The sequence below is a fragment of the Desmodus rotundus genome, chromosome 2, assembly GCF_022682495.2.
Source record: "Desmodus rotundus isolate HL8 chromosome 2, HLdesRot8A.1, whole genome shotgun sequence".
NCBI classification, from domain to species: Eukaryota; Metazoa; Chordata; class Mammalia; order Chiroptera; family Phyllostomidae; genus Desmodus; species Desmodus rotundus.
The window spans coordinates 193061670-193203927 of NC_071388.1; the positions used below are offsets into that span (position 1 = coordinate 193061670).

Below are 142258 nucleotides of genomic sequence, written 5' to 3' on the forward strand. Positions count from 1 at the left end.
GGTCCTGTCACTTGGTGGGGAGGGAATATTACCACACCTGTTCTCTCCCTCAGATGGTGCTTTTTCTTCTGCCAGCAAGCTGGCAAGTCTCTGGGACACTACGTCTGTGGTCCTGGTTGCACTTCTGTGCGCCAGCCTGGTTCTCCCTCTTCTGTGCGACTCAACTGCTAGAAGCAGCCTCTGTGGGAGCCCTCCCATCGCCAGCTCTTAGCTCCCATCTAGCTACAGGCGTGTTGCATGTGCTCCGTACCATGTTTTCCTTTTCTTTCCTAAATTTTGAATCAGTTGCTGACATTTTCAAATTGACAGAATTCATGCAAAAGTCTGGAGAACTAGTTTTACTCTGGCAATCACCCAGGCTGGCGACCTTGAGCCCTCATTCTTCAAGGGCCGCAGTCACTTGGAGCCGAGCAGAGACTGGCCTGTTCTGATGGCATGTGCTGTGCCACAGTCCCCACCGCTCACTCTGGTCTTTTGCCTATTTCGCTTACTTATGTTTGCTTTCTGGTGCACATTAAGCAGTTGGGCAGATAAACCCTTGTCTAACCTGGGGACTCTCACAAAGTCCCCAAATAAAATCTTCCCTTAATGAATTGTTGGAACATTGTCTTTGTCATTTCCACTCTATAGTCCACCCCCTACTTCATTCCTCACCCCTAATCTCAGCTCAGTTGGCATCAGCATCTGCACAGCATTTCCAAGACATTTAGATCCAACCTACAGGGTCCCAGGGCCTCCAAGCTTGCACTCATCCTGGGCACCCTACCTACTGGGATAAATGTTAAAGTTTATTGTTAGGTAGAAAAGGCTCTCTGGAGTGTCTGGCATGTAGAAGGAGTTCAGAAAATGGAAACGTTCATTACTGCTTTTATCATACTCTAGCTCTCTGGGTGTAGATTCCTAAATCTTTCTTGAATCCCTCCTCCCTTTGCCTCCCCTACATCTCAAGACCATGCTGTTGTCTTATCTCCATGGACATGGCCCACAGCTTTCTAACTGGCTTCTCTGCCCTTCCTTGGTCCCTTTTAAGCCCCCTTTCCCCACCTCGGCATCTACCTAAAATGCAGTTTTGTCCATATTACTCTTCTGACTAAAACCTTCAGAGCAGCCCCACTCTTTCAACAGGAAAGGGTTCGACATTCTTCATAGGACTCGCTCCAAGACCGGGCCCCTCCCTCCTGCTTCAGCTCCGTTCCCACCATTCCCACTCTTACACTTGTCTTCACAGCAACACTAACAGGTAGTGGTTCCTGTAGTGCCCCCAGCTTGTCTGCTCCCACACCTTTGTCTGTGCCATCGCAATAGCCTAGAAAGCCCTTTCCAACCCAACCAACTCTTGTCTGTCTAAGTCTCACCACCTCCAAGAATCCTTTCTCATGCTGAGGTCAGTGCCCTGCGACATTGCCCCAGAGACCTTCATTTAAATTTGTCTTATTTTATTGATTCCAGAAAGAGGGCATGGGAAGGAGGGAAAGAGGGAGAGACATATTGATGTGAGAGAGAAACACTGATTGGTTACCTCTTGCATGTGCTCCAGCTGGGGACCGAACCCGCAACTCAGGCATGTGCCCTGATTGGGAATTGAACTCATGACTTTTCAGACAATGCCCGACCCACTGAGCCACACCAGCCAGGGCAGCCCTGGAGATCTTCAGCACAGCACTGCCCCCACACCCCTCATCCCACAGCCTGCCCGCTTTGTTAGTGTGGCAGGACTTTGAGGACAAGAACTGCATGAGTCTAGTTCATTCTTATATCCCCAAAGCACAGTAGGGGTTTACTCAATGTCTGCTGAATGGATGAGTACGTGAAGGAATGCCTCTCATGCCTCCAAGTAGAGAGTAACTTGTGCAGCGCAGCCTTGCACATTTCCAATGAAGAGGTGAGTAGGTGATAGGGGATAGAGCTCTCAGGGGCACAGCTCCCAGCTCTGTAAGGCTGGAGGGTTTCTGCTTAGCATTTTTCTAGAAACAGGATTGATGAGTGACTCATTTCATACCCATTTCTTCTTCAGAATTTCACTTCACGATGGCTTCTATTTTCGACACAGGTGCAGTGATCATCCGACCTGGACTGAGGTCAAACATTTCGTCTTTGTCCTTGTACGCACCACAGTTCTCAGTTTGAGGTTTAGGTGCCAAGGGCACCCTGCCCACAGCTCTTGATCCCCTGACCTTTCACTTTTTAGAAAAGGGAGGCTTGCACAGGTCAGATGAGGAGATTGTTAGAAGTAAGGGGTGCAGGGATGGTGGCGTGAAAGTCACTCACCCAGCAAATGGTGTTGGGCCAGGCCCTGCCGAGGCCCTGAGCACACAGTGGTGAGTGCTGTAGTCAGCCCTTGTGCCGGGAACTTGGAGAGCTTGTTAGAGAGGGAATGAGGCGGGAGACATGCAGAGAGCCCATGTAGATCCTCGAAGGCAGGTCTAAAGCTTTGGGTCTTCATCCTAAGAACAAAAGGGAAGCCACTGAAAGGTCTTGAGTAGAATCTGAGTTGAGCATCTTTGTGTTTCGAGAGACTCCTCTCTGGGTGCTATGTGGATTGCGGACTGGAGCTCGGTGGAGCTTTCTTAACAGGAAAGCTCTGAGCAGAAACCTCTTTTGGTGCCTGCCCGTCATTCCTGTGTTCCTTCCCCTGGAACTCCACCAGGGCAGGCAGAGTTGTCTTCACTGATCTATCCTACATAGTGCCTGGCACATAGCAAGTGTCCCCCAAATTCCTGAGTGCCTCCAAACTCCCCAAGTACTTCAGGGCAGGTTGAAGTCCATTTCAAATTATTTTCTGGCTAAAAAAGGCATCATCCATCTGCACTCATCTGACCAACTTGTCCTGGGGCCTAGCACGTGCTTGTGCCAAGGGCACGAAGGATTCGTCCCAGTGACTCAAAGGGAAGAAAGACAAGCACTGAGAAAATGGACCTGGCAGGATAATAAGGTCTGGGCCGTCTACAGCACAGAAGGATGAGTTTCTCGAAAATGGTCCTGTTGGGCCCTGGCCAGTGTGGCTCAGTTGGTTGGGCACTGTTCCACAAAAGGAAAGGTCACTGCTTTGATTTCTGGTCAGGGCACATACCTGAGTTGAGGGTTTGGTCCCTGGCAGGGTGTGTGTGAGAGGCAACTGATCGATATTTCTCTCACATGGATGTTTCTCTCCCTCTCTTTCTCTCTCTATTCCCCTCTCTCTAAAAGCAAAATAAATAAAATCTATTTAAAAAATCAGACCTGTTGGAAGTCCTTTGATCAAGGTCAGCACAGTCTTGTTTGGTACCTGCTCTCTGCAAGCCGTATGACCTTGGGCAAATCACTTTACCCTCTCAGAGCCTCGCTTCTCTTGGTAGGGTTGCTGTGAGAATTAACTAAGATAATTAAATGAGATTATTTTTGCAAGGGACTTTGCTAAGAGACTGGCACATAGCAGACTGCCCAGCTATGCCACTGCTCTCCTGTTCCTCCTTCCTTCTCCTTCTCTTTCCTTTTCTTCCTCTCTCTTGTTGTTATTATTATTGGCTGGCCAGCCTGCCTGGTGTCTCTCCAGAAAACCATTAACCATGTTTAAATAAATCACTCCCTGCTTCTTCTCCCTCATAATTACATAGAGCTGCCCACTGGTGAAGCAGCCCAATTGCAACTCTGACGGCAGGTCCTCATGACTTTGGTTTGGGGCTTTACTTGAAACAGGTTTGTTTTCTCTGTCTTCGATGGCTTCCTGTGTGCGGCATGTCCCACCTACTGGGATGTTGCTCCAGCCTCCCATTGCATCCCGTGCCGAGCTGCACGGGAGGACGGCTGCCCACCCAGGCCTTGGGGGTGACTTCCTCTCTAGGCCACTTCAAAGGAAATTTTGTATCCCCCTCAAAATCTGTTATTTTAAGTCAAATCTTTTGAAATAAACCCTCCAGACCAGGTGGAAAATTTCTCCAGGCATTTTTATGTGAAGTGGAAACAGGACATCTTATTTTTATAAAAAAAGACCAGTCCAGAACCTTACACTCTAATGGGGAAGGCTGGGGTCAGCTCGGGATGCGTGTTACAGAAAAGGCCTGGAGGGACAGGAGTCCAGGCCACCAGCTGCCTGGAAGGTCACATTAAATTCTCATCTAGCATCCCCGGCCCAGTGGGCTGAGCACACCTTTAAGGACACGTGAGGTCTGACTCCCGCCCCTCTTTCCATGTCCTTGCTGAGGCAGCTTGGGTGAGGAACAAGATGGACCGCTGTTGAAATACACCCCCTACCTCACACTGTGGCCCCAAGGGACTGGAACCCAATGGGATGGGGCGGAGTTACAAACATCTCCACTGGCTACATGACTCTGTGCTTATCTCCACAAATATTGACTCTGGAGGATCAAACAGGCGGCCAAAAAACAATAATATTTTCCCTCAGAGAGAAGAAGGTCCTGTTCCAGACGGCCAGGACCAAGTGGGCAGACAGGCAGCGGCAGGTAGTACACCTGCAAGGTGAAGGTCTCCCGCAGGGGCGCTGCTCTGGCTCAGTGGGTCCCTCGGCCAGGGAGGAGGGCTGGGGCTCAGGTGCTGACAGGTGTTCGTGAAGAGTCTCGGGCTCCTCATATTCTGGGCCGGAGTTTTCAAAGTCTGAGGGCCAGTCTAAGAGACCAGAGTCCCACAGAAAAAGCCTAGCTCGGGTTCAGCAGACATTGACTTGAACCCCTTCTTCCGACTAGACATCCCTCCAGAGACCTTCATGAGTGATTCCACTAGCCCCTCACAGCAGCCTCGAGAGCTAGGATTCTTCCTCTGTCTTTCAGATGGGGGAAATGAAGCTCCCAGCAGTTTGGAGATTTGCAAAAAAAGGCACCTCATGGGTTAGCGGAAAAGTTGGCTTTGGGAGCCCCAAATAACTGCCTTAAAATAAGTTGTCCTCATGCTGGTTGTTCCAAGCTCTGAAGTCCTCAGTGCTATAACTCGAACGCCCCTTTGTACCCTGAAGGTCCAGAGACCAGGATTCTGGACCAAGAGCAGGTGCCGAGATCAGGGGCTTGGCTGAGCCTCCGGGTTGTTTACTATTTTGTGAAGATGTGGATGGAAAAAATTATTTTTTTTACATTTCGCATTTTTTCCATTGCATTTTATATTCAGTATTCTTTTGTATTAGTTTCAGGTGTACAGCATAGTGGTTAGACAATCATGCTTTCCCTGATGTTTCTGGTACCCACCCGTCACCATATGTAGTTACTACAGCATTACTGATATGTTCCCTACGCCGTACTTTACATCCCCATGACTATTTTGTAACTGCCAATCCGTACTTCCCAATCCCTTCGCCTTTTTCACCCAGTCCCCAAATCCCCTCCCCTCTGGCAACCACCGGTCTGTTCTCCGTATCTGTGAGTCTGTTCCTGTTTTGTTTGTTCATATATTTTGTTTTTTAGAGTCCACATATAAATGAAATCCTACGGTATTTGTCTTTCTCTGATGGGCTTATTTCATTTAGTATAATACCCTCTAAGTCTGTCCAGGCTATCGCAAAAGAGAAGATTTTCTTCTTTTTTTTATGGCCAAGTAGTCGTCCATGTACATATGTGCCACGGCGTTTTTATTAGTAGATGGAAATGATTCTTCATTTCTCTCTCTGGCTTGTGGGCAGAGGCACAGTTTGGAGATCACTGGCCAGATGCCCAGTGCTGCGCCACGGCCACAAGTGTGTACATGTGCGCACATGTGATGTGAGGGAGGGTTCACTGTGACTCTGAACACTCCCTTCTGCCCAAACCCAATGACACCTTTGAGTCCCATGGCCACTCATTTTCAATGCCATGAAGCAGAGTCCTCAGGACCCTTTTCTGTAGAAGGAAAGGGCTGGGTCAAAGAAAGAGGCTACTAGCTGGGGGTGGGCTGGGGATAAAAAAAATAATATCCTTATTGAAAACAACATTGATGGAGAAAAAGAGGTAGAAAATGCACAGAGAAAGTGAAGAAGAGACCTACCCGAGATAAGCCACATTGCGATGGAGGAACAGCAAAATAGAAGATAGAAACAGTTGCACTGTGATGAACTGCAGAGAGAAGAGAGAAACACTTTGCAGACAGAAGGAAGCCGAGTTTCCCTGGAGGTGGCAGGCAGACAGGTCCCCGTGGGCAGAACGTGCACATGGAGGCTATGGGCCTCGAGAGGAGGTAAATGGGGGACTGTGGAAGGGACTCAGAGCAGCAGGGGTAGCTGAGTGCTGGGAGACACCCCAGAGAGACGGGTGCGCTGTCTCTGATGGCCCTGATGCCCTACTAACTACTAGTCCCCAGAAAAGCAATCTCCACCAGGTAGGTACCTGCTATTCACAGCCAAAACCCAAGGGGAATGTAGAGGTGAGATGTGGGAGAGAAAAAAGAAACACCCTCGCCACCAAGGAGCCAGAGCTCTGACTTGTAACACCATCTCCAGGAAGCCTTCCCAGTGCACTGTTTAGGCTGCTGAGCTCCCCGTGAGCCATTCAGAGGCTCATTGTCCCCTTGCTTTGCATTTATAGTTCAACAGAGTTATAATCAGAGCTGTAACTCCTATAGGCTCTCTTATTTGTGTATTTCACGTGGGTGGGTATTGTTTCTTTTAATAGACTGTACATTTCTCTACTGTTTCTGTTACATCTCTGCAGTATCTGGTGCAGGGCTCCTGTTCTTTTGAGTTCTACTCCTTCATCTTTTAGTGACTTTTTCAAAAATTTCCATGCTTACCGAACTTTATGCCATTGCTCCTGGCCATGTCTTCTATTAAAATTCCCTTTCTACTTGTTAGCTCTTTAAACTACCCATTGTCTTTCATGGGACTTTATTATCTTGTGAAGTCAGAGCAGGCATTTTGTTCCCCTTTTGTAGAGGAGGGGACTGAACCTCGGGACTTGCCTAAAATACTTAACTTGCAAGAGATGAAACACTTGGTACATTTTGTAATGGCACATAAGCTGATTTTAGGTGGTATACCAAAGGTCATCTTTTATTTGACAAGTTATGTATTTTGTTGTCATGTGTAAAGAAAAAGTAGTATATTAAACAGGTATTTTCAGACACATTATTGCTTGCAGTATTTTCTTTAAATAAAGTGAGTGAGTTGGTCTAAAGATAAATATTAAGAAGATAATCACCCAGGTGTTTCAAAGATACAGCAAAAATCGGAAGCGGGTTCTCAAATGACTGACGTTTGGGAAATGCTGCTGGGAGGGCCCTCAGTCTGTGGGGTTTTGTTGCCTGCCCACAGCTCAGATTAAGAGCAGGGAGTGCCAAGGGGAGTGACCAGTGCTCCGAGAGTGAAATCATAGATTTTTCCAATGACCTTGAGCAAAGAGGAGCTTTGTTTCTTCAGGCTGAAGTTCTTCCATTTGTGCAAAGAGGACTCATGAGGCCGTCCACACGCAGGCACGCAGGGGGAGTCACGTAATCGCCGTGTGCTGTGGGCAAAGCCAGGCAGAAGGGGGTTGTGTGAGGGGGCAGGGTGCCCTGCCCTCACCCAGCTTTCGGGGTCATGGGGAAGTGCAGGAGATGGATGGAGGACACGCAGAAGAAACACAAAGTAGTATGGGCTCAGACCTTAGGACAGTTTGCACAGAGCTCCGGTCCTGAATGGTTGTGTCAGGAGACGTGGTTGGGGATGGAGGAGATGTGCCTCACCTCCAGGAAGGTGCTCTACCAGGAGGGAAGCGAGAAAGTTATTAGAAGAGAGGCTCCCAATAATGGGGAGCTTCCTTCATCCTCACACTGGTGTATAAAGAATCTCCAAATTGAGGGTCATTCTCTTCCTCTTAGGGAAATATTCTTTGCTACCTCCTCACCCCAAGTAACTTAGTTTCCAAACAGGATGACTTCATCATCTCCTCCCATACTCAAGTCTTATCTCCCTTCCTCCTCAGTCTCTGTTGAGTAATTGCTGTCTCACTAGCTGGCTTCTGATTGGAGAAGGGAGGCTGAGTCTTAATTCCAGAGCAAAGGAGAAACAGGGCTGCCCGTGAAATTGTGGTGCATGGTCCATAGGGCCTTCCCCAGGGTGGGGATGCAGAAGGGTGCTGTGCAAACCCATTTTTTACCACCACCACCAGGCAGCAATTTTGTAGGAGACCAAACTGCCTACGTGCCTACAGCAACTTCTTGCTCTCCCCAAGTCTCTGCTGAAACAACACATTTCCCGGAAAGGGGAGTTAGGGCAATAATGTATGTGTGACTTGGAAGGAAAGGAGTGAGAGGATGGGGAGGGGGAAGGTCTGTGTGCTCAGCTGGACACACAGATCCTGGAGCCTGCATTGCAAAATGCCTTTGCAGTGGGCTTGGGTTTCACCTGCAGGATGGGGTTGGCTGGTTTCTGTTCTTGGGACTTTGGGGGAGGCTGGTGCCCCTGGGGCGTAGGAGGCAAGCTGAGCCAGTGAGCTTGTGATTTCACATTGCCAGTGCCTTGCCAAAGCTGGCTGGGTCTCTTCCCGTCCTTTATTTGTTTGTCTTTGCCTGCTTCTCAGTGGCCTCGAGGGGGTGAGGGTGGAGGGAATGGGGAGATGAGATAATTGTGGGGGCCTGAACAAGTTTGCTCAGACAGTATTGTGTGGCTGAGACCCGTTGAGAAAGCAAGAGAGAGCACTGAGACCCCCTGAGAGGAGAGGGGAGAGGGAGAAAAACCAAGTACAGCAATTCTAAAAGTGAACCAAAAGCCACTAGAAGGAAGACTCAAAACCGAGCATCTGTAGAAAGGGGCCTGCCGCGGCAAGTGTGAGCAGTCTCGCGCAGTGGAGGGCCAGGGAGTGGGGACAGCAGGAATTTCCTGAGGGGTGGGGGATACCTGCTTTAGGATTTAGGATCGAGAAGTCTACTGTTGCAGGAGTTCCCCCATCTCAATAAGATGGGCCGTTGTTTGCCAGGGCCTGAGAGGTTTATTTAACAATTCCAGATAGAGTGTGGGCACACAGATGTAGTCTTGTTCCTAGAAAGAAGGAAAGAAAGCCTCAGCAGGGAAGGGTGGGGGGCAGACCCACTCAGATTTTTCGCAGATGCTGCACCCTGCTTGAGACCTTTTCAGGAAAAAGCCAGTTCTCTCAGCTCTGATCCGCAGCATCTGCCTGGCCTTCTTGTGCCTGCCTCCTCTCCCGCCTTCCTTCTCCGAGAACTCTCGGGAAGCACCTCTGAGTCTGGTCTGGGAACACCAGGAGGGTCTGCTGGGACCTGGCCAAATGCCCCAATGTCATTGGTGACATTGGGGACCAAGACACCTCACTGTGAGGGTCTGGGAGGGAGTGGGGACCCTGAGAGTGGGGACAGAGAGGGAAGGTGTGGGGGCTGGGACACTCCTGATATTTATGAGGCTGGCCTTTCCAACAGGCAATTCTATTGCTCCCTTCAGGTCACATGTGGGGACGCTAGGATGAGTGGTCAGTTGGATGCCGGCTGGCAGGTCATCCTCCAGGGTCTATATTATCTCATGGGCCTGAGAGTCTTTGCAAGCCTGCTCTCTATAATTAAGGAGGCCCCAGTGCAGGGGTCGGCCCACGGCAAACCTCGGGCCAATTCTGGCTTCCATCTGTTCTCAGGAGTGAAATGCTATTGGAATGCAGCCTCGCTCGTTTGTTTGAGTATCAGCCTTGGCCGCTCTGAGGCTGTGCAGGCAGAGTGAGGAGTCATGACGGAGACCCCGGGAAGCTCACAAGACCCAAAGCCTCTTTGACTAAACAGGTTTGCCAACCCCTCATCTAGAGAATTCCAGTGGAGGGATATTCTTTGTTTAACGCTCTTCCTTCAGAGGCAAGGGGTCCCAGGGTCCTGAACCCCTAAAGGATTTCCACAGCACCTTCACCTCAACACCCTTTCAAAAGGGGAGGGGGAAGTGGGCTATTTGTTCAATGGGTAGTCCCTCTACCCCAGGCTTGAAGCACTTTGTAAAACTGAGCCTCAGGCTGGGAGGGAGTGGGTGACCCAATGGAGGGAAGAGGGTTCATTTCTTTCATTCCTGCCAGCCTGCCTTAGAGAGCAGCAGACACTACGGACTCCCCAGGGAAGGACCAGCAGTTCGAGAAGTGACGGCCTGGTTTACATACAGATGTTCTCACGGAGGGTGTGCCGGTCGTGCCGTCCAGAGGTGGCCTCCACGGTATCTTCTGTCCCCTACGTTGCTTCTCCACCCCCTTGAGGATGGGCTGGCCTGGTGACTCTCTGGCTAGTGGAGGGGAAGTGATGCTGTGGGAGTTTCTGGGTGCCAAGGAGCCTTGCCACTTCCACCTGGCCTCTTGGGACACTCCTGGCGTTCTCTCTCTAAACCCACAACCATGCTCTGAGAAACCAAGCCGTGAGGAGGAGCCACAGTAGGTGCCGTTGGTGACCCGGCTCAGCTGACAGCCAGCCTCAACTGCTGGCCAAGCGAATGAACAACACTCTTGGGTGTTGAGCTGAGTCAGGTCTTCACATGACCCAAGTCCCTGTCCACTATGACCACATGAAAGAGCCCATGTGAAAATTACCCAGCTGAGACCAGTCGGTCCACAGAACCACGAAAAATGGTACAGATGGTGTCTTTAAGACGTAGCTTTGGGTTGGTTACCCAGCGAGAGATAAGCAGAACAAGGCCAATGGCAGTGTGGGCCACAAGAGACACAGGGGACACACAACTGTGTCCACACACCTGGAAGTCAGCACCAAGTCTTTAATTAGAGCTCTGCTCTCTTGGCTCCCCTGGGGTGGTGGCAAGGTGAGGAGTTGACATCTGATTCTGTAACACACTCGTGGGCAACCTCTCTAGTCTCATTTGATACTTACGAGTATTCAGTGAAAACCCACTCATGAAAGTGTTTGCACAGACTTACTGCTGTTAGCATTGTTCCATTTTTCCTCTTGTCATTGCCCTTGACTGGATGTTGCTATGGCCATCATATCAGTTGGAGCTGCTTATAGCAGGGAGGGGTTCTGGACCCCTGTGTCGGACTCCACGCCTTCTTCCAGGCCTCCAGGGCCATTGTGCTCTGATGTCTTCTCCTACGTCTTCTCTGATCGCCTTCAGTGCAGTTCCCGGAGGCTCTGTGTACCCAGTGCTCCCCTTTCTGCTTCACCATGCACCAGGGAATGACTCCCTGCCCTTCCCACCGAGCTTGGTGAAGTCCTCCTCCCGCAAACACCTTCCCAGCTTCCTCAGAGGAAGGGCTGTTTGTGGTGCTCTCCTGACCTCCGACAGAGGCACTCAGCCTCATGCTTCACTCAAACACGGAGCCACAGCACAGGGGCTGCATGCCAGGCAGAGTGCTAAGGACTTTACCTGGGTAGTTTCATTTACTCTTCCCAGCAACCTCCTAAAATAGGTGCCATTATTTTCATCCTCTCCTTAAAGATGAGGAAACTGAGGCTTGAAGTCATTTGACCCAAATGCCATAGCCAGTGAGTGGAGAAAGCGGCCGTGGATCCGACAGCTGGCCTCCACGCCCTTTCTCTGAAGTCCTCCGCCGGCCTCCAGAGCTCACATTCTCATTCTGATCCTTTCTGTGTTGTCTCTCTTTGATCACTGTGGCGTCCTTCAACCTAATTCAGTAACTTCTGGAGGGCAGGGCCATGCAGAAGCCTAAACTAGCATCTGGAAGGAGGCATTTGGTGAAGACGTTCTGGAGACAACTCGGGCGATGGGTCAAGCTGTTGGCTTGTTTGAGAAATCAGTCTGAAGCCTGCAGCCCTCACCTCTTAGTTACCCCAGAGCATGCTTCCATCTTTTCCGCAGTGATGCCCCTCAGGTTTTCGTCACGGGGTTTCCAAACGAGGAATCAGATCAGAAAAGCCAGAGGTCCTCGTGCCTGTTTATTTTGCTTCAGGACTCAGCAAGGAGAAGGGGTGGGGGCCATCCCAGGGGTGTGGGCCGAGAGAGGAGAGGACACTGCTCTGCTCTAGCAGCGCTCATTCTTTCCGTCCCTTCCCGTCTTCCCGAAACATTAACAAACTAAAACAAAACCCTCCATAACACATTTCAGGTGTTACTAAACAAGTGTAATCAGGATACATGGGCATGACGTTCTGTAACATTATATGACATGATTCCCTTTCAAAATTCCTCCTCTTCTGTCTTTAAAAAGGTGCTCGCCTTGCCAGTCATCAGGGAAATAAAAAATGAAACCACGATAAGATACAACTACATCAGAGCGGGGACATTGCAAAAGAATGGAAAATGCCAAGTGTTGACAAGAACAGGGACAAAGCGAAACCCTCTGTCGGGATTCCGGACTAGTCCCCCCAAGATGGGCCTCTGTGGCACGTGAATTATTTTGAGCTAATCCTTCAGGCTCAAGAAACTCCCCCCACCCCCTTCCCTAACTACTGAGAAGAATTTAAATTAGGGGCCTTGGCCATAATAAGAGTTATTACCAGAAATAACTTTTTATGAACTATTTATAGGGCAGGGCAGACATCTAATTACTGAGCATCTGCTTTCTTATCGTTCTTAGCGAGTTACCTCATTTTAATTATTCAACCAGTCAAAAGAACCGGAGGAGGGAAGGGGGGCATTTTCCCTCCCCAACACCTCATATACTATGATAAGAGTATAGACTTATGCATCGACTTGGCAATATCTTCTGACTGCATCTCCTAAAGCTGAACACATGTAGGCCCCCCAGAAATTCTCTGTCTAGGTACAGACCCAGCGGAAATGTGCATCTGTGCTGTACAAAGAACATCCTCTGGGAAGCTCATGGCAGCTGTGCTCCATAGAGTCAAAACCTGGAGACTCTGCAAATGCCCGCCAGCAGTGAAGGGATGAACAGATTGTGGAGGAGCCCTCCCACGGAACGCTGCCCAACGGCGAGGAGGAGCCGACAACGACCTGCAAGAACATGGCTGAATGTCACAAGCATAACGCTGAGCAAAAGAAGCCAGAGAGAAAAAGACTGCATGTTGCATGTTCTCATTGATCTGAAGTGCAGCGACAGGGAAAATGCACCCCCGCCATGGAAGTCAGGGTCACGGTCACGCACGCAGGTGGCAGGTAACGACTGGATGAGGGCAGGAAAGGGGCTGCTGTTTTCTTTCTTCATCTGGGTTCTGGTTATGTGGGGTGGCCAGCTTGGAACATTTATCAAGTTTATGGCATGTGTACTTTTTTGCATGTATGTCATATTTCACTAAGATGTTTTGAAAAATATTCCTCTCCTTCTGACGGCTTCATGGAGAAAAATCTCAGCTGGGGTCTGGCTTGCCTTACTGCTTCCCTTAGACTGGCTCATCTTCTGTGAACCAGGGAGAGTGACTGCGCCAGGCTCAGAGGCTACAGTAAGCCTCCAACCGAATGGCTTTTGTTTCCTTGTGTTTATTTTCATGGCTGCTATCTATATATGGCCATCAGCACAGGTTTCCCATTTATGGTAGTGATATAAAGTTTCTTTAAAAAATAGCTTTAAGTAACAAAAAATGAATCGACTTACATTAAAAATATTGTGTAAATAACAGTGCAGGTGGTACTTAGTTACAGTAAACCTTGAGAGGGTGGAGTTGGTGAAACACTTTTCAAATCGGACAGGCAGGCATTGGGGGGAGGGGAGAAAACCAGTTTCAGCCTGTCTCCATCTTTCAACGAGTCCTCCCTGCCCAGCACAGACAGATTGTCAGGCCTAAGGACGTAGGTAAACTTTACAGAGGACTCCAGAGGAACGTAAAGCAAGGTGTGCTCCGGTGACGGGGGCAAAGCAGGGATTAGGAGCAGAGAACCTCAGTGCACTCAGCGAAGATCGACCAAGCCCCTGGGCTCCAGGGGCTGTTGTTCTAGGCCCCCCAAGGGACCTGGCTGGGGGCCTTGGCTGAGCCCCGCCACCTCTCTAAGCTTCCGCTGACAGAGGGTGTGCTGTGATTGGAGCCTTTCTGGAGTAGAGCTCTGAACTGCATGGCACTTAGAAAAGGATTTAAAAAGATGAGGCTGTTAGTGGTGGTGGTGGTGGTGGTGGTGGTGGTGTGTGTGTGTGTGTGTGTGTGAGAGAGAGAGAGAGAGAGAGAGAGAGAGAGAGAGAGAGAGAGAGAGAGAGACAGTTAACCCGGGAGCTAGGAGAAAAGAACTGGAGAGTGGTCTTCAGACTCACTGGCAAGAGAAAGTCCATTGAAACTTTGCATTGGTCAAGTTAGCCTCACTTTGCCTGCTTATCTCCAGGGTTCTTGGCTAAGAGATCAAGAACTTTATACGAAGGTGGAGGGAGAATCTCAAAAGTTAAGTGAGTGGCTGAATGAACACATACATGTCTGTCCTGCCACTGTCCTCACAATGCATTCATCGCAACCTCTCATCCCCAGCTGCTGGGCACTGAGACAGAGATTGAGAGTGAAGCGACCTGCCAGGAGTGCTTTTAGAGATGGTACCTTTCCTCATTCATTCACTCACTCAGTCATTCATTCACGCGCTCACTCACTCAGCACATTTAGTGAGTGCCTACTAGGTGCCAGGCCCTTCATTTCAGACCCGTGCCCCATCTAATATGGTAGCTACTAGCCCCATGTGGCCACTGAGCATTTGTATTTCGGCTAGTTCAAACTGAAATGTGTTGTAAGTATAAAATATACATCTTCAGATAAAATATAGAGCTCCAGGATCCAGTATTTTTAAAGAAAGAATGTTAAATCTCTCGGTAATAAGTTTTAATATTGATTCCACATTGCAATGATATTAATTGACTACACTGGGTTAAATAAAGTATGTTATTAAAATGGGTTCCATCTATTTCTCTTCTGCTCTAGTTTACTGTGGCAGCTAGAAAAGTAAAAACCGCACAGGGGGCTCCACTGGTGGTTGGCATTAGGGTCCCGTTGGAGTGTCAGGCTAGACACTGTCCTGCCCTGAAGGTTCCCAGACTCTAGGGGGGGGGAGACCAACAGAGACAAATGCCACCAGGCAGGCACAAGATACCAGGGCCCACCAAAGAGGAGTGACCAGCAACTTCCCCGTGCCTGTCACTTTTCACTGCTCTCAGGTCTGCCCTGGACACTGTCCTGGTGAGTCACAGAAGTCCAGCTCTGTCGATGTCACTACTCACTCAGGGATGCTGTACCCCTCTGCCCACCAAATGAAGCCAAACCTCCACACAAGTCAACTGGATTCTGCTCCTAAGCATTCTGCTTCCTTTTCCAATCTCACTTTCCTATGATCATGTCCTGGCTTTGGCTGGGCTTTCTGTTTGGAGTGCCCTTGCTCTCCCTACATTTCTCCTGGTAGACTTCCAAGCTTCAATTTCAAGTCCGATGTACCCATGAAACCGCCATCACATCTCCACCTCAATATCTCCCCTCCTCAAAGCCTCTGACAACCAGTTATTTGTTCATCTTATTAAACTCTCCCCCATAACGTTGTCAGTTTCTGAAGATCAGGAACTTGCCTTCCTGAGCACCTAGCTCATCTTCAGGGCCAGGCAGCCACTTGGTAAGTAGCTGTTGAGTTGAAATCAATTGGCTCTGGGCTAGAAAAAGTTAGCCCTCTGGAGTGGAGGGCTCTGGAGGGAGAAGTGTGGCACAGAGGTGATTCACTGCTTAACAACAGGGATATGCTCTGAGAAATGTGTCATTAGGTGATTTCTTCATTGTGGGACTATCACAGAGTGCACTTAACCTATTGCTCCCAGTCTACAAGCCTGTACAGCATGTTACTGTACAAAACAACACAGGATATAATGAAGCACTGGAGAAAGTGAGGCAATCATGACACTCGGCAAGCAGGAGAGGGATGAGGCTCCTGCCAGCGGAACGCCACATATTGTTTCATAGAACACTAAAACAACGATAAAAAAGGTAGTATAATAAATATACAAACCAGTAACAGTTGTTTACCATCATTCTCCTGTATTATGAATGATACTTTTGTACAGCTGGCAACAGAGGTTTGTTTATGCCAGAATCACCACAAACACATGAGTAATGTATTGGGCAACGAATTATAATGGTTATGACATCACCAGGTGATAGGAATGTTTCGGCCCCATTATAATCTTATGGAACTACTTCCGTACATGCAGTCCCTGGTTGACAGAAATGTCCTTATGTGGTGCATGACTGTACTGAGAAGTTAGTCCTGGGCTGGATGCAGCTTAATGGTCCATCCCTCGCCAAGAGAATCTCCCCGACAAGGGTCTCTGTTAGTGTCACAGCCCCGGGAGATGGCAGGCCTAGCCTGGGATGCTGGGAGCTTGCAGACAACTTGGACAGATGACTCAGTAAATCAAACAGAACAATGAAGGGAGGCCCTCCTTCCCCATCAGTCTGCATTACTGGAGAGGACTATAGTTGACCTCAGTCCAGGGTGTTCTCTCACACCTAGAAGGCTGATGTGACCTCCCCAAGACCCCTGAAGCAAATGCCTCCAGATTTATGGCGGAGGGTCCAGGTGGCTAAGGGATCACTTTTATGGAGGGAGGTGGGCAGAGCAGGTAGAGAGGAAGGGAGCAGGTTTCTCAGTGTCCAGTAATCGCATTTCTGGTACTTACATGTTACCATATGCTCTGCAGGGCTGGGAAACTGACATGGTCGCTAAGGGGGGCTGTTAAGGGTTAGGCTGGTTTGGAGGATGTGAACCTCTTCCCAAGTCACTCAACACCAAAATTATTGTCCCAAACAACTTATCAGTGGGTTGTGAAAACCGAGGATGAAGGGAGTCCTTGGGGTTGGGAGTGAAATGACTTGAAGGTCAAGACCATGCCTTTTGTTTTTTGCATTCCCCCAGCAGTTAGCCCAGTGCCAGCCACACGGGAAGCGCGCAAACTAACTAACTCACTGTGAACTGAACCGAAAACAGGAGAAAAAAGTACCCACTCTTCCTCACTCTCACTCTGATCCCATTCAAGCCCCCAAGTGATTCTTACTCTCCAGAAGTCAGGGGGCCCGGGCTGAAGGGTGTGGTGGGACAGAGCCGGGGTGGGCGGGTAGAGGACTTACAGAACCGAGAACAAAGTGAGGGTGGACAAGTGGGCGTGCGCGCACGCACTGGCCCGCGCGGTAGTGTTGGGGAAAGGGGGTGGTCTCCAAAAGGGGGAGGGGAGAAGGCAGGGGGCGGGGAGAAGCAGGGCCCTTTAGGACCCGGCTGCAGCCACTGGGGAGGAGAAAGAAGCCCAGGAGGCGACTCCTGAGCTCTCAAGGCAGTGCCACCTGCCCGCTCTCTCGCTGCGGTCGCGCTCCCCTTCGCCAACATGCTGCCGAGACTGAGCGGCCCCGTGCTGCCGCTGTTCCTGCCGCCGCTGCTGCTGCTGCTGCTGGGCGCTGGCGTACGCGCCGAGGTGCTGTTCCGCTGCCCGCCCTGCACGCCCGAGCGCCTGGCCTCCTGCAGGACCCCGTCGGCCGGGTCCGGGCGGCCCTGCGCTGAGCTGGTCCGGGAGCCCGGCTGCGGCTGCTGCTCCGTGTGCGCCCGTCTGGAGGGCGAGACGTGCGGCGTCTACACCCCGCGCTGCGCCCAGGGGCTGCGCTGCTATCCCAACCCAGGCTCCGAGCTGCCCCTGCAGGCACTGGTCCAGGGCGCTGGCACTTGCGAGAAGCGCCGCGACTCCGACAGTCCGGAACAGGCTGCAGGTACGGCGGGCTGGGACGACTAGTTGGGAGAAACTTGGAGGGTAGTGTGGGGCCTGGCTGGCGGCTGTTCTGCAGGGAAGGCGTGTGCGGCAGGACCTCAGAGACGCAGTTGGCGGAATCTTGGCCAGCTTCGGGGTACTGTTGGGAGGAGGACCCAAAAGTCAAGCCCGCGAGTGGACTGGAGTTGGAGCGCGTGGAGGAGCCTGGCTACTTCTGTGTGGGGATACATGGGGAGAGGAAAGACACCCCTGTTATCTCGGTTTCCCCGGGCGGAACTTACCCTGACTTCTATTTTGGAGGGGGTGTTACCGGGGTGCAAGGGGTGGTTAGATCTGTGGGAGTAGGCACCGAAGGGTCCTGGAAAGGACCTGGTGGAGGGCGCTGCTGGGGGGCGGAGGTGGCGTGTGCTGGTGACACTGGGGACCTCTGGTGAAAAGGGGTGAAAAGGCAGCGGCGCGTTGAAGGACTCTTTTCCTGGGATTGAGAGGTGAGAAGAAAGGACTTGGTACCGGCAGGGTGGGTTGCTTAGGGGAAAAATAAAAACAGACGCCGCTGTCTTTTTTTTTTTTTTTAACATAGAGGACGGGAAAGGATCTTGCTATTATGTGGGATGAAAAAATAAATAAAAGAGGGGCTTTTGGGAGGCAAGGAAGAGACCCCAGCAGTTGAGTCAATGTCACGCAAGCTGGGTCGCCGGCTGCAGTCCCGGGGCGGCGCCTGGGCCCCGGCACAGAAGCTCGAGATGCCTGGGCGGTGGACGCAGCTCCCCTTACCTCGACGAGGTGCATCCCCTCCCCCAGCCCCGTGGTACTTTGAGGGAACTCTTCCTATCCGATAGAATGGAGACCCTGAGATCCTTTGTAAGGGACCTTTATTCCCCCCCCCCAAAAAAAAAAGTTTCCTGAGGGACACAGCCCAGCTGTAAGGTCCTCACTTGTTTTTCGTATGTTTGTAAAATTACAAAAGCCTCCTGCCTCAGTGGTCTGGAGGAGGCTGTAATTATTTTCTTTCCTTCTGGAGACAGTGGTGAAATGTGTCTACTGCCTACTGTTGTTTAAAAAGTGAGTCTGACCGTTTCTCACACTTGGAAGAAAAAAGGAAGGAAGAAAGAAAAGAAAAAGTGAAAACACTCTTGATTCTCAGCTTCTGTGGTCATTGTACAACCGCCCCCCAGACTCCCCCACCCCTTTCTCTAGCCTGCTATTGTTTTTTTTCCCTGTTCTCCTTGGGAATGGAATTCGGGGTGAGAGTGGAAATCTTTTTCTATTTCTCTAGCACATTTTGACCTTGAATGCGGAGCAAGTTAGGGCTTCCTCTGAGCACACTGGGAACTGGAACACCTCAGTCCAGTGTTCTGCCTCCCGCTTGCTTTACCCCTACCAGCCTACCTCAGAGTTAACCCTTCCACCCTGCTTCTCCTAGAAAGTAATGCTAAAAGAAGATCTCGCAAAGTCCTTTTCACCGCCGGCCGCCAGTGCCTTAGCCGGCGTTCCTCCCCCATCACCCCTTGTACCCTCTGGTCCACCAGGGAGATTCTGCGGTTTTCTGAGCTGAACTCTGACAAACTAAACATCTTCCTCAGCTGGGTGAACTTTTCAAAAGGCCTCCAAGTTCACAGATCATTTGGATTTTGATTGTTTTTAATGAAGTGCGTGGTACACAGCCTTCCTAAACGTTTTACAACTTTTTTTTTTTTTAACTATTCATTCCTCTCCCTCTGGGTCTGAAAACCAGCTGTCCTGCTTCCTGGACCCCAGCAGCAGGTTCGGATCCTCAGAGGAGAACATATGCAGAGGTTCCCCATCCTGGAGCCAGAAGGGAGGAGTTGTTGGGGGAGCCTGGGGACAATGGGGTCAGTTCACGGGAAGAATGCCACTCTGGATTTTCTTCCTGGTTATGGGACTTCGTTCCACCCAGTAGCCCCAGTTGCCTCCTGAGCTTTTGGCATTTTTCTCTTGTGCTCCTGACTGGTAAGAGGGGACATCAAGGTGGGGAGGGAGTGTGGGGGTGGAAGTTAAATGTGGAAGCCTAGTGAGCATATTGGAAAGAAGTGACCAAGAGCAGGGTGCCTGAGTCATGATTAGGGTGGGGGTGGGGGAGGGGGTTGCAGTTGCACTGCGGGGAGAAGCCTGGGCTTTTGGGGTGTCAGGAGGAGGGAGAGGCAAGCTTTGAGGCTTCTGTGCAGAAGAGGGTCTTTGGCTGGGGCAGGGAGGGGGCGCTGCATGGAGATTGCTGGTGTCCGAATTGGGTGGGGGCAGGGACTGAGCCAGCCCAGAAGAGACCTTAGCACTGAACAGTGCTGCCTCCTACTCTTCTCCCATCCCTTCTCCTCCCCCTTCTGAAGAGTGAGCCTACACCCCCCACCCCCCATCCCAGCCTGCATTCCTCTTTGAGCAGGTTGCTTTTGAGAATTTTAAACATACCCTCTCATTTCGAGGCAGCAAACCCCAGCAGTTCCGGCTTCGCTGTTAGCTCTTTTGTCTTTGTTCCCAGGGCTCAGGGGCTGTGTCGCTGGCTTCCTGGGGATGGCTGGGATGCAGGGGGGTTGGGTGGGCACTTCAGCCGGTGCTAAGCCCGCATCCCCTGGGGGTGATGGGCTGGGACTTGTCTTCAGTTCAAAGAAACCCAGAAGTCAGCCTGGAGGTCGGAGTGGGTGGGTCTGGAAGAAAGATGAGAGGAAGACTCTGAGGTCTGCGTGAAGTCTGCACCTTAGAAGTGTGTGGCTGTGTTTGGTGGTGGAGTGGGCAGTAGTGCCTAGAAATGATGGAGAAGAGGATTTGGGCCAGTTTGGGTCCTTTCAGAATTCAGGGCCTCCCTGAGCAGCTCTCTTGTCTCCTTCTCTGCCATGTACAATGCCTGGGATTATGCGGGGGGATGGGGCCGGGGGCAGGCGGAGCTGCCCAAGTGGCCAACTGGCCCGCTGCACATATAAAGGTACTGTAGGACTGCAGTATTGAAAGTCCCAGGGCAAGCAGGCAAGCAGGCAGGCCGGCCGGTGGGGTGCACAGGCTTTGCTTCTGCAGTTGCTGGGGGAAGGAGAAAGGGGGCAGAGGCAAGCACTGATTTACAGTGGTTCAGTGCAGTTTCAAAAAAAGGGGAGAAAAGCAATGGGACTTCTGGCTCAAAGTGCTGCTTTGCATCTTGTCTTGCATAAATTTGCATACTGAGTTCAAAGTCATAAAATAGACTTGGGGAATGAGTGGGACCCACTCTCACGGATTGTTAGCACCACTATCTTCCGCTCCCTCCCCCTTTCTGGACAGAACATGCAGAACTTGTTCTGCTAAGCTGCTCCCCCTGAGTCACTGCCCCATTGGAAGGCCATGGAGCTGAGGGCTGCTGCTCCTGGATCCCCTTTCTTGGAAACTCGGCATTTCCTTGACTTTGGAGACTTAGCAGGGGTGGCTGTGAGCAATCTGGCCTTGGAGTGGAGCTGGTCTGGAAGGGGTGGCTCCATAGGTCCTGAACCTGCTAGGCAGGCAGTGGCCTGGGGCTTCCATTATGCTGGAGGCCTGAGATTGGAGGAAGTCGAAGAATCAGGGTCTTTGCCTGCTGTCTCCCTACCCACCTTCCACCTCTGTCCAAAGTGTTCAAGAAAGACTGTTCCCTTTGTGTGGTAACAATGACCCCATCCATTCCCTTGACTAGGTATTTCAGGAAGCTTTGAGAAAAAAGCAAGTCTTATATAACAATGTTAAAAGATCTTGCAAAAACAAAAACAGGGTTAAGGACTCTAAGGCAGAATAGGTGACAGGGAATAGGGGGAAAGAAGAACTCATCCAGTGTGGTCGTGAAGATCTATCTATCCATTGGTTCTTGGCCAAATTGGACTACTGAGTTTCCTGGCAGGCAAAGGGAGAAGGGAGAGTTTGACCTTAGCATTGAGCTTTAAAATAAAATTTTCAGGCAAATCAGTCCTTTGGGAGTGAGGGGGCAACATAGAATTCAGTTCTGTAAACATGCCCCTGGGTTGCCTGCAAGCGGGAGCATTTTCAGTCACCCACTGTCCCAACATTTGAGGGCTTACTTTGAGAGAGTCGTGGCTCTCTAGCCCAGTGTCGGGTGAGACTCTGGCTGGCTCTCAGATGAGGTGTTCTCTGCCGTAGAAAACGGTACGCACAACTGGTAAGTTTTGATATGAGGAAGGTGTTTAAATTCTTGGCTCTAATGAAAGGCAGAATAGGAGCTTTATTTTCAATGGAGGGAGGGGGGTAGATGGTGGTAGCAGGGGAGGCTAATGGGAAGGAGCAGAAAATAAACAGATTATGCCCACATTTGGTTTTGTTGTTGGCTCTCTTCACGTTCTATAACACTGTACAAAAAAGTTATTGTTGTTATTATTTTTAAAGAGACTCCATATCCAGGGACTACATTTAGTTCCAATCTGTCCTCTCTATGTTCCCAGCTGCCGTTTTCCTCCCCTGCTTTCTCCATCCTGTCTTCTCAATGCCCTCCTGACCCTTGGCTCCCACTGGGACCTTGTCTAGGTCACCTGGCTGGACACGGAAAATGGCATGGAAAATATATCTGCCCCAGCCTTCCTGGGGGATCCGATTAGAGGGAGGCCACATAGGTGATTAGAGACCGGAATGTTTGAAACAAATCTAATCCTTAAATGAGGCGAGTGGTTGGCAGGCAGTGCTGGGGCCAGCCTTCATGGGTGGGGGATGTGGCCATTGCCCCCTAAAAGAGTGTTCGTACTCGGGCTGCTTCTGCTGAAACCAAGGCTTGGAGGAGTGAGGTTACTCTTGCAGTTCATCAGGGGAGCTGGTGATCTGGTTGGCAGGTGTTCTGGGCCCTTCTGCGTCTCCTTGCTGTCTCTGGCCAGCATTTTGCTGAGGTGGCAGGCAGCCACTGGGAGATGGGTCATCCTCCCCTCTGTCCTTATCCTGTTATGAATCGGCTTCTTTGCCTGCTTTGTCTTCTGTCTACAGCATCCCTGAGAGAGGGAGGCTTTTTGCTTCCATTTCGTAGGTGTGAACTTGGGCTTTGTCAAGGGGCACCTTAGCAGGTAAGTAATAGTATGAGAGACTCACCTGGCTGGACACCTGAGGGAGTAGAATGTTGGCAAAAGAAGCCTTTGATCCTATCAGTGAGAAAGAAGGTTTGTTCCTGGACACCTGTCATGTACGGGTCTTGGTTCCTCCCTGCCAGGTTCAGGTTCAGTTATTTTCATCCCCTCACCTCCTTCTCCTTCGAGATGCCCAAGTCCTGGAGCTTGGAGACTTCAGAAATGGAAGTGGCCAGTGTGCAGCAGTCAGGAGAGACAATGGGTTCCCGGGTGGGGCTTCTGGAATGGAGAACCGGAGGGCGCGAGGGCATTGAGAAGAGATGAAGGTGGAAGCAGCCTCGCCTCCACTACTCACGGACCTGGGTTCTGATGGAGACCTGTCTCTGGGAATCTGAGTGGTAATGGCATGGGTGTATGTCTTTTTTTTTTTTTTTCCCATTTTAAAATTTTTATTTGAGACATTTACACTTAGATATACTCACTTGCTTACCCCATCTTTTTTTTTTTAACTTTTCAATTCCAGATTACCTTCAATATTATTTTGTCTTGGTTTCAGGTGCACGGCGAAGGGGTTAGCCAGCCACATACCGTGCACTGTGTTCCCCCATATTTCCAGGGCCCACCTGGCCCCGTACATAGTTATTACAATATCATTGACTACATTGTATCCCTCAAATGGGGTGCGTGTGAGGGCCACTGTGGTCATGGGAAGTAGCTGGCATGCAGTGGCTTCTCACACATGGTGTTGCCTTAATCTTGGCGAGTGATGTCTCCTTTCTGGTCCTTAGCCGGCCTTTAAAATGAAGGGCAAACCACTGTGTCAGCCAAGCCGCCCCTCTCCAAGGTTTTACCACGGTGTGTAGGGGCCTCATCAGGGAGATATTTTCTCTGAGCCTCAGTTTCTGCATCTGCAAATCAGGAATTGATAGGAGCAGCTCCATGTGGTCATGCCCGCACAGGTGTGTGCGTGTGTATGCAAGTGTGTGTGTGTGTAAAATGCATATAAAGCTTAAGCACTTGGGTTTTTTCCTGTTCAGTTAGTAATGGGTCACTTGATTTCTGTCTCTTTACCTATACAATGGAAATATCCATACCTCCGACCTACTTTCACGTGCTGGTGAAGCCCTTAGCAGAAAGGGTAAGGGAACTACTTTAAATGCAGTATGAACCCAGTTGGCAATAAACAATGGTTTGAAGTCAGCAGGCTTGCACCCTTCATGCATGAGTTAGGCTGTGCTCTTTGGGGCTGATGTTCTGATGTCTAGGACTGATCCTTCTTGGTATGGGGGCTTCACCCTGTGGTGCCTAGATTGGGGTGTAGGGACTGGGGGTCAGAGGTGGCCCCAGAGTTGGGATTCTGGATACTTGTGCTAGCTCTGTGGCTCACAGGTGACGAAGGGCTGAGTCCTGCCTTTTCTTGGGCAGCCAACCCATGGGACCCAGCCCTCCAGCTGCCTGTGTTCAGACGACTGGAGGATCGCTGAGGCCATATCTTGGGTGAGAAGCTCTCTCCTCCGTGGGTGGCTCTCCATGGGAAACCTGCGGGGACCCAGACTTCGGAACAATGGGGCCCTAACACACTTAGGACGTAGGGTGTGTGTGAGGGGGAAATTTTTTTTGAGTTGTCAGAACCAGCAAAGACCCCATGGTGCCTGTTTCCTGCTTCAGGAAAAGAGGCTTTCAGATCCATCCCGTCTGAGCTGAGGGTGCCAGAAAGTTGAACGTGATCCTGGCAAAGAAGCTGGATGTTCCATCCAAAAAAAGTGACGTTTCCTTACTATGGGCCTCCAGAGTTTACCTCACTCTTAGTGGGGAGCTGCATCGCCTTTCACGGGTTGGGGGGGGCAAAGACTCTCAATTGACAACGCTGGAGTTTTTCCTAGTTGTCTGATGGCATCCGTGGCCCCAGGGAGCCCTCGGAGTGACAGCCTATCTGGGCACAGATGACTGTTGTCAGGCATCAGATGGAGCTGAGGCCTCAGGAAGCAGAGGAGATGGGTGCTTGAGCCTTCACAGTCAGCATGTGCTTGTGGGGAGACCCAGGGCAGTGGGACAAAACACAGGACTTGCCACTGGGAAGCTGGGTGGCTCGTCCCCTTAGACTCTGGGTGTCCCTGGTGGGTGTGGTGGGGCAGGAAAGCCCACGTTACAGTTGGGTAGTCAGTCCAGAGAAATTTCTTGACTTTCGGGTTCCAGAGTAACTGCCCCCACCCTCACCTCACCTCCACTGTGAGTAGAGTATATGGACTGCAGGCGATTTTTTCTTTCTGCTGGAAAATGGACCATCCCCCTATGCCTCCCTGCCTACTTGGCTCCTAACCCTCGACCCACTCCTGCTCCTTCACAAAGCCAGGGAAGATCTGGGCTGGCACAGCTCCTGGCTGTCAGTCAGCATGCAGGGGGAAACCTTGCTTAGAAAGCTGCTCCTCCGGAAAGAAATACAAAGTGGACTGTAGTCAGGAATTGCTTCCCTTCCCCCTTACTTTTTTTTTTTTTTTTTTTTGCAGGGGGGGAGGGGAACATTTGGCAGCCCTTTGGCTCCTTCTGGCCACCGGCCCCACATCTCTTCCTGGCTTTTGGGAGGCAAGCAGGAGTGAAGGTTGGGGAGTAGGGGGCAGAGGCTGGCAGGCCTCCAGCTGCCGGGCAGGAGAACTGGCCCACAGGCCCTGATTAAGTTGGCCCGAGAAGAGCCCGGGGAGGTTTCTAATTAGTGGACGGGTGTAGGTGTGTCAGCCTGTGTTCATTCAAGGAACTGAGCTCTGGGAGCCAGGAAGCTGAGGGGAGGGCACTGAGCCCAGGAAGGCATTGGAAATTTGGGGAGGGGGAGGTGGAGGTGGAGGTGAGGCAAGAAGGGCATGCTGCACATGTTCCATCCTGATAGGACTTGAAGAGATGGGGACCTTCCAGCTGTAGGGGTCTGAGTTGGATTGTGGGGGTGCAGTGAGCAAAGGGGCAACCTCAAAGGGTAAACGCCAAAACAATGATAATTAAAACTGTTTTATTTTTTCCAAGACATTGTCCACTTCTACCAAAGTGCCTGTAGGGTTTTTTTGGTTTTTTTTTAGTTTTCATCTCTGTTTTAGCCCCAGGATTCTCCCCACTTGACAGGTAAAGAAATTATGGCTGCATTTGGATTCAGACTCCAAGGCGAGCACAGACCATAATGGATGACCCAGAATGGGGTCCGGGTCTCCAGCTTCTCATTCCAGGGCTCCAGTCCATCCGAGGCACACATGCAAAGAAGCAGTGAATTATATACTGCTGCTTGGAAAAGCTCCTTTTCCCTGGGAGGTAGTAATTAAGGCATAACTTCTCAAAAATGTTCCTTTATGCAACTTCCCAGGAAATTTCTTCAGGTCTATTGTCTTGACTTCTGGGTGGAGGTGCCAAGTTGCCTCTGGATGGTGACCTTGCTTTCTAAGTGCCTGAGGCCAAGATAAAATGCAAATGGAAATTCTTTTGTGCCCTGCCCAAGTCACAGCTTGATAAGCCTGGGTAGTTCCTATAGCAGCAGTGGAGGGGGTGTGTCAGGCAGGATAAAGCTGGGTTGGGGTGGGATGGACTTACTGGACCCTAAGGGCTTTGGAGGAGGGTGAAGGGACGGCCTTCTTCCCTGGAAGGTGGGGGTACTGTGGAGATGGGGTGGGGCTGAAGTTAGGGGGAACAGAAGAAGGGAAGTGCTGGAGTCAAAAGGCCTGGTGGAGAGTCTTTCTTTAGGTGATGTCAGTGACCAGATGCCGTTCTGGGTGGGTAAGAGCTATGAGGCTGAACACCCTGGGTTTGGTTTTTGGCTCTGCCATTGCCTACGTGACTTTGTACAAGTGGCCTCAGACTCCATGACTTCTTTGTCATGTGTGAGAGGGGATAAGAAATTATCAACCGCGTGTGATTGATACTAAAACAAAGTTATGTACACAAGCCACTTAACACGGAAACTGGGTGTCGGGAACTTGGATAGTCAGATGTGGCCATGCAGGTTCTGGTCCTCTCCTTCCTTCTCCCCCTGGTCTCAGCACACAGAATAGGAGGTGAATGGCAAATGCCTGGTTTCAGATGTTTTCTGATTGTCCAAGTTTACTGAGAAGAGATAATTTAAGAATCTTGTTCAGGTGTGGCTTACCTGGACAGCTGCCCTTTGCTCGGCAAGTCCAGGCTGAAGTCAGTGAGTGTGGGGGGTTATCCAGTGGGCAGACATGGCCTCTATCAACCCTTGTCAGTCATCACGGTTCTCCCAAAAGCTGGCCCCGGCCCACGTGTGCCCCAGCCGTGAGGATTCTCACCTGGTTCTGCTGGTTGTCTCTGGTTCAGTTTGCTGCCTCCAAACCAGGAGAGCATATCCGGGGGAGACAGCTGATGTGATGCGGCACTATATCAGACAAAATTAGTGAACTTTTAGTTGAAGAAAAAGAAAAGCATGGTGACCTATTTAAAGATACTTATTTATATTCAGGACGCTTCTTGTGCTGGTTTGAGACTGTGGCCGGCAATCCTGGACATCTCTGCAGGTTTTTAATGTTTTTTTTTTTTTTAATCCTCTGGGTTCAGTTTGTCAGTATCTGAGAACAGTCTTATTGGCATGGAGAACAGGTGGTCGGAAGGGGAAGGGTGGTAGCAAAAAGATGAGTAGGTCCCAGCCTTTATTCCTCTATGAGAGCTGGTTTGCTGGGTCACGTCATTGAAACTGAGTGTAGGGACAGTCATTTGGGTCCCAGGAGAGGGAAGTGTCCTTCCTCCCCCAGCCCTTGCCTCCGTTTGCTTGCTGCATTTCTGTACTCCTAACCACTTCTGCTGCTCTAGGGCCTCGATGGTGGGGGGAGAGGCCAGGAATGGGAGACGAAGAAGTGGTACAGTGTGAGGTTGTGTGCGGGAGGGGGTGAGATGCTCTCTGGATAGTCTGCTTTCCTAATGTATGGAGCACATTTGTGCGCCAACTCTGAGGCTAACTACGTGAAAAGGCAGCTGTCATTACCACCTGTGACACATGCTTTTTGGTCTTGGAGGGGAGCAGGAAAAGCACTGGAAAAAGTGGAATACGGTCTAAGAAGAAACCAAGCAGTGGAGATGCATATAAAAAGCTAATGCAAATAAACGGGTGGCTCCTTCTGCCACCTTCCAACCAGGAAGTCTGTGCACTTTGTCACTTGCTTTAGTTCTTTCCCATGAAACTCTCTAACCTGGATCTCTCCTGTCTCAGTTTAAGGCTGCTTTCTCTCTTGTCCTCATGGAACCCAACAGGTGTCTGCCTTCCACTGGGCATGACTGGCCCTTGGGTACCTCTGCCACTTGGCCCGTGTGGGCACCCCCAGAGCCCTTTTATGCTATACCAGGAAGAGCCTGACCCTCTGTTTTCCATTCTTGGCCTGGGCATCTTGATTCCTTCATCTTCCCCTCCTTGACCTTGTGACTGTGTTCCATTGTCTTCAGTCTTCCCTCTGACTCATTTCCCAGGTCTCCATGCCCCACAGACCTGACCAGGAGCCACGTTCTGGGTCCAACTGGCAGTACTGGCCTCTCAGGGTAGCAGTCAAGTTGGCCATGTTACTATTGTTGGGTCCTCTTCCAGTCAGTGGGGTGCCCAGGGCACCCCAAGTTTACTAACAATCCTGACAAGGAGGGTGAGGAATGGATGGAGTGAGAGAGGTGACTTTTTAAAAAGGAAATGATAAAGAATGCAGAAAAGTACTAAGAGTAGTATAATAACACCAATTTGCGCCCCCCCCCCCCCAGAACTGGGAGCAATTGGTATTTTCTCATATTTGTTTCAAGTCTTTTTTTTTTATTCACTCATATTTGTTGAACAGTTAGGGAGATACAAAGGCATTTAATACACGGTCAAAGAGGTGAGGCAAATGAACACATAGAAAGAAAAGTCTGCTGAATCACAGCATTCAAAAGAAAAGTGTGTTCAGAGATTGAGTGCCTCCCGCCCAGAAGGGGGCGTGGCTGAGTGGTACATCAGGAAAGGGGACTGAGATGAACACAGAAGGTGTCAGCTGGATTGCTGATGATACTCAGAAAGGACTAGATTTGTCTGTCTCCCTCGTTCCTCATCTCTGGGCTTAGTTTGCCGGTTGTGCCCAGGATTGTCCAGTGCATTTTTTCTGTACATGCCAGCAATTTTGCTTCAATGTCTCCTGCAGAACGAGGTCCTTTCAGAGTTTCAGGAGTTTCTGTCTGTTATTTGAAGGACCCTCGACCTATTGATTTTGGTATCGATGGTTTTTCCATTCTGGTTTGATTTTTGTGCATTTTTGGCTGGAGTATCGTTAGATTTCTTTACTGGAGCTTTTTCTTCAGTTTCCTCCTCAAAATTGTCATCATCTTCATCATCTTCTTCATCTTCATCTTCATTGTCATCCTTATCAGCAGCAAGTTTAACTTTTCTTCTGTGAAACTTTGCTTCTACTTCCAGGGGCAGAAGGCTTTCCAGGCATACCTAGGAGTTTCACCTCCTCCTCTTCCTCATCTCCTGACCCTGCGTCTTCCTCCATGGCTACGAAGTGCTATTCACTAATACGTACAGGCCCTGAACCCCACTCCGACCGTAAGACCACAGGTGGTGTTATTCCAAAGCCACCAATGGCAGCCGTTGGCTGTCCAGACATTTTCAGAGTTGCCGGTGTCACTTCAGCTGGACCGCCTTCATAATTCATTGCCTCTGCTTCAGCACAGTGCACCTCGCCTTTTGTAACAGCCCCTAAACCGACCGTTTGTAAAGACCATGGGTGCTCATTTTCATCACTGTCCACCTTAAAGAAAAATCTTTGTCGGCCTTTAGTTCACAGCAGTCCTGGAGGTTGGGAGTCCAAGATCAGGGGGCCAGCATGGTCAGGTGAGGGCTGTCTTCCAGGCAGCAGACAGCCTGGTTGTATCCTCAGAGGGTGGAAGGGGCTCTTGGTCTTTTTGTAAGCTTCCCCTGATGGCCCTCCCTACCAGCTTCCTGTTTGCTGTCCCTCCTCCCCAGAGGTGACTGCCCATGTGCATTAGCTAATGTTTCTCTTTCTTATCTAAACAGATTTGGTAATGGGTGGGCATTGTTACGCTTGTTCTCTGAGAGCAAATTGCAAATGTACATAAAAGCTTCTGATCGGCAGCTTTTCCTCCCTGTCAGCCTCAGGTTTTGGGGATCTCTTCACGTTGAGTAGATCACAGGAGTGAGCATAGGTCAGAGTTATCCTTTGTAACTGCTGTATATTATTCCACTGTATTATTCTACAGATTTACGTATCCGCTCACTTACTGAGGGACGTTTGCTTCAAGGTGCTAGTAGTTTTTTGTAAGTATGAATAATGCTGTAGTGAACACTGTTGTGTGTGCGCCCTTGCACACATGTCTCAGAGAAGTAGAATTGCTGGATCAGGCACATTCTCCCCGCTCCCATAGCCCCTGGTCCAAGTTTGCACCAAAGCACGCATTCCACTCCCTTGGGCCTTCAGCAGATAGGTCCCCTTGCCGGGTGCATGGATGGCTTTAGTTGAACCAGAGGAGAAGTGTTTGGGGATTGTGGAAAGGAGAAAGCTGATAGTGCTGTTTGCCATCTTGGTATCAACTTCTCTGGCTCTTAAAGGGCAGCCTGGCTCACAGAGTCCCAGAGGACCTTGGCTGAATTTGAGCTTGTTTTTGTTTTCTCAAACTGTCTGCCTTAGCCCTGACCCTCCTCAGGCCTTTGTGATTCCAGGAATGACCCTGGTGTTTATAAAGCAGCCCTTTGAGAGTGCACAGGCAGGGAGGCTCTGGAGAGGCTGTGCCATTTCTGCTCACTCAGGAGGTGGCAATGTGAGGTCATGCTCCAGAAATTGCCATGAGGCCTGGCCAAGAAAGGCTCCTCCGTGTGCATCCAAGGACACGTGTGTCTGTTCATGAACCCATGTGTTGAGTGGAAAGAGCCTACTCTACTGCATCTTCACATAGCGGATATGTGAAGCCATATCTCTTGAAAAGAAGAGGCATCTTTTTCCCATCACTGGGAAGTTCTTCAAGAAACTGAGTCAGGAGAGAGGATCACATAGGGATGGGGCCCTGGAAATGCCAGAGCTTGAAAGGGGTTGTTAAAAATATAGATTCTTTGACCTTTGTCCAGATTGCTGTCTTTGAACTTCTGGGGCTGGAGTTCAGGATGTTATTTTTAGATAGCTTTTCAGTAGATTTCCAATGAGCAGCTATGTTTGCAAACCAGTCACCTGGTCGAACTCCCTTGATTTACAGATGAGCACACTGAAGCCAGCACATCTGAACTTCCTGCTGGCTTTACTCAGAGCCTTGGGCCTCCAGGCCAGCTCCGTTCTTCCTACCACACTAGAACTGGTTGGCCGAGGCTTTTGAGTCCAAGAGCTGGTGCTCCAAAGGAAACTTAGGAAGGATTCAGGGTGGCTTGGCAGGTGGTCGGCTCTCTGCCCTGTATGATGGCGGGGGCCTCTATTTACTGGCCATTCCACTCAGAGTTTACTGAGCTTCAACCCTGGGCTGGGTGACAGGCCTGTCATAGCTGTGGTCCAGAGAGATGGTCCCCAGATGAGAAAGGCCAGTTTCTGCCCTTGTGTGGTATAACCTGGAGGACTTGTGAATCTGGAAGGTCTGAGGAGGCTGCTTGTAGCCATTTCCTCCCACGAGGGGAATTCAGAGAGAAGGAACCACATCTTTTTGTTTGAAACCGTGCTGAGGAGCCACTGGTCTGTTCCCAGGGGATTTCTCCCAGATCATGGTGGCATCTGAGAGATGCCAGGTTTACTTAGCTGGCTCCCTTGCAGGGAGCAGGGGCTCAGAGTGGGAAAGAAGGGGAAGGGAGTTTGGAATGAAGCTGGCTGTCGGCAGGGGGTGGATGGACCGAGCTGGAGAGCACAGTGAACCAAGCTGGGCTGTGTCCTTGGTGCTAGTCGGGACCACAGCGGCCCTCTGCGCATGCACTGTTCATGCACCACCACCTGCCTCTGACCTTCTGAAAACCAGGTGTGACTCACCCAGAGACACTGAGGGCCTCAGGTTAAATTTCAGATGAAAAATAATAAATAGGCCCCCCTGCCCACCCCATTTTTGACTTCTGCCTCCCCTCCCACCTCCCAGAGTGGCCTGAATTATCTGCCCAGCCTCTTGGTGGCCTGTGTTGTTGAACATAGTGGCCACACCCTAGAAAGAGTTAGGGGACCACAATCAGCCATCTGAAGAGCCCAGCTTCAAATTCCCTCCAACAAGAGCCGTTTCCCCTGAGTGTCGGTGAGTTTACTTTGAGCCCTGCCTCACCTGTGCGTGCACGACAGTTGTGAGCCACCGCCAGCCCCCTCCCTCCCAACCTCTTTCCCTCCTTCCCTCCTTCCTTTCCCCTAAATTCTGTCAACAAAGTTCATTTAGGCAAATCCATACTTGCCCAAAGACTTCTATCAAATGGCAGAGATTTAGCAACATATAGGATTTATATAATCAATAAAATCAGGGTTTAGAAGAAATAAGCAAATGGGCAGAACTCTCTTCTAACTTGTTTTCTCATTCATTTGGTCATTTTACAGAGCTGATATCACCCCCGCACCCCCGCCAGCTGTCTATCAAATATAACTTTCCTTCACCCATTCAAAGAATAGCGTATTTCTTCTAAAGCTTGATTGTTTCCACATTGGGAATTTGAGTGATAATCATATTGTATCCTATTTCAGTAGCAGCCTTCCCTTTATTTAGGATTATTATTCCCGTTTACCTGAATTGAGAAATGAGAGCTCAGAAAAGTTACAGGGTTTGGCCCAAATGACCATTGGCTCATAAGTGGCAAAACCAGGACTAGAATTCTGGGCTCTTGACTTGCAGAGCTCTTTGCCCGATGGGGTTTGTTAATGAATGTCCACTGCCATGGGCAGTGATAGAGAAATTGTCCAGGAGGGAGGAAGAAGATGATAGTTTCATTCTTTGTTCAACATATGTTAAGGATAAATGCTTTTTGGGAGAAATCAGCAAGGAGGGCTGGAACCAGGATGGCAGCCAGCATCCTCCTGGCCTGTCAGCTGGAATCCATTGGTGATGGGCTGTTACTGTTGAAGGAGGTAAATCCATTGGAGGGAATGGTAAATGTGTAGTTGGATTAGGTCATCTCTCTGGTGCCCCCAGCTCTTGGACTTCCAAGTAGCCATCAGAATAGACTAAGGAGGAGGTTAGAAAATGACTAGGCTTTTTTCAGAAGAAGGAAAAGAAGAAAGGAGACTCATTAACCTATTGTGAAGATGTGTGATGGTTTTGGAAAAAGGTCCCCCTTTCTCACCAAGCTGGAACAGGAACGGATGCCTCACACTCTAATCAGGAAGGACCCTAAGTCTCCTGTAGGTCAGGAGTCGCCAACTGTCCGATGGAGCACAGAGGTCAGAGCGTCGCATGAGCCAGTGAGGTTTCATGAGTGCAAGGATCTGCTGGACACAAACGTTTGAAGTCACTGAGTAAGGCTGTCAGCGCTGCAGTGAAAAAGAGCACAACCAGGGTTGGGGAGGGTTAGGCCGAAATGAAGTAATAAAACCAGGGTAGGATATGAGTGCACAGAAGTAGACCAAGCTCTTTCTTCTGGAGTGTCAGCTCCCAGCTGCCCTCCTTGGCTAGATGAGTGAGGCTGGGTCAGAGGACAATGTGGGGACCCCATGCCACTTGGGAAGCACCTCTGTGGTGGCAGAGAGGTTGTGTATGCTGAATTTGCTTTCTGTAAAATGGGACTGCTTGTCCATTTCCTCTCATTCCACCACCCTTTCAGGATGGGACATCTCTCAGCTCTTCCTGCCCTCCGCCGACGAGACTGGGGCACTCTACTCTTCTCTGATGTCTTTGGAAAAGCTTTACCTTCTGCATATAATCAGGAAGCGCCCTGCTTCAGTGTTGACCCATTTCCTGGGTCTCTACACAGGGAATAGCTAATGCTTCCTAATCCTCAGGAAATTCTCTTCACAGGCCTTGGAGGTCCCTAGCGGTCATCTCCAAGCCCGAAGCCTTTTCCAGCTATGTGATTGGGCTTTAAGCACTGTTCCTTGGAGTGACTTTTGTACTGCATCCCATGGAGCTGCATACATAAGTGGTTGCTTAATAAATATTATTCTGAACCTAACTCTCTTCGGCAGAAAAAATGCATCTTGGTATTTTTGTTCCGAGGGCAAATTCCATCTCTACTAGCTGGAGTTCTGCATCTGGAATGTTTTCTTGAGGATGGCTTCTGTCACCTATGAGAATGTATGGGAGGAACTTGGTAATGTGTGATCAGGCCCTGTCTGACTGAGTGTGAGGAACTGTGGGGGTACTCCCTCCCTTGGCGGGGGTGGGGTGTGGAAGCAGCTAACCATCTGTTGGAATCCTCCTGGCCATCTATTGGAGGTGGCGGCTGTTTGTCGGTTCTCATTTTACAGAAGAGCAACAGAGGCACAGAGAGCTTAAGCCACATATCAAACGCAGCACAGCTAAGTGGTGAAGTGGGGATTCAGTCAGAGGATGAGACTTGGGAGCCTGAATTCTTGAACTTCTTCGGTGGCGTATAGTAACAGTCAAGGAATCGAGGCTTCTGCCACCGACAGTGCTTTCTGATCTCCACCCAAGTGAATTATTTCCTTCCCCTTCCCGGCGCTTTCCTTCAGGGTGTTGAGCATCAGCAAGCCAGGCCTGTGGATTTCCTCATCTAATTGGCATGTTCTTTGGCAGTGATGAGATCAATAAAGGAATGGAATGAAACATATCTTTGAATCCAGGTGACCTCTGTGTGGGTGGACAAACTGACCTTCACCTCAGAGAGCTTGGGGGCATCTCAGGACAGGAAGTAAGCTTCTCTTGGGAGAAGCCTGCCCAAGAAACCCCTGTCTCTGTACCTGGGTCAGAGCTTCATTAATAATTTTTGTGGGCCCCTTCCTCTGTAAAAAATATTCTAAAATCCTATTTTATAACTGTCTTATAACTGCGAAGCTATTAGCATTCGCACAATATATTAAGACATTTTCTTGGACCTCATTTTTCCTTCTGATTTTACAAGAAATCGAGACATTTTGCTAGACCCCTGGGCACAGAGCCTGCTGTGCCCCGTGAATGAGCGGGCCGGGCCCAGAGCCTGCAAGCCTGGCTCCCATTCGTCTGTGTGCCTCTCTTTCCCATCAGACTGGTTTCCAGGGCTTACGGAGGGCCTGGCATTGTGCTGAGCGCTGACCTCTAGGACTTGGCCAAGGAGGGCACCTTTGGCTCTGTCAGTGGTACAAGTGCCCGGGAGAACTCAGAGAAGAGGGGACAGTAGGCTGAGCCCTCTGGGATGCCCAGGGGAGATCCCTCCCATGCCAAAAAGGTAGACTGGTAGGCCAAAAGTGTGCCTGGGCTGAAATGGGGGGGGCCCCTAGCTGCAGGTGGGGAACAGAGTGGAGCCCAGATTTGCTTCATGTGGGGTCTCTGGGGCTTTCAGCACTGGGCCGGAACATTTTTAGGTCTCTGGATGAAGTTTAACTCCTCAACGGTGGTTGTTCACCTGGGTAGTTTTTCCTCCCAGGGCCTGTTTGACAGTGTAGGGAGACATTTTTGATTGTTACGAAGGGAGGGTGCTGCTGGCAAGTAGTGGGTACAGGCCCAGGAGGAAAACAATGCACAGCATCCAGCAATGCACAGGGAAGCCCCTGTGAAGAGTCATCTGGCCCCAGCATCAGTAGTGATGGGTTGGGAGACCCTGGTCCAGAGGATGTTCCAGGCATTGGGTTCAGGTGAGTGGAGCCTCCCCTTCTTCAACCAGAGAACATGTGATTACAGCCACAGTGGAGACCAGCTGTCTTAACTGGGCCTGGGGCAGGCGGGCAAGCCGCCCCCTGAAAAGACAGGAGCCGGGTGCACTTCTGAGAGTCACAGGTTTCTGAGAGCAGAGTGGATGGTTCCAGAAATGGCGGCAATGTGCCGTACCAGCCAATTACCAGAGCCCTACCTTGTCTAATTCCCACGTGAACAGACACAAGGTCCTGAGAGCTGCAGGTGGTTCTGAGGTTGGAAATTCTCTGTCACTGTTGGCAGGAAGCCAGCTGGTCAGGGAGCTGTGAGGATGGGGCCACGCCAAGGGCAGCCTCAGGTACAGGGGTTCGGGCAACCAGGAGGTTCCCATTGGATCCTGAGTGGTTCCAATGCAGCAGTGGAAAAAGGACTTTCTAGGCACCTTCCTGTCCTCATCCTGTGACCCCTGGGCCAGTGCCTGCAGGGTTGGGGACAGGAAGCCTGAGACTGTCACACCAGGTCTAGTGCAAGGAAGCCTATAAATGGCAGGAGAACTGAGATGGCGAGAATGGGGTTGACCCCCCCTTACTTGTGCCAACAGCTGGCTTATGTTTCAAAGATTAATATGAAAGAGGAGAGTTACTGAGTCAGACCATCATATTTATTTTCCAAGCTTTTCTCAGACTCTCCCAAGCCTCTCCAGCCTCCTGCCCTCCACCTCTGTTATCTGAAGGGAGAAACTGGGCTGTGGCTGGGAACCATCAGGGCTCACACACACTTGTTCTCCCCCATCTCGTGAGTGAGGCACCCCCCACGCCCTTCCTGATGAGGCACGACTAGGTGGCAGACAGCTCTTCTGCTGCTCAGAGGCTTATCTTCCTCTGCTTCTTGGAGTTGGTCAGGTTCCACATTGTCTAGGTAGCCAGAACTGAGGCAATTGTCCTCTTCTTCATCATCATCGTCCTCATCGTTAAAGCGATCACTATCACCAACACGACAAAGTTGCCATGTTCCAGGCCGTAGCTTAACTGCTTTATCAATAACACAGGCTCAACAGTTCCGTGAAGTAGGAACTATTATTATCTATCACTGTACGGTCAAGAAAACAGGCCTGGTGAGGTTCTGTGCGGGAGAAATGCTGCTGGTACAGAAAGTGGCAGAGCTGGGTTGTCACCCGAGGGCACCCACTTCCCTAGTGCTTCTAGTCTGGGTGTAACGGGCCAGCCTGGAAAGGAATCTGCGGGAGTTAGTGGGTGCCGGTCAGGCATCGGGCCCTGAGCAAAGGAAAGAGATGGGAGCCAACCTCTACTGGACACTGTTTGCCGGGACCATGGTGGTGCCTGGTCCCCTGGAATCAAGTGCCAGCTCCCCATGGCACAGAGGCATGCCCCATCCCTTAGCTCGCGAGTGAGTGGAGGCCACCACTCACAACAACCTTGTCCTTTACAGGAGGGGGCTGGCTCCTTCCACTGTACACAACACTGCCCAGGGCAGCAACCATCTGAGCCCACCACACTGTGCCTAAATTCTGAAGGGACTGCCACATACTAGGAACGCAGCCTGAAACTTGTGTGTAGAAATACTTTAAGAGCTGTTCAGCTGGATTTGGGGTTGTGAGTTTCTGAAGGTGTGTTAAAAGGGAAGAGGAGATGTGCGAGATTTGTTTAGAAACGTTCCCTGTGCATCCCCGGGTCTCGTTGGAACCTGCAGGGTAGCTGCTCTGGGCAGGTTGGTCTGAGGCCCTGTTTGCTCCGCTGAGTTTACAAGGGGCTGTTTGAATCCCCGCCCTCCTAGCATTCAGGGGACTTGTCTCCCCAGTTCCCACCCTTCCACAGCATTCTGATCTGGCTCACGGCCGGCTGGATGTGCCTGAGCTAGTGTGAGGCCTCGGTAGCTGGGGGCCGCTCTCCGGGGGCCCTCCTCCTGAGCTGTGCACACAATAGGAGCTTTTTCCTGTTACGGACTTATTGGTGCTTTAAGAAAGTCAAAAGAGCTCTGACCAGTGTGGCTCAGTGAGTTGGGCATCGTCCCTCAAAGCGAAAGGTCACCGGTTCAATTCCCAGTTATTGCCCATGCCTGTGTTGTGGGTTCGGTCCCTAGTTGAGGTGTGTGCAAGAGACAACCAATCCATGTTTCTCTCCGTCTCTTCTCTCTCCTTTCCCCTCTCTCTAAAAATAAATAAGTAAATATTAGAAGAGAGTTCATGGGTGTTCCTTGGTCAAATGTCTAGATGTGATAAGATGAAACTTGGAAGTTGAACAGGTCATCCTTCCCGTTCTTGGGGCTCTTGGTTTCCCGGGGTTGGCAGTGACATGCACAGACAGACTGGGGACAAGTCTGGGTCACCGGGGTACTGCTGCAGCATCCGAAGGGGAACTCTAGAAGGGGCAGGCAGGCAAATGAAGAGTCACAGCAGGGGCTGCTGGGAACTGTAGGTTCTGGTGGCGACATGGCTCCACTTTCTTCATGTTTTAAAATTCACCCAATCCGTGCCCTTTCAGACCACGAATGATGAGTCCCTTAAACTGGGGGTTAGTGACAGGTGACTCTGGGAGGTCTTCCTAGGGGGAGAATGACGATCCCAGAAGGGACTTAATCCCCCCAGGCATGGTGAGGGCCTGAAGACAGGTTCATCCCTCGGTGCTCCTCTGCTCAGCTCCCCCCTCCTGGGATGGAGGCAGAACAGAGCAGGCGTTGCAGGCAAGCACTTCAGGGAGGGCGCAGAGAGGGCCCCTAAGAGTTGCCGTGAAACCGACATTGCCAAGCCATGTATGTTGCCAGCACATTGCTTAGATGCTAGTTATCTCCGTCGCCCTCACTGTCAGAGGCCCAGACAATCCCTGGAGGGCCCATCTCTCTGGAATTTCTTTGTTTCTTCTCTGCAGACAATGGCGCTGACCACTCTGAGGTTGATGAGCACGGGGACGGGACCATCGTGGGAGGTGGAGGCAGTGCCGGCCGGAAGGCCTTCACGTCAGGCATGAAGGAGATGGCCGTGTTACGGGAGAAGGTCACTGACCAGCAGCGCCAAATGGGCAAAGGTGGCAAGCATCAACCCGGCCCCGAGGACTCCAAGAAGCTTCGGCCGCCATCTGCAAGGGTCAGAGGGGGTCGGGCCTAGCTGGAGGGGGGTGGGAGGATATGCGGAGGGAGTCTTATGGTGGGGGAGGCACCCTAATAAGATCCACGTGAAGGCAAAGCACTTTCCAGTTCTGCCCTTAACATATTCAGTGACCTGGAGGCCGAACATCCGATGAGCATCTCTCCTGAGGGGCCTCAGACCTCAGTATCTCTGGCTGAGAAGTGAACTGGACATACGGTTTCTTGCACTGCTTTCCTTCTAAAGCTAAAGCCTCCACATTTCTGCTTGGCTTTGGAACACGGATGCTAGACATGGAGATGGAGCCACCTGAATTTGCTCACTCGGGTTGCCATGTGCTCCCCTCCCTCAGCTTCCCCTCTTCCTCTTTCCAGCCCGGCTCTGCTCTCTTGGGTCTTGGCCCCAGCTGGGTTTATAGGAAGGGAATGGAGCTTGGGCCACTAGGCTGGGGTAGGGATAGCCAGAGACAACCACTTGAATTCAGTATTTGCAAGTAGATTCCGTCTTGACTCCTGAAAGCCATCAGCACAGCAAGGAGAGGAGTGAAAACTCACATCCACGCAACCTTCTCTTGGGGTGGGTGGGGCACACTGATAAGGTAGTGAGCCCATTGGGCTGGGGGTCAGAAGTCCCTTGTTCCACCAGCTACTTTTTTTTTTTTAAAGGTAACCCTTTAAAAAAAAGATTTTAATGTATTTATTTTTAGAGAGAAGGGAAGGGAAGGAGAAAGAGAGGGAAGAGAAACATTGATGTGTGAGAGAAACATCGATTGGCTGCCTCTTGCATGCCTCCAATCAGGACCTGGCCTGCAACCCAGGCCTGTGCCCTGACCAGGAAGTGAACCAGCAGCCTTTCGATTTGACCTTTGGGTTTGCGGGACGATGTCCCCTCAGCAGTCAGGGCTGAGTTTCTCCCTGGGGTTGCTCCCAGGGCCATTCATTCTCTCAGCATCCTCTGTGCCTGTCTGTGCCCACAGACTCCCTGCCAGCAGGAGTTGGACCAGGTCCTGGAGCGGATCTCCACCATGCGCCTTCCAGATGAGCGGGGCCCTCTGGAGCACCTCTATTCCTTGCATATCCCCAACTGTGACAAGAACGGCCTGTACAACCTCAAACAGGTGAGAGAGGATCTACCTGGGCCTCTGGGATGCGTTGTTCCTGCCCTGCCCTCCTGTAACCACCAGAAGTCTGAGAGCTGAGTGCTGGCGAGCTAGGCTTCCCTTCCTGGCCGCAAGCCTGGCGGAGGCTGATTCCACTTGCCCAGCCACCCACCAGTAGCAGTTGGTGTCCAGGTTGGGAGGGAGCCTCTTGGAGAAGAGATGTGGGCTGACACCAACCAGTGCTTCAGTGCTTCTCAACCTTTACTGAGCATTAGACTCACCTGGAGCTCATTCCCAAGCCTGACCCCAGGAGACGGCCATTCAGGAGGTTGGGTGGGACCAAGCGTTGGCATTTCCAGCCTGCTCCCAGGGCATGCTGATGGTCCAAGGGCCACACTTCCAGAATCACTGATTTAAACCATTGACCAGCTGCTCTGGTTTTCAAGGATCTCAGGGGATGGAGAATCAGAGAATCAGAGAAAGGCCACGTACAATAGTTGTGAAAGACAGTAATGGAACAGCACCATAGGTCCATTAGAGTGCATGAGGGAGGTGTAAGTGAACCACCCAGAACCCCCCCCGCCCCCCCCCCCCCCGACTCTGTTCCAATGCCTTCTGGTCATCAGTGTGTGCCCGCGCTATTTCCCCTTAGCAGTATCGGTCTTTTCATACGGCCACGGGGAGTTTGTAGTGATGCTTGACTCTTCAGTATTGGTCAGTTGTCTTTTGTGCAGCCCACCCCTCACCTCCTCCCACTCGTCCGCTGTATCGGGAGAACAAGCATTTACAAATGCCTTTCACTTAAGGTGGGGAGAAGGCCTGGGAGGGAGAAAAGGGGTGAGGAATGTGGGTCCCCCAGACATCCTGTTTTCAGGCAGCAGCTCTGAGCCCTGGCTGTGCACAGGGACCCGCTGGGCAGCTTTAAGCGTCACGGATGCCAGGGCTGCCCCCGCGGAGTTTCAGAGTTTGTGAGTCTGGGAGGTTGCCGGGCACCGGGATTTTCAGAGTTCCCCTGGTGAGCCCAGTGGGCGGTCAGGGTGGAGTAGAAGGTGGACGTGCGGAGCCGGAGGTGGGGTGCGGGGTTCTGCTGGTCCTGGGGCAGAGGCGGCTCTCTTTCCCACGTCCTTCCCAGCGCACCTTGCGCCTCTCAACGTCAGTCTCACGGTAAAGGCTATTTGTGCACGTGCCCTCTGAACATAAACCGGCTGCTACCTCATTTGGAGCTCAAAAGGAGAATAGTGATCTTTTCTAATAAAAACCAACCAACCAACCAACCAACCAACAAAAAAGCAGGCTGTGTGCTGTACCACATGGATAACTAAAGGGGTCTGCCAGAGCCATTCATTTATGGGCGGAGCAGGCACCCTGGCAGGGGTGGGCATCTCAGCTGTGGCTCTTCCTGGCTGTGTGACATTGGGCAAGTTACTTAAGCCCCCAGTGCTCCTGTATCATCCTCTATAAAGTAGTGAGTTAATGAGAACTCTCCCAAGGTGTCTGCGAGGATTAAATGAATGTCAATGTTAGGTATAAATTGTAACCAAGCAGCATATAAATTGCTTACACGGTGCCTGGCCCGTAGTGACACCTGTGCTGGTGTTGACTTTTACCATTACATGCATTTTTCATCTCATGCTGTGACTGAACTCCAGTGTGCCGGGTCCCCACTGGCTGGGACCCCTGCAGCTGGGGACTGAGTCTTTTCATCTTTGGGGATCTCCACAGCTGTGCACATCAACAGTGTGGTCCCTGGCCAGCAGCTTCAGGGTGAGCTATGCCCCATTTCAGGCTCACCCCTGACCCACTGACGGGAATCTGCCTTTTAGCAAGTTCCCCCGGTGCACGTTTAAGGTTGAGAAGCGCCACCCTGCAGCCCTGGCTCAGTGCGCAGGGCGCTGCTCAGTAATGGTTGGGTTGAGAGCAGAACAAAAGCTGGTGGCTGCCAGGTGGCTTCCACGGTCTCTTCTCTCTCTCCAGTGCAAGATGGCTGTGAATGGGCAGCGCGGGGAGTGCTGGTGTGTGAACCCCAACACCGGGAAGCTGCTTCAGGGATCCCCTACAGTTCGTGGGGACCCGGAGTGCCATCGCTTCTACAATGAGCGGATGCAGTAAACCACAGCTGGCCGGTGCCTGGCACCCCCCCACTACCTCTCCAAACATGGGCAGAGAGAGGAGAGAGCTTGTGTGGTGGGCGGGGGAGGATTTCCCAGGAGTTTTGACACATGTATTTATATTTGGAAAGAGACCAGCACCGAGCTCCGCACACCCGCTGCCTTGCCCCTCCCAGCGGGAGAGGTTACACCCCTCTTCTCAAGTCCCTGTTGGAAGGAAGGGGTGTATGCAGAGGCAGGGCTGGGGTCCAGGTTTGGGAGGGGGAAAAAGAAATTTTTATTTTTAAACCCCTGTGTCTCTTTTGCTTAAAATTAAAGAAAGGAAAAATGAAGTGTGTGTCTTTTGCCTGAGTCTTTGGGGTCCCCCTGACTCCCCGGGAAGCGGGCAAGGCACAGCCTCGGCTTTCCATTGTGAAACAGGAAGGAGATGGATGGGGCAGGAGGAAGGCAGATCTCCCTCCAGTGGTCCCCAAATCCAGGTGGGATCTTCCCTCCCTCGCAGGTCAGGACCCGGTGTCTCTGGCCTGGACCCCTAGCCAAGGCCCTGGCCTCCACCAGCCCCTGAGTGGACACTGACATGGAGGAGACGGGGAGCGGGTGTCTGTCTTCCTCTCACCCATATTCAGGTGATACTCCAGAGGGAGAAACACTGGAATTGGGGGCCTCTCGCCCCTGAAATAAGAGCTTCCTTCTGCGTGGGGAGATGTCCACTCAGCCCCCAAGGAAAGGGAGTGGGGCTGCTGAGGGCCAGTGTGTTCACAGAGGCACTGCCTCAGATTTCAGGGGCAGGTCTCTGAGGGCCCAGTCGCCGGACCCAGAACAGCAAGTATTCCAGGGACAAGAAGGCTTCGGGGCACAGGTGCAAGCCCTGTTTCCTAAGCAGAACTCCAAGCAAGAGCTCTCCCCACTGTGGTGCTGGGCTCTCAACCCCTGGTGAATTACAGGGGGCTCCCGAATTTGCAGTGGGCGGGCTGAGGGGGAATGAAGGCCCACTGTCCACCCTCTTCCCCTCCCCAACAGGAGGTGCAGAGACACCCCCTTTTCTGTGCCAGGAGTCTGAATCCTTCCTGCCACAGGACACCTGGATGAGGAGCTGCTCCTCCAGGAGTAGAGGAAAACCAGGTCCCTGGAAGCAGACAGACCCCTGCCCATCTATGGTCCCTTAGCTAGTGGCTGGCCACCTGGGAAGGACATTAATTTAGTCAATCTTCATGAATCCACAAACGAGATGTTATTACTAGCTCTACTTTAGAGATGAGAAGGCCTCTATAGCAGTGCCCGACCTCCAGCCCGCACCTGGAAGCCCTTAACCTCAGAGTGCAGGTTCTGCTCAACCTTGTCAAACGGCCCCTGTGAGGTGAGTGGAGAGGCTGCAGTGCTTTGGGCCCCCAGCTTGCATCTCGGGGGGGTCTGATTTTCTTTTCTCCGCTGCCGTCCTGGGCGGGGGGGCGGCCCCTGCTGGCTCTCTGGGGAAGTGCGGTGCTCAGCCTTAACTAACATTCGATTGAATGAGGGCCTTGAAAAAAAAAAATGCCCTTGCCTCACATTTAAATATTCTGACTTGATTGGTCTGGAGTGGAGCCCAGGAGGGGTTTTCCCAGGTGATTTTAATGCAGAGCCAGACGGGAGGCAAGAAGAATGCTGGAGTCAGGTTGCCCGGATTTGATTCCAGTCTTGTCACTTATAGCTGGTACACTGTAGCTTATGTCACCTGGCTTCTCTGAGCCTCAGTTTTCTTCATCTGTCTAATGGGGATGATTTCAGCCTTATATAACAGGGTGGTATCAATGCGAGGTCTGATAAGAGTTACTTTGATAGAGTCAATGTGAACGTGCTTTGCAAACTGGAGGGCTGTATAAAATGGAAGGGATTGTCATGGGGTTATCGCTGGGGTCGGCCCTCATGCCAGCCACCATACCCCATGGTTGCCAGCTTACTTGGGCCATTTCTGGAACATTTTTGTAGAATGCTCCTGAAGACGCTGTGCTCTCCCTGCCCAGTTCCCTGTCACTTGCCCGGTCTCCTTGTCCGTGCTCTGAACCCTGTGCAGAGAAGGGTTTTATGGGTGTGTGAGCAGAAATCACACTGACGTGTGAATGACCAGAAGCCTTTGCTGAGGGAAAGCATAATTGCCCCCATGTAGCAAGATGGTTGACTGGGCAGGGATCTTGGAGATGTCAAGCCTATTGCTCGCCTTCCTGAACTACCTGCCTTATAAAAGTTTAAAACCTGGGAGTTGACATACTGGGGTTATACTGCCCCTATGTGGCAGCACAGGAAACTGCAGCTGAGCTTTCGTGGCCTCAGTACTTTTGCTCAAGAGGTGGTCCCAGGGGTCAAGAATGAGTTACTTGTTAAACTTGGGGAATTATAGGACCTATACCAGGTCTAGAACCTTAGGAAGGGACCTGGAAATATGCGTGAAAACCTGCCTCCAGGGTGATTCTAATTTGTAGAATCACCTGATTTCTAGATGACCTCATTTGTAGGATTCAGGGTAAAATGAAAATCCCGAGTCCCCCCTTCAGAAATTGTTACAAATTTCAAGACAGCAACAGCAGAGCATTAAGTGAAGCACGGGCCCTGGGTGACTGCACAGGTCGCATGCCCACGAAGCTGGCCCTGTGCTTGTGCTCTCTGAATGCAGAGACTCTTCCCTGTTGTGACCACATCTGTCCGATGCATCTTGAAAGTTAGCTACATATGCTGTGGTAGTTGAGAGCCTTGGCTTGGAGGGGAGGTATGCTTGGAACAGAACTTGGACTCTACTACTTATGGTTTATGTGACTTCGGGCACCTTTCTAACTTCTGAACCCCGTTTATTTCATTTTTATTATTATTTTTTTACATTCTTTTTAAAAAATATATTTTATTTATTTATTTTTAGAGAGAGGGGAAGAGAAGGAGAAAGAGAAGAAGAGAAACATCAATGGGTGGTTGCCTCTCTCATGCCCCCTATGGGGGACCTGGCCTGCAACCCAGTCATGTGCCCTGACTGGGAATTGAACCAGCGACCCTTTGATTTGCAGGCCATCACTCAATCCATTGAGCCACACCAGCCAGGGGCATTTATTTCATCTTTAAATATGGGGATAATTTCTGTCTCAAAGAATTGCTTTGAGAATAGACTTAAATAACTTCTGTCATACAGTAAGTGTTGCCTAAATGTAGTTACTAGTGTATCCTAGACTTAGGGTTTTAAGATATGATGTTAAAAATGGTTATGGTCCCTGTCCTGAAGGGCTGACATTTTCGAGGAGGGAAAAGCCGTGTAACTCCATGTTGACCACAGGTGTGATGGAAGTGTGCCCAGGTGCAAGTAGGAAGACTAGCTATGCCTTAGAGGGGTGCACAGACAGAGTTCTAAGGAGGAAGTAGGAATTCGGGGGAAAAAGTAGTGTGTGTGCGCGCGCGTGTGTGAGTGGGCAGGTGTGTGTGGGCATGTGTGTGTGAGGGAGGGAGCTTAGACAGAGGAAATAGCGTGAGCTACACCATGAGCATGGACCCTACCTGTGGTAAAGGAAGGGTGCAGGTAGAGGAGGAGCTGGAGAGGAAGATAGAGGAAAGCTCATCAGGAAGGACATTGGATGTTTTCCTGAGGGGTTTCAAACTTGGCTCAAAAGCTCTTAAGAGCCAAGGAGAGAGTTTAGGCTGAGGATGGGCATGAGGGGATCTGTGTTTTAGACAGTGAACTCCAGCTTTGGCAGTATTTTTGCCACTGAAGTTTCTCCAAAGCACGATTACTGCTAATTGAAAAAGAAAAGAAGAAGAAAGAAAAGAAAGTGAACTCCAACTGAGATGTCTAGGTTGGAAGGTAAGACATAGAACGGGAACGGACAGAGAGCCCAGGCAGGAGGAAACTGTAGTGGTCCAGGTGAGGGAGTGAGTGTGATCTGACTAGGTGGGGGTGGTAGAGAGAAGGGTCAGATTTGAGAGTTGTCAGTGAGGTAGCTTATTCCTGGGACTTACGGGACGTAGAGGGTAAATGAAGGCAAGAATGATGTCCGGGACAGCCCTGGTTGGATCTAAGATGGTTAGAGCATCATCCTGCTACACCAAGGTTGTGGGTTCGATCCCCGTCAGGGCACACTCAAGAATCAACCAATGAATGCATATATCAGTGGAACAACAAATCAATGTTTGCCTCTCTCTCCTCCTTTTCTTCCTCTTTCTCTGTAAAATCAATGAATGAAAATTAAAAATGTTTTTAGAAAGAGTGATGGCTGAGGGTCAGGCTGCAGTGACTGGATGGCTGGTGGCGTCCTTCCCTGAGACAGCAAATAGAGGAGGAAGATGAAGACCAGGGTTGGAGGAGGAGAAGGGTGATGAAGTGGGGATGGTTTAGGGGAAGGAGAAGCTCAAATTTCTCTTTGTCGTTGAACTTGCACTCCTAAGGGGTAAGATATAGTGATAAGACAGGCAGAGTACCTGAGCTTAAGGGATGAGCCCAGTTTGGCCCTGCTGGGTTTGGGTTGCCTGGGGTTTTGGGTAGAGAAGACATTCTGACTTTCTGCTCATCCTGATCCCAACATCCAACCGATGGGGAAGTCCCATTGGCTCTATCTCCAGGACATTGTTCACATCCACCCCCTTCTCTCCCTCTCCTTTGCCACCTGTAGAGCTAGAGAGGGGATGGCTCGTGGAGGAGGTGAGGGAGCGGCAGGTGGGGGGAGTAAAGGAAAGAAGCCGTCCTTGGAAACAGGAGGGCTGACTGGGGAGGGAAGGAGACCACGATGGTGGTTTTGCGGCTAACTCTGTAGGATTTGGGAGGGGAGGATGAGGGCAGTCTCATAGTCTCTGATAGGAGAAGGCGGTATGGGGAGAAGCACGCTGGTGTGCTGTAGACCTGAGGGGAGCACGGGAGGGAGACAATGCAGGTAGGTGTCCCTAGTGGGTTCCTCAGGCAGGTTTTGAAGCTTGGGTCCTGTGGTGGTGCCAGCTCACAGGATGGTGGGATGACTTTCTCATCAGGGCTCAGCAGGGCTGTGCAGGAGGGACAAAGTTGGCTGGTGAGGTGTATCCAGGGCAGGTGAGACCCAGACAGGTGGCAGCTGTCACATGGGCTCTGGTCTCAGAGAAGGAAGCAGAGCCAGAGAGTGTTGACAGATCAAAAATCAGAAGGGTGAGACCAAGGACTCCATTGTCCCCTAAGTAAAATGCTGATGTTGCTGCCCCCTCGCCCCATTCCTCTCACTGTAGTAGTAGACTGTGAGTGGAATAGGGGAGTGGGCTTTTCAGATTGTCCCTGTGGAAACTTTAGGTCTCAAGGCTCAGAGTGTGGCTTCGGTGGACAAAGGGAGACACGGTAGCGTAGGGGAGTGTAACAGAACAGCATTTCTAAAAGCGTCCTAAAAGTGACGCTAAACTCCAGCCAGTCTCACTGGATCCCAAAGACCACAGGTGAACGTGAGATGGCTAAGGTGCTCCGTGGGTTGTCCAGAGGAGGGGTGGGACAAGGGTAGGGCAGCTGGGAGCCAGAATCCTAGGAGTTCTAGGTGAGGGATATGATGGTGGGGAGGAGGCTCAGGGGAGTAGAGGAGCATGGTGGGGGGGGCAGATGAGCCCTGAAGGGGGAGCAGTAGTTGAAGAGAGTTCTGCTCACACCCCCTTCAGGCAGAATGTGTGTGACATGGGGTGAGCCCCCGCGAGTGGAGAGGCCAGGAGACGGTCCCAGGGCGCAGGCGGTGTCCTGTGGGCTGATGTGGCCCAACAAGGCCTTCTTGCCCGGCATTCTTCTTGTCCCCTCTGCATCCCCACCCCTGCAAAAGGAGGTGGGCAAGGCACCCAGTCCCTCTCTGTGCCTCCTAGCAAAGCTTTCACACTCTCCACTTTTGTCTTCACTGAATAAGATTGCACGTTTGCTAAGCTGTGCTCAGGGGAGAGGTCTTAGGGAAGTTTCAGTGACCCCGGGACCCTTCAGAAGGAGAGTGTCCAATGACTGGCCAACCACCCCCCTGGCCAGGTGGGGGCTTTCCCAATTAGTGCCTTGACACAGGACTCTCAGGGGGCAGGGCAGAGTGGAGACACCACCAGCTCCGTCTCTCTGCTGTGCCCATGGACTGGGAGGACCTCGTAAGGTGTGGTCATGGGGACGCATGAAGGACAGTGTGCTGCTGTGGGCCCCGAAAAGGAAGAGGGGATTCGGAGAAAAGCCGGAGAGAAGGAGTTCAGGGGGAACTGCAGCAGAGTGACTGAGGCAGAAAGGACAATGTGGGAACCGGGCTCTTTAAGCCCCTGAAAGGTTGAAACCAGAGTCCACTACCCATTTCATCACTTCCGTCCCCACTGGGCAGAAACAGCACAGGGCTGGGTAGGAGCGGGAGGTAGGGTTTGCCTTGGCTGGAGGCTCCCAGCAGTGACTGAGGAACATTCTAGAAATGCCTTCCATGAAATCCTCTCCAAAGAGAAGACAGCCATCATTTGCTTGAGGATAGATTAAGGCCACTTTATTTAATAGCAGGGCTGAGGTTAAATGATACGAATAGAACAGTAATAACAGTAGCTGAACATGCACCGACTACTCGCTGTTCCAAACTCACGGTGTACATGAACTCATTGACGCGGTTTTGAAGGGATGGAGAAGGGGGCATCCAAGTTCGGGACGGGAGGGCGGGTTTTGAGGGGTCCCCTGGGCCCTGCCGCCACCTTGTCCTTTGTCCTTCCTTCTGGAGCGTGGCCTGAGGAGGGCCCTGGGTCCCGGAGGAAGCTGACGCAGGCTAACTGAACGCATAACTTTATTAAATAAAGGCTTTGTCGTGACACAAGGCAAAGATCAAGGAGTAACATAAATTATACGTTGAATAAATAGCATACAGAAATCCTCACCTTTTTAATAAAACGTGAGATCCTCTGTATTTTTTTTCCGTTTTTATTTCCTTGGGTACAAAATGCTAAACAGGAGGCGAGTTCTTCCGCATTCAGGTGATTTTTCCCCCCGCATTTTTTTTCACCACAAACTGGTTTTGTTTGCTGGTTTGCTTATCCATCCTTTTTACCAGTAAAGATTATGAGCATTTTTCTTTAAAAAAGTTGAAAACAAAAAAGAGGAGAAAATAGAGCTATGGTATGTATGTATGTAAAACTATCAAGAACTACAGTAATATGTGCTGTGGTTATTGCTGTCTTAAAAAAAAAACAACCAAAAAACAAAAACCAAAAACCAAAAACACAAACCGGTAGGCAACTCGGAATCTGAAGGATCTTGTCTGACAACTGTCTATCCCTGTGGGCTACTGTGTGATGGTGGCGGTGGTGGGAGGTGGGACTCAGGCTGGTGTCTGGGGACCAGAGACCTGGGGGGAATGGGTGCAGGCGGGGCGGAGGCCCTCCCACCTCCCTTTCCCCCTCCAGAAGGAGTTAAAGAGAGGAGGCCAGAGTCTGTGCAGATGGCTAAACTATATACTCCATTAGAAAACCAAGAAAGTATGTTTAAAACAAGACACAAAAACGTAAGAGGAAAAAAATGGAGAAAAGTGCAAAACATGTCTTGCACTTTAGTGGTTTCAAAAATTGACAGTACAACGCCCAAGTTGCTGGCAGGTAGAACCCATTCCCTTGTCCCACCACTTCCTAAAACTTAGCCTCCTTTTTCTTGGAAGCCCAAAGGGTCCTCTCTGAGACCAGAGGGCTGTTGCTTCTCCTGGGCCCACTCCTCTCTGAAGTTCCCATTCTGAGCTGGAGCCCTCTGGGCAGCTGAGCTGATGGAGAGGGAGAACAGAAGAGTGCCCACTCCTAGGGGGCTGGGCAGTTGCCATGGCAGCCTTGTGGCTGTGAGAGAGCTAGGTGGTCGGAGAAGGGAGGTTGAGGCCCACCTCCACCAGACCTTAGAGGAGGCTGACTCTGCAGGGTTACCATGGAGACCATCAAGGTGGTGATGGGAAAATGGGTGAGGGGAGGAGGTGGGACCCAATAGGGCCTCCCGGGCCTCCCTTCCTGCCTGCTGTGAGGGTTGAATGTCTCCAGGCCTGCCTGTCCAGGCCTGGCTGTCTGAGAAAGTTTTAATTCTCTTCCTCCCCAGATACCCTCCCTTGCCAGGGAGGATAGGACAGCTCTAGGGGAGGAGGATCGGTCCTGGCTGGGCCTGCCTCCTTCATTGGGCAGCAGTTATGGGCCATACTGCTGGAGTGAGGCAGGAGTCAAAAGGGAGATGGGGAGAGACTTCCTGTTGAGGGGGGCAACATTTAGACTTGAGGCCACAGAAGTGCTGGAGCCTGAGACCTCTAGGTGAGCAGTCAGCCACCAACAGGAAGCCTGGAGTCCAGGAGAAGCTGGCTGGGACTTCGCTGCCAGCAGCACTCCACCCCTGCCCAGAGCATGGGCTCCGTTGCCCCCAGCGACTGTTTCCCCGTGGTCTCTCCACTCTGGGCTCAGGCCAGACCTCCCTTTGGAGAGGTTTAGTTCCACCTGTTGTGAAGGTCCAGTGTCCTCTAGGTATTGGCCAGGTGACCAGAATCACCCCCTGCAACACTGGAGACTCACAGGTATGAAGTAGTTGCCATGAACTTTGAGAATCTGAAGAGGCTGGTGGAGTTACAGGCCACGATCCCCATCTCGTGGCTGACAGCAAAGAGTCGGTGTAAGGGGCAGAGGCCCATTCAAAGTCCAGTAAACATTGGGGGGGTGCTGTGGAGAGAACCCTTCTCGGGAACCGGGTCCAAGCCTGGGGAGGGGTGGGGATGGGGCATGCAGTGCCTGGCTCAGTCTTTTCTTAGGGGAATTGCACCCCAGTATCCACCTGGCAGGTCCCAGTTAGACGGCCGCTCAGGATCCAAAGGGAGCACAGCAGAAACGGGCAAGTGGGAAAGGTTCACGATACTGGCCTAGGGCACTGAATGGGACTTGGGGGCTGGGGGCAGTCGCACAGACAGACAGGGTGCGCGGACACAGCAGGTCAAGTGAGTCCTTGTGGCTGCCGTTCCCGTCAGGCCCTTTGTCCTGTGAAGATCCACCACCTCTCCCATCCCCAGCCAACTGTCCTGTCTCGGGGAGCAGGAGACATCCCCCAAAGCCTGCAGCTGCAAGTTTTCTGCCAGCTGGAACAGATCTGCTTCTTTGCTGTCCCTCCTCACTGCCCCCAGTTCAGTGTTGGAGTGCTCTCCACCGTGCCAAGCCGTCGGGGAGCGTAGAGCGTCTTGTTCACAGAGAGAACAAAAGGGTCTCCTTCCCAGCGTCCTAGCCCCCTTTCCTGGCAGGCTATCTCCAGCCTCAGGGGGTAGCCCAAAAGCCACCCATTTGTTGAGGAAGTCAGTGGAGAATGGGAGTCTCCTGGGGTCAAAGTGTGGCTGCCAAAGGACAGCACTTCCGAGCATCCATTTCCTGGTTGGCCTGGGCCTTTCTTCCATCCCCCACCCCAGGAAGGAAGCTTGAACTGGCCAGAGTGAATGAAGAGCTTAAAAGACTCTCTGGCCTCAGCCCCTCACTGCAGGGGAAAAATGGGCATCTGAGCACAAAGTCTTGTCCCTTCAAAACATGGCCAGTCTCTATGGATCCTCTCTCTGGTCTAGCTGCTAAGTCTAGAGCCCACTTAAGTGACCCACCTTCCCTGGCTCTAAGGCCTAGAGTTAGCTCATTTCTCTTTTACAACCTGTACCCCCATTTTCCTCTCTACTTCTTCTTGAATCCCAGAGGGGTTATCCAGTGGGAAGCCATGAATGTGTCTCTTGGCTTTGTCCCCCTTTCTTTTACTTTGCTTCAGAGCTAGAGTGGGGCCGTCAATCCCCTTTCCCCCATCCTTCTGTCCCCTCCCTCTATCTCTCTGGCCTGAACAATCACCTCTACTGCCTCCCTGCCCTGAAACCTGTTCACCTCTATTTCTCTCTCCGCCATCTCTCATTTCTGGCTCCCTCCTGCTCTGCCAGCGTGAAGAGTGAGAGAGGCTTTCAAAGTACAGGCTCTGCCCAGGTGACGTGGGAAAGGCTGCGTGGGACCAGTAGGTCAAACCTGGGCCTGTCGGGCTCGCTCAGTGTGGGCTCCGGAGACAGTTACTTCCGGAGGGTCTGCAGGGACCTGCTGGGGAGCAGGGCGGGCGCGCACCCGGTGCTCTCAGCCACCCGGCTGGGTGGTGCGTGTGAACACGTGTGCCTGTGGGAAATCAGGAAAAAAAATCCAACACTGGGCCCCACAAAGGGGGCTGCTGCTCACAGGAGGCAGGCAGAACGGGTGTTATGGGTCGTGTGAGGAGAGGATGAGTTTTCTTGGTTTTCCCAGAATGAGGAAGCTCCTCAATGCCCCCATAGGAACTACTTTAGAAAGTTAATGCAAACCTTTGAAAGGAAGGAACAAAAGAAAAAAAAATAGATTTATATGCCTATATATGACTACATGGAGCCTTGTAGATAAATACAAGCCCGCATTTTTTTCAGCCTATCCTCCCCCACAGAGGCTGCGCTAGTTGCGAATCGAATGCATGGAGGGGCTGAAACCACACGCTTCCGCGCTGGTCTCAGTCACCACGGAGGAACGAGTCCTCCCACTGCTGGCGTCTGAGCTGGTTTCTACAAGTTTGCACAGGGAAATCTGCACACACATTTACCGCTTATGTGTCTGCTTCGGAAAACCTATCTATCTAATATCCCTCGGCTATTAATTTGTTTTGTTTTGAGAGGAATGGAATGCATTTAGTGTTTATAAATTTGGAGGGAAGAGAACACTCCACTGGGGTGAACAGAAGAAGGAGGGCTGGAGCCGCCACACTGCTGGCTGGAGGAGGAGGAGATAGAGGCAATGACACCTTTTTGTCTAATCCTTTCTCCCCCTGTGACCAATCTAAACTGCGAAAGCTCCAAGCGTGCCATCAAATACATCTTGGGCCACAACTTCTAGTGCCCAAACGTGTCCCCAGCTCGGGCTGGGCTGTACGTGGATGGTGGATCCAGCCACGGCGCCCTGGTCTTTCCTTCCTGCCCACATGCCTCCTTCCTTTTCCTGACCCTGTTCATCCTTCCCTCTCTCCTACACATATGCCTCTTCCCTTCGCTTCCTCCTGTTCTTCCTCTCTTCCTTTCCTTGTTCATTCAACTTGCCTCAAAAAGAAAACCATTTAAAGGGGGGGGGGGTCTCCTTAGCTTTTTTCATCTCCACTGTTGCCATTTTCAGAGTTGAGACCGTGCTAGAGATTCCGAGGTCCTCAGTTTCCTCAATTAGATAGATATATGCATTTTTTTTCCCTTAAATGAGATGAAATGAGTGGCGTCCTAGGGTGGAGGGAGGCACTGGCTGGAGTTGGGGCTGGGGGTGGGATGGGGCAAGGGAAGGGTGGGGAGGGGACGCATCACTCAACGTTGCTGCTGTCGAAGGTGTGGCACTGAAAGTCCGCGTCGACGTACTCCATGCTGGGCAGCTTCATGCCGTACTTGTCCACGCACCAGCAGATGCCACGTTTGCGGCCACGGGAAGGCTTGCACTGTGGTGGCGAGAGAGACAGCTAGTGAGGATGGCTGTGCCCCGAGGAGGCTCCACTCTGGCCTGGCCCTTTGTTTTCCTGCTCCAAGACAGGCTCTCACCCCCAGAGAGTTGAGGGGGCTATACCCAACCCTTGGGGTTCTGGGGTCCCCACAGCACACGGGAGGAACTGGGGAAAATGATAATTTAGGTAGTCTGCCCTTGGCTACCTCCTATAACTTCTGTTTTATGTCACCCATTCAAGATCTTCCAACTTGGTATTCTCTGAAGAGCTTCATGATCTAATGATATAATAATAATAATAATAATAATAATAATTATTATTATTATTATTATAAATAGGAGGCATCACTTCTGCAGCTTTATGTCATGTACCAGCACTGCTATTTAATACTTACTGTAGAGTAGGTACTGTTCTAAGTCCTTTACAGAGATTAACCCATTCTTCATAATTGTGTGAAAATAATAAGTATGACTCTTCTACACTTCACATGCGAAACTGGAGGCAGAGACATTAAATAACTGGGGCAAGAGGACACAGCTAGTAAATGGCAGAGCCAAGAATTGACCCAAGGCCATCTGGCTCTTGACCTCTAACTTAGATGAGGGGACCCTTATGGAGTATCAGGGTCACATGGGAGGGAACTTGTTAGAAAAGCAAAATTCTCAGAGTCTGCCCATATCCACCAATCAGACAGTCTGGGGAGTAGGTGGGGACAGTAATTAGTGTTTTAACAAGCCTGCTGGGTGATTCTGATGCCCAAGGAAGGCTGAGAACCAGTGCCTTAAGGTAACACAGACCGGGTTTAATAGCCAAGTACCCCTGGTTAACCAACAGTGAGGCTGCTCAGAAGGGAGCCTGGCTGTGAACGGGGCTCAGGTGGTGTGGGTGTGAATGTGAATGTGAATGACTTCAGGTGGTACATGGTGAACATATGTCTTAAAGACATGTGTGTGTGCATGTTTATGTGTATCAGAAAATAACACATGCAACATATGGTGTCACAGAGACATAAATTTTCCTTTCAAAATTCATGTAAGTAAGGGAAGTCATTAAAACTTAGGTAGATTAGTGTAGTATAGGAGGAAATGGGGAAAATCACAATTGTGGTAAGGATATTTGAGGTTCGAAAAACACCATTGTTAATAACAGAGATATTAGGCATTTAGAGGTCGAGGTTCCCTGGTAGAGGTTTTCCTTTGCACTTGGGGGCAGGGGACAAGGGCATACCTGCTTTCTCTTGTAGAACCCTTTGCGGTCACAGTTGGGCAGGTACACGGCACGAGGCACCATGCGAGGGCTGGCTTTGAGCTCCTGCAGCGAAGCCTCCATGTGTCTGCGGCAGGGGCCCTGTGTGTGGACAGGAGGGATGAGAGGCGTGGCGGGATCCAGGTGGAAGCCACCTGCCTGTGCAGAACGTGTGGCTTCAGGGAGTGGGGACTAAAGGGTCTGCGGGAAAAGCCACCTTTTGTTCCATTAGTTGCTACCAAAGACCTTTCCTCCCTCTCCCCTGTTACGCAACCTGGGCATAGAAAGTGTGCAGGACCTGCATTTTGACCAGGTCCAGAGGCACGCTGTCCCATCTGTCTCCATACGACCCATGAACTTCTCCATGCTGCTGAGTAGTTACGTCTGGGGTGGGCGTCTGCGGGGGCTCTAGGGCAGTGGCCTTCTAGTGGTGTGTGTAAGAATTTTTAATACCTGCCTATTTATTCAGGGGCACTGACCTCTTTTCCCTTGATTGTCAAATAAAAAAGTGACAACAGCCAACAACACAACAATAGCCATCTGGTGTGAATGAATCAAAATTATACCTATTTTTTTGTCAGATAGGCAAAAATTACATATTTTTTGGTGTGCCACAGCATTTTAGTGATTAGTTTATGTGTGCTATGAGATGAAAAAGATTGAAAATCGCTGCTCTGGGAGAATGTTCAGCGTCTGCCTAAGTGAGGACACAGCTCCGGGCATGCACACGCCTGGCGTTGGCTTGTGTGCTTGCTGAGGCTGGCTGGCACTTCCCGCGAGTGTTGCCTCTACTCCTGCTACTCATGCAAGCCCTCGGTCCCGATAACTGTAGGCTCTAAAAACTCTCCACTTCAACTGGCAGGTCCTTCACTAGGTCTAGCCTAAGCACCTCCCACTGCCATGAATGCTCATTTAGACGCAAGTCAGGGTGGTGGCAGAGGCTGCGGGGTGTGGATGCAGAGGGAGGTAGAGGAGAATCCTCGAGACTCACCTGCTCGGATTCCTGTCTCATCTCAGGTGCAGAGATGACCCGGGGGTGAGCAGTGTTCTCCGCTCCTCCCACAAACTTGGACTGGGTCAGCTTCTTTCTGCGGTCCTTCTTCACGGCCTCTGCCTTCAGCTCGGAGATGCGAGTGTGTTTGGGCCTGAAGATCTTGGGGGAGTAGGTCTCCTCTGCCATCTCGGAGGTGGTTGGGTCCTCGTGCTCCTGGGAGTCTCGCTCTGCAGGGAGAAGGAAGTGGAGGGTCAGCCTCTACAGCTGAGACACAGATGTGCAGAGTCCAGGGCTCTGAAGTTGGGGTGCAGAGATGGGGTCTCTGCCCTCCTGGAGCTGAAATAAGAACCAGGGCTGAGTCACACTCACAGAAGTAGTGGGAAGTTGCTGGAAGGATCCAAGTCCTGCAGAACAAATCTAGCATAACTTCATGGAGTTGGGGGGTGTTGAAAAAGTCAAGCTGGTAAGCAAGCAAGTTTGACAGGAGGGAGAGGACATTCTGGGGGCAGGAAAGGGGAAGAGGGAGCGAAGTGGCCTGTGGGAGGACTCGCACCCGGTTAAGGGCTTGCTTACTGGGGCCAGCCAAGCAGTGGCTGGAGGTGTAGCTCTGATGTATGAACACAACCTGGAGACCCTAGTGTTTGGCAGAAAATAGGGGCAGCCAGGGCATGGACAAGGAAGCCCAAGTCTAACCTCTGGTGAAGTCTTTGTGCTTTCAGAACTCCTGGAGGTGAGACATATTTGGATTTGGGGCACTGGGTGGGCAGGAGGGCCCCGGGGGTCTGAACTAGCAGGGTGGGGGGAACCGTCATGAAGAACAGGAGGAGGGGACCTGGGAAGCCTGAGATATGGAGCTTGGAGGGGAACAGTGGCGGTGGCGGGGTGGGGGGATGAGGAACCCCAAGGCCTGCCTCTCAGCTCTGGCTCAGAGCTGGCTCTGCACTCTGGGCCCTGGATAGGCTGCAACACAACACAGCTCCAGGCCAAGAGAGGCCGACAGCTGGCTGGGACTGGCGCAGTTATATATAGGGGTGACTTGGTGACAGTCTATACTTAGCTGACTTATGACCTTTAAAGAAGTAGGACTTTGTTCATTTATTTGTTGATCTGTTAATTCTACCCGCCCGGCCTTTTCTGGGCCCACAGATTTGCATTTACTTCTTATCTCACAGGCACCCTCCCGGGTCCCCATTTCCCCTCTCAGTTCTCTGGCCCCACCAGCCTGTGCAGACCCAGATCAGGGAGGTCCGGACTGCCCTTCCCAGGGGGCAGGGTGTGGCCAGGACACCCATGGTGAGACCAGGGGCAGGGAGGCCCTGTCTTCATTGCTCTCCCTTCAAATGCTAAAAAAAGAAAACAGGGCTTGGAGGGAACCCAAATAACTAAAGAGGAGTGCAGGAAAAGCTGTTCTGCACCCATTTTGCTATCACTGGGCTACCCAGGAGCGAGGTGCTCTGATGGGAAGTAGGAGAGGCATGGGAGCAGGTGGGGATGAGGGGGTGCAGGGAGCGGGAAGCTGGGTGGGACGACACTGTTTTGTGTCCCCAGGGCAGCAGCTCTCCACACAGGAGAAGGTACAGGTGTGTGTTAAAAAAGGCATCCAACCTCGGTCAGGATGGCAGGTGGCAGGAAGCACCCAAGCACCTGTTTGTCTGTTGGCTCCAGATTTGTCACATTTAATTGAACAGGCATCCGGTCTTTTAAGACCCTGGCGGGGAAGTTCCCACAGAGTTTTTCAGGGCTCTGGGTGGTTAGTTGATTTGGGTTATTTATCCACAGGAGAGGAAGGGGTGTAGTCCCAGGAGAGGAAGATGACGGGGAGAAAGCAAAGAGCAAAGCCAGAGGCAGGCTCTCTGTGAAGCCAGTTCAACACCAGGCTGGGGTGGGGGGCAGTGGGAGGGGGAAATGGAGACGACTGTACTCAAACAACAATTAAAACACGTGCAAGTGTGCACACACACACACACACACACAGCAGGATCCCTGCCCTCTACTTTTGGCCTTTCCCTCTGTCTTCCCTCCGACTTGACTCACTGCTCGGCCTCTCCTTATCAGAACCCGCTGTGTTGACTCATCAGCACGTGATGTGCCTGGACTGTGGAATGTAGCCTTCTAGGAATTAGCTCAGAGAGTGATGCTTTGTGGTAAACCTACTTTTCTTTCTTCCTTCCTTTCTGTTTTTAAAAGATTTTGTTTTTAGAGAGAGGGGAAGGGAGGGAGAAAGGGAGAGAAACATCAATGTGTGGTTGCCTCTCGCATGCCCCCTACCGAGGACCTGGCCCGAAACCCAGGCATGTGCCCTGACTGGGAATTGAACTGGCCACCCCTTGGTTCACAGGCTGGCACTCAAACCACTGAGCCACACCAGACTTTTCTTGGTTGTGGGATGAGCTAGAATGAGGGTGGGATGCAGGGACAAGTATAGCTGGTTTGGGGGACTCTGTTATCTGGTGGCTCACACCCAAACCTGACTCTGGGGGAAAGGAAAAGCTAACCATGGTGCGGACAGGTTGCCGAACCCGTCTTCTTGAGTTACTCGAGACTTTTCACTAAGCCTCTGGGGGCATCACCAAGCATTCTAATTCTCAAAAAGCATTTGACCATTGGGATAGGGGAGAGAGCAGGAGAGGGTTGCCACTGAAAGGCTGGGGGCATTCTGGGGGTGCGTGGCCATACCCCTCCCCCCTTCCCCAATCAGGACTGAAACCAGATGAAGTGAGGGGAGGTGGGGGATGGGGCTGGGTGCTGTGACTAGTGTAGGGCAGACAGATGAGTGTTTCCTTCCGGGCCTGCTCTGGCCTGGCCCAGAGGGCCAGCAAACTATCTTCAGGGACACCTGTGGAACCCAGGCTGCAGGAGTTGCCTTGATAATGGGAGAGACCCCAGGAAGCTGCTCTCCTCCGGGGGTCTGGCCCAGCTCCTGGAGTCCTTCCAATAGACCATCCAGTGCCTCCCCTGTGTCCTGGCAGAAATAAGTACATGCACCTATCCCAGTGGTACTTTTTCTACTTCTTAAAGCCATCTGGGATGGGCATGCCTCCCCTCCTCCTCCTCCATGGCCACCTGTTTTGGGGGGACCCTTCTGTCTCTTTGGTCAGAGGTGTCATCTGCCGGCTGTCATTTCACAGGCATCTCCCTCTGGCCTTGGTGGACATAGAAGGGTGTTGGCTCACAGCCCTGAGTGCTATCAACAGCTCTTCTCCAGTCTCCTTACTTGAAGCTTTTTCTAAGAAGGGCTGTGGGCCAGGCTTCACCTTGGGTCCCCCTTCCTGGGAAAAGGATGGGGCTGTTAATTGTTTGAAAAAACTCTGGGGCAAATTAACCTCGACCTTTCTTAGTCTTTTCTCTGAAAGTGTTCAAGAATTGCCTTGGGGCTAAGCAATGAGGACCCTGGGAAACAAAATGGAGATTCCTGTACCCTCTTTAAGGAACTCAAAACACCTCTGGGAGCCAGCTCCCCTCCCTTTCCTTGTCTCAGCAGGGTGGGGCTCGGGAGGGTACACCCTCCCCAGGCTACGGGCTCTTTGTCTGCTCTGAAGGGAAGAGTTAGAGTTTTGATGTGCCTCCCGGTTTTTGGTGCCACTTAACGCCATGGGACCTATTACTCAGGTGAGGGGAGAGTCAAGCATCAAAGGTACTAACCAGGGTCTTGTGGTCACCTGTAGGCTCCAGAGAGACAGTGAGAATTTAGGGAACAAAGCCAGGGCAGAGCCACTGAGATTAAAGGGCTGGAGAGCTACAGCCAGCAAGCCCTACTCAGCTGCTTTGTGGCTGGGTCATAAATAGGCTTTCAATTTGGGAAGGGTTTAAGTTTGAGATAGAACAAGAAGGCAAGAGTAGGCTGGCAGCTCCTGAGTTATTTCATCAAGAGAAAGTGGACCAAAGTTGTGAGAGGGATTCAAGTGAGACTGAAGGGAGGACTTCCCAGGGGGGTTGCCCTGTACATAAACAGCCATGGAAGGAACAGAACAGGGCAGTGGGTTCTAGAACCTGTTCGACAGACAGGTCAATACCTCCATGTAGCCAGTAGGTGGCGCAGGAGACTGATGACCGTGCAAGCTGTCCCTGGTGCTTATTGCTAGGGACTGTAAGTCATTTTAAAATCTGGAATTTGTGTGCTTGTTTCTCTGACAACCACTCAAACCCTCTGCTTTTCTCTGTGTGTCTGCAGCATGTAGAGAGTCAGGGAGCTGGACAAGGGAAGACTGGAAAGGACCCACAGGAGGGGAGGGGAGGGGAGAGAGCAAGGCTTTACCTGTGCATAACCGCGCCCCTCCCCCCAGCTGTTTCTTTCATCTGCAATTAAAAAATGATCAGGGAAAGAAGTGAAACCTATCCGGAACCTCCTTTCCCATCTCTAGATGCCATTTTGAAAGGATTCTGCAGAGGATGGAAAATGTGGACTGCTCAGTACCATTTCCTTCCCCTTTAATTCTGTGATCCTGCCTGATGGCTGGAGCCATCATACTGTCCTGATATTCACCTTTGGGGTGAGTTGTGATTCTGCTCTGGCTCGTACCCCCGCCCCCCACTCCAGCCCTGCCATATCATGCGGGCCATCTCAGCTCCTCCTTCCTTCCAAAGGTGCTGCCCAGCCACACTGGTGCGGTAACATTCACTGAGGCACAGACAGGTACACAAGCCTTCCCTGCACCAATGTGCACACCTGCTGGAGGACTACACCCTTCTCATGTCCAAGCAAACACAGAGAACCCAGGGGCATTGCAGGGTGGGCAGATCGACTCACGGTAGAGGTGCACAATGCATACCCCCCACCCAGGCTCCACCACTGTCTCCCACATGCCCTCTCACTGCTGTTCTTGTTTTCCTGTAGGGGCAGGAAGCTTTAGCAACATTAACAGGCACGTGCTCTTAAGAAACATCTGATCCCACCCTGCTCCCCAGTTATAGAGATGGATGGGTCCAGCCAGGGACCTGCTGCTCCCTGCAGTCTGACCTCCTACCCCGGGCTCTTGGTCCCACCCTGGCACCATTAACAGTCCACTCCTGGGTGGATGGTAGGTCCCATTTTTTCTTAACCTCATAATCAAACCTCAGAGGAAACTGGGTGGCCCAGGTCTTGTGACTTTGCTGACGGAAACGGAAGAAACTGAGGTGTACTTGGAATTCACAGCTCAGGAAGAATGTAGGGCTCTGCCAGGCCACCTGGACCTGGAGAGAGGAAAGTCTCTTTTTCTAGCCAGAAGACAAGATGGGTTTGCCCAGAATCTCTGTACAGGAATGAAAAAGGGAGCTGGGTTTCCACTGGCTCTCATTCCAGCTCCTGGTGTGGAATTTAAACACTAATCTTCTTAAGGGCAGAGGCTCGTTATTTATCTGTCTCTGTGATGTAGGGTATTCAGTGAATAACCTTTAAATGCAGAGATGCATGGATCTACAAGGCAGACAAAGTGAAGTGGGTCTGGGGGCTTTTCTATCTCTAACCTGGGGTCCGGTGGCACTCAGTGGATGCCCTCAGAGGTCATCTCACTGGTGCCATGGTCTTTAAGCATAGTGACTGCCACAGAGGGAGCAAGGAAGCAGAGGAATGAGCCCTACAGGACAGGGACAGAAGTAAGGGTCCCCTGGATTTGCTGGGCTTCTCTTTGATCTGAGACTTCACTGTGCAATTCAGTAGCCACTGGCCATGTGTGGCTTTTTAAATTAATAAATATTAAATCAAATTATAAATGTCAGCTCCAGCCATATTTCAAGTACTTAATAGCCACATCTGTCATTGCAGAAAACTCTGCAGGACAGCTGGTCGGAGGGCACGGATCCATGCCTGGGTGTGGCTGGATGCTCTGCGTCCTCTCTCCCCCTTGCCGTTCTTCCTAGCCAACCTGCAGCCTCCTCCTCTTTGCACAACACAAGGTTCATAGGAGAATGACGGATTGGCTGCTCCCTGTTTAAAAAACAGTAAGGCACGTCTCAGTCTCTTCAAGTCTGATGGTTCCCCAGCTGTAGACGCCAAATGACTCAATTACACTGTGTGTCGTGCGTGTCTTTGCATAGAGAGATGGGGCTGGTGTGGTAGGGAGGGGCTGCAGGGCCTCACAGGGGAGCTGCAGTGTCCCTCCTCCTGCCCATCCCACTCCCCAGCCAGTGTCTGCCTTGTCCCAGTCTCTCTCGGAAGACACTGTTTTCCTTTCCCCTGTGGTCAGTCACAGACGTGCAAGTTCTGGGCTCTTTTTAACCCGAATTATGGGCTGAGAAGGAAAAAAAGCACTTTCCAAGAGGAAAACAAACCCAAACAACCGTCATCCTCAGCTGCAAGATGGGAAGAGTTGCAAGAACATGCAGAAGGGGAGTCTGGCTGACTTGGGGTGAGTGGCAGAGGGAGGAGCAAGTTTAGGGTTGGTGACTGGACAGTGAGGGCAACAGGCTTACCCTGCTGAGCCCCTTGCCAGCCCCCACCCCATTCCAGGCCAGGAGAACTAAGGTGGTTAGGTGCCGTAAACCAACAGCAAAGCTGGCCGGCGTAGGCATGTCCCATCACTGTCCTGAGCAGAGACATAAAGACATCATATAGCAAAGTAAACAAATATAGCCAGACTACCCGCCTGTAACCTTCAGTCACCCTTCTTGGAAGGAAGGTGTGGCTGCTCACAATGGTTCAATAAACCTCAGTGCAGATTTCCATTGACAACACTTAGTCCCTTCCTCCCCTCTCTTTGCCTCGGTTTCTCATCTGAGTTACGGGAGGATGACAACAGCCCCTTTCCCACAGGGTTCTTACGAGGATGGAGTTGATGTGGGAATTACCTCTCAGCACAGGTCTCTGTTGCCTCTCACCTTGCTCGTTCCAATCATCAACTGAAAATTTGGTTGCTTGGCAGATATCGACATGTATGGCACGAGATCTGAGACTCCCGGACACAGAAAGTTCTGCTGGAGAGTGATGGCTCTATCCTTGTCTCTGGGGAGCCTGGCTGCCAGCCCCAGGTGAGAGGGACTTTGCACAAGTGCTTCTGGGAACCAGTCCCCACAGACAGAACTCACCCTGGCAGTTCTTCCCTCTGTCTAACCCCATTCCTTCATGCTGTACTAAGGCAGCTGGTCTCCTTCCCTACAGATGGAGAGAGAAAAGGTGGCCAAACCATGATTCAGGGCCGTGACTCTGGTACACATTTCTCGACCCCTGGGAGACAGTTGGTAATAAATCGGCACATAAGAAATACACACTGATGCAGAACTCTCAAGGAGAGTGTCTCAAGCCAGATTTCTCCAGAGGTGGGGAAGGTGAGTAGGCTCAGTAGAAATGTCTGTCTTTTTCCCTAACACCCCAAACCAGAAAGTAACGGAGGGGCTAGGTAGGAAGCAGCCTCTGAATGGGAGAATGGGAGATGAGGACGTGGAGGAAGCTCTGGTCCATTTTTCTGTCCTGGCAACACTCCCACTCATGACTCATCACAGCCCATTCAGAGCATTACAATTAGGCGCCACATTCCCTGCATGAGCAGCATGACCAGCACGGGGCGACAGAGAGCAGGTGGTTTGAATTCTTCCCTGGTTTCCTGAGAAGAGGCCCTGGTGTGAGTCAAAGAAGGGAATCATCTCCTGTCCAGCAATCAAAGCTCACTCTTTTTCCTCTTACCACTTTGGGGGCAGGAGGAGAGAGAGGAGAGAGCAGTTTCCTCTCAGTGTGGGAGGGGCTCGCTGGTGGCCACCAGCCACATGTGGCTCTTGACGCTTGAAATGTGGTAGTGGGTCTGGATTTAAAATTTTATTTCACTTACAATTAACTTAAATTTAAAAACTGACACTCGATTTGGTTATTGGGCTATTTTTAAGAATGTTTGGAACAACTCGAGCCCACAAATCTACTTTTCAACTATAAATGGCCAGTCAAGTATTTCCAGTGACAGTTTGGTGTCTGAAGTGAGAGGTGTTGTAAATGTAAAATGCACCTCAGAGTTCAAAGACTTGCAATGAAAGAAATCATGTAAAATATCTTATAATTGTTTATTTTGGGTATATTAAAATAGATGATTAGAATTAATTTCACCTGCTTCTTTTCACCCTTTAAAAAATGTGGCTGCTAGAAAATCTGACAGATGTAGCTTGTATTATAGTTCATTGGGCAGTGCTGTTCTAAAGGGTCGGGGTGAGCGTCACCTTTGCAGGGGTGACAGAGACACATTACGGCTGTGACGGAATGATCCAGGCTCATCATACCTGGAGCCCACATAAAACGTCTGGGCAAGCTGGCAGAGGTCCTATGAGGCTCAGTTCTGAGTGCAGATCAAGTCTGGGTCTTGTTTTAGGCTTTGGCAAGGGAAAGCATGAGTGATCAAAAATGAGATGGCCTTTATTTTAAGAATCCCCGTGGGCTCATCTGGTGGTCTAACCTGCTGGAAAGCAGGGTGTGTCTTATTGGCCTCCTTCTTGAAGATCCCCCAGTGGAGCAGCTGCCATGGCCTCCAGGGTGCGTCAGGAGGCTCTTAGAAATAGCCCAGATCAACTCCAGTAACCTGGAGGCCTCTCTCTTCTCTTCTACTGCAAGATCTCCTACAAGTCTGAATGTGTTCAAAAGCCCCGTGGCCCTCTTGCCTTCTTCCTTATCAACTGTGTGGTGTGCGTTTTTCTCTGTTTTCTTCTGATGTAGAAATCTCCCAACTGTTCCCTCAGCCCACCCCAGCCCAGTTCTCATTATCTTGCTTGCCTGGCTCCATCCTGCTTGGCTGGCAGAGGCTGCTGGCCATGAGAAGCAGGCCACTCTGTCCCATGTTCTCCCCAGAGACTACAGACCACCGCACAGCCAAGGTGCAGCGAGCGCCTGCCGGCCTTACCACATCAGGAGTGTTCCCAGGGAAATGAGGTTTGGCACGTGAACCTGAAGTCCATTTCCTCCCCCCTTGCTCCCTGTCTCTCACCAAATCACTGGCCTAAGCCAGCCTTTTTTGCAAGACTGGGTAGAAAAAGGGACGGAACAGAGAGTGATGGAAAAATAACAGGGGTGCTACATTCTCCACGTTGGGGCTATTTTGCCTCTTCCCCTAAAATGGAGCACTCCCCCCCCCAAGTTCCCAACTCTTATTTCATCTTCACGAGCCTCACTGTGGGATGTGAGCATCGGGTGATTATTTGCCAACAACCTCACTGCAGGTTAGCCTGGACCCAGGCAAGAGTCCTGGTGAGTAGTGAAGAAAGCCAGGAATAGCAGCATGGAGCCCCAAAATCGAGAGGGAAGAGCTGAGTTCTCATCCTGATTCTGCCACTAACTCTGCAGCTAATTTTGGGCAAGTAACTCTGCACTCTGGGCCTCAGCATCTGCATCTGTAAAATGAGGGCCCTGACCTCACGGATTGCAGGGGCTCCTTCCAGCGTTAGCATTCTTTGGCCAATACCCAGACAATTCCTGGAGAGATGTTAGGGCCTTGCTAAGCCAAGTGGCTAGGCAGGAAAGGCCACTTCACCCTTTATAGAGAGCTCTAGTTGCTCCTTTGAATTAAAAAAAAAAAAAAGACATTGTAACAGAAATCACGGACAGAAATGGAACTGGCAGGATATGGGGGATTCTCTGGATATACAGGAAAGGAGAGTAGAAGCTCAGAACTGGCTTCCTTGTTCATTTGCTTATTTATTTTTGCAAGTATTGAATAAAGCATTGTTTTGAAAAACATATCCAGATGAAAAACATTTCTCTGGGGATTGCAACTTTTGGACCAACTGTAGTAAAGGTGCAAAACAAAAACTCAAACAAAACCCCTCCAAATTGCCTCTTGTCTCTCACCACAACCATCATACTTCTTGATCTGTTCCTCCTTGGTACCTGGACCCTTTAGGGTGTTCTTCCAGTTCCTGGATGCGGTGGGCCTGGAGTGCGGTGATCTCTTCTTCAAAGTTTTATTTTCCACACATTAAATAACTCCAAGCTTCAAAGGCATTGCTCAGGTACAAAGTAAAATCTTTAGACAAAAGTCACCTTTTCTTCCCTCTATCCCCTCCCTACCCTCCTCCCACCATTAAGGGGACCAGGGCTTCTGCTGGGATTCCTGCTCCCATGCCCTTTGCCATAACCCTCATGGTGACCTCTGGCTCCCGGGGTCAGTCCTGACCTCCCCCTACAGCTGCAAGCCCACCTGCCCGTTCAAATCCAGCCCAAGCCCTGGGACTAACACACAGCTGCTCTGACTTAAAACTCAAGCCCTCAGGGGATGCCTTGGCAGTTGGGGGTGGGGGGTGCAGTGGGGAAAGGGAGGGAGGTTGGAGGGAGGGATAAGGTGGGGGAAAATTTAAATGGAAAGAAAACATGGCCAACTGTGCTTGCTCTCCCAACCTGAACTGACACAGCAGAAAGGGGTGGGGGCGTGGGGGGGGAGTGGTGAGGGGGCAGTAAGAAAAATCAAGTTAAAAGCAGCATTACTTGTCTTCTCAACTTGGTTTTGGTTGGCACAGAGTGCAGCCAGACTCTCAAAGACTTGTTTCAAAGGGTGGGGGTGCAGGTGGGAAAGGCATCTACCCCCTTCAGTTTTCCATGATCTTGTTCAACCCAGACAGAAATTTGGCCAATAAGCCTAACTCCGGAACTTGACTTCAGCATGGCATTTGGACCAGGTTTGGAGTGGAAGCCAGGGTTGATGGAGGCCAAACCTCTAAAAGAAGCATAGGCTGGATTCATTTTATTGAGATACTGTTTTTCTTTCTTTCCCAGAGCATATTGACTCTCTTTCTCTCTTTATTTTTCATTGACGGTACTGAAACCCAGAAACCACTTCTCCACACATCCCTAGCTTAATGTCTCCCAGGCACCAGAGAGATTTCCCATACCAGGGCAAAGATGCGTGCTCTGCTGCCCTCCTGCCCACAAAGCCACCAGGCTCCTTCTGCAAACAATGCCCGGAGCAAAGCCCGGGCCTTCCACAACTCGATGCAGCTCACCGATCTTTATTGAGCTTGGTCCAATAAATAACTCGTCTCCCGCCTCCTTCCAGTCTCTTGCTTACTGCCCTCAGTTTCTATATCTATCTTTGCCCCTGAACTCGCCGAAATAACACGCAAGGTCCCGCGCGCTCCCAGTCCCAACCTCTCTAGCCGACTCCCTCTCCCGTTGCGCAGCAACGCGAGCAGCAAAACACCAGTCTCCTCCTGCCCGCCCTCCGCCCTTCCTCGCAGAAGCTTTGGCTGCTTGCCACCTCGCAATCCTCAGCTCCCTATTACTAATTCAAATGCATTCTTTTTTGGAGGGGGGTTGAAAAAAGATATTGATCTCTCTCTACATATGCACATATATTTTTTTGTGTGTGTGTCATCTATACCTGTAGTATCTATATTTATCTGGAAACCGCGGTAGAGAGGGGCACACCCAAGTTCATACTGCTGGTTTGGGTGGGTGGGTGGGTGGGTGGGGTGAGTGTGTGTTGGGGAACAGGAATTTTGGTCAAGGACCTGACACTCTCCTCCATCTCTCCGTTCAATTTCCACTCCTTAAGAAGTGACTCTGCGCCATCTTCAACTTTTTGGGGGCCCACTCAACGGTTTTCGAGTTGAAAAACTATATCCAGGAACGCCCACTCCCATCCTATCTGTCCCGGAGAAAGGCTTCAGCCCCGGCCCCCAGTGGAGCGCAGCCCTCGGTGACTGCAGATGGTTAGGCACCTGCCTAAGGTGGAATCCAAGAGAAGGGCTGTGCCGTGCCAGGAGAGGGGAGGGGCGGAGAGGCTGCTAAGTATTGGCCTTCGAAGGTGGAGGTGCAGAGAAAAGTAAAGGGCAAGTTGCTTGGGACAAAAGCTGGTGTGTGTGTGTGTGTGTGTGTGTTGGGTTGAACTGGAAAGTTGGATGCGCCTATTTGCTCTCCCAGCAATTGTGTGTGTGTGCGCGCGCGCGCACACGCGCGCACACACACACACACACTACACCTACCACATCACACCAACCACACTGTTGGGCAAAGAAAAGTGGGGCCAGAATGTGGCTGATACCTGGCATACTTTCGATGTGACCGGATTCTTAACCAGAGTGCTCGCTCTTACGAGCCAGGAAATCGATTCATACCCTTACCCGCTCCACCCCCCCCCAACTTTTTCCAAATCCACAACCACCACGATGAAAGCGAGCGGGACTGCCTTTAAAAAGTGGTTCTTAATAAAAATAACTCCACAAACTGGGCTCTGGGGCCTCCGGGGTCTGCACGTTGCTCTCTGTCTCTTTTGCAGGCAGCTATCTGGAGTGAGACTACCTCTTGCAAAGATGGAGGGGCGGCCGCCTGCAAGAGGCAAAACCTGCAGGGTTTTGGGACATCTACTTTGAATCTAGAAAAACTCTCCTGTCTTTTCTTAAGCGCCGACGCACTTCTTCCCTACGTGCCACTTCTTTAGTTTGCAGTTTTAAGACAACTCATATTGGGATGCTCACAGTGGAAGGGGATAGGAGAGAAGGGCATTGTCCCAGGAGGTAACTACGGAGAATAAACATTATTTAGCCAAGTCTTAATGCCTTTTGGAAAGAATCAACAACCAGTTTGACGTTTCGGAATGCATATTTGTATGTACAGTTCTTTAAACTATTAAAAAAAAATTAAGATCAATTACCTCTAAAAAGAAACCCCGTCTAAAGGGGGCAGAACTGTTCTCATTAAACAAGTAGCTCAGTCAACCTTTTAAACCCCGGGCTCGCGGTGCTGAGAATTTGGGGGTAGGGCAACCTGGGGGCGGGGCTACTTGGAGGCGGAGGGGAAGCAACGGGGCGTGCCTTTTCCATCCTCTGCACCCTTTATTTTGTGTTTCCAGGGCTTCTTCTACATTTATACCACACCCACTTGTGATCAGGTTTGAGAGATGGGGGTGCGAGGATCGAAGGGATTAGTACTGAGGGGGAAGTTGTGAGGTCTGAATTTCACATCCCCCTCTTGCTCCCCAACCCTATACATCCATCTTTCGCCCTAGGTAAAATCTGAATTGGGGCGGGGGAAAAAGTAATTAAATTCAGGGGTGAACATCCAGCACAGAACACCAAACCCTTCTTTCCTACGCACCACACCCCGCCCCCCACTACCCCACTGACCTCCCCGCCTCCGCCATGCGTGTCTAAAGTAATCTTCCCCTTCCAGGGAGAAAAAAAGGGTATTTTGCATTCTAATCTGTTTTACCATCTACCACAATCAATCATATCGAGTCAAAAGTAACGGGTGTGCACGTGGGAGGGGCATAAGCCCGCACCCAAAAGGCAATAGCTACCAAGGGTGCGTGCGTGTGTGCGAGTGTGTTAGGGTAGATGAATAGAAACATCAGAAGGGACGGGTAGGGAGGCAGGGTCTGGGGGGGACAAAGGTGGAAGGAGCACAGAACGCCCCTCTTTCCAGGTCCCCGGTTAAAGCAATATTTTAACAAAGAGATTTATTTTTTCAAGTTCGGAAAAAAAAATCGTGTTGGGTGGCTAGGAGGTGGTGGAGGAGGGAATTGATAATGCAACATGCACCCTTTCAGACTGGAGATTGAGTACCTGGGGACTTGGACCTTGAGACTGAATAGGAGCTCAGAGTCAGTATTCAGACGAGGGGGGAGGGGTGGGGTGGAGTGGGGTGAGGGCGGGGGCGAGGAGCAGGAGCGAAGACCGCGAGAGGCTCGGAGAGGCAGCAGCCTAGGGTAGCTGCATCAGCCAAGGGTAAAGACCCTCCCCGCCCCGGTTCCCCCGGGTTGCATCCCGACCTTTAAGCCGCTTTCTGGGCAAAGCGCGTTTGGCCGGCCTGTCCCCTGTCCCCTGCCCGTGCGCCGTGAAACTGGCACACTGAGCGCGCTCACCGATCTTGACTTGCTCGCGGTAGCTCTTTTCGTTCAGGCAAACCCCGCGGCCGTGCAGCAGGGCATGCAGCGGTTTCTCCTCATCCTGACGTGGGAGGCAGCGCAGCCCTTGGGCGCAGCGCTCAGTGTAGACGCCGCACGACTGCCCCTCCGCCAGGGCGCAAGTCATGCAGCAGCCGCAGCCCGGCTCCTTGACTAGCTCGCAGCCCAGGGGGCTGGGGGGGCACATGGAGAGGGCTTTCTCGTCGCAGGGTTCGCAGTGCACGAAGGAGCCCAGGCCCTGGGCCTGTCCCGCACAAGCGGCCAGTAGCAGTAGGACCGCGGTGAGCACCATCTTCTCCGAGTCTCTCCCTTTACCTTGGGGCGGGGCAGGAGAGCGAGAGTGCAGGGACAAAGGGGCCAGGGGGTGCCGGAGAAAATTAAAGAAAAAAAATTTTCTGGCAGGTAGAGCAGGTGCCCTCCCCACAAACAATCGCAAAATGTGGGGAGAGTTGGAGGGCTGGGGTGCTTGCAAGCAAGTCCCAGTTACAAGGATTAAAGATTTGCAACAGGTTGGGGGGAAAAGAGCAGCGCCAGGTGCACGCACTGGGACTGGGGCCGGACAAACAACCCCCAAGCCGGACCTGGTCAGGAGTGCAGGGGGACAAGCCAAAAATTGTTCACCCCAAAGCAACCGCCGGAATAAGGAGCTCGGAGGCTGTGGAGGAGACGGGGTGGGTGGATAAAAATGGATTTGTCTTCAAAAATTTTGTTTAAAATCTAAAGTATACCCTGCTCCTTTCTAACCCTCAGCTGCTAGCGGCGCGCGGCTGCGCGGAACAGGTAGAAGGCGGCGGCTGCAGCCGCAAGGGTAGGGGAAAATGTTGAAATCAAGAAATAAAAAAATAAAAAAAAATCCCAGATCCAAAACCCTAACACCTCTTTTCTCCCACTCTGCAACCACCTCTTCGAAATTCGCAGGTTCTGCGTGAAGTCGGGAGAAGGGTGCAAACGGAAGAGAGGGTAATTAATTAGAAGGAGCGAAAAAGAGGAAAAGCCTCACACCGCTTTGCAGCTCTTCCTAGCTCTTTCCCCCGCAGAAGTTTCCAAAGAGACTACCGGCTCCGGTGGAACAGGCGCTTTTAAATAGACTGTCCTGGCTGCCAGCCAGTTTGTAGCTGCAATTTGAGCTCCCCAACACCCAACCCAGGCGAGGATGCCAAGGAGCTTTGCAGTACGAACTCACACGGGGTGGGGGTGGGGAGAGGCCTTCGAGACACACGGGGGCTCCCCTTCGCTCGGTGAACAGCGCCCTCCTCCCCCCGGAATGTAAGAAAGGGGCATGAAGGACTGGGCTGGGGCTGCACGAGGGAGGAGGTGGTCGGGGGTGTGTGGATGAGAGAGTTCTTCGGTGCACTGTGGACACAATGAGGAGTAACTCTGTCTCCCCCTCCCTCCCACCCCTTAACTAGCCTAGGCCCAGGCTGGAGGCAGAAGCATTTTCTTAATTGCCAACTGGATATATACAGTGCCCAAGAAATTCTTCCCAAGCTTTGGGAAATGACTGTCTGCTAGTGTCTCAGTTACCATGTAAGGTGTGTGTGTGTGTGTGTGTGTGTGTGTGTTGGGGGGGGGGTTGTTAGTGTGGGATGGCCAGAGATGGGTGGTGAGCTGAATTAAAAAGAAAGAAGAAAAACTGGATTCCCTGCCAAAAGCCTGGGGAAGGGGATTTAATCAAGTGTTTCTGTTGCTGATGGAGTGACTCTCTTTGGGCACATGGTCAGGCAAGGGTAGCCCCTTTCCCCTGGGTACACTGTTGACCCAGGGATGGTGTGTGCTTGTGTGTGTGTCTGTGTTGTGTGTACTTGCAAGGAGGAACATTCAGACCATGGCATTGTAGGGATAGTGAGACAGGGACTGGCAGCTGGAAGAAATGCTCGGTCTGAAAACCCTGCCTGGCCATCTCAGATGTCTTGGGGTGGGATTTTTAGATGGAAGGAAGGCAGATTGGAATACTTCTGTTCCTTCATGTTCTTTTGAAGGGGCATTTCTATTGGGCAGGTCCACATCTTTGGGGGAATGGATGGGAATCCAGAAAGACACCCCGCTATAAGGTTCATTGTCACACACAGGTACACCCCAAGAGTCTGAGCTGACAGGCCCCGGGACTGGCTCTGAAGAGATTTTTACCAGGAACGTTATTATCCCATTTGAAACCTCAGATAATCTAGTCAGACACTGTGGACTCCTTCTCTCCTTAGCAAAATGAAAGAAAGCTCAAGTCTTAAGAGAAGGAAAGTGACGATTTTATTTTTTCCTGAAATGGACAAGGACGGATTGTGGCCCTCGCAGCCAGGTCAAAGAGACATGACCAGTCTGTGCTGACCCATGTGGGAGAAACGGGGGTGGCACCGTTGGCTATTATGTTTCCCTTCGTCCCCTTGGAAATGCTCTAACTTGCCTTGGGAGCAGGGGCTGCATTTCATGAAGTTTGCCACTAGACTGCACCCTCATCTATGATAAGAATTCTTTCTGCAGGACTGCTCTTGAGAAAATATTTCTCTTGCTGGTTTGGTTCAGGAACAATTCTCTCTGTGCTGTTAACACTCCCAGATTCTGATCTGTCCTCTCACTTATCTACTTGCCGAAAGGCACATCTTTAAAAAAATGAGTTTAAAATCCTGCTTTTGCTTGTATTGCCAGAGGTGTTGGCTGGGAGAGGGAGGAGGAGCTGTGTGTAATGATTAAAAAAAAGGAGCGAGGCTCTTCATCATTTCTTCTCCCCTCTGTCTGGGGCTTGGTAAGTTGGGGGGAAAATTAATATTTAAAAAATTTTGTTGAAGTATCTGAGGAGTGAGGGTGATTGTGTGTTATTTTGTCTTTTGTGTCAAGTGCAGACCAGAAGAGTGGCCGAACAGTGTGCCATGTGTGCTCCGGCCCCTGCTCCTGTTTCTGCCCCAGCCCAGCAGCCGGGCCGACCCCAGGCGCACTGGGAGCATTTAAGATGAATGGGGAAATTGTGGTGCTCCTTCCAGAGAAACACGAGTTGCCTGGGTCCAGCCACTCTCCATTCTGAGAGAGACGGCCTCCAGTGGCGTGTCTTTTTGTCTAGCCGACTTCCAGTGGCTGGAAAATAGAATGTGTGAGGACAGGTAGAAGGAAGAGTGGATGATTCATAGGGAAGACGAAAAGGGTAGGGAGACAATGGAAGGTTGTGGCAGGAGCCCGTCCTTGGGGTAGGGTAGGCAGCAGAGGGGGCCTCAGAGAGAGAGGACTCTGCAGGAATGTAAATCAGTGACCCCCTGTATTCCGGCTTAGAAATGGGCTTAGTCACCAGGGGTTGAGAGCGGATGGGATATGAGCTGCTGTCCGGGGGACCCTCAGGTGGGCTCCCTGGAAGGGCATGAGAAAGAATTCTTAGTAGCCTGGGATTGTCTAAAGCAATTTTGTCCAAAGATGGGATACTGGCCAGATGGGTTTGCCTCTACAAGCCCCTAATTAATGGATGACGGTGGAGTGGGAAGTTCTGTTCCAGGAAGCTGGATTTGGGGGATGCCCAAGAGCTTTTCTCGATTTCATCCCCCCTCTCTTCCATTCTGGAGGCCTAGATCTGTTCACAATCACCCGCAGAAGATTGCTTCTGGGAAAAAACCGTCAGCATCGGTGAACTTAATTGGGAAGGGCTCGGTTATTCCTGCCAGATGCACAGTCTGAGGCCAGGTTTGCTTCCCCTCTTCACGGCCGCGAGCTTCTCGACCCTCTGCTTCTCAACTCAAGTTTTGATGCCTTTTAAGCACATCTTTCTTGGAGAAGTTAAATATCATCAACTTGTGTGCCGCTCCCCAGAGATTACCCCTCCCCATTCCTTTAAAAGATTAACTGGATATCAAAACCAATTTTCAAGAAATGCAACCAAGTAAAAATTTATGCTTTTACATGCACAGCTTTTCAAAGGGTGAGTGGCACTTGCGTTTTATAAAGCTTGCGCCCTTCCCTCTGATCATTTTCGAGGCAAGGGTGATGTCTGATACCATGGATTGGGAATGTCAGACATTTAATAGTTCCTAAAATATCATGAATTTCTCTGGTTGGAAAGCAACAGTGTCAGCAAAGGATCTCGTCTTCATTTTCTCCTCTTACCACACTTTCAGGCAGACCTGCCTACCATTTTCCACAGTGAGTAATTGTTCTGTGTTAAAGACCCTGTGGAACTGACATCAGTCCCTTTCTCAGAAGGCAGGACACACCAGGCATACTGATGCTGCCGCCTCATCCTGATACGGTGACCTTCAAGAAATAAAGTACCTAGCCTCCAGGTCCCTCCCCAGACAAGGGAAGTTGAGCGAGATTGAGAGCAGTGGAAGGCAGCTTTGTTGTAGTGACGTGGCTGAAGGCTAGGTGGCAGAGTGGATACATCACTTAAAACACGCCTCCTTTCCAGACGGGCCGGGAGCGGAGACTGATGGAAGTCTTTAACAACGGGGGTGGGGTGTGGGCGGCAAACGCTGGGATGGAGGGCCACTTCCACGCTCTGTGGGCCCACTGTGTGCGGCCCCAGCCTGTGCACTGCCCTTAGCCATGGCAGCACTAATCCAGCAGGCGGTGCAGCACCTCCGAGGCTCACCGACTGGCTTTATTCAGGGCCAATTCACCTCGGGGTTGAGGCCTGGCCAGGTCAGAACACGATTAGTTTGGGTTCATTGTAGAATGCCTTAAAGCTTCTCTGATAAATAATTAGGACATGAACCTAGCCACAGTGCATAAGCAAATGGCCTTTTTTACATTTTAAAATACAAATTATAGAATATTTCAAGCATTCAAAGAGCAGAAGATAACATAATAGATATCCTCTACTCACCACACACATTCAACACATGTTAACATTTTGCCCTTCTTGTTTGAGATTTTGTTAAAAAGAATTACACTGGTACAGGGAACAGCTCACTTTCTGCTCAGGCCCCTGCTCGGCTTCCCTCCACAGAGGGAAAGAGCTTTGAGTCCTTTCTGCCCAATGTGTTTGGAGGTTTTGCATGAAGTCTCTCATAGAACAGAGTCAGAATCATTTTGAGGGTGAAACCACATGCTACTTGAGAGTTAATTTTGTAGTGGTGCTTGCTATGGTGGCAATTTAATTAGAGTCTGAATTGACCCTCTGGCTGACTTTTGAAGGAGCTGGAGCCAACTATGACTCAGAGTGATTTATATTTCTATGTGAGCAATATATAAGTTAATTGTTTTAAGAACTGATGTTTAGGAGGCTTCTGGAGCCATTCCAGAGAGATATGGCAGAATGGGGGGTGGAGGCGGGCTCCAGAAATAGTTTCTGGTTGCAGGCTTCCTATCTTCTTGGTTCATAGGATTCTGGGGTCTTTCAAGCCCCAGAGGTGTGTCTGACTTTTGAAAAAAATAAGATGAACCAGGAAAAATGATCCGTTGCGACTTAGAAGAAGTGTTGGTAGAACCAGATCTAGGAGGAGAGGGACAGGCCAGGTGGGGAAGATGGAATCGCATGGGATAGGAGAAAATCGAAAGTGTTAACTGCGAGAAGTAGGTTTAATAGAATGCAGTGGAGCCGTGAAAAAGCCAAGGACAATTACAGCGCATGGTTGGAATCTAGGTTCATTACAGTTCAAGAGGGAGAGGCGATGAGAGCCAGCTTGCTGCCACTAGCCCTTAGGGCAAATTCGTGTGATTAGGGAACCATGCCCTTCCTGGAGACTCTTTACTTCTAATTGCCAGAAAATGGTTATAAAACACAGATTTTGTTCGAACAGAAACTTGACTACCCCTCCCAGGAAACTGTCCTCCTGCGTGTATGTGCCTACGATGTGCGCTGTGTGACGTTGCCGCTCAGATGTGGCTCTCACTGTGCGGTGCGCAGCCTGCACAGACAGCTCCATGTGCCCGCCTGGGCTGAAGGAGTTGAGCCTGGTTTCCAAGCCATCAGGAAACCTGCTTTCCTACTTGTGTGGAAAGGATTGGCCCAGTGATGTGGTTTGACTCATCACCAGGGTTGAGGGATGGGCTTGCTCCCCTTCAAATCAGCTGCCTCTGGCCCTGTTCTCAGCTGGGTTGATCTATGCCTTTGTGTCATTCTTTAGAGAAACCATGCTTTTCCATGCCCCCATGTCTTTGCACAGACTGTTTATTCTGATAGGAATGCCTTTCCCCTTTGTGCCGACTAGTGAACTCTTAGTCACCCTTAAAGACCCAGAGGAAATCATGCCTCCTCTGGAAGGTTTTCCTAACTTCCATGTGTTACTCTCTGAGGGCACCTAGCAGGGTAGCAGCATGTATCCCACATGGTCCTCTGTGTCCTCATCAGCAAAATAATGGGATGAATTGTTTACCTCGTAGTGTCGTTGTGAGCCTTGAATGAGGCAGTCTAGGTGAACCTCACTGGTGCTTAATCAGACTTCCTATTTTGGCCCTATCTTCCCATTCAACTGGAAGACTCGAAGGACCCAAGATCTTACTTACTATCTTGGGATCTTATTTCCACTTTTCCTTCTTTCCCTACCTCTTGGCCATGAGCCCTTGGTACAGTTCCTAGCACAGAAGGCACTTAAGTTATTTTTGATTGAAAAACATTTACCATCCCCTAAGCATTCCAGCACCTTCCTGAACACCTAGTTATAGTCCTTCATCCTTCTGACTGGCGGCAATGTCCATGCTGATGTGCTTCTATTTTGTCCCTTTATATACTAGTCTAGTCAACCCTTTATGTCTCAAATCTAAGTATTTATTGACTCCTTTAAAATAACATTAAATTCCAATATACTTGGGAGGATGGAGGTGGGGGAGGGAGGTGGGTTCAGCTGAGGTGGGGTGGAGGGATGGGAGAAAAGGCATACAACTATAATTGAATAACAATAAAAATTTTTTAAAAAGCAAAGTAAAAAAAATTGTTAAAAAATTCCAATATACTTGTATTGTAAGACTTAAAATATGTTAGTTGTAGTATAACCTAAAAATGTATAAACATATTAAAGTATAAACTCCATAAATTTATCTCAGTGTAAAATTCAACAAGTATGTAAATAAATTCAATGAAAACTACAAACCCAACAAAATGCAAAGTGACAATATTAATTTAGTGTGTTGGTTGATGTCGGGTTGATGTTTTACTGGAAAGAAATCACTGCTCGTGTTGGGATTATGGTTTAACTGTTACGCTGCAAGTTTTGTGAGCTGGCATGAACCTTTGATGTCCTGCTGGATGAGTTCATTCCTCCACTATTTTTTTTTTAACTACAGTGGAGTCATGGCTTATACAGTGGTTAAAGCCCGCTTGAAATACAAAAATTAAGTATAATCAAAATTACCCATGAAAACCTCTTAAATCACCAGCAAAACAAAACAGCACTGCAAAACCTTCACTTTTGTAACAGAGCATCATGTCATCCAGCTTTCACTCAGCTCCCACATGTCGTCTCAGGATCAAGTCCATGTCTGCTCTTTCGCCCATTTGTAAATGACAATGAGAATGGTGTTACTCGGATCCGATGTCTTTGAAAACGGAAAATGTCTTCTAGAGCTCGACAGAAGACTGAGATAAGGAACCTGCAGACAACTGAGTGACGGGTCTTGGACAAAACCACAGAGGAAACAAACGGATAACATGGACAGTCTGTACCACTATGGCCGGTGTTTGTATGTGTGGGTCTGCTTGTGTGTATGTCTGGTTGTGTGTGTGTGTGTCTGGGGCTGTATTGGAGGTCACATACAGAGATGGCCTGAGGCCAGGAGAGTTGGCTACCACTCTGTGGGTAAATGAAGAGGTAGGAGTTAGATACCTCATACAGCATGACCACCACAGCTCACTGGCCCTGCTGCTTGTGTAGACCTACCAAGAAAGGGCACCAATTTGACCACCAAGCACAGAATGGAAGCATCTCAACCATAGCCAACCACAGACAACCTCTATTCAAAGCAAGGTTTGAAATCCTGAGTGGAGATAGATGTGGGATTTACCCTGTGAGGGTCGATTTGGCATGGAGGGCAGCTGCCTCTGAGCCCCAAGCTTTGAATGCCACTGCCCTTTTCCATGAAAGCAGCTTCACCTTGAGCAAGTTACTTAGCCTTCCTCAGGTCCAATTTATTCTTCTGTAAAATGGACTATGGTACCTTTCAATGCCCGGCTGTGAGATTTAAATGAGATAAGTTATGTAAATCACTTAGGGCAGCACCTAGTACATAGTGTATTACTTTGCTAGGACTGTTGTAACAAAGAACCACAAACCGAGAGGCTTAAACAACAGAAATTTATTGTTTCACAGTTCGGAGGCTGGAAGTCTGAGATCAAGGTGCTGGCAAGCTCCAGGGAAGCCTGTTCCAGGCTTCTGGTAGTTCCTTGGCTTGTGGCAGCATAACTCAAGTCTTCACACAGTGTTCTCTCTGAGTGTGAGTCTGTCTCCAATTCTTTTTTTTTTTATATATAAGGGTGTGGTCCTACTGGATTCAGAGTATACTCTACTTCAGTATGACCCTGTGCTAACTAATTGTGTCTTCAATGACCCAATTTCCAAATAAGATCACATTCCGGGGGGTCAGGACTTCAACCTATGAATTTTTCAGGGACACAATTCAATCCCAAAACACACAAGTGGTAGTTATTGTTATTCATAATACCTTCTTTAGTTACCTTTCAATGGGGGATTTTTGTAGCCAGAATGATCAGATCTCTATTCTCATTGTCCTTCCAGGCCTGTTTATGTCTCGAAAGAAAGTGCTGCAAGAGCCGAAGCTTTCGTGTTGGGCTCACACTGTCCTTCCCAGCGCCTAGAACAGTGGTGGGTACACAGTGGACACTCAGTGACCGTGGATAAACCAACAAAGTCTGTTCTTTCTTCCTTCCTCCTTTCTCTTTTTTCTTTCTGATTTCTCGATAGTCAGCCTCTCTACCTCATCTTTTCTAGATTGCCAAAGTATTAAGGGCACAAGAAATAAAACCAAACAAATTTTATTTTCCTTTGTTGATAATTATTAAATTCCTCCTAATCACTTGCTCCTGCAGCCAGTTACAAACTCAGGCAGATGGCAAAGGGCAGAGCAGGGGGGCTGCTGGTGGGGGTTGGGGTGAAGGTGCTCGTATGGGAGACAGCTAGAGCCCACTCTGGACATTTTCTGGGGCTTGGCCAAGGCTAGGACTTTGGAGTGAATGGGACCAATTCTACTCTGAAATTCAGACTGGGAAGAAACCAGTGAGATCAATATTGCCCTAGAGGTTGAAAGCCAAATTCTAAAGGAGGAGCCACAGACCTGGAAAGATGCAAGGACTTTGTTAGGTCCTCAGAAAAGTGTGATGCCTGCCTCTTTCATTTGGTGTGACAATCCCTGGTCCACAAACCACCAGTGCAGGCTCCACAGATGTGACTGCCTTCATCGTATACTCCTGGTTTGAAAACAAGTCACAAGTTGTATCGATCTTGGGCCTGGGCAGGAATTGGAGAGTGAAAAGTAGGGAGACAGGGCTCTGTGTTCTAGGGACCCACGAATGAGTTGTTGCTGGCTAAAAAGAAATGACTGCAAATAGAAAACACATTTGTAATTTACTGATTGACCGGTATCATCTATGTGCATGTGCATCTATCTATCTACCGATACTTAGCTATTTTCTCACAGCTGTGGAACAGATGTTACACATGCACACAGCCCCTGGCAAGACACAGGAATGATGCGGGCCAGTGGGGACTGGGGAGAGACATGGGTTCAAGAGGGGCAGTAACAATTTAATTTCAGCCTATTGTTACTATCCGGACTATGAAAACCACATTGGCTCACCCTCATCTGAACTTTTCTTTCTTTCTCTCTCTCTCTTTTCCTTCCTCCCTCCCTCCCTCCCTTCTTTCTTTCTTTCTTTCTTTTTTTTTTTAAAGATTTGATTGGATATCTGTTTAATTTTATTTAAAAAACTTTTTATATTTTTTTTGTGGAGAATATTCTCAAACATACATACAAGTAGGCAGAATAGTATCATAACTTCTTATATATGAGGGGGGACCCCAAGAAAACCCAGAATTTATTTATAAAATATTGTGTATTTATTCTTACATGTTTAAACTTCAGTCACCTTCAAAGTACTCTCCATTTGATGCGGTACACCTATCGACACTTTTTCCATTGCCCAAAACAGTGTTTGAACTTGTTCATTTTGATGCCTTTTAGTGCTTCTGCCGTTTTTTTGTTTCACCTCTTCCACATCAGCAGTACGTTTCTCTCTGAGGAGTTTTTTCATTGGGGTTAACAAAAAAAGTCTCTCGGGACAAGATCAGGTGAATAGGGAAGGTGGGTATGGGGGCCATGCTGTTTTTGGTCAAAAACTGCTGAACACTCAGTGCAAAGTGGGCAGGTGTGCTCGTAAATCACCCACTGTGCAACGTGTTAAAACAGTCTTCAAAAAAAATTCACTGAAGCCCAATGCAACCTCTCACAACAACACCAGCTGGCACACTGATTCTGATGGGTTCCTAGAATACTCACCTAGTGGGGGAAGCCTGTACTACAAGGGGCCTGCTTGCCAGAAGATAACTCCGTTGTTGTATTTTTTAGGTTCCCCTGTCTTATGTCTATCCTTCAACCTGGACAACCATTATGCCATGGCCATCTTGCCCCATACACAGCTCTGTCCACATTCTCGGTTTCCATGGACTGAATTTTAAAATATAATAAAAACATAACTCTTCAGCTATAGGTACACTATTATGTTTAGATCACACTCTGAACATTCACTCAAACATTCCCAAATAATAAGTAGGAAGGTAGATGATTCCCTTTCATATTATGGAGGGAGAATTAGGTGACCAGTAAAAGAATATTTGAGGAAAGTGGATGATGAAGGACTTTGAGTTTCCAGGTCTGCACATCAGAGAGGATGGAGTGGGAGGCAGGTTATCCAGGGAGAGGAAGCACTGAAGAGAGGTGGAGAGAAGGAGGTGGGACATCCAGAGAAGCTCCGCTGAGCAGAGAGTACAGCAGGTGTGCAAAGAGCAGGGCTGGTGGTAGAGGTCCGGAGATCGTCTCCCCAAATTTGGCACTGTAAGCATGGAATCCCAGAGGGAAGACACTGCAGAGATCACCTCAGTTACTCAAGTTACCGTCAGGAAACATACTCAGTTTCCCAGGAAGGCAGAGAGATGGTGCTGGAAAGGGGTGGAGGGCATCTGTTTGATTTGACCTTGGTGAAGAAGGTCAAGAGCTGGTCATCAGGTCAAGGTGGGAAGAGACTGGGGTATGTGGAGAGAAATGAGTGTTTTAAATAGCTGGAATGGACTGGATGGGAGGGAGGACTCCTGGGCAAGTCAGAAGAGGGGGTCGCTGCCTGCCTACCCAGAAACCAAGCCCCTCTACCCACACCAGAAGGTATCTGTACCTTCAGGGGACATCTAGATTCTTTTTAAAATTGCTCGCCTAACTAGGTCAGACTTACCCAGGGTAATTTACTTTTGATTAACTCAAAGTCAACTTCAAACTAATTACATCTGCAAAATCCCTTCACCTTTGCCCTATAAAGTAACATAATCACAAGAGTGATATCCTATCACCTTTGCCATATTTTAGTGATTAAAAGCAACTTACAGGCCCCACCCACACTCAAGGGGCGGAGATTATATAAGAGCATGGATCACTGGGGTTGTTTTAGAATTCTGTGTACCACGGTGCTTGACAGGTTGATGGTGCCATTATTGTCGGTGTGAAATAATAGGACTCCAAGTCCTTGGACTCATGGATAGACTCAGTTGTCAAGAGAGAAAGGATTTAAGAAAGGAAGAAACATCCAGTTGTTTGCATGCTTCTCAAGTTCTGTAGTGTTTTAAAAGAGTCAGAGGAGGCTACCAGTGAGTGAAGTCAAGTCAGCAGACTTTTAATGAGAGCACTTTAGCACTAGGCATTGTCCTTCACTTTGTGTTACTAGGGTCACAAAGATGAGTGTGTTTCCTGGTCACAGAGGTATTTACAGTTTTCTATGGGAGATTGGACCCATACGGTTAGTAAAAGAACGGTCAAAGGCAATGCCTGAAGAGAGGTAGGCAACCAGCCTGAGGGCGATAAGACCCACACCTGGGGCATCCCTATAATACACACACCTGGAGAGATGTCCCCTGGTTTCTGCTCAGGTAAGCACCGCCTTGTCTTTCTGAGTGCCCTAGGGAGGGCCATGACCAACTTCAGAGAAGAACACACAGACTATTATTGCCAGGCTGTGCTGCTCAGCATTGGCTGACATCTGGTCAACCCCACAGTAATAAAGACACACAGACCTGCCGTGCAGAAGGGGCCAACAGCCCCACTCCAGTTCTAACATCCAGGGGCTACTCAAAGTGTCTGGGATGTGAGAGGAGGGAAAGATGTTCAAGAAAACTGACAGAGTGTTTGGGTTGGGAGTGGAATCTGGTCCCATCCTGAGGCTGGCCTAGCACACCCCATCTCTCCCCAAGTCTTTGAAGTGTGTTACCTGGACAGTGAGCTAAGCCATGCTTGGCAGGAAGGGGGAGGGAGGCTGTGTGGTCTGGCAAAAAGGAGAGCAGAGGGGCAGACGGACCAGGCTTGACTCTGCGGCTGACTCACAGCACCTCTCGTGCCAGGCGTTTCACCATTCAGTCCAGCTGGAAAATGAGGAAAAGACCCAAGTCAGGATCTCACAGAGAAATCCAGATGCCTTTCATGAGAATAAACAAGGCCACTGTCCTCTCGCTCTGGTCTCTGTTTCTCTGTTTCGGTGTGAGTGTGTGTATGTATCTGTTTCTGGGTCTTTAGAGGCATGTGTGTGTTTTCTCTGTGATTATTTCTGTCTGTTAGCTGTAGGACTTGAGTTTGGTCTCAACTTCTGTCTCTGTGTTCAGGTGTGACTGGGCAGAGCCCATAGTGTCCCCCTCTGCCCCTATGCCTCCCTTTGGCTTCCCTTGTAGTGCATGTGAGGTCCTTGTTTCTGTCTCATCTCCTGAGTGGTGTGTCTTGGCAAGCCTCTGTCCCTCTTCTTGACAATGGGAATGTTGGGGGTCGGGGCAATAGGAAAAGCTCTTGACCTGGCAAAGCCTTGCAGGGCTCTTGTTCTGTCTGTTGCCGGAGCAACGGCAAGGATTTTTTTTAATAGCCACTTCTGGTACAGGAACAAAGAACAACAACAACAAAAATCACTCTTTTAAAGCAAGTACTTTTCTATGGCTTTGGATTTCATTTTTCTCTGCTACCCTCTGCCTCACTCCCAGGGTCCCCAGTCAGGCCAAATGTTTTCCACTTTTCTACTGTTTCCTCTTTCCTGTTTACCCAGAAAATTGCAAATCCATTTTTTTCTCTTGGCCTTCCTCTCCCTCCCCATTCTTCTTCATTTAGGGTGATTTTGAGAGTAGATTGCCATTTGTTGTCTGCATTTCATTTGACTTCATTTGACTCCATTTGCAGAGGGAAAACTTTGTTCAGTGGCTTCCTGGGTCTGAAAACATACTGGTTAAAAGTCACACAGACTTAAGTTGGACCACAGTGCTTCTGTCAATCAGCTGTGACTTTGGTGAGTTACCTTGTTGGCCTTCAGTTTTCCTTACCTGTATAATAGAAATAATTTAGCCTACTGTGCAGGATTGAAGGGAATACTAAATGGGTTAAAAATTGTAAAATTCTTAGCGTACTGCCCACTACATGGATGGGTTTCTGATCTGAGGTTCTTGTTTTTCATACTCATTGTGAATAGCGAGAGCGTGTCCTCTGTTGAAGATAGCTTTGGCTCCCCTCTCAGTGTACCCCCTTTTCCATTCTGTATGAAGCATAATGATGATGGTCCCACCTCTGCTCGTAGGTAGTGAGGCTTGAACCCTCCCTGCCTCATCACAGTGACTGGCTCAGGGTAGAACATCTGATACCATCAGGGCTCACGCGTAGGTAAAGCTGAGTCCATTTGATTCTCTTTCTTTAAAAAAAAATTATTGAATTTATTGGGGGTGACATTGGTTAATAAAATTATTTGTTTCAAGTGTACAACTCTATAATACATCATCTGCATATTGTATTGTGTGTTCACCACCCAACGTTAAGTTTTCTTCTATCACCATTTTACAAATGTGAAAGACACAGAAGGAAGAACAATTTCATGGTGATTGTGGGCACTGAGAAGGGTTAGGGAGCTGGGATATTGGGACAACAAAATGAACACATATTCAGTAGCAAGTGAACCAATAAGCTAGAGATGAGTGAATGACCCTGGATCACCAAGGCTATTGGTTTTCTTGTTCCAAGATCCCACGATACCTTCCCTACAATTCCCCTGACATTCCTGATATCCTTTTAATAACCCCTCCTGCCCCTTGAACTGGTTGGAGAGGGTTTCTGTTCTTTGCAAACCAAAGAGGTTTTATTAAAACACCTTCATGGACTTTAAAATTTGGGGTGGTCCTAGGCTGTCACTGAAGTCCTCTTCTCCCATCTTGAAGAGTGTTGGGATTGTATGCCTTTATGGAATGTTAACTCTACAAGACACCATGTGATAAGGGCTTATTATTCTGCCAGTTCTCACACATGGAAGTCTTGTTCTCTTAGGAAACTCCTGAGCTGTCAAACACTGGACCTCTTGCTGGAGTCTGACTTCTTCTTCCCATCATTCTTTTTATTCCCTCTGGGAGTCTTGTAGCTTTTGATTTTCTCCAAATTATTTGTGTTTTAGGAGAGCACATTTCTTTTTTCTGCATCCTAAAGACTGCGTTTCTTAGGGGAGAGGTCCTGGAGAAATAAAATCTCTTTTGAAAGCTTTAAACCCTATCTTACCCTTGAAAGATGCCTGATGTTTCAGATCTGGACCCTAACCTTCTTAAAATTAAAGAATTCACAGACATCATCTCCTTGGTCCTCCGGATCATAGCTGGCTGGGTAAATGAACCTGTTCTACTAACCTGGAAATAGAAGCTCAGAGGAAGGCTGGTTGGCAGTGTGTGTTTCTGAAACAAGTCGGCTTTGGAAACCTAGGGAGAATGCCTCCTTCCCCCCTCTCTCAGGCTCACTTCCAAGCTGCCAGCTAGAGACCCGAGCCTTGGGCAGCGCTCATTTCAGGCTGAGTCAAAAACCTGAGGGAGTCTTGCCCACAAGTGCAAAGCTAGGGAAAGGACCCCAATGGAGACGTTTCAAGGACCCTCATCAAAGACTTGGAAGATTTTGCTCTTCTCCACTAGGAAAGAGAGCCTACCAACTTGGAGGTGCTCAGCTTTCCAGGCTGTGAGCAGGGAAAGAACTTTGAGATATTTTGAGATCCTGTCTCCATGGCCGTGGTCAGTCTCTATGGGGGCCATTCCTGATAGGCACAAAACATACCTCAAGCCTTTTAGTAACAGATCTGCTAAGACAGCCCCATTGCTGTCCTGGACCTCTCTGTGATGTTACCTTAGAAACCAGCTCATTCACTTGACTTTCTCTAGCACCTGGGAGTTAAACTCTTCACATAAGCTGATGTTTTCAGCTGTTTCTCAGCCCCAACTAGCACTGTTGTGGAGGAAAAATTTAGAATGAGTGAGCTAAGACTTGTTTGGGATACTAAAGATCTTTGACATTTGACGACTTTGGACACCCATGTGTCCCCATCTTTGAGTCCCTGACCACGTTCCTGATTGAGAGTGAGAGTAAGGCAAATGGTAGAGGGCATGCAAAGAGTCTGCCACTCCCCAGATCCTCAGCCTTGGTATTTTCCAGATGACTATATAAAAACAGGAAAAATTCACAGAGGATCCAGGTTCACATTCATAGTAGAGTGTGTATGTGGGGCCAGGTGAGAGTACTTCAGTGTGGGACCTAAGGGAACATACCTTAGCATTAGGGATGCCAGATAAAATACAAAGTGGCCAGTTAAATTGGAATTTCAGATAAACAATGAATAACTTTAGTGTAATGTCCCATGTAGTATTTGACCTCAAATACTACTTATATTAAAACTTGTTGTCTACCTGAAATTTAAGTTGAACTCGGTGTTCTGTATTTATGAACTCTGACAACTCTGCTTGGGGTGGGCAATCCCAGGTAGCTTCAGGGACTGTGTGGGGATGGTAGGTGCGTACCTTTGCCTGCAGGAGGCGTGGGTACTAAAGCAAATAGGAAGGGTGTATGTGTTAAAAGTGGATCTTTGAAGGAAATAATATCTGAGTCAGAGGTCATTTCAGTGTTTTTTGTTTTTTGAATAATTGCAAAATTAAATTTTTTATTTCTAAACATTTCTTAAGAGCTTGGAGATCATTGGAGAATTCAAGAGGCCCTCCTGAAACTTGAACAATTGATCTTGTAAGGTAAATATCCCCAGTAAGTCATTTGGAAGAACGAGTAGCTAGGATTCATAGAGGAGTATGTAGGTCTTTAACTTTTAAACAGAATCATGGATACGGAGAGTGTTTTGATGGTAGCGAGATGGGAGAAGGGAGGGAGAAAATGGGTGAAGAAGTGAGGGGATTGTACAAACTGGTAGTTACAGAATAGGCATGGGGACATAAAGTAGAGTACAGGAAATGAGGTGGCCAAAAAACTTATATGCATTGATTACTGGACATGAACAAAGGTGTGAGAACTACCTGAGGGGTCCTGGGTAGAGGGAGGTAAAATGAGAAAAATTGGGACAACTGTAATAGCATAATCATACAATATAATTTAAAAGATTTAAAAAATGTCAAAAAAAAGAAAAAATCATTATTTAGAGTTGTTCTCATCACATTCCTCTTCTCTTTGATGAGCCACTGAGGAGATAAAATATGAAGACAGAAGCTGTAGGAGCTTAGGTGTGGTTGGGGAAAATAAATCAACTCTTAGAGATTCCAGTGCAAGGGAGAGGGGCGTCCAGTGGGGGCTCTGTGGGTGGGGTGAGAACAGGCCCTGGGCTAGGACTCAGGGAAATCTGGCAGCTGATGAGTCAGTTGGGGCAGGTCTAGGAATGGGAGACTCTACACTGCTGGCTCCCGGCAGTGCAAAGGGTGTGGCAAGTGAGGCCTTTTAGCCCCAAGCTAAGTCTTGGAGGAGGAAGGGGAGGGTCAGCCAGCAATACAGGTTGCAACAAACTCCGAAGCATTGCCCAGAGCTCTTTGGTTGCCCTGGAATGGAGGTGTTAGCTCAACCGCCAGGCTGGGGTGTCTGGATCTTTTTGTTCAAGGCAGAGTTGCCACTGCTTGATGCTCGTTGTCAGAGGGCTTGACCAGGATTAAGCAGTGTTAAGTGCAGGGCAGGGGTGAGGAGGCGGGCTGGTCCCAGGTTTCCAGCTCTGGCAAGCTCTCCCTGTTTGCCTGGGTGGGACTCACGCTGGAACCAAGTGTTCCCTCGGCATCCAGGGCGAGCCTCCACTCCTCTCCTTGGCAACTTTCTCTGGGGATACATCGGTTCCAGCTCTAATACCTGGGAGCACAAACCCTGTCTCAGTGTGGGGCCACCTGGGTGGGGGGCAGGAGAGGGGAGGCTGTTCAGCCCACCAGTGTCTCATACCCTAGACCCAGACATACACCTGGCTGCAGATCCTGGAAAACTTGGGGTTGGTTGGACTGGAGACTCAACCTGTTACTGTAAGCAAGAGGACAGGATTTCCGCTGGCTTCTTTGTGCCTCCAAGTTCCTGACCAATGCCAGCACCAGTGTGCATCCCACCCAGGCAAACAGGGAGAGCTTGCCAGAGTGGGAAGTCTGGAACCAACTCCAGCTGCCTCCTCAATGTTGCGCTGCAGTTAACACTGCTTAATCCTGGTCAAGTTCTCTGACAACCAGTTCTCTGCAAACCCTGCCAGGGCATTCCCTTCTCTGGGGCGTATCTTTGACTCCCATTTAGCTGAGGGTCACAAACTAATATATCGATTTGGCCTCAGTTTCCTCATCTGTAAAATAGGTGCTACCTCATCCATCTCCAGCCTCAAACTAGGACATCCCTTTTGTAAACCTTTGATGATGTACAATAGATTAGAGGTTGAGGTAAAAAAAAATCTCCTTGTAAAGGCTCTAGGGATTGCCTCTAACATGTCCATATTCTTAAATTTGGAGATTCATGATCTTGAGATAAAATTGTTGAGAATGTCAAGGGTTTCCTGTACTTCAAAATGTTGATGGTGTGTTATCTTTTATGGATCTCGAGTGTCTTTTTTTGTACCTCGTGCATGAGTATGCATTACTTGTATAAGAAATAAACATCACTTTTGAAGACTTTCTTGAGAGAAGTCCAGGCCATTTGCTAACATTTTGCTGGAGGAAGCTGGCAGGTAAGCAGTGATTTCAGTGTAGGAAGACAGGATTCAATTCTATGACCTCTGGAAGGTCCTTCCAGCATGTACGTCTATGCTCAGTGCCCACAGCCAACTCTGCAGACACATGTTGCCGGGAACCAGAGAAGGAGGAAGACACACAGAGAGAGTGGGAAGGGAGAGTGGAGGAGGAGAGAGACCCGAGAGTGAAAGAGAAAACTGCACTGTCATGAAAGCTCGAAGCTGCCCTTTCAACTTTCCCTTATAATTAGTTGGTGCGGCTGGAAGGGCAGAACTGTTGGTGAGTTGCAACTTGTTGGGCTCCAGTCCTCAGGATGCTTCAGGCTTGTTCAGTGTTTGAGGAAAGCTTAGTTCTCAGAGGGCTCCTCCTCCCTCTGTCTATCTTTTTATTTTAATTCCTAGCCTGGAGGGAGTGGTGTGAAGGGTTGGAAACTTTCTAGTGTCCTGGCCAAAGAAGCCTTCCTACCAGGGCTGGCCTGGAGATGCTGACAAGAAACTGGTTGAAAGAGGTTTCTCTTCACCAGTGATTTGGGGGCCAACTCTGCAAGGGTATACAGGGAGCAGTGCAGAAGAAGGGGGTCTGGGGCCTGGGAGGGGCAAGTGCAGCCAGGTTGGTTTCCCTCAGGCAGGGAGCCCCTTGTGGTCCCAGAACTGCCATGGGAACCTCTGCCTCCTGTCCTCATTACAGATACCACGTCATCATTGAGAGCAATTTTCATGCCCAGGCCCCCACAGCAGCCCGGTGGAGAAGAGAAGGGCCTCTAAGGTCAGACAACTGCATTTGAGTCCTGAGTCTCTGCTTACCACTTGAATAACCTGTGGCCACTTAATTTCTCTGTGTCTCAGTTTCCTCATCTGTCTAATGGTAAAGTACCTTCTTAAGAAGGTTGCTTTGCACAGCCCCTGGCACACAATCAACATAGACACAAGCTTTTATTATGTCTGCTCCTGCAGGAGACCACATGGGCACACTTGCTCTCTCACCCCACCCAGGGCCCAGTCCTCCCAGGAAGGATTGAGATTTTGTGCAGGTGAGAACTTCTAGCTATAACCAGTTGGTGTGGCCCCTGGAGGTGAAGGCATTGCCTTCATGTTGGACCAGGGCAGGCTCCTGGTGAGGCTGCCTGGAGGTGGCTGCCCAGGGAACAGGGGGCCCTGTGGTATTCTGGCTGGCACCACTCCTGGCTCAGTAACTGTACCTCTATTACTTGTCCAGTTGGCCGTATCTGGCACAAAGCCAAAGCTCAGCACTTTTGCCATTATTCCTGAGCAGTGTCAGCCAGGTGAGCGGCAAAGGTCACAGGGGACAGAGTTGCTGTTACCAATTTCCATCCAGTGTGAGGGATTTCTCCCTGCACATGGGCCAGGCCAGTAACCACAGCAGCCACTCTCATTTACTGAGCTGCGGACTACGCGCAGGCACACTAACTACATTTAGTGTCTCCTGTCTGCTGAGCAACTCTGTACATAGGGGATAACCATCCCTATTTCATGGATAATCCATGATGCTTACTGAATTGAAACTACACACCCAAGGTAAGTTTACCAACTGACTGCTTACAAGAATGCCACTGGGGTTGGGATGAGGAATTGTGATGCCAAAGCTTGGGTTCTTCATAATAGTACGAGTAACTGATGTCAATGAGGCCATTGCCAGGTGGATTATTTTACTGAAAGTTTTGCACCAACCATAGGGCATTTGCTCACTTATGAATGGAACATCGTGGGTGGGGAGCCGAGACCAGACTTTCTCCTGTAGTTCTTCTGATTCGCCCTCTCACAGCGGCCATGCAGGGGAAGTCTGCTTCGGTGTAGCCCTTTGTGTATCTTTCAGAGGGCCAGGAAAGTCTCAGGAGCCTCTGACCTGTCCTAGGTGCCACATCAGGGTCCCATGGGGATCTGCCTGTGTCCTCCACCAGACCACAGGCTCATTAAGAGCTGAGACTGCATCTTATTTAGCATCTATACTAGGTTATACATAGTAATCGCTTAATAAATGCTTTTTAAATAAATTTGGTCACCATACTATTAGCTAACATTTACTAATTGCTTGCTGCATGCCTATTGTGTAGAATATACTATATGCCTTCATCTGTGTAATCCTCATAACAATCTCATTTGATAAATGATGAAACTGATGTTCAGAGAGGTAGAACCGACTTCCTTGGTGTCACTGAGCAGAAAGGGGCAGAGCCTGGAACTGAAGAATATTTTCTGCCTCCAAACCCTGTGCTTGTTTTTCTTCAGGATCTGTCTGTGGCAAGCCTGTCTATGGCAAGCATCTCTCTGGGGCCTCCTTCTTTTCCCCTCTCCATTCATTTCCCCAAGGTTTCAGGAGATGGTTTCTCCTGGTCCTTCTTCTGGGAGAGAAAGAAGTTTGCAGAATACTCGTCATGGAGCAGGGCCACTGAGGTCATCAAGAACTGGCCAACGCAATTGTCAAGCAAAAGGCACTTAATTAATTTAAATTAATTTAATTTATTTTTAGAGAAAGGAGAAGAGAGGGAGAAAGAGAGGGAGAGAAACATGGATATGAGAGAGAAACATTGATTGACTGCCTCTCATACACACCCCGACCAGGGAAGAAACCCGCAACCCAGGCATGTGCCCTGACTGCGAATCAAACCAGCAACCTTTTGCTTTGTGGGACGGTACCCAATCAGCTGAGCCACACAGGGCAAACAAGAAGCACTTTAAATGGCCAGGCCAGTCATCTTCAGACCTGCCCTGTCACCCTTTGCTTTTCCCTCTCCCTGCCTCTGCTTGAGTCCTGAATCCATGCCACTTGCTCAGGTAGCACCAGAGCCTGCAGAATTGGTATGTCACTGTCCTGGGAGAGGGCGATGGGTTTCCCTCGATGCAGTTCAGTCATGTGTGCCTGTCCTGACCTCCTCCCTTTATCCTTCCTCTCGCCATCCATGTTCTCCAGCAGGCTCTGGGTGCCAATGAGATCATCTCAAAGGATATATTAGTTTTCTCTTATTGCTGTAACAAATTGCCACACATTTATTTAGTAGATGAAAGCAACACAAATTTATTGTCCTACAGTTCTGGAGGTCAGAAGTTAGAAGTGAGCCTTAAAGGGACTAAAATCAGGTGATGGCAGGAGGCCCCAGGGTGGGATCCATTTCTTGCCTCTTTCAGCTTCAAGCTGCTGGCATACCTTGGCTTCTTGACTTGTGGCTGCATCACCCTAGTTTCTGCTTCCTTCTTCACACAGCCTTCTGCTTATATTGCTACTGCCTGCCTCTTACAAGGACCCTTGCGATTGCATCATTGGCCCACTCAGATAACCCAGGACAATTTCCCCATCTCAAATCCTTTGGCTTACTGCTATAAAATCTATTTTGCCCTACAAAATAACCTGATTACAGGTTCCAGGGATCAGGATGTGGACATCCTTGGGGAGCATTATTCAATCGACCACAGGGATGGTTTGTACTTCTAGAACAGGTCTCTCCCTACCTGCCTGTGCATCATACCAGTAAACAAAGCTACCATTTAGCAAACACAGACTCTGTGCTTAGAGCTGGACCAAACGCTCCGTGTGCAGTGCCCTGCTGACTCCTCACAACCCTTTCTGATGCTGGCACTATTATTTCTATTCTCAAGCCTACAGAGAAGAAACAAAAGCTTGAGATTTAAGTGACTTGAGGTTGCACAGGGAATAAGGCAAGAACCTGAGCTTTGAACCCAGGTCTGTTTGGTTCTGAGATCTTTCTCTTAAACATCCCATTCTCCCTGCTGTGGTAGCTAAACCCTAAGAAGGCCCTCAATGATCTTTGATCATTCCTTTATGTGGACCCCTCCCATACTGTAGCAGGATTGGTCAGCATGAAAGTGGGGGGTTGTGTCTTGTGAGGCCCGGGCATCATGATGCTCTCTGATGCTTACTCTGGGGAACTAGACACTGCATCACAAGCATTCTCAAGCAGCCCTATGAAGAAGTTCATGTGGTGACTGAGCCCTCTGCCAGCTCCCAGCACCGATCTGTCAGCCGTGCGACTGAACCATCATGGAAGTGGATCCCTGCCCCCTGGCCCTCAGATGACCACAGCCCTGGCTACATACTGGCTGCAATTTCATGAGAGACCCAGAGTCTAAACCACTCAGCTAAGACGTGCTCAGAAACTGTGAGATAATACACATTTATTTTTTGTTTTTAGCCACTATTTCTTGATGTAATTTGTTATACAACTATACATGACTCATACAAGGCCCAAGTTCTAGAAAGCTGGGATTTTGCTCTGAGCTCTAGGTCTGTCGAAGGAGGTACTAGTCAGGCTTTGGCCCTCTGAAGTCTGTTCCATCCCAGCAGGTTAACTGACCAGCCCTGAAGTTGGGGATCCAACAATTCCAGAATGCTCCCCATCCCTGAGCCACTTCCCACAAAAAACAGAAATACTCTTCATCAATTATTCCCCTGCTCTAAAATTATCAATGGCTCCTTAATGCCCACAAATGCTTTTCTCAAACCCAGAATCCTTAGCCTGGCATCCCTCCTTCCTCCCCCCCCCCCACTTCATAGCCCTCCGGGGGCACTTCTCATTGCTCCTCAGCTGGCCCTTCAAGCCTGGTCAGACTAAGGTGCTCACTGCTGTTATCTTGTTTGCTCACACTGTTCTCTCCTTGTCAGTTGCAAATGATTGAACGAATACGCCCCAAGGACCTGCTGGGTATCAGGAGCTAATGATGGAGGCTTCTACGTGCAGTGTCTTCATTTGCACAACAGTCATTTTTACAGAGAAGGAAACTGTGGTTCAGTGACCTGTCCGAAGTCCCAGGGGAAGTAAGTGATGAAGTCAGTACTGATAGAGTCATGTCTGCCAACCCTGTGGCTGTAAGTTCAGTGATTTTCCACTACCCTGTATTGCATTTGACTCACATTTCTATGGAATTTTACAGTTTATAAAGCCCCTGCTTATTATAATTTTTATTGAGCTTCACAACAACCCAGTGTGATAGGTGGAACAGGAATTGCTCACCCCATTTCACAGATGACAAATCCGCCATGAGAAGAGAACTTGTCCTCATGGGGCCAAGTGTCAGAGATGTGATTCCAACTTAATATCTATCTCCAGGCCTACCACCTTTCCTCCGCCTTCTCTTTGTACCTCTCTCTAAGCCTACCATAGATTTTTGTATATAAAAATCTGCAAAAGATTTTGCAGACTTGATGCCCAGTGCATCTACTTGTTGGCTGATTGATTTTTAATGTATTCCTTAGTAAATGGTGCAAAAGGGGGTCTAGTATCTGGAGCATTATCTCTGATGACAGAGACTAACTTTAAAAAACAATATAGAAAGGTATAGCAGCAAGTGTGAGGGCAGACTTCAGAAGGACCTTTGTGATGGAAAGGGCTGGCAGTGGTCACTGACTATTGAACAAAGGAGGCAGTGGATTAACTGTGCTGGGAGTCTCCAAAATCATCCACCAGTGCCTGGGTCCAAGGAAGTACTGTTTATTCTTAGGTGCAAGGGGAAGGACCAAATGAGCTCCAGAGGACCCAGTAGCTCAACATTGGCATCCGTGACCCTGTGATATGGCTGTCATTGTTATCTGAGTCACTGAAGCAGAGCCAAGGGAGAGGAAGACTGTGTCCCCCTATTGGAAATTTCTTGTTCCCATTGCTCAGGACTTGAACTGATGAAGAAGCTGTCCTTCAAAGAGGTTTTTTGAGGATAAAGTCATACAGATTCAGGCTCCATGGGCTTGTGAGGCCTCACAGGTCGTCCTGCCTGTTCTTAGATATTCTAAAATACTCTAGTAGGCACTCATAAATATTTGCTGAATGATTGAATGAATGTTACATAAATGATAGCGATGGCTTTCTCCTGTCTCTGCAGGGTTCTAATAATATTTCACCCTGTCTTGGAAACCCATTCTAATTCTGATTGTCTTTTGTTGGTAGGGATTCCTTTTGCTCTCTAACTCCACTCCAATCCAATCCAGTGGACTGTTGTCCCGCCTTCTGTGCACATAGTCCATGACTGGTCACCCCCAGACAGTGATCATCTTGACTTGGGTTCTTAAAACAACTTTACATTCAGATTCAGAACTTGTTTGGAGTATGAGATGCAAAGAGACTCTGGTGCAGCACGGGAAACAAGCTGGGTGCAGGGTGCTTTCCTTGTGCACTGGGCTCTCTGCGACTAAGCCTCCTTTCCAGAGTCCACACTGTGGTGTGTGCATGGGTGTGTGCAGGGGGTGAGCAGGCATGCCCAGATTACAGTGTGGAGTGGCACCAAAGCATCCATCTGGGAGCCAGGAGAAATGGGGTAAATTCAAGATCTGCCACACACTAGCCAGTGAGCATGACCTTGAACAAGTTATTCCTCCTCTGGGTCTTCACTATGAATGAGAGGGCTGGAGTCCTTCATTTTGTCATCTACTCAACAACTGTTTCTGAGCACCATTATGTGCCAGGCACGTCAATGATACAGCGGTGAACAGCATAAAACTTCTGCAATCACAGAGCATGTGTAGATGGGAGAGAGGCAAATGAAACAAAGAGCAAGCAAGTAAGTAACAGGTGTCAAGGCAGGTGAGATGAGGGTGATGGAGGTACATACAGCAAGGTAAGTGGGAGCAAATGGAGGGGCCTAGCTTAGATAAGGTGGTCATGGATGATGTCTCCCAAGTGGTGACATCTGAGCAAGGGCCCTGAATAAGAGGAGGGGGACAGGCCCTGTATGTATCTGGAGGAGTGGAGCCTCCAAAAAGGAAGAGGAAGTGTAAAGGCCTTTAGAGGGAACCAAACAAAGAGGCCATGTGGGGAGAGAGGGCAGAGAAGTAGCTAGGGCTGGGCTGTTGTAAGGACTCTGGATGGTATGCTGAGTGATTAGGGAAGCCATCAGGGCACAGAAAGCAAGGGACAGGCATGGTCTGACTTGCGTGTTAAAAGGATAAGTTGATCCCAAGTTATATGGAATTGGGCTTCTTCCAGCCCGAGGCTAAGAAGATCTGGCTTGGTAAGGTGGGGGCGGGACAGTCTCAAAGCCAGGTCCTGCCCTAGAGGCAGACTTTGTGAGCAGTGCCAGCAAAGACTGATGGAACCTGCCCGCTCACGTCTCATCCTGCCGTTGCTCTCAAGCCTCAGCTCAGCTCCAGACCTTGCTGGTGTGCAGGAGCTCAGGGCTCACTGACAAGCTAACTCCAACCCCCAAACCAAAGGCCATAGCGGCTGCTAGGTTGGGGTGTGGAAGACTAACTGAGGGGTTACAACATGTTCTTTTCTCTTTAGAAAAGTCCTTCCTTTTTTCCTGTCTCTTCCCTCTAACTTCCCCGATGGCCATCTTTATTTATTCTTCAGTTTAGTTCCCTTTTCTTCCTTGTCTACCCATCCTCCAAGGATTGCCTAGCATCTCCTAGAAGCCAGAAGCTCATCCCTTGCTTTCTGTCCCCTGATACCTTCCCCAATCACTCAGCTTGTAATGTGGGGTCCCTGGCCCATAGGAAAACTAAGACACTGAACTTGTGTCTCGGAACTAGAAAGTTGTAGAGTCTGTATTAGAAGTCAGGAAGCATGACTATAGTCCTGCAGGGGCATCTCCATTTTACCGTCTCCTAGGAGGTCCCAGAGAATCGCACCCTCTGATAAGTAAGATCGAAGATGCAGGTCCATGCAAGGCTAACTGGGGACAGAGAAGAGAGCATCAGCCTTGTGGCCAAGGTGGAGGGGCTGTCAGGGAAGTCTTCCTGGCAGAAGAGGATATTTGAAAGAGGTCTTGGAACATGAGTGCAATTAAAAAAAATCTATTTTTAAATTACTGCTGACATTCAATATTATTTTATGTTAGTTTTAGGTATATATCATATATTTTACAAAGTGGTCCCCCTGATATTTCCAGTACACCTGATATCATGCATAGTTATTACAATATTATTGACTATATTCTCTATACTGTACTTTACATCCCCATAACGATTTTGTGACTGCCAATTTGTACTTCTCAATCCCTTTACCTTTTTCACTCAGCCCCTCAACCCCTCTCCCCTCTGGCAACCATCAGTCTGTTCTGTGCATCTATGAGTCTGTTTCTATTTTGTTTGTTTGTTTATCATGTTCATTAGCAGCTACTAAAAAAACAGTATGGAGGTTCCTAAAAAAATTGAAAATGGAACTGCCTTATGACCCAGTGATTCCATTCCTGGGTATATATTTGAAGAAACTAATTCAAAAGGATTATATGCACCCTTATGTTCACTGCAGCGTTATTTACAACGGCCAAGTTATGGAAGTGCCCATCAATGGAGGAATGGATAAGAAAGCACAGGTACATGCAATGGAATATTACTCAGCCATAAAAATGAATAAAATCTTACCATTTGCAACAGCATGTATTGACCTAGAGGTTATCATGTTCATTGAAATAAGTCAGTCAGAAAGACAAATACCACAGGATTTCACTTACATGTGGACTCTAAAGTTGAGTGGGATTTTCTCCAGCAGAGAAGAGATGTGGGAGTTGGGGTAAGGAAGGACTGAAAGCAACAGGGGAGGAAAAATCCCTGGTGTGTTTTTGGGAAGCAATCAGTCAATTATCTAGACTAAATACCAAAAGGGATTGATACCTCAGTGGAAAAATCAGACACAATGGTTGTTTGACACAAGCCTGGAGTTTTTGTTTTGTTTTGATGTAATTGTCACTAAATAAACAGAATAAATACAGATAATTTCCAGGTAATAACTGAAATTAAATATTTATATTATGTTCAAGGTCAAGGGGTAAATAAGATGTGGGGGAAAACGGAAGGAGAAGGTGGGGGTCAGGGTTGGGAATTTCCTGTTTAGACAGAATGGTGTCTGGTCAGCCGGTGACGTTTGATCCTGAGAAGAAGAAAAAAGATTGTGAAGCCCTGTTGAAAGGATCCAAAACACTCCACTGAACTGGAAAACCACCTCTCAAGTCTCCTATTCCCTTTTCCTGGAAATGGCTCATTGCTAAGAGTGTTAAGTGGAGAAGGAATGTAAAGAAAAGAAATTCTAATTCATAATAATAGTATCTGGTATTTATGCCACACCTTTCTCCCAAGATGCTCAGATTGTTGTAGGGAAATTACATCATTCGTTTCTCACAGCCTCATCCCTGCCTCCCTTGCCCCTAAACCCGCCCAACCTGGACTGAAAGAGGTAGCCCTGGGCATGGCTTCCGTGGTCTGCATGGAGCTCCAGTGGGATCTGCCATGACTTTGAGACCTCTGTCTCAGCTCCTGTCACTCAAGAACACTAGACATCTATCTACTTATCCACAGTGAGCCCCTCACATGCTAGCCATACTGGACATCAAGCAGTGTCCACCTTTTCTAAAAAGCTCCAAAACAGGAAATACCCTAATCTTCTTTGAAAATGTATCCGAGCCCCAGCAGAGTGAGGAGGCTCCTCTTGACACCTCATGCACCTCTCCTCGGCTGCAGTGCAGCACCGGTCTCTTCTTGTTTGCAGTTGGCACAGCGAGCAGGAATCTTGTCCCCACCACTTCAGGGAGCTACCTGTGTGCAGAGGTGAGGTTAGTGTTGTTTCAGTGAATGAATGTGACCCCCACACTACAAAACTTGTAAATAGTGCTTAAACACAAGGGGTAAATGATGTTTCTAGTAATAAGACAAAACAAGGAGATCGGGATTAACCTCTCTGCTTTACTCCTCACCAGCCATATCATTTTGAACACGTGTCTTTATTTTCTCTATTAGTGTTTCCTTGGCGTCAAAGCAAAATAAGGCTGCCTGCCTATTTCACAGGGCCACTGTGACGACCGGATGGGATCGCATTAGGTAGAATGCTTTTCAATCAGATCAGGACGATGGACATAAAAGGAATTGCTGCTATTCCTTTTAAAACTTGGGGAGAAGTGTCTATGGGCTTTAGCGTCTTCAACGCCTATTATGTGAGTCTCGTCTAGATTTTAAATAGGAAGCAGAGGGATGGGAAGTGGAAGGAAAAAGAAATTGGGCAGGGTAATTTAGGAAGGTCATGACAAGATGCTTGAGCTTTAAAAATTAGGAGGAAGGTGAGTGGTATCACAGCTGGAGAATAGAATTTCTTGTCAAAACAATAGTTGCAAAGGAAAATCATCCCAGTTTCTTACTGACCTGCAAAATCACCTTTTGGTCTCTCCCACGGGGTCTCTACCCTATCATCTCCCTCGCCCTGCCTGTGCTCCCCTCTCCCTCTCTTCTCCACACCCCTCCAAGAATTCTTGAGCTGTTTTCACTACTTTTGCAATCACTTCTCTTGTATCTTGGAAGGAATCACCCATCACTGGTCCTTGATAAAGCTGAGGATAAAGAGAATGGAATTAAGTTCCAACAGGTTCCCAGAGCTCAGGCCTCTAGTTTATGCCTTTCTCTTACCTGAGATTTCAGCATCCATCATTCTTGACAGTCTCTTGCACGGGGAGGCCTCTTCTAAATCTGTACATCGCAGGTGCTCCAACAGGGAGGGCAGCTTGCCTGCAGCATCTCAACAAGCCTAGATGTCTATCTTGACATCTATGCCTGCAACTCTGAACACACAGCTACACATAAATTAGACATTACCCACCCGGCCTGGAGTTGGTTACTCCAGCAGCTCACCCGTCATGGCCCCTCCCCCCCACTCCTGTCACCATGGTGCCAAAGGTGACACGCCGTGATTTCGTATTATCTCACAGAGAAAGGATGCACTAATAGACGACGTCAAACCTTCCAGGCTGCTTCGGTTGTCCTAAAATATTGATTCTTGTAGATCCGGAAACAACTAAAGATGTTGCCTTGTTTATTCTATTCCCAGTCAATGCTCCATTCAGATCATCTCAGGAAGGGGTTTGTATGTGATTTTCCTTAGAAGTTCCACAGACAGAAACTTTGCAGTGTCCTTAGGTCACTTGTTCAAATGCTTTGCATTCTGACATTTTGGCAAAGCTTTATAATTATTAGGACTCTTGAATACTGACTGCTAAGCATACATTTCCTCCCCCCCCTCCCCAATAATGCCACCCTATTTTCATATAGCAGAATTACCCCTTGGTCTCAATAAAGTCCTGTTCTGGTCCAACCATGAGGCAGGTCTGTGCCCCAAGTGATCCTGGTAGCTTTCCTCTCCTGGAGAATCTAGTGAGCCTGAAGTGAGCGTCTTCCTTGCTCCACAAATATCCTGACCTGTTCTGGAGCTGGGCTTTCTGAACCTGGCCCCCCCCCCCCCAGCTCTCCTCTGACCCATGGAGCCTCCTATGTCGGCCCCCCAAATAATCCCTAGTCCCCAAGTGGCTTTTGTTTGTGTTTGTGTGGTCTGGCTTTTTTTTTTTCCTTCAAGACTGCCAGTGTTCATTTTGTTTGCTCCTAATGAAAGAACCTAATTTAACTTTATTATAATTATTCTTTTCCCAGACAAGAATATTCCCACCCAGGGCCCTGACATACCATCCATATATTGGAATTTAAAAATCTGATTTTCAGCCCCTCATCCTCTTCCCCATTTTCAGATTCATAAATCCAGTGGACTAGGCCTCCCAATCAGAATGTACACAGCCAAGCTGCATGTCCCAAACCCTCACAGTTCTTCAACACATCATTTTTTAAAGCATGTATGAGGCCCTGATCACTACCCTGAGTGTTGGAGACTTCATAGTTGTCCATTTTCTTTAGATACCCACAGTCTTATGTGACTCATAGAGAGGTAAACACTCATTCGACAAGGTATGCTAAGTGCTGTTCCAGGAAAACCAAGGAGGGCTCCTAACCCCAGCTTCAGGATAGGCTTCCTCAAGGAGATACTATCCAGGTAGGATTGGAGTTAGCCAGGTAAATGTGGGAGTGGGGCAAGGTCTCGCTCTCTCAGGCTTTCAATGCCTTCCCTACTTGTTTGTTGTCTGAACTGCCTCACTTCTTGCTAGAAGTCAGTGACATCTTGAACACTGTGAGCTCGTCTGTCTGTTCTCCTCAGTATCTCAAGAAGAGAGCCTGGCACATGGTAGGCGCTAAAACAGTTCTGCATAAACATGTTTGGAACAAAGGTCACCTCCTGAGGTGGGTGCCCAGGCCCTTCCTGAGAAGCTCTGCTCTCCCTGCCTCGGGCCTCACTGGATGACGCCACACTGTGTCCGACTCTGGCCCTTTACGCATGAGGCCCTACACTCCTCTTCTTTCCTTTGCCTGACCAGCTCTGTCATCTTCCGCAGCCTAAGCCTCAGGTTCTCATCAGCCCCTCCTGGACACACTGCCTGACCCTGATCTTCTCCCTGCCCTCCCGTCCCAGGCTGGGTCCCCTCCCTTCTCTCCACCCCACGGGACCCTTGCCAGCATGCTGTCATGGTGCTTCCTGCCAAGGCTCCAGATTTAGCAAATAAAAATACAGGACATCTAGTAAAATTTGAACTTCTGATAAACAACATTTTTTTTTTAGTATAAGTATTCCCCATGCAATATTTGGACAAATTTGTACTTTAAAATTATTCCTTGTTTATCTGAAATTCAGATTTTACTGGGTGTCCTGTGTTTTATCTGACAATCCTACTCTCTGCACTGGGTTTTTGGCTTCTGATTTTCCCTGTTTCTCCCCATTCACACGCATCACTGCAAAACATTTCTTCTTCTGTCTCTCCTCCAAGTGTTGTGACTTACTAAGATCTGACCCTTAGGCCCCTGAATACTACCTGTGAGGTTAGCCTCTTGACCACTCAGCAGAACCAGACGGGAGCCCATATCACGTGTGGGTGTACCTGATGCCTCCCCACAGGCCTGCAGCCAAGAGTGATGGGGATGCAGCTGGGTGTGGAGCACAGAGAAGAAAATAACGTTTTCTTCTAGTTTATCACTGGGATAAATTTTTTCTTCCTACTTCTTCCCTTCCATCGTCTTCTCCAAACTCAGGAATTTCAGGAATGAACCGTAGCTCCATTGTTGGTGTTGGGAGGGACTGGTCAGGTGACAAGATGCAGTGACTGCTGAGACTAGTGTCACGACCATGTGTCTTTGGTCCTGGACATTTACTGAGTGCTTCTTAAATCATCTCATGTAATCCTCATAAGAGCTTATGAGGTAGGTAAATAGTATGCCTATTATATAGCTTATTATTACCCCCATTTTACAGATGAGGAAGCTGAGCTTAGAAAGGTTAAATACTGGATCCAAGTAACAAAGTGGTGAATCGGGGGGTGGGGTGGGAGCCAGGCGCTCTCCGCTCACACCACCCTGTCTGCCCTGACGCTGTGCTAGGACAGGGCTGAGGAATATGGTGGGTTCGTCTGGGTGCCACCCCATCCTATCTACGTGAAGGGCAAGCATTTTCTGGGGTGTGACTCTGGATCTATACATTCTTATTTTCGCCAGCCTTTCCCTTGCTGTCTCACCTCTTATACACTTCATCCTGCCTGCCCCCCGCCCCCGCCAGTTATGACCTGCCCAGTGGTTTCCCAAGCTCTGCAAAGAAGTTTTTGAAGCTTCACCTGGAAAAGACCTGGCCTACCCAAGCCCGTTAGGGGCCCAGGGCCATGCTGGGTGGATGTGCTTCCTGAAGCTGTAGCATGAGTGGGAACTCTACCCACCCTCTCCCTTAGCCTGACAGCTGTTGAGCAGGTGGGCCCCTCCCCTGGTGGCTTGGAACCTGGCCTTGTTCTGTGTACCTGGAGCCTTGGGCAGCCATCCAGGTCTTAATTGCAAATACACCCACTTTTCACGGTTTCAGCCTTTGCTAATTGCCAAGGCCGTTTGACCTGGAGCTCAGGTTTGACGCCCACATAAATCCTGAGTACCTTCTCTCCACCACCACCCCCCGCCGCCCCCCCCCTCCCCCCCCCCCCCCCCCCCCGCCACCTTACCAGCAAGTGTAATCACGGGATCATAGGGAGAGCCTTAGAGCTGATGTCAGGCAGAGATTGTCTGATCGCATTTCTCATTTTCCAGATGAGGAAATGGAGAGCTAAGAAAGGTTAGAGATTTAATGAAGCTCAAGGAGTTAGCAGTGATTCGTCCTCTTTGGAAATAAGGCTTGAAGACATGAATCGAGCATCCCAGAGAGCATTGGCCAGTGGGTTTGGGTCATTCTGATGACAGGCTGTAGCCCCAGTGGACATGAACGAGGACAGAGTTGAGTCTCACGAACCTTCTGGCTTGGCTAAAAACCAGGCTCTCTACATTAGGACAATTCAAGGTCTCTGTCCCTTATGTGACTCGTATTTGCAGAGAGGTTTGCTTATTAACCTTCTGAGGATCATTCTTAGAATGGGCTCTTTGGGGAACCAGGGAGATGTGGTCAGATGGGGGCGGGAGGATTGGCACATGGCGAGACTGTACGAGGAATTTGAATGTGGGCTGGGGACAACAATGGGAAAACCCTCAAAATCCTATCAAACCCCCAGATTTTAGAAACCTCTGTAAGCTGGGACTCAAACCCAGGCCTGAAAGTGGTTTGTTATTTGCTTCTTTGCTTTCCAGCTAAGGCATGCTGCCTCTGCTCGGGCCACAAGAGCCATGACAAGTCACTGTAACTATCCGTCCACCTCTTCACCCCTACGATCTGACCAGAGTCCATCACCATGGGAAATGTCTCCAGGGACACAAATTCAGTCTCTCTGGAAGCCCGAGCTCTGGTTTAACATGCTTTGGAACTAGAAAGTCCCCCCAAACTTCTTCCTTGGGATCAGTTCTCATTCTTTTCTTCTTTGGAAATGAAAATCATCTTAATTAATTAAACAAACATTTACTGAGCATTTACTAGGTACCACTGTGCCAAATGAAGGGGCTGCTGAGGTGGACACATCACACCTTCTTCAAGCTCCAGCTGTTCGCAGGCTGCCAGGCCACCACGCAGGTTTCTGATTTAGCAGGTCACTTGGCTCCACCTTCTCTCTCACCCAAACCCAGGATTCAGTTACAGTTCTGGGCCCCTGACAGGGTTTGATTACATTAGGAAGGTACTATCCCCCACCATTGCCTTCCTTCCGGGGACTGTCCTGGGGAGCACAGGTACATCCAGGTGCTGTTGGGCAGTGGGATGATTTCAGAGTCCAAGAGATTTCCCCCCCTCTTCTAACAGTTCCCAGCCCACTTGCTGATGCAGAATCTCCTTCCTTCCACTCAGAGATTTGCTACTTATTTTAAATGGAAATCCTTCTAAAGAGGTCTCATTTATGCTCTGATCAGTTGTAACAATGTTTATGTAATTGGTGATGTAATAAGATCCTTTTCTTACTGTTACACAATTATGAAAGTCATACCTAATCACTGTAGAACACATAGAAAGTACATACGTAAGGAAACAGAAATCACCCATATTCTTATAACCCAGAGACAACCGTGGGCGAGGTTTTGTTCTAGTTTCTAACAGGCTTGGTGGTCAGTTTACTGAAAATCATAGTGGTGTGTGGAGCTCAAAGCAAAATCTCTGAGCCAGTTACTGGCTCTGTGACCTTACTCAAGTGAGTACTCTCTGTCTCACCTGCTTTGTCTGTAAATGGGGATAAGCATGGTGCCTAGGCTACAGGCTGTTGTGAAGATGTAGTGAGTTAACACAGGTAAAGTGCCTAGAGTGCTGTCGGGCTGGAGCAATGATAGGTGTGAGTGTTATTGCTGTTGCTGTTATTGTTTGTAGTTTGTTATTGTTTTAAGGATGTGTCCTGGGCTGACTCAGTGGCTCTTGTCCTGTGTCTCCGGAAGCCAATCATTGTGGTCCCCAACCCTACCCATTTCCAGTTCCCAAAGCATTCATACATTCTTCTAGACTTTTTTGGGAGATGATAGAGATCTTTATATCACTGTATGCCAAAAAAAATATGCATCTCCCCTCATATACTTGCAAACATCTGTGTGATTTTGCCACAGTTTTAGTTCTAGTAAAAGCCATCTCATTCTCTCTTCTGTCTTTCTCTCAAGAATCTCTTCCTTGGCCTCTCCGTCCACCTGGCACTTAAGTCCTCTCCACACCCCCGAAGCTCTCATCAGCTTATGAAGCTAGCAGCTACACCCAGAAGTACCAAAGAGCCAAGCCCCAACCACGCACCCCCTGGGCCTCATTTTATCCAGCCATGTGTGGATCCGTTTACCCGTGTGCACACGCTCATGTCGATGCGCCTAGACAGACACCCTGCCTGCCAAACTGGAATAGTGCATGAATACTTCTGCTCTTTGGTGTCTTGCTTTTTTCATTTGCCAGTATAGGTGATCACTCACCATCACACTGTGGCACAGCCGTTAGAAATCTTTTAAGAGATTCTTTGCTGAGAGAAGGTTTTTTTGTTCGTTCGTTTGCTTGTTTTGTGTTTTAATAGAGAGGAAGCTCAAGGCTGCATGCACCGGGGGCAAGAGGCAGACCTGAAGGCAGCCAGTAAATCAGCTTGCGTGCTCACACTCACAGCCCTCTGGAAATTGGCTCTCACACGTCTGCCTCACTATTATTATTCCCACGAGACAGTTGAATTGGAACACACCTTCGCAGCGTTCTGGCAGTTCTTCTTCATTGTCCTCTTCCTGTCTTCCCCCACCGTCCCTTAAAAATGGGTGCCCCTTGGGGTTCTCCATAGGCCCTCCCTCATCTCCTGCCTGTAGAGTCCCCCAGGGCTTCTCCTCAACCACAGGGCTTTCACTCATCACTCACATCCCCAAGACTCCCCAAACTTTTCCTCTCCCGACCTCTCCACTTGGTGTGTCTCCCAAGCTTCAGTCAAGGTGAACATGTCCGAAGTGGGATTCGTCATTTTGGAACCAAACCTGCTCCCCTGTCCAGACTTCTATTTCAGCAGATGTCATCCTCTTCCATTTACTATTCAAGCCAGAGACAATCGTATGTTTTCTTTCCCTTCTTCAGCATCCAATCAGTACAGTAAGGTTTTCATGAAATTTTATGTATTCAATCCAAACTAATACGCTTTATTCTGAAATTGTTGTACCCAGTGTATTTGATGTCAAAATGCTTTTTTTCCCTTAAAGAAATGTGGAATACAGTATATGGCAGCTGCTTTTGGCTGTGTGCATGTTTTTAGTGTCAGTGAAGGAGACACTGCTGATTGCCACCAAAGCCCAGACCCCTTCCCCTCCTCCCACAGGGTCCAGTTTTGTTCAGACGTTCACTCCACCCCCTTCTTCAGAGGGTAATTCTGAGTAGTTTAAGCCAGCAGTTTTCAACACGTGTCTGTGAGACCCTTCCACAGCATCTGGGAGGTCAAAACTATTTTCATACTAATCCATTATTTGCCTTTCTCACTTTCATTCTTTTATGAGTATACACGGGGTTTTTCCAGAGGCTAACTGTCATGTGATATTGCAACAGATTGAATGCAGAAGCAGATATGAGAACGCAGCTGTCTTCCATTAAGCCAGAAATTAAAGAGATTTGCAAAAATATGGAACAATGCCACACTTCTCACTAAACTTTAAAGATAGTTATTTTTCATAACAAACAGGTTATTTATGCTAACATATAATGTGATTACTATTGTTATTTTATAATAAATTGATTAATAAATATTAAAAAATTTCCCCATATTAGTTTATAATGTAATACATACCAAGAGATAAAACCCACCTAAACAAAAGCTCTCTGGGCCTTCAATAATTGTGTAGAATTTTAAAGGGGTCCCAAGATGGAAAAGTTTGAGAACCACTGGCCTGCTCTGGTAACAGCTCTTGGTTATGTAAGTGACCCAAATTAGTCCAATCAGACTAGATCATGGAAAGATTTATATTCCATGTCTGGGAAAGAGATTTCCCTGCTTTCAGTGGAAGGTTTTGTCTCCATTGCCATTAGTAGCCTCCTGCAACCATGAGGAAAATTACGGATGCAGTGGATAGCAGTTTGGAGGGAAGGAAAGACCTCAGGACCTCGGGGGTGTCATTAGGCTGCTCATGTGATCCCCTCTGCTCTTCCAGTGACATGAAAAGATACATCTTTTTATTGATGGACCCAGTTTGCATTGGGTTCTCCTTTACTTGCTGCTGAGAGTCTCCTTAACCAATATAACACTTGGGAAATGAAGCGTTGGCATGTTCACGTCGACCCCAACCATTGGAGGACATTTCACTCTTCTGTGTAATCTATAAACCACCACATTAGACAATCCTCAGAGGTTTCGCCGAGCATGAGGAACCACCAAGAAGGAAGAAAGGGGACGAGAGGAGGGAGCTGAGGTTGTGCCGCACAGAAGCTTCACCGTGTACAGAGTTTCTGGAGCAGAGAGTGAGAGGGAGATTAGGGATAGGAATCCCATGGAATTTGTAGCGCTGGTGTGCCCTTTGAGAGCCGGACTCCTCTGTGCTTCCACTCCATCTCCCTAGCGCTCTTCTTTGTAAACCAAACTGTCAATATCTGTCTAGGGGAACTGACTCACGGTGATAGCCAGGAAAATTTGCTCCACTGCTTGACAAGGGGCGAGAAGCACCTGGGGCACTTGGATGGCTGTGGCCAGTGTCTTACCCTTCCATTGGCAATTGTCCTAGTCTCTATTTTGCCACTTTGTTCTGGACTTTCAAAGGATCTTGCAGATAAATTTGGGTGCAATGGGTGGGATGCAAACATGATAGAGAAATAACATTCTTGCCTGTTTAATAGTGTTGTTACTTGCTTAAAATAAGTGTGGTGTCAAAGACAGTAATTGATGCCTTTCTTAATAGGGTGGTCTCTATCCAAGGCAGGTATTTCCTCGGAGTGCTGACGTAACTATATGCAAATTACAGGCGTCTTGGGTTGGAAATCTGAAAGTGAGGTTATAATGAAGCTAAAAAACATTTATCTGATTTTTATTTTCCTTTTGGTTGGTAGCAAAGTGGGAGAGGTAGCAGGAAAAGAGCTTGGGGACAAATTAGACTTTTCTTTAATAAATTACAAGTAGGACACTAAAGGTCTTTTTTTATTTTTATTTTTTGTTAGAAAGACATCAAAGTGAGATAGAAGCTTTCTGCACTATTGTTTTTTTTTTTTTTTTAAACAAGAAAGTGCTACAAAGACACAAAGAACAGTAGACTTAGGATAAGCCCTGGGGAGTCATTATGTCCAAATTAGGATAATCAAAAAGAGTTTAATTTACTCAGTTCTGGAATAAAACCAAGTCCGCATTCAGCAATATTTGAAACCAGTTAAAGGTCAGTGAATGGGATGCCAGTTGTATTTAAATGTTTGTATCTATTTATTCATATTTTATATTGTATTCTAAAGTACATGCCTTCTTTTTTAATTAAGAAAAAGATAATTGTTGAGCCTAATCATTTTAGCATAGTTTTTAATTGTAAAATAAGCATAAGAAATGAAAAAAGCACTTTCTAATCTTCTTGATTTACTTCTTCATTCTTTAGGCATGCTCAAAGCCAAAGAGAGTGTCTGTTAGTGAATTAGAATAAAACCACAGAGTAATTACTTTCTGGGCTACCAATGCAACATGAGTTGCTTTCTGTTGTAAGAATGCTGAAAAGTTGCCATAAAATTAAATCAATTAGAATAAAAAGGGGGCAGGAGAAGATTAAATTTATTTCCATCTGATTTAACTTACTAATTTCTCAGGGGAGACGGATTTCCCTGCTGTTGACCTCCAGGTTTTAACCCACGAGCCCCTTCTGTCCTCACGACATACTTGGGACGTAATTCATACCCAAAGGCTGGGCCTTTCTGGTTGACTCAGAAAGTAGTTTTGAGGAATGGGAGTCAGTGAACAAGTTAGTCAGGGCACAGATTTGTTTGGAGACCGACCACGTGCCAGGTATGTTCTGCACTCTGGGGATTCAGTGAGAACAAGTGAACACTCCTGACCTCCAGAAGCTTATGCTCTAATGGGGGAAAACAGATAATAGACACATAAACAAATGAATCAATAAAATAACCGATAAGTGCCGCAGAGATGACAGGATAGGGCAATGTCATGGAAAGCCACTTCCCAGCAGATGGGTCGGCATGGGCAAAGGCCCTGGGGCAGAAACACACTTGTGTTTGAGAGCGAGAAAGAAGTCCTGCCTGATGGAGGCTTGGGTGGGAAGAAGACAGTGCTATACTCATCTCCTCTTCCTTCACCACTTCCTTCCTCCTGCCTGGCAGCTGAAACCTTCCCAACTTTTCTCTGCCTGGTGAATGGGGAAGCCTACTCTAAACAAAAACTCCCAGGGGGGATTTTTTGAATCTCAGGGCTGGCCCTGCTGGTGGTGCTTGCTAAATGATGAGGAAACTGGTGTCTCTGCCTTCCCAGCATCCCAGGGAACATAGTTTTCCCAGTAGGTTTAAGCCTTGGTTTAACCATAATTACATTGTTAGAGATGGTCAGCTCTGGATAGGTTCTTCCATTTCTGGTTGCAGACAAGGGAATCCAGGCCAGCTGGTGATCTATTAAGAGGTGCAGATAGCATGGACTAACTGGGAGGGCTGGAGAAAAAGATTCCAGGTGGAGCTTCCAGGAATGACTTCTGAGAGCTCGCTGCAGCGTTGGGCCCTTATGCAAGCTTCTGCCATTGCTGCGATCAGAAAGCTGCCTGTGAATCAGGGGGCCATAGCCATCGGCCCACCTGCCTTGGCTCCAGTCTGTTCCAGTTAAATGGACATCCCATACTGGTCCTCTCTTCCTTTATAACTTGATTACAGATCAGTCTTGAATGAGTATATATGCTTCATGGGTTCCAAGTAGCACCCCAAACCTTAACTTCATGAGTGTCTGAGAAATGTAGTTTTAGAGGTTCTACCCCGTGCAGTAGAAGAAAGTCTGCAAGCAGCTGGAATGGGTGCTGAGCAAGGCAGTTGAATCTGCCACCCCGGCGACTAAGCTGGGCTCACACAATCTGTATTGTGAATATTAGGGCTCATTCCACAACTCTGGCAGCTTTCTCTCTGGCATACAAGGCTGGGAGAGCTGGGAAACCATACGTAATTTTCCTTGGCAGATCCTACATTCAGGGGTGTGTCCCCTGAGGTGAGATCTGATCTAGGTGGGGCGGGTCTCACCTGACAGAGATTTGTTGGTGCTTGGAGGAAAAAGCTCATCACAAGAGCTGATGTGGAGACTCCAAGCCCCGAGCATGGACAGGCCATGGTTGTTTTTGCTCATTTTTGCAGCTGCAGTATCAGCATAGAGCTTGACATGTGGTAGTCACCCACTAAATATTTATTAAATAAGTAAATGAATGAAAAAAAAAAAGAATGGGGCGAGGAGCCCTTTGGCATGAAATACTGGGCAGATTCATTTGAGCCTCTGTGTGTTTAACAAATACTAGTAATACTTAAAATGTGCCAGGCATTGTTCTAAGTGCTTCACAAATATTAACGCATTTAATTCTTCTAACTACTCTAGTACAGACTACTATTCATCTCATTTTAAAACCAAGGTACAGAGAAGTCACGTTACTTGCCCAAGGTCACAGAGATAAGAAGTGGTGGGACAAGGAGTCCACTGGACTGGGTTGCCCCAAACATCTTGTTGTTATAGGACTTACTGATTTGGCCCTTACAGATAGTCCCAAATGCTTCCATGTGATACTATGAAAGTGAATGTGTTCTGCAAGGTATGTAAGGTTTGCTGTTGTGGATATACTGAAATCCACCTGTCCTTCTTCCCTCTTTTCCCAATACTGCCTTCTAGCCTCTTCTAGTCCCCTCCAGGCTATGCCTGCTCATGTCTCCTTTCCCTGTCCCTCTCCCACCCCTGTGCTGCATTGGGTTTCTGTGGAATTTTGGTTCCCAGGTTGTCCTCTCAGGTGCCCCACTGAGCCACCAGGAGGCTATACTGGCTTGAACAAATCCCAACACAGCCATGGGGTTTGGGGCGGTACCCACTGTCCTCCCGGTTCAATCCAGTGCTGGAGACCTCTGATTGCCCCGACTGCAGCAGCATCCCAGAGCTCTGCGGTTCCTTCTGGAAATGCTGGGGAGTCCATGACAGCAGCACAGAGCATCCTGTCTCCTACTGTCCACTGGGTCCAGCTGCCAGCCTTTGCCTTGGCTGGTTTATTTTTGGGTAATGGATGCCTCGGAAAGGCAGAGATGGAGTGCTGTCAAAACTCTCCTGGCGTGATATTTGCAAATGCTCTAGAGAGCTGGCTCTTCTCACAGGGGCAGCATGGATTATTTGCAAAAGCAACAGACTCCACTGGCATTCTCACAGATAACGTGGGGCGTGGGGAAAGCATCCTCTTTGCCAGCACAAACAACAGGGCTAGGGGGAGGGAGAGCATGCAGTTTCTTCAGAGTTCATTCCACCCATCCCCTGCCTCCAAGCAGGTCAGCTGTTCCTGAACTTAGATGGACCTCTGAAGGCACCTTCCTTCCACTGAGGCACCTGGCATGGAGAAGCCCTTCTGAGAGCTAACTGCTGGCCCTCCTGTTCTGGGGCTGACGGCTCTATTCCATGGAAGTCTAACCCAATGTACTTCGGATATGGGGGAGAAGCCAACAATTCAGGGATCGCTGCCCCTGACAAACGACTTCCCACCCCATGAGGGGATCGAGGTTCCCTGTGCCCAGGTTTGGAAGAGCCCCTCTGCAGACTAGTAGGTTCTGAGCCTGTTAGCCCTTGACCTTCCTCTTTTTGAGTCACAAAACTACATATCCCGCTTCATCCCTTTGGAGCGGTTTTTTTTTTTTTCCTTGAATTTTTTTTCTCCCTTTGGTGTTTACATGAACTGGTTGAACCCATCACGTGGTGAGTCCATGTTTATATTTGCAGAAGCACTGCCCGGGGAAGTTCTGTTTGTACAGAGGTCACCCCATCTCTTGGGCTTGGCTGAAGCCCCATGCTGGGGTTTCAGCAGCAGTAGCTGAGCACATAGGAGGGCCACCCTCCCCATTCTCATTGCTCTCTCTGGCCCCAGGTTCCAGGCACTTGGTCCCAATGGCTCCATGCCTGCTGGAAGAGGAGGAGGAAGACTCTTGGGCAGAGTGAGGCCATTTTCTTCCCTCCTCATTCTCAACCCAAACCAGAATTTCCCCAGGACTTCTCTGTCTCCTTTCTTAGAATTTAACTGTCCTCTATGATCTCAGAAGTAGACTTGGGTTGGTGGAGTAGCTGGTAGAGTTTAGAGATGGGCTGCTCTAAGACCAATCTCCCTTCTTTAGGCTGACAATGCAGTCAATATTCTAGGGCGGTGAGACCATGGATTTTGGAGCCAGACAGAACTGGGCTGGAATCAAGTCTTTTGCCAGTTACTAGCTGTATGACCTTGGACAACAGCTTTACAGCTCAGATTCTTTATCTTAAATGAGTATAGTGAGTACTTACCCCTTAAGATAGTTAGGAGAATTAATTTAGGTCATGAATACAAAATGTTTTAAATGATGATGATGGTGATGATGATGATGATGATGATAACAACAACAACGACAACAATAACAACTATCTTAGCAGTTAGAATTGGCGACTTTTCCCCATCCTTGTTTCCTCTACTAGAACAGTATTTCCCAACTTTTTTTCACTATCATTCCCCTAAAGAGCCTTTTTAGGCAATGATTTTCTTATCATTTCCCCTCCTCCGCTATGCGCTCTGCATCTGTTCATGTACCATGACTCTTTGGAGGCTATAAATCATGGTAACATCTAAGTTTTTATTTTTATTCCTCCCAGGAAGTAATTTTCATGATAGTACCCCCATGGAAAATACATGTATTAGAGAGAGGCTTTATCATCTAGGAATCATGTAGGTTATTATTAACGTTTTTTGATGAGATGGAGAAGAAAGTAAGTCCCAGTGTAGCCACTCTCTGTCCATAGGAGACAGCCCCAAAGAAACCAAACTCTTGTCATACAATAACGAGCACCCACTGACCATGGGGGTGGGGCCAGAGCCTTTACACACTATGATTTAAATTGTACCTTTCCCCCTCTCACCCTCATTTAATGTTTATCTTTGAGAGAGCTCTTCCTGGTAGGGGGATCAGAGGATCCATATTCACTTGTGTTTATGGGACCGGAGCTTTTTCTTCTACTGGTGACCTTAAGGCGTAGTGATGACCAGCATGCTGATATTGACCACATGGCTGCATCTATAATCCTACGTGAGCCAGGAAAACATGGGACTGATTTAGGGAGCTGAGACCTCCTTGTATGGAAAAGAGAGGAAGGTTCCTGAAGGGGAGTAGCATTTAGGACACAGAGACTTGCAGAAGTGGGTGCGCTTGGAATGATCTGAGGGCAGGTGGGGCAACTTAGGGATGAGGCAAGGCTGCCTCCGTGGCTGTGTACACCGGGCCCTGCACACCTCCGGGGGAGCCACTAGATAGACCATTGTGAGTGTGGCACTTCCAGGACTTGCGCAGGACGTCAGCCCCGCACAGATGACCTCTTCCTTCTGAAAGTCTACACTTGTGAGCTGATTGGGAGAGTCCCTGTTCACAGTTTGCTAGAAGTTTGTCCAGCCCAAATGATCAGTTCCTTTTTAGTTTTCCCTAGTTCTTTAAAAAGGAATCTGCATATAACTTCCCCTTGGTGTGTTAGCCTTGTAGTGGCCAAGGAAAAGGGGAGGGGCATGTTGTCCCATCAGGACTCTTCCTGAGTTCCAGCAGACAAGGGATAATAACCTCTTGGAAAGGATATGCTTGCAAATCTTGGGATGACCAGAGAGTGGACCCAGGTGAAGCCTGCGGCAGATTATCTTGAAAGGACATTTGCACAAATTAATGTTTGATCCTGAGAATACCTACCCAGGCCAAGCTCTCTTGAGAATGGATGCACTGTTGTGGTTAACTTCTGAGGGAGTGTCCTCTGCTAAGGCCTTGCTCTATACCAAGCAGGGTGCACAGTGCTTAGATTTATGTTCTTGGTCCACGATATATGTGATGGTGATGATACGTATGATTTAGCTTCTAGATTTCAAAATTTTCTCCCAAACTGGGTTGGCAATGTTATGTTCTGGTCCTGTGTAGATCTGACCTCTCATGGAATCTGTGTGAAAGAAATTGCAGTCAGTTCTGCCTTTGCATGAAAGTGCTCATTAGCTTCTTTCCTGAAAGAAAATGTTGCTTATGAAGAAGAGCTGGATGTTCGAGAGAGGAAAATACAGGGAGAAGGAACAGGGGACACAAATGCTTGCATTTTACGGGAGCACAAGTTTTTTAGCTTTCCCTTCAACACCACTCTCAGCTTTTGACCTTTGCCATTCCAAATATTTTAAGATCTTTGCTCTTTCCCTATTTCTCAGCCATTTCCCCCTTTCCTGAAATTTTCCCTAGAGACCTTCCTGCTTGATGTGCCCCCACCCCCGTCTCCCAAGCTCTCTACCAGCTGCATGGTGTCAGACTATACACTAAGAATCAAGGCAGCCCTAATGGAAACTAATCCTCACTCCAAAGCAGGATGCACCTTGGTGCTATGTGGCGGCGAGGGGCAACGTCAGTGAGGCTGGGAGGGCTCACAGGCTGGTGGAGGAAATATGAACACGGAGTCATGCAAACGGCCCTAGAGCTGGATTAAAAACACTGGCTGCAACCTCGGCTCTGGCCTAACGTTCCATTATTTTGGGCAGGCCAGCTAGGCTAACTGACCCTGCGTGTCTTCATCTACAGAAGGAGGAAATTTCAAGATGATCTTTGAGGTCCTTTTGCTAGCTGTTGTTGATATGTTAGAACTTTGAAAAAAATTAGTTGAAAGAATCACCAACGCCTTCTCCCAACAGTGTCGAGTCACACTTATCATCCACTTAAAGCTTGCAACAACATCTTTCCAAATGAGGACTTCTGTTGCCCTGGGAATTAGAGATGACAATGGCTTTTGTCTTTCACTTGGGCTTGGGCTTTTATTGTAATGATTCTATGCTGCTTCACCCCCCACACCTCACTGCCTGTTCACCCTTGGTTAAGAGGGTATGGTCCCATGAGCATCTGGGTGAGGTGCCTGAGAACTCAGACACCGAAGGCTAAAGCTGAGTCAGGAATAAGTTCTCCAAAGAAAGTAGGGGGAGGGCACCAATTTTTAATGGCATCAGTCAATTCCTGAAACCTCTGGCGATAACTGCCTAATCATGAAAAACTTCTCCATTCTCCTCCCACCCCAGGTGTTTGGGCAACTAAACTTGGAAAAAAAAGAACCTCTTTTCTTCTAAACTGTGGCCACTCATTTTTGCTCTTTTTGGTCCTTTCACATCTTGAGCCTTCCCTGAGCTCTGTGGGCCATGGCAAAACTGACCTGAAGCAACTGGTGGGGTGTTCCATGAGGATCCCACAGAGCTGGGTCTTTTGTCTTTTTGGACCCAGCTGGAGGTAGCTGTTGTCTCTCTGGAGGCTGGAGAGAGAAGAAGGGTGGGCTTCTCTCTTGGTCTCAGTACCTCCTCCTTGCTCTATGGACCAGAGAAGAGAGTTGAGTGGCAGGATGCATCGCTCCTCCAAGCTAAGGTTGGCAGCTTCTCTGCTCTGTCCTGCTTTGTCCTTCACCTGGACTGTAACCTTTCTGATGGTTATCCCCTGAACAAAGCAGTATCTACTCCACTTAACGACTACTTTTGTTTAGCTAACATGCTTCTGCTTCAGACATTGCATCTAACCCTTTTCTGGATCTCTGTCTGGAGAATAAGGAGGTAGAGCTCAGCACTGGCAGAAATAGGATATGCTAACGCTTGTTAAAAGTTACATTTGCCAACAGATCTCCAATTCCATAGGAAAAGCAATTTTTAAACGTTAAATTTATTGGGGTTAACATTGGTTAACAACATTATATAAGTTTCAGGTGTACAATCCTATAATACATCATCTGTATATTGCATTATGTGCTCACTGCCCAAAGTTGAGTCACCATATATTTGACTCCTTTTACCCTTTTCACCCTCCCCCTCTAGTAACCACCATACTGCTGTCTGTGTGCAGGAATTTGTTTTGTTTGCTCATTTGTTGTTAAAGCGATATTATTAGGAGTCCCGCAATGCCACCTATTTGGATCAAACCTAGTCTAGGGAAAACGAGGAAGAGGGGCTGTGTATGTTTAGGAGGTGGGAGGGTGTGGTTCTAGGAAATGAGAATGTATGTGAATATATTTTACAGAGGAAAGCAGGAGCCAAGAAAAGACTTGCTAAGAACAATCAAACACTAACCCCCTTTGGTAAGAGGAACCACATTTCGTGCATCTCTTGGCGTGGAGGGAGGACTGACCACAATTCACCCTGAACAGAAAGATCCAGGGAACTTAAATCCACTTTGGAACATAATTATATTAACAGTCAGCAAAATTTCCCTTACAGCTTCAGTTTTCATTGCTTTTCCACTTATTTTATTTGGACTCTATTGTATTTGGAAGTAGCCTTGCAGGAGCTTAAACACGGTAACTCAGGATTGCCTTTAGTCTTCCCTTCCCTGTTGTGAAGCACCTTGAACCACTTCAACAATCAGAGCTCAAATTGGTTTCCATCTCATAAGAAAACTGGATGGGCAGAATGAGGCAACATGGAAAAATGCTTGTGGTATAATGTTAAGAAAAAGAAGACATTACAGGACCCAAGGAAGTATGAATTGGCCGGTGTTATATTTATTTTAAAGGATATGTAGGGGAAGAAACTGGAAGAAATACATGAAAATGCTACCCATGATGCATTTGGGGGTATGTTTATCCCCCCTCAATTTCCCCAAAGTTTCAAAATGCACCCTTTTGCAGAGTGTATCTGTTGGAGTTGGGATTGTATTCTATCAGTCATACAGTTGTCATCTGTTCAAGGTTGGTCTTCTGGATTTAAGAAAGCTGGATGGGAACCAGGCATTTTTCTGAATAGAAGACCTGTGAAAGGTTTTCTGGTTTCATACCTATCTCCTTTACCTCTGATTTTTCTCTAAGCAACCTGCTCACATGTAAGCGCACACACACATTCCCTTCTACCCCAAGCTACGTGCACAGAGGGCCCTGAAGTGTCTCTGGGAGGAGTTCTGTGCACACACTGTTAAGGCTAGCCAGCTTGTCTCAACCCTTTCTCCAGCCACTTGAGATGGTGGGAACTCGGCGGTTGCTGAGTTGGACGTGGGAGAATTGTAGAATCCACTGGTGAATTGCTCCTTTGTTTGCCTCCTAATCTCCTAATCCTGGGGAACAGAGGAAGGAGTTTTCCTGCAACTTGGGGCTTGGTCTTCCAAATCCCTCTGTCTTCAACCCCGCCCTGAGGGTTGGGATTGGGGAGGGCAGGTAGGAAGACAGCAAGGAGAGGGTGGTGTCAAGGCTGTGAAACATTTAGCAGTGGCCCACCCATCACCTTTCTCAAGGAGCTAGGGTTACACTAACCTCCTATTAGGACCCCTGCCTTTGTTGGTCCTGGGCCACAGCCCTGTCTCAGAAGTCTCCCTGGGACTCCCTCTTCACTTCCCTTGCCCTCCATTCCACAGCAAGGCTGTGGCTGAGAGCCAGGGAGCAGGGGCAGACCTTCCTGTGTGTGTCTAAATCCGAAATTCTCCTCCTTCACTGGTCAATCACCATTCTAATAATCTATGTATCCCTGGGTCTATGCATGTTATGAGGGCTTGATGTCGTGTATTTATCTGGTTAAAAGGCCCCATCCAAGAAGGCCAAATCCATGGTCTACTTCTTATAAAAACCATTTAGCTTTGCTCATGTCTGTGGCTGTTGGCTGCTGCTTCCTTAAGCTTGGCAGTGACTTTTGTTAATATGTGCGGCCAGCTGCAATGATAACAATAGCGAATGTTTATCAAGTGCTTGATGTGTGTCAGACACTGTGTTAAGAGCATTACATGTGTTAACTCATTCAGTCCTCATCTCCACTCTATGTGGGAGTTCTGTCATTAGCTCTGTTTTGTGGTGAGGAAGCTGAGGCATGGAGATAAGGAACTTGCCCAAGATCCCCAAGCTGGAAAGCAGCAAAGCCTCCTGAGAATGGAACAGTGTGGGTCCAAACTCCACTTTCCCCCCTGGGCTACTGGGCCTCCTGCTGTCCTGATGAAGGTGCAGGATGACTCAGAGAGACCCATCCCTGACACCTAGAGAGCAGTCACATATGGCAGAAAGGAAAGGGCCTTGCTGGCCACATGGGCTATGAAGGCACCATCTTGTAGAGGTCACATCTTTCATTTGTGTGTCCCTAGTTACTACCATGGGGCCAGGCACAGAACAAGCATGTTACATTTTACTGAATGAATGACTTGTTGAGTTGTTAAATACGAGTCAGAGTCAGGGGTAGGGCTTTACATTCTGTATGGGCAGGAGCAGATATGTCTAATATACTCTACACAAATGAGGCTGTTTTTGGCCCTAACCAATGTGGCTCAGTTTGTTGGGTTTCATACCGCAAAGCAAAAGCTTGCAGGTTTGATTTCCACTCAGGACACATGTCTGGGTTTCAGGTTCAGTCCCTGGTTGGGGCACATGTGAAAGGCAACCAATAGATGTTTCTCTCTCTCATTGATGTTTCTCTCCCTCTCTTTCTCCCTCCCCCTCTCTCTAAAGATAGATAAATAAAATCTTAAAAAAGAAGAGGCCCTTTTTGGATGAAGTAGAGCATGGAAGTTGTGTTCTGTTTGTTGTTTTTTGTATCCATTTTTATACCCTCCTCTTCCTGCCTACCTTGCACACACACTCAGTTGTCATCATACCTTACGATTATTTTCTCAGATGTCTTGGTGCTGGTGTCTGACCCTTTTCTCCCTGACCTGGAGAAGTGGGCTTTTCCTGAATTGTTCTCGGGAACTGTGGACTGAACCCTCTCAAGTATCAGCTTGGGGGAGCTCTGAGACAAAGCTGGGGGCTCTTTATGCCTGTGTGGTGTTTGACAAGTTGCATGCCTTCTCGGAACCCAAAAGGAAGCTGTTGTACCCTGTAGTTGTGGACAGGGGTAGAAAAACTCCCCAAATCTAGGTTTTGAGCAAGTTCTCTTGCAGCCTGTGGTGACAAGAGAGGCTATACTCTTGGGTTGAGGGCTGGGCTGAGCTAGAATGTGAGGGAGGGGGCTGTGTTGGTGGATGGACTTGGTGAGCAGCATTGTGGGGACCTGGAAATCTTGGGAAATGGCTTTAAAGATGATTTCTTAGTGCATCTGGGTTACTTTTTGCCTTGTGCCAGCTTGAGCCATGCTAGCAGGACTCTGTGAGGAGACCGAGGCTGCAGGTGATGCAGCTCATTCCCACTTTAGCTGGCATGAAAGCAAACGCCTTGCCCTCCGAGGGACACCAGCTCTGCCAACTCCAGGCTTTAGATGCTGGCAACTGCTGTCCAATGTATCCAATGGCTGTGGCATTCTGGGTATTGACATGTAAATAAGTGGGACAGAATGTGCGTGGGTGGGCAGAGGGAGGCCTGCTTGCAGGTTTGGGGAGGTTTTTTTTGCCCCAGGGGAATAGTCAATCTCTCCTTAATACAGTGACTGAAGAGTAGGAAGGTGGTGCGGGGAAGAGGAGAGTTCAGAGAAGGAAAAAGAAGAAAAAGTGAGAGTAGGCACTGGGAAACCAGCTGCAGGGACACAGTGCCAGCTCATGTTTCAGAGGCTGCTTGAGAAAGAACTGGGCCAGATCTCAGCTGAAGCCTCTGGGCTGCCCGGCCTCCCAGGCTGCCAGCCACACAGGCCACGCAGGCTTCCTCTCACACCTCGCTAGCCCTCCCTCATTAGGAGCCTAAACTCCTTCCATCTTAGCTATCCTTGGTTACTCCAGCTGGTCCTTCAACACAGAAGCAGCCCTTCTCTGAGGCACATCTCCTGTCTCCCCCTGCTCCCGGGTTCTGAGCTCAGCGAGCTCTGGCTTCCCCTACATCAGCTCCTTCACTCAGACTAGTCAGCACCCTGCTTTCAAGCTGTGTTGGGTCAATGGATGAATGGATGTCAAGTCTTCTCTGATCATGCTTGGGGACCTGCTCCCTACTGACAGAGAACAGTTCCTGCAATATAACTGTTGCCCCAAACATCGCTTTAAAATCAGCCATCTATCTATTGGCTGCATCTCAACAGTGCAGCATCTAAAATCAGCACTGCTTTGGTTAGGGTAGGGTAGCTGCTTCAGCAGTTTGCACTCAGATCTTGATGGCTTACCACAGTAAGTGCTGAATTCTTGCTCCCGTCTCTGGGGGAGGAGTGTGGAGTTGCCTGGGGTGGGGGTCTCCATTCCACGAAGTCACTCATCCATCGGGTGGCTTTGTTCATCTATAGCTCTGAGTCCTCCGTGGAGCCTCATAGCCACTTGGTATCAGAGGTGAGGGGAGGGAGAAAGAGACCATGCAGAACCCCATGAGAAGGTTTTTAGTATTAGGGTCCATACGTGGTGTTCAACACTCCCCCCAAACACATGTGTCAGACTAGAAGTGTAATCCCCTGGAGGTAAAGGCCAATGCTTTGGTTGACGGCTGGATTGTCTCAGCCACAGACACGTGTTTTGGAGAACATAATCTTTGATGTCACAAAGACTTCAGCTGAAAGCTAAGCCCCACCACTAAATGTGTGCTCAGAACTTTGGAGAAGTAACTGACCACTGGAGTTAGTGAGGAGGAAGGTGTTCAAACTGAGGTCATTCTGACGCCAGAGCTGTGTAATTCTGGGCTGGCTGCTTACTCTCTGGACCTCCTTTTCTTTTCTTTTCTTTTTTTTTTTTTTCATTTGTACAGTAAGGCTAATAAGACTCACCAAGGTGGTTGTACAGATAAAAAGATTATGTACTTAGGTCCCTAGCACAGAGCCCAATCCATAAGATCTTGGTAAATATCATCTGTTACTGTTACTAGTACTTACAGACATTGTGGTTGTTACTTCATAGTAAATCCTATATGAGGAACTGGGGACAAAAGTTAGAAATTATTCCCTACCTTCAAGGGTCTTCCAGGCTTTTTGGGGAGATAGCATGTCAAACAGTAATTTCTGTATGTGGCATTCCTTTGTGGAGGGGGTGGTCATGACATGGAGAGGGACAAGAACCTCATCTTAGTGATTCAAGGGAATTGGTGGCCTCTGAGCTGTAACTGGAGGAGAAGATGTTGAGTGGTAGAGAAGTGGGAAGTGTACAGTTGGGCCTGGGGCTTAGAAGGTGGGCAGGACAATGAGAACAAAGGCACAGGGTGAAGCAGTGCCAAGCCGCCTAAGTCAGGTGGTGTAGGAGAGCCCGGAGTACACCCCTGGAGAGACATTGGGCCATAGTAGAGGACAAAGGATAGGTTAGTTGGAGCCAGATCAGGAAAACAAAACAAAACAAAACTTGACTTTGGCCTGTACAGTAATTGGGCCTCCTTGGCAGTGTCTGGCCTTGTCTTGTGTTTGCCCTGTGACCAGCCTCAGCATGTTGTCACTTTCAAAACTCACAAATCATGCTTCTGGGGCAGGGGAGGTGCCCAAAGAGAGCACATCACTTCCCATATAACACAACTTTCTAAACATCCCCTTTAACCATCTTCACTCTCCCTCTGGTGGCTTCCATATTCTTTTTCTCCACCTTTCTGCCAACTTTCCCTTTAATTTCTATTTCCCTGCTCAAGAAGGTCCAGGCCTTCTCTAGCCACTCAGGACTCCTAGTCTTTCCCCTGGTCTGTCTTCCTCTTGCATAGAGCAACTTAGTGCTCATTTGCCTTCTCATTATGCATACCCATGCCTTACCCCCTATGTGGGAAGCAAGGGTCTTCTTACCCTTAACCTCAGGGACAAGTAAGTGGGGTCTTCCTTCCTGTCAAACAGGTTGAGCCTCAACTACATGGAAGGCACAGTGTGTGGTGGTCATTGGTACTGTTTATATCCATGTGGTAGAGTTATCCTTCCCTGCCCACTGGAATCCATCCAAATGTGGCCAATGACTGGCTTTGGCTAATGGAATGTGAGTGGAAGTGATGGGTCTCACTTCTGGTTAGAGGCTTTAGGAGCTACTGTGGGATTAATGCTCACCATGCAGTGTCCACTGTCATTAACAGTGACAACATTTGAGATGATGGCAGCCTGGGTTATGTCAGACAAGATCCTGGAGGAGAAGACATGGGGTATTGCAGTAGATCTGCAATGCACATGTGGTATAAAACATACCTGTGTTGTTTTAAGCCTCTGAGATTTGGGGGGTTATTTGTTACAGAGCATAACCTGCATCTGTCCTGACTGATAAGCCTGATGATCACCTTGGATCCATCATAGAAACATGCTGTCCACCCTCAGAGGGTAAAATCCTAGATTGCTGTGTCCATGAAGTGTTTTCTAATGAGAAGAAAGAAGACTAGGGGTGTGAGAGTGAGAAGCATCCCCAACTCCTCAGCAGAGAAGACTCCCTAATGTGTGCTTCAGATAACTTTGGGGGTTGCTGACAGAGCAAATGAAGTCATGGGCAGCTGAGAATGGGCTGTCCTTCCAAGACTTCAACCTGGAGGCCTTTGCCTTCTCTCTGTTTATTTCCTGCATCCCCGCACTGTCTGCACAATCCCTTCAGCTACTTAACTGTGCCAAGCAACCTTATTGGTGTGTGAAGCCATCTCAGAAACGAACTTTGTGTGGATAGTTGGTTTGTTAGGTTAAACCGTATGTGCTTGGTGAGGGGCTGGGGAGAGGATGGGGATGGGGACAGAGAAAGAAAGGAACAGTGGACTGAGAAGTATCTTGCAGGGATAGGTGATTGTATGAAGTACCCAGTGAAAGGGGTAGTACAGGAGTATTATTAATTCAACCTTTAGTGTCCCAGAGCTATCTAAAGAAATGATAAATTATATCCAGTTTGAATTGGCCTCAGTGTTTGTTCGTTCATTCATTCATGCATGCATGTGTGCATTCATTCATTCATTCAAACTAATACCTACTAAGAATTTCAGGCATTATGCATTCAAAGACAATCAAAGCATGCTTGAGAAGGGGTGTCCAAACCTTTTGGCATCTCTGGGCCATGCTGGAAGAAGAAGGCTTGTCTTGGGCCATACAGTAATATACTGTGACATGTAATCACACACACAAAATCGCATAATGTTTTAAGTAAATTTACAATTTTGTGTTGGGCTGCATTCATAGCCATCCTGAGCTGCATGTGGCCCACGGGCCTCAGGTTGGACACCCCTGGAAGGCCTCCAGGAGCTCCTTGACAGATGCATAAATTTTTTATTAATACACAGGGATTAGGACTACAACAAAATGGGCATAAAGTGGTTAAATAGTTAAGCTCCTAAATGGCTATGGGTTCTGCAGATTGAAGAACTGATCCATTTCTTTCCAAGATTCCAAGGAGAAACTTCCCATTCCTGTGAAAAGCAATTTGAAATGACCCTCCAAGTCTGGTGCAGAGGACACTGGGAGTCTGAGATCTTAATTCCCAGATTAGAGAGAAAGCTCCTGCGCTGTGCAAGCAGGCCTGGGCTAAGTGTGCAGTTTGTCGCTAAGATAGGGTTTGCTTTAAAAAAAAAAAAAACAAAAACTGAGCAATTTGAGCTTTAGTAAGTGAGAACTGAAGATGTAGAGAAAGCTGTAGGATGCGCAGGTAAGGGCATGGGCAGGAGGAGCTGTGAGCACCTCTGGGAGGACGGGCCAAGACTGAACAGCACGTTCTCTAAAGTTGACAGGAGGGGAGATTGGCAGATGATATGAGAACACCCTCTGCAGCCTCAAGGTTGCATTGGCTAAGAGAAAGTTATCGTTATAGTAAAATGTATGCAGAACTAATCGCAGAGTTTGGGCACTGCCTGTCTCATCATCCCTTTAGTGTCTTCAAATAGCTAAGAGCTAAACTATTCCAGGTTATTGTTTTCAGACTGAGAACCTGCCTTAACAATCAGGCAAGATTCTGGCTCTTAGAGTCGCAGCCCCACGTGAAGTGCCCTTGTCCGGGCTTCTGTCTGGGCCCAGCTTGTTTGGGCCTGAGGGGGCCGTAGCTGACGCAGAACCTGGTGTGCAAGGTCAGGGGTGGGTCTGAGAAGGGGCTGGTTTTCTCCTACGGGTGGTCAAGGAAGGTTCCCAAGAAAACAAGGCTCGAGTTTTATTTTCTGGATGACTATGGGTGTTTCAGGTGGAAGGAACTGCTTTTGAAAAGGTGCAGGAGGGTGAAACACCCTGGGGAAGTCAGGGAGTTGTGAGTAGATGAGAATGACTACAGCTTCGTGTGCTAAGGCCGAAGGCTTATTTTATCATTTCAAGATAACCTGCAGTCTAATAAAATGATCATGATTTGGCAATGCCAGTCTGCTTTTCCCCAGGGAGGTCAGCTTGATTTCCATCGTAGTCATGGGATATCTGTTCTCAATGTTCTAAATATAGCCCCTGGTTTTAGGGTGAAACTGCCTTACACTCAGCCACTCACTGATTCCTTCCAACCCAGATCCTATTCCTTCTCAGTGTCTCTTTAGCAAGACTCTCCTCATCGGGCCTTTGCTCTTCTGGACCACATGAATGCTGATCATAAGTGATGGTATCATCTGACTATTGGCAGCTTCTTTTTCTGCCTGAGTGGAACCTAAACTAAATGGTGCACCTGACAACATATGCATTTTAGATTCAGTGAATTAGTTTTTAGTTGGTTGGTGTACTTCTCTAAACCCAGTGAAGCAACACCATCTTTGGGTTTTAATTTGACTTTTTCCAATTTCCCTTGGTTTGTATTCTTGCTCCTATCACAATGACCAGCTGGAATGGATTTCAATTAGCTACTTGTCAATAATCATGAAATTGGCATGCTTAAATCTTATTTTACTCTTGATAACCTTTTGCTTCATAGTGAATTGTAGGTTAGGATTTAGTATGCAATAATTTTTAAGAGGGTAGTTTAAAGTAGTAAAATATTAGAAACAGACTAAATAGCCAACAATAAGGGATAAATTTAATAAATTATGGTATACTCATATGATAGAATACTATCTACTGTGAAAAATGATGTTGGCAAGCATCTACATAAATGGCAGGTGAAAATGTTTGTGTCTTATTAATATATCAAAAAAGCAGGTTAGGTACAGATTAGATACATGATTCTGCTAATGTTAAAATATTTACATACAGATATGTGCACATAGTATGTTTTGTTTTCTTTGTGCATTTTCTCTATTTTCTAAGTTAATGCACTGAACTGATTCTGCTTTTATGATAAAAATATGTCAAATTCACTACACATATTTGAGAGGTGGAAATTGTTTGCCATGACTTTTTAAGGTCAGGCAAGACTTCTTCAATTTTTATTGGAATTGTGCAGCCCTAAAAAGAGAAGCTAAGAGTCTTTGCAGACTGTTTCTGACCATAGGGTAATTAGCTTTGGCAGAAACAAAGCCACACGATGCTGAGTTTCCTCAAAGTGAAATAAGCCAGTCAGAAAAAGACAAGTATCATATGATCTCACTTACATGTGGAATCTAATGAACAGAACAAACTGATGAACAGGATAGAAGCATAGGCATGGACACATGGAGCAGACTGACAGCTGTCAGAGGAAAGGGAGGAAAGGGGGGACTGGATGAAAGAAGGTGAAGGGATTAGCCAAAGAACATATATGCCTGATCCATAGGTACAGCCAACAGTGTGGTGATGGCCAGAGGAAAGGGTGGGGGAAGGGTGGAGGTGGGCAAAGGGGGAGGGGAAATTAGGGACATCTGTAATAGTGTCAACAGTAAAAATAAAAAATAATAAAACAAATGGGACAAATAGTGAATCATGTAATTCTGAAACTAATGTAATGTTACATGTCAACAAGTGGCATTCTGTACAAAAATTAAAAAGAAAAGGATATTGAAACCAGAAGTTAATGCTCTGCCCTCCTCATACAAATGGTGGTGAACAAATGGTGGTGACAGCACATTCTACTTGCTGGGTCTCAAATAAAAATAATAGAGAAACTCACCTCCTGGTGCAGCTCACGGAAGACTATTGTCTGCGTTTACAGAGGGTTCCTCATGCTGAAATATGGAGACTGAGGAGTTGCAAGCTATCGATTTAGTATCCGGGGTTGGAATAGGATAAACATGGATATGATATTCAATTCCTTCTCCATGAGAAGGAGAGAACATGCCTAGAAGCATGCAATGGGTAATTTTAGAAAAGAGTTTAAGAAGACAGAAACTTTACAGAACCATTAACACCTTCTGAAGAGAGTATTACCTTCTAAATGTGGTACAGGTGGGCGACTCGAAAGCTTACATCAAGTTAGCAGAGTTGGGAGTGTGTCCCTAACCTGGCGGCTTCCAGCCCTTCTGCATTTCTGGCATAATATTGGAAACGCACTTGAGATGATTAAAGAACTCAAGCTAGCCCTCAATGAGCCAGCAGTTATTACAATGCAGTCACCAATAGCAGTCTACTAATGTCTTTTAGAACCTGTAAAAGGATCCAGTTTCCTTATGCATCCCTGTGTTCCTTCCATTGCTGTGGTCCTGAGTAGACCGCTTGATCACGCTGACACTCCCTCTTCCATCCTCTCCAGTGGGCCTCACGCCTCCCACTGAGCGCGTGCTCCTTCTCTGAAACTCACCTCTGTCCCTGCTATGGACCGAATGTTTGTGTTCACCCCAAAAGTATATGTTGAAGCCTTAACCTCCAATGTAGTGGTGTTTGGAGGTGGGGACCATAGGAGGTCATTAGGTTTAGATGAGGTCAGAGAGCTCACAGAGCTGGGCTATAGGCACCTTTGGTCTGACCCAGGGTGACAGCTCTTCTGTTTTTGCAGAACAAATATTTGTAAGACAAGTGAGTGAGATATTCTTGGTGTTTCAGGGGTCTCGTTGTCAGTAGGATATTTTCTTTGGTTGTATCTCTGGAGAACTCTGGGCTGTGACAATCATCCATTCTCCTTCCCTAGTTCTACTGCCCAATCCCCTGTATAACATGAGAAAATGGGAGGGTGAGAAATGCCACATTCAGGTGAGAGAGGACTTGGGGTCAGACCACTAATTAGAGGAGTCTTCCAGTTGAGACCAGTGTCTTAGTCTTGGCTGCATGCCAAAACCTAACTAGATGCTAAAACACTGGATCAAATGAAAAGAGAGAGAGAGTGTGTGTGTGTGTGTGTGTGTGCGCGTGTGCGTGTTTGGGGGGAATTTCACAGGTATGTGTTTGCATCTAGGTTGTATATTGCTGCCCTCGCAGATTAAGCTCTCCAGGTTATGGTCCTCACAGAGAATGACAATCCTAAGGGAGTGGAATGTGTCTGTTGTGTGTGCTTGTGGTGGGTGAGGGTGGAATGCGTGGATAGGTTGAAAAAATTCCCTGGGTGATTTTGATTCACGCCTCATGTGAGAATTAATCATGTCGGGAATTGTCACCTCACTTTTGCTTCCTCACGAAAGGGTCATTTTGATATCAGTTCTCTGGATCGCCTTTATCCACTCCTGGCCTCATCAGTTTTTGAGGTCATTGTCAGAGGGAACATAGCCCAGTTTATTAATATGCTAATGATTCACCAATTGCCTGATTTTGCAGAGCGTCTCCGGTTGTAAGAGAAACAGGCAAACATGGGCTTCTACTAATTAAGTGCTAAGTCCCAGTGGATACACAAGTTCTAAATTGTAAAGCTTCTTTAAGTTTTTTCATGTTTGAGGCTGAGCTGAGATTTGGGTTTGCTTAATGGAGGCTCCCAGAGTCCTTGATGCTTGAGATGCAGACTGGAAGGGGCGGGGCAAGGCCCAGAGGGGCTGGGGCGTCCATTGGAAAGAAGCGACAGGAAACCCTGCCAGCCGGTGTGGGAAAGGAGAGGCCTGAGCCTATGGCTGGTTAGAAAGTGTGTAGATACACAAGGGAAGATTAGGGCCCTTGAACCAAGCATGGGAGAAGTCCCATGTTCTCTTTTCTTCCCTTCATAAGGCACGCCAGTGAACTCTTCAGCAGCAGGAGTGGTAAACTCTGAAGGCTGAATCCCACATAGAGGTCACTTCGTGTATTAGTTTTCTATTTTCTGCAATAACAAGTTACCGCCAGCTTGGTGGTTTCATGCAACATGACTTTATTATGTTACAGTTCTGTAGTCAGAGGTTTAATGCAGGAACCTCTGGCCTACAAAGACCAACACTGTGTTTCTTTTTGCAGGATGGAGGGGGGAGCTTGTTTCCTTTACCTTCCAGCTTCTAGAAGCCACCTGTTCCTTGACTCAGAGTTGCCTTCCCCCATCTTCAACACTAGCAACATCGAATCTTTTGTGGCCTTTCTTCCACAGTCATATCATTCTCTGGGTCTGCTCTTCTGCCTCCCTCTCCTACTTTTAAGGACCCCGTAGTTACACGGGGCCCACCTTGATCATCCAGAATGCTCTTGCATCTGACGAGCAACTGACGAGCAAACTTATTTCTACCTGCAACTTTCATTCTGTTTTACCATGTAACTTAATGTGTTCACAGCTTCTGGGGACTAGAGCATGGGCATCTTTTTGGAGGGGCCATTATTTTGCCCACCATACTTGGTTTTACTCCTGGAACCCCTTCACTATCTGGTGCAGTTACAGGGTGTGTGTGTTGGCAGCAACTCAGCTCTATGAATTGAGGTTTCAAAGTCTCTTTCTTCTACTTCTGGCTTCTTCTGTTGCTTACCCCTCAGCCTTGAACACTCCTAGAAGTGTGTAAGGAGTAGTTTTAGAGGAGAATTTTAGAAGGTACACTACTAAACATGCATTATAATAGGACCCAGCAATCGACTACCAGGCGTTTACTCCAGATAAATGAAGGCTTGTCTTCACACAAAAATGAATGTTTATAACAACTTTATTTGTAATAGCACCAAACTGGAAACAACCCAGGTGTCCCTCAACAGGTGAAGGTTTTAACAAACTGTGATACACCCATACCATGAAATACTACTTAGCAACAAGAAGGAGGGAGCTATTGACACATTCAACTACTTGGATTAATTTCTAGAGAATTATGCAGAATGAGAAATGGTAATCTCAGAAGATTACATAATATGATTCCATTTATATACTGTTCTTGAAAAATAAATTATATTAATAGAAGTAGGGAGCAGACTGGAGATTGCCAGGGGTTAAGTGGGAGGGAAGTGGGTTTGGCTATAGAAGGGCAAGGTGAGGGGCGCCGGCTGGAGTGGGAATGTTCTGTATCCTGACTGTACATATATACCAATATCTTGGTTATGACTACGTACTGCAGTTTTGCAAGATGTTACCTTGGGGGAACTGAGTGGATACAAGGGACCTCTCTGTATCATTTCTTACAACTACACACAGACGTACAGTTATCTCAAAATAGGAAGTTTAATCTAAAAAAACAAAAACAGTCTTGGCAGGTGTGGTGGCTCAGCTGGTTGGAGCATTGTCCCATAGACTGAAAGGTCATGGGTTCAGTACCTGGTTAGGGCACATACCCAGGTTGTGGGATCCATCCCCAATTGGAAGTTGGAGTGTGTTTGAGAAGGCAACCGATTGATGTTTCTCTCTCTCTCTCTCCCCCTTCCTCTCTCTCTAAAAGCAACGAAAAAAAATGTTCTTGAGTGAGGTTAAAAAATTTTTTTTAAATTAAAAAAATTAAAAACAAAAATGAAGGCTTTGACCTATAGAGCCAGCAACAGGCTTGGAGCACTGTTCCCTTCCAAAGCAGAACAGGGTAGTTCTAAAAGGCTTTCTGTGTGCCATGGAAGGCAGTTGGTGGGTTGAGGGAATGTCTCTAACTCAATTTGTGTCACTTTGGAAAAATTATTTTTCCTCGATTTTGAATATGGGTAACTAATTCATTTCCTCCAATGCCGACAAGTTATTTTCATACACAGCACCAAGACTGTGGGCCCACCGAGGCCTCCAGTGAACAAGAAGAAGGCACATCCTTTGGTGAGGTGTTACCTCCTCTGTCCCCTCACCCTCTCTCCTTCCATGGGCTTCTCAAATCTTCTGGGCAGAGGGTGCCTGGGTGCTGAGGCCTGGTAAAGGAGTTGAAGAGAAGAGGGGAGGGGACTGGGTAGGTGGGGTTCGCTGGGTCCCCCTTTCTCCTCCTCCCCCGGGGAACCAGACACAGCCACGTGCAGACCGCGGGTGGGGCAGCTGAGGGAGAGCTGGGTCAGCAGCACAGGGCTGCTCCTGGCTGGCTCCCGGGTTGGCTTTGCTCAAGGCGAGAGCTGTCAACTCTGCCCTTTTGAAAATGAGCAACAAAGGGGAAAAGAAAAGAAAAGAGAAAGGGAAGTAGGGGGAGCATAGGGTGGGAGTGGGGGAGGCAAGGGCTGAGAGAACAGGTGGGGACTATTTAAACAGAAGGCCTGACTCAGCCGTTTCCTTTCACTGAATTTCCAAAGGACTGTTTGTTTTAGTCCCCTGGGCGGGTGACAGGAGGGAGGCTGGGGGCCCATCCCTGGGGAGAGAAGGAGCCAGGGCTTGGGGGGTGGGGGTGGGAAGCGGGTGTCATCTGGGCTCACAGCAGCAGTCCTTCTTAAGGGACTGGGTTAGGGGTTCTGTTTTCCTTGCTTTCTGGTCTGAGCTCCAGGGTAACATTTGTCAAAGGGCTTTCACTTAGGGAAATGGTGGGCTCTGCAGAGCCTGGGGAGGTGAGGATGAGAAGCTCAGGGAAGAACCATGACTGCCCCCCACCCCTAAAATGGAGAACAGAAAATAAATGCCATAAATTGGAGATTCTAGGTATTAATCTAGAAAAGTGTAGATGACAGAAATAATAGAGGGGCAGGAAAACAGAATTCTCAGGCTCTCCCAGCTATTGTAAGACACCCGACAGTTACTTTTCTCTTCCCAGAAGAATGTCTATACTTTTTGAGTCCTTGGTTCCACAATTATATTCCCAAACAAGGCAGAGCTTGGGAATCACAATTAGCTCCTGACAAATGACACCTCCTACAGGAAGTTTTCCAGGTCACCTTCAGGGGAATTACGTTTGTATTTGGTCTCTTCAAACTCTCTCTTAATGAATTCACCCTGGACCTGCACATGTAACCCTGGAGATAGGGTACCCAGTCCCCAGCAGAGAAGCGCCATTTGTAATGGGAGGGAAGTGTACTTTTGTTTAAGCAACCATTTTGATAGCCAATTGCTTTCAAAGGTTCAGCTTTATTGGGCCACCATCAATGGCCACGAGTAAATGAAGCGGCTTTAGGGTTTGGTAGATTTCTCCCTGGGAGTCAGGCTCAACCTGAATTCAAGGTTGAAATACATTTGGTAGAGCAGAGAAAGCTTCACTTAAACTGACGAATAATTAGCATTAAAGGAGAAGTGTAAATGGGACTCTATGAATTTGTAAACTCACCTTCACCCCCATGGAGCCCACAAGACTGTAGCCCAGTTTGATCTTATCAGGCCCTGTCTGTGCTCTCAGTCTCCAACACTCCGTGTTGGGCTCCGGGCCCCTCCTTTGTCTCCTCCATTCCTCCCTGGGGCTGCCTGCGTGTAGCCCAGCAAGTCTTTGCCTGAGCTTGTTCACTCCCAGAGGTCAGGGAATCTTGCATTCGCCCTGCATAGAAGCCGGTGCAGTGTCGGGCACACAGGCTTATTAATACATGCCTTTGACTTTGATGACAGCCAGCAATGGAAGGAGGAGGTTTGGGGGCAGACTCACAATATTTCACCTGATTGTTTCACTTGACATCAAATTAGATTAAAAAACCAACCAAACAAAAAAAACTTGGGAATTTCCACATTGAACCAGATTCATAATCCGTCCAGGACAATATTCTCACCCTGAAGGAGTGTTGGATCTAACGCTTACTCTAATCTCTCTCCTTTGGCAGAGAATTGGATGAGGGGGTAGGACCTGCGCCTAACAAATCCTCTGGCACCTTTGGACAAGCTCCTCTGCTCTGAAAAATTAAGAGTGTGTGTTAAATGAGAAGTGTTTTTTCCCCCCACAGAGGATTCCGTGATTTCTTTTTTTATTTTGCATAAACTCCATGTTGTGGAATATTTGTGATTAGGGTCTTTAAGGAGAGTGTTCAATATTCCAAATCCTTAAAATCAAAGCCTTATCTCCCAGTTAATGTATAATTGATATTTACCGTGTGGAGTTCATTTTACTTCAGGAAAAAACCCTGCAAGTGTAACCACGGTTAAGTGCTGGTCCTTTACCAAGCCCTACCTGCTTGATCTCCGTTATCCTCACCAGGCCCTTTAAGGTGGATACTACCTTTCCACCCATTTTGTCCATTTTATCTTTTATCCATGTTGTGCTAAATCTTAGAAAACTTAAGTGACGTGACCAAAGTCACACAACTGGTAGACAGTGGTAGAATTGGTATTTGAACCCAGATCTATTTCAGCCCAAGGCCCCCATTCTTTTCTACCATGGAATATTGCCTACCTTTCCAAACTCAACCTGTGCTACCATTTCAGTTAGCCTGCTGGCTGTCTTTCAGGTTCAGTATCTATTCTACCTTTTAACATCTGAAACATGGGTCGTGAACCCTCCTCATGAGTTGGGATTACAAAACAATCTATGGCAGCTTTGAGGGCCAGCTGGAATGTATTCACGTTCCATGCCGGTGGGGATGAGAATCAGGACAGAGCGTCCGAGGAGTGGGGGGAGCTCCACAGGGCATTTGGGGAGGTGCTCTGAGGGGCTCTTGCTGAGATGGACAGCTCAGCAGAGGCCTGGTGGAGTCTAGGCCATGATTTGCATCAAAGACAGAGCGCAGGGCAAGCCCGGGGCTTCAGACATTGTGGAGAACCTCTGACTAGGAGAGCTGAGAGGGGAGAGGTTTGGAGTCTCTGTCTTCCCGATTAGACTGTGGACTCACAGAAGCTGGGGACCTTGCCTTGTATTCCTCTGCGGTTCTGCCCAGATCTCAGTACCCTGCTTGACACATTGTTTGTGCTTAGTGAACGCTTCTTTTGTCCTTTCAATCTTCGAGTACCCGTTCAATCTCCTCAAGGCCTTCAGGAGGAACGTTAATGGTTTTGAGACAACTCTAGCCAATTTCCTAAAGTTCTTGCAGTTTGAATGGTCAGTAGCGACTTGGTGGAGTCTAGTTAGTGACAGGAAGATGATGTCTCACTGGTCATCTTCTGCTCTGATAATCATGCTTCTAGTTTGAGCTGACTTCCAACGGTAGAATTGCAGGTAAATCACAATATTAGTACCTATTTCTTCACCCCTATGTTTTTTGTTTTTTGTTTGGTGGTGATGGTTGTCCTGATTCATCTACCTCTTTGTCTGTTAGATGCTTCTTTTCAGCCATTGTGCAGTGAACAACATTGAAATGGAGTCACATCAAAGAATGTGAATTCAAATATACTCGTAAGTAATGAACAGTAGTAAGGGGTGGAGCCTTAGGTATTCGCCAGGGCAGGGCAACCCATGTGGCTGCGTTGTCGCGATGTATGTGGGGGAGGGGTCCGGGAGGGAACAATGCTGCTTGCTCAGCTCTCTGCTGGCTTTCAGTCACTTCCTCTGCTACCCACAAACAAATTGGGCACTTCTGGTGCTGATTCCTGGGTGGGTGGGTTTGTGTACGTTCTAGGACCCTGTGGGTCTCTCCAGTGAACTCTCCTGTGAGGCTGGGAGTTTCTCCCACTGCTGCAACCCCCACAGGTTTTTTTCAGTCAGAGGTTTTGAGGCTTTATTTCATCGGACTGGAGCCCTGGGTTTTACAGTCTGTCTCGCTCCCCAGTTGTTCCTCGTGGTTTATCTGCACACAAATGTGGGACGACCCATTACACCAGCACCTCCTTGCCTGCCCCAGTCCTCTAGCCACCACCTTGCTGCCCGGCTGCCTGTCTCTGCCCCTCCTACCGCTCTAGATAAATGTTTCTTCTTTAACTCCTTAGTTGTTGGACTTCCACACAATTCGATTTTTGTCAGTTCTGGTTGTTTTTTCTTTTAAGTTTGTTGTTGCCCTTCTTTGGGTTGTGCGAGGAGGTACAGCGTGTCTACCTACACCTCCATCTTCACTGCAAGTCCCTGGATACCTACTTATAATTTATCTTTTGGGTGATCATGGCTGGTAGTTTAATTTACTTTTGCCCACCCTGTATATGAACTTATTCCACCTATATGACAAAACTGCCCCCACTTTGTGGATAAGGAACCTGAGGCACAGCAAGGCCCACCTCCCTCAGTGGGGGAGGTGAAGTAGAGCTGGGATTTGGAAAAGGCAGCCTGACTCTGGGGTCTGCGAGCCTGACCTCTACAGTATACCTGCCTTGGTCATATGTATTTGGCTTTGCTGGCTTTATTGATTTCAGTATTTCCTACATCTGCAGATAGAGGCTCTTTCTTTTGGGCTGGACTCTGCCATCCATCCCTGACATTTAATCAGGACTTGGGGATGATAAAACTGGAATTTGGAAGCAGCCTATACTCCCAGAGGGAACTCCAGCATTTACATGTAATCCCGCTTTCCAGCGTTGTACCTGATTGGGGAAAAATTGGGTCATAGCAAGTCCCCAGACATTATTTCTCTGCTCTGGCTGATATGCCTTTGGGACCTGTATCCTGTCCTCCCTCTTATTTATCCTAGATAGGTTTTGCAACCTTTGCCTCATGTGTGCTACACAAATCAGTTTTCTTGACCATTTTCCCCTGGAAGCTACCAACTTTCAGCTGCCTGTCCCGGCTCCCTGCCAGGGTGCCTCTGACTTTGCAAATGCCACAGGAGGGAGTTACATTTTGGATAGCTACCAAAAGAGGCTGCCACCACTGGTGCCTGCCTGCTCTGCACTGGAGGAGATAAGAGTCTTCCAAGAGCCCTGAGCAAAGTGCTTGGAGAGGGCACTTCGAGGTGGGAGAGAGCCTTTTGGGTCTGGGAGTTGGAGACTGCTCACAGGGGTACCTTTGATCTGGAGGCTGTGTCCGTGGATGCGGGCAGATGCTGCTGTGGGTAAGAAGAACAGCATGAATGAGATCCACAAATCTGTCATCTGAGACTATTGAGCTGTGCTCTGTGCAGAGCCCTGCATGCAGCTGGAGCAGGCCATGGTTTGCCTCCAGTTCAAATCCTTCCTGACTATGCAGGACCCAGGTGAAGCTCTGCCTCATCCCATTCTAGCCTCTCTTGGACTTTGGTAAAATTTATCATTCAGGAAAAATCAACAAGTATTTATTGAGTGTCCTCTGTTTGCCTAGTGCTGGTTTCTGTTTGGTACATATTGAGAAGCTTTCTCCCTGGCCCCTTGCTTCACTGGAGTTTGGTGAGGTGAGGGTGGGATAGGACCCTTCTAACCTCCTGAATCTCCTCCCCTTTTCTCCTCATCCCAGGCTGTAAAGGTTTTTTTTTTTTCTCTCATTTCTTAACATCCATCCAGTGGTAGGCGGTCATGTTCATCCAACACACGGCCCAAAGCTTGGAGGTGAAGAGACAGAGCTTTGATCTGGCAGCATCGGAATCTCTTCCACCTCAAGGCCCTGAGATGTATTTGGATTCTTGTGGATGCATATGTGAATCACTGCTCAAGTTCTTTGGGGGTAAACACAAAGGAAAAGAAAGACAAGAGGAGAGAACACTCACATTGTACAGCAGAGAAGTCTAGTTAAACAGCGTTTCCAATAAGGCAGGCAGAGTGAAGGATGGAGTAGACAGAGACACTGATACCCTGGGACACAGGCTCCGGGCCTCATTATTACACGCTGCTGCTTCTTAGAGTCTGAGGTTTCGTGATGCTGCCCACTTGGAAATCTTTCAGAGGATCTGGGACTCTCCACACACATGCAGGAGGCCTGCTCACAGGTTTTTCAGCTATGTGACTCGTAACTGGGTTAGCAACAAAGAAAAGCTCATCACAGCCTCATAAACAGGGGCCACGACTGACCGCAGAGGTGGGACTGCCTGCCTTGGGGGAGATGGTCGGAGTTCCTTGTTATTTGAGAACAAGAGTCTGTCTTTATTTTCTGAAAAGAAGTAGGGTAGAAATTTTACAACATCAGCCCAGGAGTTGGGTGTTTGGAGGGGTTGTTGGAACTCCCACCCCATGAACTTTTGCAAATGATAAGAGTTGTAGCACCTTTAGAAATTTGGGGGAGTTCTGGATTGTACTAGAAGTCTGTGGAAACTGAGTTGGGTGAGGAGGAATGCGGTGTCTAAAAATACCCCATGGAGGAAGAGCCCATGAGATCAGCTCCCCAGGGTATTCCATCCACCCTGGCTTGACTCTGGCTCCAGTCCTTTTGTCCAGCTCTAAGTACAGTCACTTGAACAGAGCTGGGACTTAGTAATGTGTTGATTGACAGGGAGCTTGAGAGGGACACGGGGAACCTGGAGAGGCTTCAGAGGAGAGACCCAGAGGTGATGAAATGTCTGGAGACGAGAGCTCAGCGGCAAGGTCAAGGGAATGGGACGGGCTCCACCTGGAAAGGAGTGGATGGGAGGGCTTACTGAGGGAAGAGCCATGGCTAGTCCCTCAGGGTCAGGCAGTGGATCTTCTGGGGCAGTGCAAGGATGGAACCAGTCACAGTGTGGCTTTGCTCTTGGGGTGGACTGAAGTTTCCAGAGCATTGGAAACTCTACAGTAAGGCAGAGCTGCATTTTCAGGTAATCAGCACGATTGTCTCCTTCTGTAAATGAGAGTGATTAAGACTTAACAGCCATTGCAGCTAACAGATTCCCAAAGCCCTCCCACCTAGAAAAACGGCTTGTGAGTGGTGTGTTTCAGACAGCTGGCATGGGGGTGGTGGAGACAGTTTTGAACAGGTGGGAGCCTGCCTGGTACCCATCAATCACCCTTAGTAAAAGTCCATTTTTACACTGGACTCTGGAAGGCAGGACTGGACTGAGGCCCAAGTGGGTGGGTAAAGACTTTTCTCTGGGAGAATGGAGCAAATTCACATTTATGGAGCCCCTTCTATGTACCAAAAGCTGTATGTGATTTTCAATAATTCTATGGGGGAGAAAGGAGAATTATCTCCCATGTTACAGATTGGGAGGTAAAGGCAGAAAGAAATTACCCAAACTCACACAATTGGGATGCGAACCAGGGCAGATCTAACTCCAGAGCCCATCTGCATTTGGTGAAGGCGGTCTGGAGAACGCAGCCAGGTGTCCATTTGGCTCCCCTGCTCTTCATTGGTACCCAGGAGAGCATCCTCCGGGCAAGCTCACTTCTGACTTTGATTCCATGTCTAAATTAAGAGAAGACCAGTTGTGAGGTTCTACCACACCACCTCCCCATCTCTTAGCTTTGGATCTGCTATAAGTGGAAGGTCCACCTTGGAACATCCTGAGGTTCTTCCTAGGCTGAGAAGAAAGCTGTGTGGGGCAGAGGAGGGACGTAGTTTTTGTGTCTGGAAGTGGCGAAAGAGATACAATCCCCAAGCTTGGATTTACAGTGGGTGTCTGGTTGCCTCCGCCTGGAATCTGAACCGAACCATTTTCCATGGGCGAATTAGCTAAACAATCCAGCCCACAAAAGGAGCAGCTCTGATATGTCAGTTAACAAGCTCAGAGGGGTGGGGGCGTGAGGAGGGTGCCCGAGTTAGGAGGGGAGGGAGGAGACTGCTGGCGAGAATTCGACCTTCTCTTGTCTTGCTGCCCTGAGTCCAGCCCTTCTGCTTGGGAACCTGGGAGGGAGGCTGGTCTGATTTCCCTGTGGTCTCAACGGTGGGAATTTTTTTTTTGGTGGCAGATTATATTTTCCTGGGGCAGTTTGAATTACACCTGCCCCATTTCATTTAATTAGGGCTGGTGCTGCTGTCTATTGTGTCCAGTGGGCCTTCCTGCATGAATAAATAGTAACATGTTTGTTTTCTTCTGGGTGGGGTATCTTTTTTTATAATGATAGGGTTGGCAAAAGAGGGGAGAGCATGAGCATTGACGATGATGAAATCATCAGGAAAGAGGATGTGAGAGGGCGAATTCTCACCCCACGGAGCCTGTGGTGGTGACTCGCACCCCCACTTCTTCTTGGACCCACTTTTACACAATGTATTCAGAGCCTCCTCTGTTTTCACTTCTATTCTTTGACCGGGCTTTCTTTCTCTTTGCGATTTACCTGGGAATCAGGCACTTCCTCCCTCAGGACTACTTGTCTCCCCTGTCCCTTCTCATTTTACTGTAGTTTTCCATCCAATCTTTCTCTCTCTCTCTCAATAGCTTCTGGCAGCTATAAGATCATTAACAGGGCCTTGTTGAAAAAGCCACGATGCAGTCTTGCTATGGAATGTTATAAAGCCGGGAAGAAGGCTGTAAGGAACTCTATATGTGGAATGCTTGTGAAGAGACATTGTAAAGAAAAAAGTGTTGTAAATAGTATGCTCCTTTTGTAGAATAGAAGGATGCTTGTAGGTTCACATAATGTTTCTGGAAATATACAAAAGAACCATGGTTGTTTCTGGAGGAGGAAAATGGAGCCTGGATTTGGGCAGAGATCTACTCTTACATTGCATGCCTTTTGTGCTATTTTATATCTGTTATTATCAAGCTCACGTATTAGTTTTTGCAATAAGGAATTGTTTTGTAAAAGGAAAACATGAAATATGAAAACACAATGCAAGAAAGTACATGCTTCATTGCCAGGCAAAGCAGTAACTGAGCCATGGCTTAGAGTATCCAGGTTTAAATCCCAGTTCTACCCAATATCAAGTGTATGCCCATAGGCAATTTACTTAGTATTTGTACATCTCAATTCCCTCATCTGTAAAATGGGGCTCATAATAGCACCTATTTTGAGGTCTTATAACATACTTTGCAGGGAAGGCTTTTGATTAAATATATAGCTAAATGGATTTAAGTGTCAATTTCTTTATATGTTTTTTCATGTAAGTAAATGCACAAATCATAAAAAACTTGACCATGATCTTGATTGTTCATTTAGAAAATGATATTGCTAACTTATGATAGCTTTAAGTTCTCAGGGTTGTGACAGCATTACTTACCTGTACGGTGAGACCGTTCCAGATGGATAACAGTGAGGTAAAAGGGACCAAAGGAAGAACAGGGAATCTTGGCGAAGCAGTGAGTAAACCAATTTGGCAGGAGCAGACGTCTTCTCCAGAGTGTAAGAAAGGGAGACAGAGAGCTTGGAACCAGATGTTTGAGGCTGTTGTAGGCCAAACCAAGGATCTCACACTGTCTGAGAGCCTGTGGGAGGTGTCAGAGGTGTGAGTAAGGGAGTGGTGTGTTGGTCATCTCCTGCAGTGTAACAGATCATCCCCAAACACAGTGGATAAAGGAACCAGTTATGCTCACAGAGTTCATGTGTCAGGGATTTGACCCGGGTTTAGCAGGAATGGCTTATCTGTGCTTCCTAGTGGCTGGGGCCTCAGCTGGAAGCTGAAAATTGGTGGTGACTTGATGGCTGGAACTGGAATCATCGGAAGGCTTGTTTACTCGTGTGTCTGCAGCGGATACTGGCTGTCAGCTAAGATCTTCGCTGTTTCTGTCTGCCAGAACACGCGTACTCATGGCCTCTCCGTGTAAGCTGGGCTTCCTCGTACCTTAGGGGCTGGGTTCCAGGGATTAGTGTCCCAAGATAGCCGGGGAGTCTTTTCTAGCATAGCTTTAAAAGTCACGCAGCATCCCTCTGCAGATTCTGTTCATCAAGGTAGTTGCAAAGCGTTGTCTCAGGACAAGGAGAGGGGAAGTAGAGTCTATTTCTTGATGCAGGAGCAGCATATAGGACTAGAAATCTCGTTGGGGCCATTTTGCAAGACAGTCTGTTGTAGAGAGTGATATGGGAAAAGCCATTTATTCAAAATAAATATTTATTGAGTATCTGCTATATCTTAAGTGCCATGCCAGAGGCTGGGAAATAGAATGATAAGCAAAGACAGACCTGATTCCAACATCCTGGAGTTGACAGTTAGTGCAGAAGGCAAACAATCAAATCATCATAACAAAAAATGTAGAAGTTCAGGTATGGTAAGTCTTGGAGGGGAAGGTGGAGCTATGATCTTAAATAACAGATGTGGATTTTACGGAGAGGGCAGGGAATGTTTCCCTCAAGAAGCAATGTTTGGGCTGCGAACTGAAGTAGGATAGAGCAGGGTGGAGGGAAGAGGGTTCTTTGTGTGAAGGGTCCTATGGCAGGAGGGAGAAGGGGTGCATGATGCCTATTTGCATAGTCCCAGTGAGAGAGGACAATGGCAGTGAGAATGCATATCCATGTATTCTACTGAGAGAGGAATTCTGAGGAAAGAATTAGCTGACTGCACATGAGTAACTTAGGAGAGGTGAAGGTCAAATGTTTCTATGAAGTTTCAGGTCAGGATGAGGAGGAGGATGCCACCATGATTAGGAGTTAAGAAGTCAAGAATGGGGGCAGTTTGAAGTGTAAGAAATTGTGTTCAGGTTAAAAGATATTGAGTCTGAGGCAGTAGTGATACAAAATAACAGGAATATGGGTGGATACCTGGTTTGTCTGAACAGGTAAGAAGCTTTCCCCTTCAGATTTTGGAGCAAATGATAGAAAATGGAGGGTGGAAGCCATGGGAATGAGTTAAATTTTTGATGGAGAGGAGTCATAGGTTAAGAAGGGCTTGAATTTGGGGGAATGCCCATGTTTAAGGGGAAAATGAAGCAGAAGGGCAATGAAGGAGAGAGGGAGAATGTTTGAGGCAGAGTAACTGAGGTTGGGGGTCATATGGAAAGTCAAAAGAGGAAAACATCTCAGGAGAAGGTGGTCCATGATGCCATATACAGCAACCAGGACAAAAAGAGCTGGCACTGAACAAAAGCCCATTTATACTGAGCTGGATGCCTTGGTATAGAGTTTTCCCAGAGGGCTAGAGATGGAAGGAAGCAAGAAGGGTAGGTCAGGGAGGAGAGGCTGGTAAAGAAGTGCAGGCAGATGATGGATATGGCTTGGCAACCTTGTCAGTAAAATCAGGAACCAAGCTATGGGCCAAAAGCAGAGACAGTAAGGTAAAGGGGAGGTTGGGCAAGACTGGGGAGATGTACTCTTTTGAGAGAACAAGAGGAAGATGCTAGAAAATGCCAGAGGAGAAGCTAGCACTTGTTAGATGGCATGTGTTTAGGACTTTAGGCCTCCCTTTCTAAAGATTCCAAACTTGTTTTTTGGATGATGACTCCAAATGGTCAGGGTTAGAGAAGACCCTGCCAGCTAAAGAGGAGTGAACCCAGCAGAGATTGATGTGTGCTTTAAATCCATGTCTGGCCAAGCAATTAATGTAAGATTATACCTAGTCTATAATAAAATTTTGCCTTAAGATTCCCTAGTAACGAGCAAACAATTTTGAATGTTGAAAAGTCCCCCAAAGGCCTCTTATATATACTCTATCAGAACATTCACAGTATTTTGAAATGGTTCATCTACATACTTCTCTTTCCTAGCTAGTCCCCATGCTTTCCAGGGTAGGGGTTGTGTCTTATTTTTCTTGAACTGTCAGAACCTGGGCTTGTACCTGGTGTGTCTGGGTCTCTCAGAGGTTCAGAGGGCCTCCTCCATTTCCAAGCACTCTGTTATTGATTAAAAATGGAACAAATAACAGAACATGGTTATAAAAAGCATAGTATACATCAAATGATAAGTGGAATGAGTTAACACTTTCCCCACGCTTGCACAAAAATGAAACGTACTATTCACAAGATAGTTACAGATCTATTAAAAAATTACTCTTAGTGAAGATTCTTCTTTCAATTCTGCCAGTGTCTGTGCATAATCTCATGGGAGATGATGTCAGTGTCTATATTTGAGGCTCTTAGGGCTATGAGGTAAAGGCCAAGGGACCATTCTGTCATGACAGCTTTCCTGTCATCTGCCACCAATCCTGCCTGGCCCCCATCCGGGCACGTGGAATACAAAAGGCACTCGATACATATGCTGTTTCCTCCATTCAAACAACATGGTCCATGGATATGTCTTCGGATCCCCCTTCACCTCTTTCAGGTCTTTGCTCAAACTTTACCTCTTTTTAGTGGCCTTCCCTGACCATTTGATTTTAAAATGCAGCCTTCTCCATGCCCCTACACTCCCTAACTCCTGTCTCAACTTTATTTTTCTCTATGCACTTACCATTGCACACTATTTTACACACTTTGCTCATTTATTTGTTTGCTGTGCACTTCTAGAATGTAAGCTCTATGAAGGCGTGAAGTTTTGATCCTAGAAGAAGAGTGCTTGACTTTTACTCTGATTTTCGTATTAGTTTGTTAGAGCTGCCGTAACAAAATGGATGGTTTATACAACCAAAATTTATTGTCTCACAGCACTGGAGACTAGGAGTGTGAAATCAAGGTGTTGGCGGGGTTGATTCCTTCTTAGGGCAATGAGGAAGAATCTGTTCCAGGCCTCTCTCCTGGCTTCTGGTAGCCTCAGGTGGCTCATGACTTGTGGGTGATATTCTCCATATATCTCCACATATATCTTCCTCTGTATGTATCTGTGCCCAAATTTCCCCTGTTTATAAGGACATCAGTCATCTCAGATTAGGGTCCACCTCAATAACCTCATTTCAACTTGATTATCTGCAAAAAAGGACATATTCTCAGGTACTTGGGGTTAAAACTTCAACATTGCTTGGGTGGACACAATTCATCCCATAATAGTACTCAGCAAATATTTGTTGAATGAATAAATGAGGTCACTTTCTTTACTTGGAAAAGAAACAGACAATTCAAAGATAGAACCAATCCTGATATACCTTGGTGGACATGTGACATGCATCTACTGAAGGAGGGCTGGGGAGTTGGGTGGGGAGGGCAATGGAGAGGAAGACCCTCTGGAGCTGAAGTGGCTGAGACTGTTGAGGGGTAGAAGGCAGGGACTGCCTAAAGTTAGATTGGGGTGGGGTTCCCTCCACACTCAGCAAAGTAGAGAGGAGGGCAGAGTTCAGAGGGACCTGGAGGGGCCAGGATAGCAGCAGTGTGCTCTACAAGGAGGTCTGAAGCCAGGAGGGATGACTTGAGAGAGACACCCAGATGGAGAACAAGAAGGCGGGTTCTGGAATGGTCTGAGAATCCCATCAAACTTGGCAGTTGAGAGGTAGAAAAATGAGCAGCTTGGCCTAATATTCTACCTGGGTCCCAGGTAAACCCAGACAGTAGGAGCTGAGTTCCCTGTGTGTGGTCTTGCATGATATGATGATAGAATTCTGGGCCATGTGACCTGCTTATGTCTGCTTTGACATACTATTTTTACCTCCTTGGCTTCTTTTTCTCTTGACAAAAGTTACTTTTGCACATTTCAATTTTTCTTGGCTGACCTAAGGGGAAAAAGAGTTGCGGATGGTGAGGCCATTTGGGGTGGGTTGGTTAGTAGGCTCCACGTGGCTAAGGTGACAGCCAGCTGAGCCTGAGAGGAGAAAGACAGATAGTCAAAGACTCAGGATGGGGCAGACCTGGTGGGCTGACCACCATGTCTTTCCTATTTCAGGCTCTAATTCACAGGATAGAGGAGCTGAAAAAAATAGCTCATCCTTGACCTCCTGCTGATGTAATGTCACTGGGCCAGCAAAGCAGCGACACACATACAATCACACAAGCAGAGACTCAGCATGCAGGGCAAATGAAAGTTAATTCAGTTTGAGGAGCAACTATTGATTACCAACCAGCAAAGACCAGACCCTGGGGATACAGAGATAAACTGGCAGCCAGGTTGAGGAGACAGGCATGTAAATAAAAGTTCAGTGCAATAAGGAAAGTGTCCAATGAGATATACAGGTTGCCTGTATTAATTTCCTAGGGCTGCTGTTAACTAAGAAAGAATCCACAACTGTGTGGCCTAAACAATAGAAATTGATTATCTCATTGTTCTGGAGGCCAGAAGTACAAAATCAAGGACCATGTTCTCTCTGATGGCTCTAAAGGAGAATCTCTCCTTGCTTCACCTAGCTTTTGGTGTTTTCCAGCAATCTTTGTATGTCTTGGCTTGCAGATGCCTCACTCCAGTCACATGGCCATCTTATCCCTGTGTCTTCTTATTATCTTCTCTCTGTATGTGTCTGTCCCTGTGTCCAAATTTCCCCTTTTTATAAAGGACACCCGTCATACTAAATTAGGGCCCACTCTAATGACCTCACTTGGACTTGATTACCTCAGCAAACACCCTGTTTCCAAATGAAGTCTGAGTCCTGGAGGTTATAGATTCAACACATTTTTTTTGGTGGGGGGGGTGGTCACAGTTCAACCCATAACATTGCCCAGTGAGGGAGTGATAACCTCTAGGTGTGTGTATATAGTGGGTAGAGGGTTAGGGAAGTTTTCCCAGGGAGATGAAGGTAGAAAGAAAGGCATCCAAGGAAGACAGAAGAACACAGACAAGAAGATGATAAAAACTTGGGATCAGGGGAAGAAGGAACTGACCCCTCTTGGGATGCTTCTGTGTTTTGGCACCATATAAGATGCCACAAAGATGCCATCATTTCATTGAACCTTCATCATATTGTCATTACTACAACAACCAACAGGTGGAAACTGATGTGTGGGGACAGGAAGTAACTGGCCAAAGGTCAGAACACAGTGTGACACCCTGTGGAGACATAGAGTGCACACCCTGCACTCTGTGTCCAGTGACTTACCTAAAGAATGGTCTGAAGCTGAAGGGACCTCTGAGGCTGTGACTCAAGGTAGAAGAATGTTTGGGGGTAGGGCATTCTCCCAGGAGTGCCTGAAAGCATGGCATGTGGATAGGAGCCTACTCCACA

General features: G+C 48.5%; 2 protein-coding genes and 1 pseudogene across 2 annotated transcripts; 1 reads left to right on the plus strand and 2 right to left on the minus strand.

Annotated features, from left to right (window-relative positions):
• The first annotated feature begins 16995 nt into the window (after window positions 1-16995).
• On the plus strand, window positions 16996-41809 carry IGFBP2 (insulin like growth factor binding protein 2). Its single transcript, XM_045198382.3, has 4 exons — window positions 16996-17478; window positions 38056-38270; window positions 39247-39387; window positions 41344-41809. Exons 1-4 carry the CDS (start codon window positions 17103-17105, stop codon window positions 41476-41478), a joined length of 867 nt encoding a protein of 288 aa, XP_045054317.2. The 5' UTR covers window positions 16996-17102; the 3' UTR covers window positions 41479-41809.
• LOC112307840 (nucleophosmin pseudogene) lies at window positions 28511-29142 on the minus strand (annotated as a pseudogene).
• Window positions 41810-48194: 6385 nt separating the features above from the next.
• On the minus strand, window positions 48195-69964 carry IGFBP5 (insulin like growth factor binding protein 5). Its single transcript, XM_024563795.4, has 4 exons — window positions 68863-69964; window positions 55118-55347; window positions 54109-54228; window positions 48195-52878 (listed from the first exon to the last, which is right to left on the minus strand). The coding sequence occupies exons 1-4, from the start codon at window positions 69194-69196 to the stop codon at window positions 52747-52749; spliced, it is 816 nt and encodes a 271-aa protein (XP_024419563.1). The 5' UTR covers window positions 69197-69964; the 3' UTR covers window positions 48195-52746.
• Between the last annotated feature and the right edge of the window lie 72294 nt (window positions 69965-142258).

Bases quoted from the DNA above. Each gene is read 5' to 3' on its own strand.
- IGFBP2 (XM_045198382.3), top strand. From the start codon at position 17,103: ATGCTGCCGAGACTGAGCGGCCCCGTGCTGCCGCTGTTCCTGCCGCCG. The intron at 17,479-38,055 runs GTACGGCGGGCT...TCTTCTCTGCAG, and splicing joins CAGTCCGGAACAGGCTGCAG to ACAATGGCGCTGACCACTCT. The intron at 38,271-39,246 runs GTCAGAGGGGGT...CTGTGCCCACAG, and splicing joins TTCGGCCGCCATCTGCAAGG to ACTCCCTGCCAGCAGGAGTT.
- IGFBP5 (XM_024563795.4), bottom strand. From the start codon at position 69,196: ATGGTGCTCACCGCGGTCCTACTGCTACTGGCCGCTTGTGCGGGACAG. The intron at 54,229-55,117 runs GTGAGTCTCGAG...GTCCACACACAG, and splicing joins TGAGACAGGAATCCGAGCAG to GGCCCCTGCCGCAGACACAT. The intron at 52,879-54,108 runs GTATGCCCTTGT...TCGCCACCACAG, and splicing joins GGTTCTACAAGAGAAAGCAG to TGCAAGCCTTCCCGTGGCCG.